Source organism: Macaca nemestrina, chromosome 18, assembly GCF_043159975.1.
Source record: "Macaca nemestrina isolate mMacNem1 chromosome 18, mMacNem.hap1, whole genome shotgun sequence".
NCBI classification, from domain to species: Eukaryota; Metazoa; Chordata; class Mammalia; order Primates; family Cercopithecidae; genus Macaca; species Macaca nemestrina.
Window position 1 is genome coordinate 10740521 of NC_092142.1, and position 144179 is coordinate 10884699.

Here is a 144179-nt window from a genome sequence, read left to right on the forward strand (position 1 = left end):
TCAAGACCAGACTGGCCCACATGGTGAAACCCCATCTCTACTAAAAATTACCAACAAAATATTAGCCAGGCATGGTGGTGCATGCCTGTAGTCCCAGCTACTTGGGAGGCTGAGGCAGGAGAATTGCTTGAACCTGGGAGGTGGAGGTTTCAGTGAGCTGAGATCACACCACTGCACTCCAGCCTGGATGACAGAATGAGACTCTGTCTCAAAAAAAACAAAAGTGTACTGTTTCATGGGTTTGACAAATGTGTACACCTGTGTGATAGCCACCACAATCAAGATACAGACTATTTCTATTACCCTAGAAAGTTATCTCAGGCCCTATAGGAAATGTCTTATGTCTTTTTAAAAAAAATTTTTTTTTTTTAAATTCTTTTTTTTCACTCTTGTTGCTCAGACTGGAGCGCAATGGCGCAAACTTGGCTCACCGAAACCTCCACCTCCCAGGTTCAAGTGATTCTCCTGCCTCAGCCTCCCAAGTAGCTGGGATTATAGACAAGTGCCACCACACCCAGCAAATTATTTTTAGCTCTGTTGCCCAGGCTAGAGTGCAATAATGCAATCTTGGCTCACTGCAACTTCTGCCTCCTGGGTTCAAGCGATTCTCCTGTCTCAGCCTCCCGAGTAGCTGGGATTACAAGCACCCGCCAACACGCCCAGCTAATATTTGTATTTTTAGTAGAGATGGGGTTTCTCCATATTGACCAGGCTGGTCTCAAACTCCTGACCTCAGGTGATCCGCCTGCTTCGGCCTCCCAAAGTGCTGGGATTATAGGCATGAGCCATCACCCCCGGAGATAACATCACTATTATAATGCCTAAGATTGTGAATGTTTTTCATACTTTTGCATTCTGGCAACCAATTGACCCTACCTGGACCTGTGACTCATGACTCAACCAGTCCTGTGGCCCTCAGCCAGAGGCAGACTGAGTGCATGAGGACCGTTTTTCATACCGCTATGATTTCATCCCCCACTAGTCAACAACATCCATTCCCTAGCCCTGCTGCCCACCAAATTATCCATTAAAACCCAACCTCTGAGTTCTCAGGAAGGCTGATTTGACTCATAATCACTGGGCTGCATTCCCAGATGGTTAAGACATTCTAAGTCACAGGATGAGATAGGAGCTCAACACAAAATACAGGTCATAAAGACTTTGCTAATAAAACAGTTTGCAGTAAAGGAGCTGGCCAAAACCCAGCAAACCAAAATGGTGACAAGTGACTGCTGGTTGTCCTCACTGCTACACTCCCACTAGCACCATGACAGTTTACAAATGTCATGGTAACATCAGGAAGTTACCCTATATGGTCTAAAAAGGGGAGGCATTAATAATCCACCCCTTGTATAGCATATTATCAAGAAATTACCATAAATGGACAATCAGCAGCCCTCACAGCTGCTCTATGGAGTAGCCATTCTTTTATTCCTTTACTTTCTTAATACATTTGTTTTTACTTTGCACTGCAGACTCACCCTGAATTCCTTCTTGCGTGAGATCCAAGAACCCTCTCTTGGGGTCTGAATCGGGACCCTGTCCTGTAACACCTCCACTGCCGCACGGTCTCTTCCATAGAAGCTGAAGTTCCTCCATCTGCTTAAGATCTAGACCTACCACAGAGAACAATTGTTTTTTCTTTCACTGCCTATAAGGCTAATAATTTAGCCACACCTGAACAGTATAATGACTGTCTCCAAGGATCATTTAAATCATAAAGATAATTGTTTACAAGTTAATCTCTGCTCCACTCATTCTTCCTAGCAACAACTCCACCAAATTCCTCCTTTCTTCCTTCCCATCACCTGTTTTACCAGGATCCAAGCTCCCATTCTCTCTGTAACCTCAAGATGAAATAGAAGCCTTTTTACTTCACTGAGGTGTCAGATCTTCATTTTGAAAGCTCTCATGTAAGGCTGAAGCAGGAGATATATAAAGAAAACATGAATTTTTCCTTTAGGCAGCTCCCCACCCACTCCATGCTATTGCACCCTGTTCTGCAAGTTCTGTAGGCTTGTAAATTCCTGTGCTCTGCAGCTGGTTTCTTTAAGTACCTGTTCTCCATCAAGGCAGCACAGCGAAGGTCACAAGATAAGCTTGAGCAAGCCTAGAGTGCAGCCATCTGGGCACCACAGTGAAGGTCCCAAGATATGCTTGAGCAAACCTAAATTATAGCCATAGGGGCCATACAGCAAGGGTCACATGACATGCCTAAGTGAGCCTGAGTTGCAAGCCTGTTACTGTTTGATAAACTGTCTTTGTTCTGTTTCTGTAAACTTGCTTTCACACCACTGCGTTTTGCACCACTGTAAGCTTGTTTCAAACTAACCAACCACTCTTCAGATGCATGTATAAAAGTCAAGCCATCTTTGTTCACAGCTCAGCCTTTTGGATGTGAATCCACTGAGTTGGTGCACACCTTAATAAAATCCTCCTGTCCCACCTGTTGGTCTCTCTGGTCTCCTGATTCCTACAACAAGGCTAGGCACGGTGGCTCACACCTGTAATTCCAGCACTTTGTGAGGCCAAGGCGGGTGGATCACCTGAGGCCAGGAATTTGAGACCAGCCTGGACAACATGGTGAAACCCTGTCTCTACTAAAAATACAAAAATTAGACTGGCATGGTGGTGTGCACCTGTAATTCCAACTACTCAGAAGGCTGAGGCGGGACAATCACTTGAACTCAGGATACAGAGGTTGCAGTGAGCCGAGATTGTACCATTGCACTCCAACCTGAGCAACAAGAGTGAAATTTCATTAAAAAAAAAAGAAAAAGAAAAAGAAGGCTGCCTTGTATATGTGTTAAATAAATTTGTATGCCTTTTCTCCCACTTAAACAACCTCATGTCAGATTTTTCAGCAAACCTTTAAGGGGCCAAGTGCCTTGGCCTTGGAGTGATACAGCTGCAGGTCAAGGAGTGCCAAGGAACACCTGGAGCCATCTTTCTAGAAGGGGTGAGGAAGGATTCTCCCCGGAGGCCTTCAGAGCAAGCATGGCCTGACCCACACCTTGAATTCAGACTCCAAGCCTTCTAAACTGTAAGATAATACATTTTTGTTTTATCAAGTCACCCTGTTTGTAGTAATTTGTTATGGTTACCCTAGGAAATGAATATGTTACCAGAAGAAGGTCCTGATCCAGACCCCAAGAGAGGCTTCACGGATCTTGAGCAAGAAGGAATTTGGGGTGAGTCCACAGAGTAAAGTGAAACATGTTTATTAACTAAATAAGAGAATAGTCCCAGCACGGTGGTTCATGCTGTAATCCCAGCATTTTGGGAGGCCAAGGTGGTTGGATTGCTTGAGCTCAGGAGTTTGAGACCAGCCTGGCCAACATGGTGAAACCCTCTCTCTACTGAAACACAAAAATTAGCCAGGCATGGTAGCAGGAGCCTGTAATCCCAGCTACTCTGGGTGCTGAGGCAGGAGAATCACTTGAACTTGAGATGCAGAGGTTGCAGTGAACCGAGATTGTGCCACTGCACTCCAGTGTGGGTGATCAAGTGAGACCTTGTCTCAAAAAAACAAACAAACAAACAAAAAAAAACACTAAAGGAATATGAGAATGGCTACTCCCTAGACAGAACAGGGTATTCCCAAAAGCAAGAGAAGGAAGGTGACCACCTTAGGTACAATGCCTGTTTATATATAAGATAACAAGCCAAAAAATTAAGGGGGAGATTTTCTCTAACGCAAGCTCTTGTGACAAAGAATTGTTAACCTTTGTGTAACTATGGACTTTTGCAAGAATCTATTATTTTTATTTATTTATTTATTTAAGACACATTCTTGCTTTGTCAACCAGGCTGGAGTGCAGTGGTGCAATCGGAGTTCACTGCAACTTCCACCTCCCAAGTTCAAGTGAGTCTTATGTCTCAGCCTCCCCAGTAGCTGGGACTACAGGTGTGTACCACCACACCTGGCTAATTTTTGTGTTTTTAGTAGAATCAGGGTTTCACTATGTTGGCCAGGCTGGTCTCGAACTCCCAAGCTCAAGTGATCTGCCTGCCGTGGCTTCCCAAAGTGCTAGGATAACAGGCATGAGTCACTGCGGCCAGACTGAAATCTTATCTTTAAAATGAAACTTATTCTCGAAAAGAATGCTTTTATCTTTAAGATATCGGGGCGTTGGGACATTTCTTGGGTTTGTAAAGTCCTGGATCTATTTACTAAACTTTATTTTATTTTATTTTTTTGAGATGGAGTCTCACTCTGTCACCGAGGCTGTAATGCAGAGGTGCAATCTGGGCTTACTGCAACATCTGCCTCCCATGTTCAAAGGATTCACCTGCCTCAGGCTCCCAAGTACCTGGGACTACAGGTATGTGCCACCACACCTGACTAACTTTTTATGTTTTTAGTAGAGACAGGGTTTCATCATGTTAGCCAGGATGGTCTTGATCTCCTGACCTGGTGATCGCCAGCCTCGGCCTCCCAAAGTGCTGGGATTACAGGCACGAACCACCACACCTGGCCTATGTAATGTCTTCGAGATTCATCCATGTTTTTGTATTGTTCCTTTTCATTGCTCAGTAGAATTCCATTCAAGAATGTGTGTAAATTTATCCAATTTTGTGTTGTGGATATTAAAATTGTTTCCAGAATAAATCTGCTAATAATATCCATCTCAAACATTTTTTGTGAATGTAGCTCTCTGGGATAGATACCTAGATATAAAAATACTGAGTATTCAGCCATAAAGAAGAACAAAATCATGTTCTTTGCAGCAACATGGATGCAGTTGGAGGCCATTATCCTAAGGGAATTAATGCAGGAACAGAAAACCAAATACCATATGTTCTCACTTTTGAGTGGGAGCTAAACACTGGTTACTTATGGACATAAAGATGCCAACAGTAGACACTGGAGACTCCTAGAGAGGCGAGGGAGAAGAGGAGGCAAGGGCTAAAAAACTCTCTATTGTGTATTATGCTCAGTACCTGGGTGGTGGGATCAATCGGACCCCAAACCTCAACATCACACAATATGCCCAGGTAACAAACCTGCACGTGTACCCCTGAATCTAAAACGAAAGTTGAAAGTATTTTTAAAAAGAAAGAAAAAAAGAAATGACTGAGTGGTATGGTAAATGTATGTTTAATTTTATTTAAAAACAAAACAGAAAAGCTGCCAAACTGTTTTCCAAAGTGGTTGCACCATTTTATGTTTCCATCAGCAGTGCATGAGAATCCGGGTGTGGTACATCCTCCCCAACACTTGTTACTGCCAGTCGTTTTAATTGTTGCCTTTCTAGAGGATGTGTAAAGGCACCATATCATGGTTTTATATGGAATTTCTCTGATGACTATGAGGACTATGTTGGGCACCTTTTCATGTCATTATAAGTCATTCCTAGGTAAAGCGGAATAACTTAAATACAAAGGCAAAAAACAACTTTATTAGTCTGTTCTTGCATTGCTATAAAGAACTACCTGAGACTGGATAATTTGTAAAGAAAAGAGATTTAATTGGCTCATGGTTCTGCAGGCCGTACAAGAAACATGGCTGGGGAGGCCTCAGGAAACTTAAGGTCATGGCAGAAGTCAAAGGGGAAGCAGGTACATCTTACATGGCTGAAGAAGGAGGAAGAGAGAGAAGGAAGAGGTGCCACCCACTTTTAAACAACCAGATTTTGTGAGAACTCACTCACTATCATGAGAACAGCAAAGGGGAAGTTTGCCCCCATGATCCAATCACCTCCCATCATGCCCCTCCTCCAACACTGGGAATTACAATTTGACATGATATTTGGGCAGGGACACAAATCCAAACCATATCAGTAACCAAATTTTGAAAAGGTCACAAGCTTCCAACTTGTGCCCCAGGATCTCCAGGCAATGGATTAACGGATGCATGCCTCTACTGGATAGTTGTGTCTAATTCCTGATGTCCAGAGGTGTGGTGAAACCTCTCCTAGCATCTCTAGTTTATAGAAAAGACTATGCAGGCTGGGCGCGGTGACTCACGCCTGTAATCCCAGCACTTTGGGAGGCTGAGGCAGGCGGATCAAAAGATCAGGAGTTCAAGACCAACCTGGCCAACATAGTGAAACCCCATCTCTACTAAAAATACAAAAATTAACTGGGCGTGGTGGCAGGCCCCTGTTGTCCCAGCTACTCGGGAGGCTGAGGCAGGAGAATTGCTTGAACCTGGGAGGCGAAGGTTGCAGTGAGCCAAGATGGCGCCACTGCACTCCAGCCTGGGAGACACGACGAGACTCCACTTCAAAAAAGAAAAAGAAAAAATCCATCCATGTACTTTTAGACATTTAGGTTTTCTCTGCGTATCAGCTATTGTGAATAATGCTCCCAAGAAATATGCGAGTGCAGACATCTCTTTGGTATACTGTTTTCATTTATTTTGGGTATATATCCAGCAGTAAGGTTGCTGGATCATATGGTAATTATAGCTTAGTTTTTGAAGGCACCTCCATCCTGTTTTCCAAAATGGCTTTACTAATTTACAAATACGGCCAATAGTGTATATTGGTTTCCTTTTCTCCACATTCTTGACAAAACTTGTCTTTGATCTTTTTAACAATAGCCAATCTAACACGTGTGAGGTGATATCTCATTGTGTTTTTAATTTGCATTTCTCTGGTGATTAGAGACGTTGAGTGTTTTTTCATATATCTTTTGGCCATTGTGTGTACGTGTGTGTATATATATGTGTACATATATATGTGTGTGTGAATGTGTATCTATTTATATTATATAGGGGGGTGTGTGTGTGTGTGTGTGTGTTTTGAAATGAGGTCTTCCTATGTTGTCCAGGCTGGAGTGCTATGGTGAGATCTTGGCTCACTGCAACCTCTGCCTCCTGGCTCAAGTGATCCTCCACCTCAGCCTCCTGAGTAGTTGGGGCCATAAGTGCATGGCACCATGCCTGGCTAATTTTTTGTATTTTTGGTTGAGATGAGGTTTTGCCATGTTGACCAGGCTATTGTTTAATTCCTGTCCTCAAGTAATCTGCCCGCCTCAACCTCCCAAAGTACTGTGATTACAGGCACGAGCCACTGCACCCAGCCTCTGTATTTCTTCTTTTGAGAAATGTCTATTCAAGTCCTTTACCTATTTTTAAATTGGATTTCTTGTTTTCTTGTTATTGAGTAGTTTAAGTTCCTTGTATATTTTATATATGAGTCCCTTATCCAATATATGACATGCACATGTTTTCTCTTAGAAACAGATTGATTCATTTTTTTATTTACCTTTTTTTTTTTTTTTCAAGACAGAGTCTTACTCTGTCGCCCAATTTGGATTGCAGTGACCCAATTGCAACTCACTGCAGCCTCCACTTGCTGGGTATAAATGGTTCTCTGGTCTCAGGTTCCTGAGTAGCTTGGATTACAGGCATGTGCCACCATGCCTGGCAAATTTTTGTATTTTTAGTAGAGACAGGGTTTCACCATTCTGGCCAGGCTGGTCTCAAACTCCCAACCTCAGGTGATCCACCCATCTAAGCCTCCCAAAGTGCTGGCATTATAGGCATGAGCCACCATGCCCAGCCAGATTGATTTTTTTTTTTTTTTTGAGTAGAGTCTCACTCTGTTGCCCAGGCTGGAGTGCAGTGGCTCAGTCTCAGTTCCCTGCAACCTCCACCATAGAGACAGGGTTTTGTTTCTACTAAAAAGGCTGGTCTGGTCTCAAACTCCTGACCTCAAGTGATCCGCCTGCCTCGGCCTCCCAAAGTGCTGGGATTACACATGTGAGCTGCTGTGCCCAGCCCAGATTAATTTTTTTTTTTTTTTTTTTTTTTTGAGATGGAGTTTTGCTCTTGTTGCCCAGGCTGGAGTGCAATGGTGTGATCTCAGCTTATTGCAATATCTGTCTCCTGGGTTCAAGCGATTCTCCTGCCTCAGCCTCCTGAGTAGCAGGGATTACAGGCATGCGCCATCAAGACTGGCTAATTTTGTATTTTTAGTAGAGATGGGGTTTCTCCATGTTGGTCAGGCTGGTCTCGAACTCCTGACCTCAGGTGATCAGCCTGCCTCGGCCTCCCAAAGTGCTGGGGTTACAAGCGTGAGCCATTACGCCCAGCCCCAGATTGATTCTTAACAGGAATTCTATCATCGTGAGACAATGCAGGTTCTGTACAAACATGACCCTGAGGCAGAAATCCCTAGCACAGAGTGAGTTATGACATGTGATGAAAACTGTTATGCAGTAGAACTTGATACATGACTCATCTGAATGGATGTTTTAAGAGCTATAGTTGGTTCTATCACAGGAATAGCACATGATAAGTAGGGGCCACTTTGTCAGTCTACGTCCAACTACATCCAGCAATGGAAAGAAGCATCTGGCAGAATAAGAGCCATGACTGACCTGCAACTGTTGTGGGTTGCACTGTGTCCCCTAAAAAAGGTACATTCAATTCCTATCCCAGGTACCTGTGAATGTGACCTTGTTTGAAGATAAGGTATTTGCAGTTATAATTAAGTTAGAATATGAAGTCATACTGGACTAAGGTAGGTTTTAGATCTCATATAACTGATGACCTTACAAGAAGGGAGAACACATGGAGACACGTAGTCAAGAAGGCCATGTGACAATGGAGGCAGAGACTAGAGTGATGCAGCTAAGAACTCCAGAGACTGCGCAAACCAGCAGAAGCTAGCAGAGAGGCAAGGAACAGATCCTCCCTTAGGGCACCCCGAAAGAACCTGCCCTGCCGAAAATTCAATTCCAACTCCTGACCTCCAAAACTGTGAGACAATACATTTTTGTTGTTTGAAGCCTCCCAGTTGGTGGGACTTAAAACAGGCAGGGCTGGGTGTCGTGCCTGTCATCCCAGCACTTTGGGAGGCTGAGGCAGGCAGATTGCTTGATTTTAGGAGTTTGAGACCAGCCTGGCCAAAGTTGTGAAACCCTGCCTCTACTAAAAATACCAAAATTAGCTGGCATAGTTGCCTGCACTTCTAGTCCTGACATTTGAAGACTGTGCCTGTCCCCTTCTACTGCCACCATAATTTTTAAGTTTCCTGAGCTCCCAAACATGTGGAACTGTGAGTCAATTAGATTTCTTTTGGTTATAAGTTACCCAGTTTCAGGTAGTTCTTTACAGCAGTGTGAAAATGCACTAATACAGTATTATTTTACTACCTCTACTTTTAACACACTTCATGTACTTCTAAAGATCTACAGGCTGGGTGCGGTGGCCCACACCTGTAATCCCAGCATTTTGGGAGGTCAAGGCAGGAGGATTGCTTGAGTCCAGGAATTGGAAACCAGCCTGGGCAACACAGTGAGACCCCATCTCTGGAGAAATTTTTAAATTAGCCAGGTGTAGTGATATATGCCTGTGGTCCCAGCTACTTGGGAGGCTAAGACAGGAGGATCCTTTGAGACCAGTAGTTTGAGGCTGCAGTGATCTCTGATCAAGCCACTGGGTGACAGAATGACATCCTGTCTCAAAAAAAAAAAAAAAAAATTCTAGAAAGGCTTAATGTTTCAAACAATGACTTAATTTTGCCTACTATATACACAGTAGTATGGAATCAACTTCACATATAACCATGGTTATATCTGAAAGTGGCTTCTAATCAGGAACAGTCTGGTCTATAATTCATTTCTCCCAATTCCTTCTTTCTGAAACTAATCCAATGAATGAGATGTGTTTTTACAATTTCATTTCCAAAAGTCCCTGTCAAGAGACAACCTAAGTACTTTAACGCAAAATGAACAAAATGTGTTAGTCTACTACCACTATTTTTGTCATTATTGGAGAAATAGAATTAAAAACAAAATCTTCTCCCACAAAAGTAATCTCCCAGAAATCCTCTCCACAAAAGTAGTAAAGAAAGAAAAATAATTTTATCACTATTATTATTGAATATGCATTAAGAAATAACATGATATGCATCACTGGCAATCCATAAAGAGATTGCAAAGATAGAAAGAAATATTTTTTTTGTTTTGTTTTCAAAATGGAGTCTGGCCCAGGCTGGAGTGTGGTGGTGTGATCTCAGCTCACTGCAACCTCTGCCTCCCGGGTCAAGTGATTTTCGTGCCTCAGCCTCCGAGTAGCTGGGAATACTGGCGCGCGCCACCACACGCAGCTAATTTATGTATTTTTAGTAGAGATGGGGTTTCACCGTGTTGGCGAGACTTGTCTCGACCTCCTGACCTCAGGTAATCCACCCGCCTTGGCTTCCCAACGTGCTGGGATTACAGGCATGAGCCACTGCACCCGACCTGTTTTTGTTTTTGTTTTTTTGTTTTGAGAAAGGGTCTCACTCTGTCACCCAGGCTGGAATGCAGTGGTACAATCACAGCTCACTGCAGTCTTGACCTCTCGGGCTCAATCCATCTTCCTACCTCAGCCTCCCAAGTAGCTGGGAGTGCAGGGGGCATGCCATCACACCCAGCTAATTTTTGTATTTTTTGTAGAGACGGGGGTCTTGCCATGTTGCCCAGGCTGGTCTGGAACTCCTGGGCTCAGGTAATCCACCCACCTTTGCCTCCCAAAGTGCTGGGATTACAGGCATGAGTTACTGCACCCAACCAAGGAAGGGATAAATTTCACCCTTTTTTCCTGGCATCTTTTGTGATGTCAAGCAGATACAACCTATAACATACATATTCTCATGATAAATGATAACTTGTCCCCAAGTAAGAGGAGTCGACAGCATCATTCATCACATATAGTCCATCTTAAATTTGTCTGTTGATTGGGGGTGGTCTTTGTTTGCTAGTCGACTTTATCCAAAGAAGAAACAGATGTTTCATATCTCTAAGACAGTAGGCAGTTTTGCAACTTGGAGTAAGTCACCCACTGAAGTTAGACTCCTACCCTCCCACAAAAGTAAGAGTTAGGAAAACTATCCCCATGGAAGATTATATTTCAAAGAGGCAGCTGCCATGTCCTTGAGAAAAGCATTCCTGGCTTTATACACAGTATAGCAAAGTTTAAAGAAGTGCAGCTACTATACCAGGCAACGAGTAATCTGAAATCTTGTAGTACGCGCTAGCAAAACACCTTTTGCGATTTCTTCCCTCCAATCTCCCTCAAGCAGATGATCAAGTACAAAGGCGGTTTGAACAATTAACAAACTACTTGCAACTATTCCATTGCAAAGACAGTATTTCCCATCAATTTTTAAAAATGTTGTTATGGTAAAATATATTTGACATAAAATTTACTATTTAAGCATTTTAGGCATGCAGTTCGGTGGCATTAAGTATATTCACACTGTTGTGCAATCATCACTCCCAACCAGCTCCAGAATTTTTTATCATCCCAAAGTGAAACTCTGTACTCTCTTAGCAATAACTCCCCGTGAGCAGCTCCTCCATCCCCTTGGCCTCTGATAACCACTGTTCTACTTTCTGTCTCTGTGAATCTAACTATCGTAAATACCTCATATAAGTGGAATCATAAAATAGTCACATCAATTTTTTTTTTTTTTAATTGAGACAGAATCTTGCTCTGTCACCCAGGTTGGAGTGTGGTGGTACAATCTTGGCTCACCGCAACCTCCCTCTCCTGGATTCAAGTGATTCTCCTGCTTCAGCTTCCCCACTACCTGGGATTACAGGTGTCCACTAGGACAACGGCTAATTTTTTTATGTTTAGTAGAGATGAGATTTCACCATGTTGGTCAGGTTGGTCTCGAACTCCTGACCTGGGGTGATCTACCCACCTTGACCTCCCAAAGTGCTGGGATTACAGGTGTGACCCACCATGCCCAGTCAGTCCCAGCAATTTCTAAAAACTGTCTACAAAGTGTTTTACTACTCCTCTAATTTCTTTTTTTTTTTTAATTTAGGGACCTATCAACCTAACGGATATCTCTAATTTTAGATACATCAAATACTTGAAAATATCTGGAAAGACTAGATATTTCAAATAAGAGCTTACTTACCTGTCCACTAGATATATAATACTGCTAAATAAAACTGCACACACCTAGCAATAGTTATAATAAGGTATCTTCTAAATATGAACATTTTGGCATAGATATTTCAAAAAATACTCATCAATTGTATATACAGGGAGAAATAAAATTCACATAGAGAGCATAGTTATAATACGAAGATGACTTCTAAATATGACCAGATTGCTGTCATAGAAGCTTCTTCTCTTCCTCCTCAGGCCTTTTTTTTTTTTTTTTGAGACTGAGTCTTGTGCTGTCATCCAGGCTAGAGTACAGTGGCGTGATCTCAGCTTTTTGCAACCTCCGCCTCCTGGGTTCAAGCGATTCTCCTGCCTCAGCCTCCCCAGTAGCTGGGACTATAAGTGCATGCCACCACTCCCAGCTAATTTTTGTTTTCTTCAGTAGAGACGGGCTTTCACCATGTTGACCAGGCTGGTTTCAAACTTGCAACATCAGGTGATCCACCTGCCTTGGCCTCCCAAAGAGGTGGGATTACAGGCATGAGCCACCCTGTCCCATGTCTTCTAAATCATTGAACAAAAGTGGACATGTGTTGCTTCTACTGGTGGTCTAACAATTCCATTTCAAAAGGTTATTTCCAAAAGACGTTTCTTTTCTACAATTAAAAATAAAATAAATGGCCATTTACAAGTTATGTGGTTTTCTAGGTCTACTTTATCATGTCAGCAACCTTTCTATCTAGAAGGCCTAGATGTAGCAAATGTTTTATTTGTTTGTATTTTTATAGAGACGGGGATGTCATTTATTTTCCAGGCTGGTCTCAAACGTCTGGCCTCAAGCGATCCTTCCACTTCAGCAAATTTTTTTTTCTAATGTACAAAAATTTTACAAAAAAACCTTTTAGGCCGGGCACAGTGCCTCACACCTGTAATCTGGCACTTTGGGAGGCCCAGGCAGAGGGATCAACTGAGCTCAGGACTCCAAGACCAGCCTGGGCAACATTGTGAAATCCTATCTCTACAAAAAAATACAAAAACTAGCTGGGCATGGTGGCAGGCCCCGCCTGCAGTCCCAGCTACTCAGGAGACTGAGATGGGAGGATCACCTGAGCCTGGGAGATCAAGGCTGCAGTGAGCCATGTTCACACCACAGCACTCCAGCCTGAGTAACAAAGTGAGCCCCTGTCAGGGGAAAAATAGGAAAAAAAAAGTTTTCTTTTAAAAGGTGTGAGAGGCAGCCGTGGTGGATTACTCCTGTAATCCAAGCTATTCTAGGTCTGAAGCAGGAGGATTGCTTTTGGATAGGAGTTTGAGACCACTCTGGGCAACATAGCAAGACCCCAATCTCTACAAAAAACAAAATATTAATCACACCACTGCACACTAGCCTGGGTGACAGAGTGAGACCACGTCTCTAGAAAAAGATAAACGTAGGCGAGGGTGTGGTGGGTCGAGCCTGTAATCCCAGCACTTTGGGAGGCCATAGTGGGAGGACTGCTTGAGCCCAGGAGTTGGAGACCAGCCTGGGAAACATAGGATTTAAAAAAAAAAAAAGCCTGGGGTGGTGGGGCACACCTATTGCCCCACCTAATCGAGAGGCTGAGATGGGAGGTTCACTTGAATCTAGGAATTTGAGGCTGCTGTGAACCTCAGCAGTGATTGCACCACTGCACTGCAGCCTGGGTGACAGAGGGAGACCCTGTCTCAAAAAAAGAAAAAAAAAAAGTGGGATGTGGAGAATGGAGATCAACTTGTTCTTCTCATATGCACAGGACTTCTACACTGCCTCCTAAATCTCCCCGAAGGATGCTGGGCACTTCTTTTTCTTGACCCAGCGCTGTTAAGTTTTTCTACCGTTTCTGGCTTCCACTGCCAGGACCATGCGCAGGAAGGTTGCTAACGGTTTTAACGGTTCTAACCGTCGCTGGGCCGCTCATTTCCTGGCCTGGAAGGCCTTTTTCGTTATTGTTCCATCTCAGGGGCACTAAGCAGCCGCCCCAAGTCTCGCATCCGCGCGGCTCCTTGGCCAGTCGCTGCTCCACACAGCTTCGCCTTCTGGGCCGGAGGTCTCAGTCGGGCCTTCCGGTGCCGCCATGTTTGTCACCCTGCGTTGTCCATTGCCCAAAGATTCCACGTCCTAGGTGGCCTGGCGGGTGTTTGCTGCCGTCCAACCAATATGAGTCGAAGAGTCCAGACTCGAGGAGGTCACTGGGGCCATCAGGTCGCAGGGCCTGCAGGGTCTGTTGCTTCTAGGCCTGGACCTGGCCGGTAGGTGCAGCCGTCCCTGGGCCTCAGCTGACACAGGTTCCTGAGGCACAGGCCTTGCCCCCTCTGGAGCTCTCTGCAGCAATTATGTCATTTTTTCTTGTTTTTAATAAATGCCAGCAAAACTAACACTATCAGGCGGAAGTTGCTAGCACTGTATAACCCTGTGTTTCTTTTCTATACTTTTTTTTTTTTTTTTTGAGAGGGGAGTCTCCCTCTGCCAGGCTGGAGTGCAGTGGTGCGATCTCGGCCCACTGCAAGCTCTGCTTTCCGGGTTCACGCCATTCTCCTGCCCCAGCCTCCTGAGTAGCTGGGACTACAGGGGCTGCCACCACGCCCGGCTTATTGTTATATATTTAGTAGAGACGGGGTTTCACCATGTTGGCCAGGATGGTCTCGATCTCTTGACCTCGTGATCCACCTGCCTTCGTCTCCCAAAGTGCTGAAATTACAGGCATGAGCCAACGTGCCCGGCATAACGCTGTGTTTCTACCCCACATTTTTGAGTCCAGGCTTGAGCACAGTGGCACAGTCTCAGCTCACTGCTGCCTCTGACTCTGGGCTCAAGTGATCCTCCCACCTCAGCCCCCCAAGTACCTGGGACTGCAGGTGTGAGTGCATACCACCATGCCCAGCTAATTTTTGTATTTTTTGCACAGAGATGGGTTTCACTATGTTACCCAGGCTAGTCTCAACCTCCTGGGCGCAAGTGATCCTCTCACCTGGGCTTCCCAAAGTGCTAGGATTAAAGACATGAGCCACCCTGCGGGCCCCACATTTTCAATTACTCTGAATACACAGGATCTTAGTCCCTGCACTGAGGAGGTGACAGGAAATGATAGTTTGAAATCACTAACTACAGAAGTAGTATAATTTTTTTTTTTAATCATTAAGTCAGGTGCTTAGTGTTAGAGTCCTCGCCAATACAGCACAGTCTCTCATTGCGAGGTATAACCTGGAGTCCTTTGTCTCATGACCAAGATAATTAAGGACCATGGATACAAAGGGTGAGGTTGGAGCAAAAGTTTAATATGCGAAAGAAGAAAGCTCTCCACAGCAGAGACAGGTGAATGAGTTGCCAAGTATGAAGCTGGGTCCGGGGGGTTTTATGGACTGGGAAGGGAAGAAATGTGCTGACTGGTCTTGGAGAAAGCCCTACTCAGGTTGGCCTGGGACCAATCAGGGGCTGAAGTGATGATTCACAGAGGCTTGGCTCACAGTCCAAAGCATGTTCAAAAAAGAAAAGGAAATTACCCACCAGAACCCACTGGAGCCCACCGTGTACATGCCCCCAAAAGGAGAACAGGCTGTTTCCTGGAACCTGCTGATTATACAAAGGAAAAAGGCATTTCTATGTTGGGTCTTGTTCCCATATCGGTGTAGCTGTGGGCATGTCTTACGACACAAACGACAAAGGCATTTCTATGTTGGGCCTTGTTCCTTTATCTGAGTGGGCCATAGATTTGTGCAAGTTTCCTTATCTGTGCCTTCAGCCTGATTTTTCAGGCTGTTTCTCTGTTTAAAGGAGTTTTACCAAGGACCCACCCTAACTGCTTAACTTTTTCTCTCATTAGTTCTTAGAGCAGTAAATGTTTTTTGTTTTTAAGTATTTTTATAAATGGTACTGGCTAGGCAAGGTGGCTTACGCCTATACTCCCAGCACTTTGAGAGGCTGAGGCAGGAAGATTGCTTTAGCCCAAGAGTTCAAGAACTCATAGGCAGTGCACCCAGAGTCAGCCTAGAGCAGTATATTTAACATATGTATGCTGTCTCTTTTCCCATGATGTTGTCTCTACTCTGGAAGCAGTTTACTCTCAAACCTGGTGTTTTATTAAGAGTGGAAGGATGTGTCCTGGTAGTGGGATGTCCCATGTTTGTAGTGCAGGATGCTTGATCATCTTCAACTTAACAGGCCCAGTCTGAACCAAGGAGGCCCTCTCCTTCTGGAATCTGGGGTTCCAGTTAGTCTAGATGGGTCTCTTGGACAGAGATGTAAATATGGAAGCTTTGAGATTGTAATATTCTATTTTATGAATGGAGAAGCCAGGAAAATTGGACTAGGGAAAGAAGCACAGATGAGAGACAGAGAGTCCGGATGGCTTATCAATTCTACATTCCCTTATGCTACCAAAGCCTGGCTGCATTCCTCTGTCTTTTAATAAATATCTTTTCCTTTCCTGTGAGTCACTTTGGGTTGTTTTTTGTTACTTGCCAACAGGCTAACTGGTAAAGATTCTGTCCTTTTTCCTGGAACAACTTCTCTTTCAGAGAATTTCCCCCAACTTGCCATTTGACAATTACTGTTAAACTTTAATATACACGTGCCCTTTAATGCAGCACTTTTTTCATTCCAAGGTCTCACAATTTCTAGAACTAGAAGGGCAAGACTGAAAAGATTTCACTGCAACAATGTGTACAATAGAAAAAAAGGCAAAAAGGTACATTATCTATGCCTGCCTACTGGGAATTGATTAAGTAAATTACTGTGCATCAACACAATGAAATGTGGTGCAGTTTTCAAGAAGAATGACTTAGCTGTATGCGCACATGGAAAGATCTTCAAGACATGATTTTTTTTTGGCGGGGGGTGATTGTTTGTTTTTGAGACAGAATCTTGCTTTGTCGCCCAGGCTGGAGTACAGTGCTATGAAATCAGCTCACTGCAACCTCTGCCTCCCGGGTTCAAGTGATTCTTCTGCCTCAGCTTCTCGAGTAGCTAGGATTACAGGTGCCCACTACCACCAGGGGACTAATTTTTTTGTAGTTTTAGTAGAAATGGATTTTCACCATGTTGGCCAGGCTGGTCTTGAACTCCCGACCTCAGGTGATCCGCCCGACTCAGCCTCCCAAAGTGCTGGGATTACAGGTGTGAGCCACCACACCCGGTCAAGACATGATGTTTTGATTGATAAATGGCATAGTAGGACAAGCCCATTCATATAATAATCAAAACCCCAAATCTCTCTCTCTCTGTCTCGTGTGTGTGTGTGTGTGTGTGTGTGTGTGTGTGTGTGTGTGTGTGTGTATGTATTTAGGGAAGTCTGTGAACTTATGCAAGGAAGGTTGGAGTGGAGGTGTGAGTAGGTTTTGTTGTGAAGACGTCATTTCAATTTCTGCTGTATGGAACATGCTTTTATATTGTTTGAGTTTTATAAGGATGTCTACAGATGGAATATCTTTTAAAAAATCAAAATCATTTAATGAATTTGTGGTGGTTTCAAAATATGTTCACAAATTCTAAGATACTCCTCCATTTAAGTGATGAAACTCAATTCCCCAACCCTTTGAATGTGGGATGTTCCAGGTTAAATTGTACTTTCCTGTCTGAGACCTGCAGTCAACTATTTCTTCAGGAAGCTCTGGTTTGGTGGAGTGGGAAATAACATTTTAACTGAACACTGGGGGAGTTCATAGCCATTAGGTCGGTCATTGTTCCTGGGTTTTTCAGTGTGGAAAGCTACGAAATGCATATTGTTTTTGCTTTCAAAAGAGTAAATAGATCATGAGTTCAGTGTATGAAAGAGTTATTTGGATAAAGGTGCTTTCCTGATATAGATGAATGTTAGGTTCCCTGTTCTCCTTTTCTCAATTTCCTTTGGGAAACTTAGTTGTCAAGTACACATCATCCAATGTTTTCTTTTGGTGATGAATTTTCTATGTTAGTTGAAAAGGGAAAAATAATTATCCTCTCTTTTTCTAATGTAGTTACTTGTCTCTGAATTATTCAAACTAAATTGAGCTGTTGCATGACCAAAATTAGTATCTTTTTTGGGTTTAGCTAAATATTTTTAAAATGATATTTTTGATACTGAAAAGTAAAAAAGAAGCCAGGCACAGTGGGGAGTGCCTGTAATCCCAACTACATGGGAGGCTGAGGGAGAATCGCTTGAGCCCCAGAGTTGGAGACTGCGGTGAGTTATGATTGCACCACTGCGCTCTGGATGACAGAGTGAGATCCCAACTCTTAAAAAGAAAAAAAAAAAGTTATGCTGAAGAAAAGAATAATAAATTTTAAAATACAGTACTGCGTAATCCAACTTAGAATAAAATCTAAAACAAGTGCAACTAATACATTTTAATTGAAAGAAGGTGAGGAGTTTTATGGCGTTGGGGATCAGTGGTTGGAGGATGACTGCAAAGGGCATAAGGGAATTTGGGGTGGTGATGGAAGTGTTCATCTTTGGTACGACAATGTCTATACTTCTCCAAACTCGTTGTGCACTTAAAACGTGTGCCTTTTGTTTTATGTAATTTTTACATCCATAAAGTTGACTTCAGTAAAAAAAGAAAGAAAAAAATTTTGGAATGACTCAAACTTAAACTCATACAGTGGAAACAAATATCCAAGCAAAGTCTCACTTTAGTAAAATATTTGAAATAATCTATGCAGAAATGGACCTCATATGCAGAACCTACTTCTGATGTAAACATCTTGGAGACTAGCCTTTGATCCCTTTAAGTAAATGGCCAGGAATATGCTGGGTTTGTTTGTGCTGGCTACTAGACTGATGAGCATGAAGTCATGTCAGCATTTCCCATCAACACACTGCAGACGGGAGACTGATAACAAGCATATGGTAATCAGGCAGACAGGTAACCTAAGTCTATTCCCTCCAGGGAGGGACCATAAATGTACAAAAACTCTCCCAAATCTGGAGGGGTGATATGGTTTGGCTCTGTGTCCCCACTCAAATCTCTTCTCAAATTGTAATCCCCAAGTGTCGAGAGAGGGATTTGGTGGGAGGTGATTGGATTGTGGGGATGGTTTCCCCCATGCTGTTCTTACGATAGAGAGTTCTCATGAGATCTGATGCTTTAAAAGTGGCAGTTTTGGCCAGGTGCAGTGGCTCACGCCTGTAATCCCAGCACTTTGGGAGGCTGAGGTGGGCAGATCACAAGGTCACCAGATCGAGACCATCCTGGCTAACAAGGTGAAACACCATCTTTACTAAAAATACAAAAAATTAGTTGGGCGTGGTGGCAAATGCCTGTAGTCCCAGCTACTTGGGAGACTGAGGCAGGAGAATCCTTTGAACCCAGGAGGTGGAGGTTACAGTGAACCAAGATCGCACCACTGTACTCCAGCCTGGGTGACAGAGCAAGACTCCGTCTAAAAAAAGAAAGTGGCAGTTTCCCCGGCACTCTCTCTCTTTCCTGACACCATGTAAGACGTGTCTTGCTTCCCCTTCACATTCTGCCATGATTGTGTGTTTCCTTCCAGACATGCAGAACTGTAAGTCAATTAAACCTCCTTTCTTTATAAATTACCCAGTCTCGGGTAGTATTAGTATCTTCATAGCAGTGTGAGAATGGAGTAATACAAGGGGGAAAAGCAGTGGTCTCCTGCTGGACTGATCACTCTGCTTGGGCCTTATCTTTGGTACTGATACCATTGTCGCAGTTTCCTTATCGGACACAGGAGGGTAAGGCAGAGTAGAGTTTTTTTTGATTTTTTGTTTTTGGGTGTTTTTTTTTTTTTTTTTTTTTTTGAAACAGTTTCACTCTTGTCACCCAGGCTGGAGAGCAATGACATGATCTCAGCTCACTGCAACCTCTGCTTCCCGAGTTCAAATAATTCTCCTGCCTCAGCCTTCTAAGTAGCTGGAATTACAGGCAACTGCCACCATGCCCAGCTAATGTTTGTGTTTTTAGTAGAGACAGGATTTCACCATGTTGGCCAGGCTGGTCTCGAACTCCTGACTTTAGGTGATCCACCCGCCTTGGCCTCCCAAATTACTGGGATTCCAGGCATGAGCCACCGTGTCTGGCCCAGAGTAGAGTTTTATTAAGCAACAGAAAGTTATCAGTAAAGACAGGGCTCCTGAAAGTGGGTTGGTCATCCCCAGGGTGTTTTGTTTTGTTTTGTTTTTTGAGATGGAGTCTTGCTCTGTTGCCCAGGCTGGAGTGCAATGTCACAATCTCAGCTCATTGCAACCTCCATATCCCAGGTTCAAGCGATTCTCCTGCCTCAGCCTCCCAAGTAGCTGGGATTACAGACATGCACCACCATGCCCAGCTAATTTTTGTATTTTTGGTAGAGACAGGATTTCACTGTGTTGGCCAGGCTGGTCTTGAACTCCCTACCGCAAGTGATCTGCCTGCCTCGGCCACCCAAAGTGCTGGAATTACAGGTGTGAGCCACCATGCCCGGCCTCCCCAGGGGTTTTTATCCTTCCTTTCTAGGGGTGTTTTTCTCATTTGCATCCTACACAAACCTCTGCTTCCTGGCTGCTTCCTGGTCCTAGTTGTTAGTGCGCAGGTGCGTTCTTGTCTATAGTTACTCCATCTTAGTTATTAGCCATAAGCACCATAAAAAAGCCCACTTGGGGGTAAAACTGCACTGCAGATCTCATGTTAATGATATTATAATGAGCTTGGGTCAGGTTAAGGACATTTAGTTGATTTATTGTGCTTGTGTCTAAGTTGGGACAAACATCCTTTTGATCAAAAATTCTGGTAAAAGAGGAAGTTCTTAACCACATTTCCATCTGCTAGCTGCATAACAGGGGTGGTGCGGGTGCATTCCTGTAGGCATTATCTTTCTTCTGAGGTCCTCCCTCTCTATCTGCCTAACCAGTCCCTGTCTCCTCTCTCACAGTCATGTGGGGAGTCCAGGGAGCTAGGAACCTGGTACCTTTACCCGTTTGCATAATTTTCACTTTGTAAGTATTTCCTTAAACTATGTTATCAAAGACATAGCTGCAACACTATCTGTGATGAGGCACCTTTCTTTATTGTTCTTTTCTTTTATTTTCTTTTTGAGACGGACTCTTCCTCTGTCACCCAGACTGGAGTGCAATGGCTCAATCTCAGCTCACTGCCACCTCTGCCCCCAACCCCAGGTTTAAGCAATTCTCCTGCTTCAGTCTCTCGAGTAGCTGGTATTATAGGCTTCCGCCACCAAACTCGGCTAATTTTTGTATTTTTAGGAGAGACAGGGTTTCATCACATTGGCCAGGCTGGTCTCAAACTTCTGACCTCAAGTGATCTGCCCACCTTGGCTTCACAAAGTGTTGGGATTACAGGTGTGAGTCACTGTGCCCAGCCGAGGCACCTTTCTTTTAACCACATCACTGTGCCTAGCTCTGATACTCATTGATGTGAATTCCCCAAAACTAAAGCTTTAACAAGAATGGAACAATTTTACAGTTCACAGGCTGAGTGCATTCTAAGAGTATATAAGCTCATTCTATTTTAGTTATGTCAACCTGAAATAATTGAAAGGCTCAAAATCCAGTTTTGAAGAGTTTATTCAAGTGAAAATCTGGGAAAGGCTTTTCACCTGAATAAACCTTTCTCACACAAAGACTTCACAGCTATCACAATGTCTAAGATGGAATGTTAAATATACTCTTTTAAATTGGAAAGGAAGCCAGGCAAGGTGGCTCACGCCTGTAATCCCAGCACTTTGGGAGGCTGAGGCAGGCAAATCACCTGAGGTCAGGAGTTCAAGACCAGTTTGGCCAATATGGTGAAACCCCGTCTTTACTAAAAATATAAAAATTAGCCAAACATGGTAAGACACGCCTGTAATCCCAACTACTCGGGAGGCTGAGGCAGGAGAATTGCTTGAACCCGGGAGGCAGAGGTTGCAGTGAGCCGAGATCACACCACTGCACTCTACCCTGGGCGACATCTTGAGGGAAAAAAAAAAAAAAAACAACATGGAAAGGAAACAGTCCCTCAAAGTCTTACCTCATTCTAGCATTAACTCAAAAGTGTGACTCCAAAAGTCTCACTGGAGACAAGGCAAGTCCCTTCTGTCTAGGAGCCTGTAAAATCAAAAGCAAGTTAGTTATTTCCAAGATGCCATGGGAGTACAGACATTCGTTAATTGTTCCCGTTCCAAATGGGAGAAATTGGCCAAAATAAAAGGGCTACAGACCCTATTAAAGTCTGAAACCCAACAGGGCAGTCATTTTCTTGTCTGGAGACATGAGCACCAGAAAAAAATGGAATCAGTGTACTCAAGTTAAAAGTTAAGTTCTAGCTCACATATGCAGAAAACAAAGGAAATTAATAGGATTATGTTTTATTTTCTTTCTTTTTTTTTTTTTTGAGATGGAGTTTTTTGCTCTTGTTGCCCAGGCTGGAGTGCAATGGCCAGATCTCAGTTCACTGCAACCTCCACCTCCCAGATTTAAGGAGTAGCTGGGATTACAGGTGCCCACAACCACACCTGGCTAATTTTTATATTTTTAGTAGAGAAGGGGTTTCACCATGTTGACCAGGCTGGTCTCGAACTACTGACCTCATGATTCACCCACCTTGGCCTCCCAAAGTGCTGGGATTACAGGCGTAAGCCACCAAGCCTGGCCTGAGGATTATAACGTTTTCTATATAAGACTAATTTAACAATTTAATCTGTTACAGATTGTATTCCCTTTTTTTTTTTTTTTTTTTTTTTTTTTGGATATGGAGTTTCACTCTTGTTGCCCAGGCAGGACTGCAATGGTGCAATCTCGGCTCACTCCAGCCTCCACCTCCCGGGTTCAAGCAATTCTCCTGCCTCAGCCTACCAAGTAGCTGGGATTACAGGCATGCGCCACCATACCCAGATAATTTTTGTATTTTTAGTAGAGATGGGGCTTCACCATCTTGGCCAGGCTGATCTCAAACTCCTGACCTCAGTTGATCTGCCTGCCTTGGCCTCCCAAAGTGCTGGGATTACAGGCGTGAGTCACCGTGCCTGGCCTCATATGGCTTTTGAAAGAGAATCAATCTGGGCCGGGCACGGTCAGATGTGGCCTCCCAGGTTCAAGCGATTCTCCTGCCTCAGCCTCCCGACTATGTGGGATTACAGGTGCCTGCCCCCTCACCATCCAGTAAAAATACAAAAATACAGATAATTTTTGTATTTTTACTGGAGACAGGGTTTCACCATGTTGGCCACACTGATCTCAAACTCCTGACCTCATGATATGCCTGCCTTGGCCTCCCAAAGCTCTGGGATTACAGGCATGAACTGCCATGCCCGGCCCCCCTTTTTTTTTCTTTCTTTTTTTTTTTTTTTTTTGGTCTTGCTCTGTCACCCAGGCTGGAGTGCAGCGGAACAATCAAAGCTCACTGCAGCCTGGAACTCCTGGGCTGAAGTAGTCCTCCCACTTCAGCCTCCTGAGTAGCTAGGAATATTGGCACACACCACTACACCTGGCTAACCCCCCCCCCAAAAAAAAACTGTAGAGACAGGGTCTCTCTATGTTGCTTAGGCTGGTGTATGTTTGTTTTCAAGTTAGGAATGTTCAAGATAGGTTAGAGAAAAGGTAGAATAAACTGGCATTTTTTTAGTGCCAATTTGGTAATCACAGTAATAACCCTTTAGAAAATAAAATAGTAACAAACGTTTATCGAATACTTACTGTTGGTTAAGTACTCTATTGAACACTTTACATGAATTGAGTCAATGTAATTTAATTCATGCAATAATTCTAAGTGGTTACATTTTTACTATGTGTTATGTATTGTTAGTAATTTCATTTCATATGTCAGGAAACTCAGGCATGGAGAAGTCTATTAATTAGGGTTCAGTCATGGAAAAACGAAACCACTTCACATATTTCAAACATAATGGTATTTAGTACAAAGAATTAGATGCTCATAAGTTTGTAAGGGCTGGAGGAGCTACTGTCACATTGATTTTCTTTCTTTTTTTTTTAGACGGAGTTTGACTCTTGTCACCTAGGCTAGAGTGCAATGGTGTGATTTCAGCTCACTGCAACCTCTGCCTCTGGGTTCAAGCAATTATCCTGCCTCAGTCTCCTGAGTAGCTGGGATTACAGGTGCCCTCCACCATGCTCAGCTAATTTTTGTATTTTTAGTAGAGACAGGGTTTCATCATGTTGGTCAGGCTGGCCTTGAACTCCTGACCTCAGGTGATCCACCTGCCTCGGCCTCCCATAGTGCTGGAATTACAAGCGTGAGCCACTATGCCCAGCCTCATTGGTTTTCATTTGTACCGCTGCCTCTGTGGTCCAGAGAATAAGAAGGGTGCTGCTTCTGCTGCCCAAAGGGCAGAAAAGTTCGGAAAACCACTGTTGTCACAGCTGCTTTTAAGTAACTGAGACAGGGACTGGTGCGAAAGAGAGCCAAAGCCTAAGTAAAAACCCACAACAACATGTATCTCTGCCACTTTCCAAATTTCAGGAAGTGTATTCCATTGGGTAAAACACAATGGAATCCAGAACACAGGAGGCAAGGGCTCCTGGGAAATGTAGTTCATAGGGTTTCCGCCTTGCCTTAGGGAGTGCTGAGAAGAGTGTGGAATGAATGCTTGCATTTGTTTTCTATTGCCATGAAAAGTTACCACAAACATAATGGCTTAAAACACCACACACTTATCTCACAGTTCTGTAAGTCAGAAGTACAGTGGACTCAGGTGGGAACTCTGCTTAGGGTCTCAATAGGCTGTCAGTCAGGTAAGGCTGTGCAGAAGAATCTGCTTCTGGGTTCATTCAGGTTGTTGGCAGAACTACTTTCATTCTCAAGATTTGCATGTGGTCCCTCTCATCTTCAAGCCAGGAACCATGGGTTGAGTTCTGCCTGTGCTTTGAAAATCTATGAATTTCCTTTCTGCTGCATCTATGTGACTTGTCTTTTGCCTTTAGGGATTCACATGATTACACTGTACTCACCAGGAAAATCTAGGTTAAGTCCTCCATCTTAAGGTCAGCTGATTATAACCTTAATCATATTTGCAAAGTCCCTTTTGCCATGTAAGGTAACTTATAACTGTAAGAGGCATACTAGGAGACAAAGATCATGGGAGTACAAATTCTGCCCATCACAATCCTCAATGGAAGAAAACAAACAAACAAGAAAGCATTCCAACACAAAAATCTAAAGAATTTACTCAAGATCGTTGATAGTCTCAGCTTCATTAATTTTCGTAATAGTTACTATACATCAAGTGTCTACTATAAGTCAGGAAATGTACAAAAAACTGTATCTGTTATTATGTTAAGCATTATTTATTTTAAAAAGTCAAATAGCAAATTGAGAGACTTCATAGTACTTCATGTAGCACATTATGTGAATGAATGTATTTATTTATTTATTTATTGAGACTGAGTCTCGCTTTGTCACCAGGCTGGAGTGCAGTGGCGTGATCTTGGCTCATTGCAACCTCCTTCTCTGGGGTTCAAGCGATTCTCCCGCCTCAGCCTTCCAAGTAGCTGGGACGACAGGTGCGCACCATCATGCCCAGCTGATTTTTGTTTTTTTAGTACAGATGGGGTTTCACCATATTGGCCAGGATGGTCTTGATCTCTTGACCTCAAGTGATCTGCCCACCTTGGCCTCCCAAAGTGCTGGGATTACCGACGTGAGCCACCACACCTGGCCAACAATAATAAACTTTATTAACATAATGTCCAGTAAATATCAATTATTTTTTTTTATAGAGATGAGATCTCGCTATATTGCCCAATCTGGTCTCAAACTCCTGGGCTCAAGCTATCTGTGGGTCTTGGCCTCCCAAAATGCTAGGATTACAGGTGTGCACATGGCCTATTATATTACTATTATTAAAATGAAATACAAGATATCCTAGTACCTTAAATAGATATAACAAAATGCTAGGATTACAGGAGTATGCCTGGTCTGTTTTATTACTATTGTTAAAATGACATACAAGATATCCTAGTACCTTAAATAGACATAACATTTCTAAAGGCTAGTTACTCACTGTTAACTAAATTAAGTCCAAATTCCTTATCTGACTGCAACTTACTACCTTCCACTCCCTCCCACACTATCTCTCTTAGCAACCCTATAATTATTTTCAAAATCATGTTCCAGAACAACAAAAAATGTGCAAAGATTAGGATTGTTTTACATTTTACTAATTTCCTTAATGTCTGACTTAATACAGTAAGACTCTCTCTCTCTGTTTTTTTTTTGAGATGGAGTCTCATTTTGTTGCCCATGGTGGGGTGCAGTAGCGCGATCTCGGCTTACCACAACCTCCACCTCCCAGGTTCAGTCTATTCTCCTGCTTCAGCCTCCCAAGTAGCTGGGATTACAGGCATGTGCCACCATGCCCAGCTAATTTTTGTATTTTTAGTAGAAATAGGGTTTCACTATGTTGGCCAGTCCGGTCTTAAACTACTGACCTCATGATCCTCCTACCTCAGCCTCCCAAAGTGCTGGGATTACAGATGTGAGCCACCGTGCTTGGTCTCTCTCTCTCTTTTCTAAGACAGTCTCTTGCCGTATCACCCAGGGTGGAGTGCAGTGGCACTATCACAGCTCACTGCAGCCCCTAACTCCTGAGCTTAAGTGATCCTCCCGTCCTCTCAGCCTCCCATGTAGCTAGAAGGATGCAGCTTTCTATTTTTACTTTTGTAGAAAAGTGGAGATCTCACTTTGTTGCCCAGGTTGGTAGTTAAATTCTCATGTCTGCTTCTATATTCAATCTGTAGCAATATCACACATCAATATTCCAGAGGCTTCTAGAAAATTCCATTGACTCTTCTGACTCAGAGAATGAAAAAAGCAAAAACATCTTTATATTATAAAAATAGTATAATTACAAAAATAGGATTGACATTAAAGATTACCCCTAGATCCCTGGAGCATATTCGGGGAACTGGCTGGTTGGAATATGTTATTCTGTTGATGACCTAACCTAGATTGTCTGGACTCGCCTCATTTTTCTCCTAACCAGAAGTGACAAGGCAGGCAGCTCTAACCTCATGACAAGCGTGGCTGGCTCACGCCTGTAATCCCAGCACTTTGGGAGGCCGAGGCGGGTGGATCACCTGAGATCGGGAGTTCATGACCAGCCTAACATGGAGAAACCCCGTCTCTACTAAAAATACAAAAAACTAGCCGGGCGAGGTGGCGGGCGCCTATAGTCCCAGCTACTTGGGAGGCTGAGGCAGGAGAATGGCGTAAACCTGGGAGGCGGAGCTTGCAGTGAGCTGAGATCCGGCCACTGCACTCCAGCCCGGGCTACAGAGCGAGACTCTGTCTCAAAAAACAAAAAACAAAAAAACAAAAAAAAACCAAAAAAAACTTAGGCAGGCATGGTGGTGCATGCCTATAATCCCAGCTACTCGGGAGGCTGAGGTAGGAGAAGCACTTGAATCTGGGAGGCGGAGGTAGCGGTGAGCTGAGATCGCGCCATTGCACTCCAGCCTAGAAAACAAGAGCAAAACTCTAATAAATAAATAAATAAAAGAGGGCATTATGGACCTAATCTACTGTTGTATTTCCTGTATTTTCTACACAGTGGGCATTCAGTAACCACCTGTTGAGTGAGTTCATGGCATCCAAGTGGGCAGCCACCTAAGGCATCCGGCCTCATGAAATCACAGGCAGCCAAGGCTGGCAGGTTCCTGGGACAATTTAGCGAATTCAAGGATCTGGTGCAGGCTGGTGCGGTGGCTCATGCTTGTAATCCCAACACTTTGGGAGGCAGAGGAGGGCGGATCACCTGAGGTCAGGAGTTCGAGACCAGCCTGGCCAACACAGTGAACCCCCATGTATATTAAAAGTAGAAAAATTAGCCGGGCATGGTAGCACACAGCTGCGGTCCCAGTTACTCGGAAGGCTAAGGCGGGAGACTCGCTTGAACCTGGGATATGGGAAATGGGGATTGCAGTGAGCTGAGATCACGCCACTGAACTCCACCCCGGGTGACAAGAGCAAAACTCCGTCTCATAAAAAGAAAAAAAAAATAGTACGGTGCTGGGACCAATCTCCTGAGTCGCAAAATTTAAGGAGTCGTCAAAAAAAGTAAATAAGATAAAGTATTTTCAAACAATATATAAAAAATTCAAATCGGAAACTACCGATCAGGATGAGGAGTTGTTTTTGTAAATACGGTTTTATTCCCAATAAGTTTCGAAAGTCTAAATCTTCACACTAGTCACTGAAAAGAAAGGCCCAGCTCAGGCGCCTCCATCTGCGCTATGGCGGGAAAGCCCCGGTGACTGACCGGAAGAAGCGCTCACGGAGGCGAACCCCAGGCAACCCTCAGCTTACTTCCATTTCCCCTCGCGGCCCTTCGCCCCGCCCACTCTAGCTGGCTGTGCCTGATTGGGCTGGGCTGCCGCACATTCGCGCCGCCATTGGTCCATAATCAGCTGGGGGTGGGCGTTGGGAGACCTACTTCAGCAGGTCTTGGCCGGACCACCATTGTTAGCGGCTGCGGTTCGAAGTGGCTTTGGGTATTGCTGCGGCTGGCGCGGTGCCGCTCTAGGTACGTTGGGCCCGGGCGAGTGTCCTGCGGGAGCGGCGATTGGCGGGGTGGCGGCTCTGGGGGCGTCGGTCGCCTCTCTGAGGGCAGGTCCCGGAGGCCTCGGAGCTCCGGGCCGACCGGACGTTTGCGGCGAGGCTGCCCTGACTGAAAAGCGCCCGCGGGGCCGTCTGACCCGGCCGGCAAGGGGCCCCTGAGGGGCGGACAGGCGCGTCTGCACAGTTTTCGGAGAGGGGTGCTGGTGAAGCGGGAGTGGTGTGCGGCCCCAGGTCCGGGCGGCACTGGGGTTGGGGACTGCGGAGGAAAGTGGTCCGTGTTTTTTGTTCTGAGGGGTAACTAAAAGCTCGCTCTTGTCCGGAATGCTTTTAGAAATTAATGGATCAATCTCCACTTCCACCAACTTCAGTGTCCCATTGCCAAGTTTTCTTGAGTCGTTTTAATCATCTAATGAAGCCAGGTGCCAGAAGGCAACTGGATCTTGCCAGGCGGCCTTGAAGTTTGTTAAAACAAAGTAGGGACCAGAGCATCAGGAAAAAATACAAAATTCTGAGTAAAATGCCGAAATCCCGTACCTCTGAGCTTGCCGGTGTAGGGATGGTAGGATTTAAGGAAGACGACTTCTTTACGGTAGAAGTTCGTTTTTATGATTTTTTTTTAAGAAAATTCCATCTTATCGCCCTTCTGTAACCACCTTTCTCCAAGTTTGGCAAGCAGGTTTAAGAAAGAGAGGAAGCAGTAATTATTTTTGCTTTATTTCTGTTAAAACCTTACCGCATTTAGGGAAACGGACTTCTACCTTTCCATGTTCCTATATTGAAAATGAAGTTTCTAACCACGTGTTGCTTCCTTTACGACACAATGGCTTTTTCTGCTCTGAAGACTTGTATATGGTTAATATGTATAGAAGAGGACAGTTGTACTGAATAGTCCACATTAGAAAAACTGTCATATTCACTTAAATTGTTATTCTAGATTGCGACTTAATACTGTTTTTATTATGATTTTGTCGTATTTATTGTAGCCAGTAAATGACCTGCGACATAACTATTTGCAAAACAAATGGGGAAGACCAAGATAAAGATAAGTTATATCACAGGAAAGCAATTGAAAAATGCAAAAATGAAGCATCAGAATGAAGGACTAATAACACTGAATTCAGCTTTTGTGAAGTATGCCTTTCTTCTTAGCTTGTTTATTCTGCAATATGTTTGTAGAAGTGTTGACTCCGATCTTAATCAAATTTACTTCACTCTCAGTCTTATCTGCAGATATGTACAGACCACATCCTAAGATTGACTTCTGCCTCAACAGAAATACATGAGCCAGTGCCTTATTGGAAATGATTTGCGTGTTTTAAGAACTGGTGTATATAGGTACATCTTGAATGCTGTGCTTTCCTTGCCTTATGCCTGTACTTCACCTCAGCCTTCAATTCCATTGTGTTTCCTTGCTACTTGATATCTTGAAATCTGGTACGAAACTACTGCATGATCCCTGCATCTTTGCTTGTGCATATATCATAGTTCTCTTACAGTGAGTGTGCACAATCTATTTCATTTTGTGTAATCAAAGTTTAAACAATATATTGGATAGTTAAAAATAAAATATAACTTTAAATGCACAAGAGTACTAGTTCTCATTGTTCAGTGAGATAATACAAAATACAAAAAACCGTATTCTCTCATTCTATGTCATAGTCTATTTATTTTACTCCCCCCCCCCGCCCCCCACACACACTGCAGTGACTTATCTATCTCTTTTATTTTATTTTATTTTGAGGCAGAGGTTCGCTCTTTGGCTCAGGCTGGAGTGAAGTGGCACGATCTCGGCTCACTGCAACCTCCGGCCTCTGGGTTCAAGCAGTTCTCCTGCCTCACCCTTGCAAGTAGCTGGGATTATAGGCACCCGACTAATTTTTGTATTTTTAGTAGAGACAGGGTTTCACTATGTTGGCCAGGCTGGTCTCAAATTCCTGACCTCAGGTGATCCGCCCGCCTCCGGTATCTCATGTTCATATATCATTTAGATACTTATTCTACATTACAGTAGACTAGGAGAGTTCTTTATCTTCATTTTTACCAATTGTGGGACAGATTGAAGTCAGCCAGTATCTAGAGAGAAATAATCTCATGACTTTTTGGAGGACAGGGGGATAATATATTGGATTTTTTTGAACTCCTGATTAAGTTATGACATGTTTAGAGAGGTGTTACTAAAGTTAGCCATTAATTATTTAGAGGCATTGTATGTGTCTACTAAATGTGGTAATTTCCATTGGTATACCTCTGAGGCTCTAGTGTATACAGTATGCTGATTTGAAATAGCTTACCAGATAGCCATGGCAAAAGTTGCCGACGCCTTTTTAGTACTCTTTATTAAGGAGACAGTGACTTTGGGAAGCTTTTCAGTACTTGTTACTAAGGAGAGAATAATTTTGGGTGGCTTTCCAGAGGTTTGTTTTTAAGTGAATATTCATTAAACAGCATTTATTAAAGCTACTGTAAGAAAGGCTATATCACTGAAGTTATAAAAAATATTTGTAGTAGGAAATTTAGATAAAGAAGAGGTGATCTTTAAGCTTGATCTTGGAAGAGCGTAGACTAGGGGGAAAGGTTGATAATATGACAGTTCTGGTAAATTTGGCAAGTGAAGGTTAGGTTTATAAGAAGGTTCAGTTGATATCTCCAGGAAAAGACAAACTACTGTTAAAGATTATGTAGTCATGGTAGTCTATCTGGCTATATAGAGAATATTTATAACAACTTAAATATTGATTTAACTGAAAATATGATGAGCTGTAAGAGACGTGTGAACTACAGAACTGGATCTATGAGTGCACAGAAGGGCAGACCACAATGGTTTTCGCATCCTCCCCTGCTTCCCATGGGCAGAAGACCTGGCTGTAGGAAATCTAGCTAATTACAAGAACGTCTTTATAATTTGGAGGGAAACTCTTGGAACTGTGAGTGCTCCCTGTCCAGTGTTACCATTCCCTACCATCCGATTAAAATGTTTCCTCCCACCTTCAAAAAAATTGTATGAGTTAAATCTTCATCTTCAATTACAGGAAATTGACATGGCTAAAATTTATGAAATACTGAGATTTTAAAAACGGGTTGTTAAAATTAAAGTGATTGCCATTAGATATTTGGGAGTGCTGGCAAACAACTGCTTTGTTTCATAATGAACATTTTGTACTATTACATTGATAAAACTTGGAAAAAGTAATGTCAGAATTCTATTAGCATTCAGGTGATGCGGATGCTACTGGTCTATGAACCACACTTGGGATTATTTCATGCTCATTATGAGATTAACTGCCACCTGGCCTGAGTTTTGTCATTTTGTTAACCACTATATAACTGTTAAAGCAGCCCTGTTGCTTCATAATAACGTACCTGTTTTGTGTTTATGATAGATTTCTTTGAGCCTTAAGACCCTCCGTTCAAATATTGGCTGAAGTATCTGACTTTGAACAAGTTTAGTTAAATGGGTTTTTTCCCTAAATTTTTACTTTTTAAAAACAGTAACAGTAAAAATTCAGTTCAGTAGTTTTTGATTTTTTAACGAGAATTGCTCTTTTAAAATGTATACTATCTTGTAGAACATCATTGGAGAACAGAGATGTTTTATAATGGAGAAACCCAATGAAGCAGCGAAAAAACCAACTAAATAAACATGCACCCATAGCTTTGAACTGTAAAATGAAAAAAGACTAAGCTAACTTTTAACCACAAAGATACAGGAAATATGCTATTGCTTGGAAAGTAACATACTTTTGAATAATTTGCAGGTTAAGAAATTACAGTGCGTCTTAGAAAATATTGGATAAGTATCAAATTATAAGGTAGAATTTTTCAAAACTTGGGGGCCCAACTAAAGTAGGGCTTAGAGGAAAATTTACAGCTTTAAGTGAGAAATTAGAAAAAAAGGCTGGGCATGCTGACTCATGCCTGTAATCCCACCACTTTGTGAGGCCGAAGTAGAGGATAACTTGAGGTCAGGAGTTTGAGACCCGCCTGGGTAACATTACAGGACCCTGTCTCTACAAAAAAATGTTTTGTAAAGTTAGCCAGCCATGGAGGCACACACTTGTAGTCCTAGCTACTTGGGAGGCAGTAGGATTACTTGAGCCCAGGATTTTGAGGTTGCAGTGAGCTATGTTCATGCCACTGCACTCCAGCTGGGTGACCAAGTGAGACTCTAACAATAGAAAAGGAAAAAGACTGAAAAATATCTGAGTTTTTACTTGAAGCTGGAGCAAGAACAGCAAAGCAAATGCAAAGAAAGCGGAAGGAGGATAGGGCATGGTAGCTCACGTGTAATCCCAATGGTTTGGGACGCCAAGACCGGAGGATTACTTGAGCCCAGGAATTACAGTCCAGCCTGGGCAGCATAATGAGACCCCATCGCTATGAAAAAAAAATTAGCTGGGTGCAGTAGCACGCACGGGTAGTCCTAGCTACTCTGGAGAACGAGATGGGAGAATTGTTGAGCCCAAGAGTTCAAGGTTACAGTGAGCTATAATTGCACCATTGCGTTCCAGCCTGGGCCACAGAGAGACCCTGTCTCAAAAAAAAAAGAAAATGTGCCAGGCATGATGGCTCACACCTGTAATCCCAGTACTTTGGGAGGCTGAGGTGGGTGGATTGCTGGAGCCCAGAAGTTGAAGAGCAACCTCAGCAATAAAAATTAAAATAAAGGCCAGGCACTATGACTGCCAGCTACTCAGGAGGCTGAGGTGGGAGAATCACTTGAACCCAGGAGGCAGACATTGCAGTGAGTCGAGATCGTGCCACTGCACTCCAGCCTGGACAACAAGAGTGAAACTCTGTGTCAAATAAAAAAGGAAAAGGAATATGGCAGGAAATAATGAAATGTAACACTGTATAATAGCAAGCTAGCAAACTTAAAATATTTTGGCAATCTTTTTGTCTTTTTTTTGTAGTTTACTTTGACAATGTTGATACATGTTTAATAAAAATGATCAAGTAAAAAGAAAAACATCACTAATAATCAAGAATGAGGCCAGGTGCAGTGGCTCGTGCCTGTAATCCCAGCACTTTGGGGGGCTGAGGCAGGAGGATCACCTGAGGTCAGGAGTTCAAGTCCAGCCTGGCCAACATGGAGAAACCCCATCTCTACTAAAATAAAAAAATTAGCTGGGTGTGGTGGCACATGCCTGTAGTTCCAGCTGCTGGAGAGGCTGAAGCAGGAGAATTGCTTGAACCCAGGAGGTGGAGGTTGCAGTGAGCTGAGATCGTGCCACTGCCTTCCAGCCCGGGTGACAGAGCAAGACTCTGTTTAAAAAAAAAATGAAAAAAAAAAAAATGAAAAGAGGGACAGCACTACAGGTATTACAAATACAATTAGAGAATACTGTAAGAACTTTGTGTTGACAAATTTGAAATTGTGTTGAAATGGAAAAATAGATAAAATCGACACCAAAAGATATAAAAAGTATGAATGGTTGTAAGTATCTTCTTCTTTTTTTTTTTTTTTTTTGGACAGGTTTTCACCCTTTTCCCCAGGCTGGAGTGAAGTGGCAAGATCTCAGCTCAGTGCAACCCCTATCCCCCAGGTTCAAGTGATTCTCCTGCCTCAGCCTTCCAAGTAGCGCCTGCCGCCATGCCCGGCTAATTTTTGTACTTAGTAGAGATGGGGTTTCGCCATGTTGGTCAGGCTAGTCTTGAACTCCTGACCTCAGGTGATCCACCTGCCTTGGCCTCCCAAAGTGCTGGGATTACAGGCATGAGCCACTGCACCTGGCTTTTTTTTTTTTTAACTGGAGATGACGTCTCACTATTGCCCAGGATGGTTTTGAACTCCTGGGCTGTTTGAGTCTTGGCCTCCCAGAGTGCTAGGCTTACAGGTGTGAGCCACTGCTCCCAGCTGGTTCTACCTCAATTTTAATTGAAAACCTTTACCACTAAGTTAACCCCAGGCCCAGATGACCTTAGTGGTGAATTATTCTAATATTTAAGGAAAAATAACACCATTCACACACAAATTGTTCAGAGACTAGAAAGACTGTAAAGGCCAACAAACCTTTGATATCAACACCCTATAAAAACAGACCCATTTCTCATTAACATTGATATAAAAATTATAAACATAATGTTAGCCATTTATAGGCCAGGCACAGGCCTGTAAATTTCTAATCTCAGCACTTTGGGAGGCCAAGGCAGGAGGATTTCTTGAGCCCAAGAGTTTAAGACCAGCCTGGGCAACTTAGTGAGACTGTCTTTAAAAAGAAAATTAACTGCGTGTGATGGGCGCCCCTGATGTCCCTGCTACTTGAAGGGTCAGGTGAGAGTCTCGTTTGAGTCCAGGAGATTGAGGCTTCAGTAAGTTGTGTTCGTGCCCACTGTACTTTAGCCTGAGCAACAACGTGAATCCCTGTCTCCAAAAGAAAAGAAAAATGAAGTTTTAAAAATGAAACTATTAGGCCAGACATGATGGTTCACACCTGTAATTTCAGCACTTTGGGAGGCTGAGGTGGATGGATCACTTGAGGTCAGGAGTTTGAGAGCAGCCTGGCCAACATGATGAAACCCCCTCTCTACTAAAAATACCAACATTAGCTGGGCATGGTGGTGGGCACCTGTAATCCCATCTACTCAGGAGGCTGAGGCAGGAGAATCGCTTGAACCCGGGAGATGGAGGTTGCAGTGAGCCGAGGTTGCCTCGATGCCAGTATACTCCAGGCTGGGTGACAGAGTGAGACTCTGTCTCAAAAAAAAGACACCATTAGAAAAGTTCTATGGCAGTAAAGGAATAGAACAAAAGGCATGAGATGTAAACTAAAAAGTGAAAGGCTGACATAAATCAAGCTACAAGTGGATCCTGAATTATGATTTGACATGATTTTTAGTTTATGATGCTATGGAAAGTGATAGGCACTCAGTAGAATATAAATAAATTACATGAGAAATTCAAGACATTAGTATAACATCAACTTTGGGTTAAATTATTTTGCTCAACTCTAGGCTAATATCAGTGTTCTGAACATGTTTAAGATAGGCTTAAGCTTAGCTATGATGCTTGGTAGGTTAGTTGTACCTGTATTTACTGCCTCTTTGACCTAGGATATTTTCAATTTCAATTTCTGATAGGTTTATTGGGATGTAATACTATTGCAAGTCACACAGCATCTGTATATCAATAGTAATATAAAGGCCAGGTACGGTGGCTCATGTCTGGAATCCTAGCACCTTGGTAGGCCGAGGATCATTTGAGGCAGGAGTTTGAGATGAGCTTAGGTACCATAGTAAGACCTTGTCTCTACAAAAACATTTTAAAATTAGCTGAGTGTGATGGCGCATACCTGTAGTCCCAGCTGCTTGGCAGGCTATTTGAGCCCAGGAGTTCAAGGCTGCAGTGAGCTTTGATCTAAGCACTGTGCATGATAGAGAGACCTGTCTCTAAACAAACAAAAACAACCAAGTAATGTCAGGTGTGAAAGGATTAAACAATCCAGTGTAACGGCAGAGATTTCCAGACTAAAGGGAAAAATAGCCTTGGCCTATAGGCTGTTGACAGGAGACAGACTTTGGATTCAAAGATGCAAATAGGCTGAAAGTAAAAGGGTAGATGAAGATAAAACATGCAAATAGCAACCATAGTAAATCTAGCGTGCCTGTACTGATTTCAGACAAAATATACTGAAACAGTATTGCTGGCGATAAAGAGGGACATTCTATAATGACAAAAGAGTCGGTGCCTCAGAAAGGCATACATATCATAAACATATATGCACCTAATAAGAGAACAGCAAAATATATAAAGCAACTATTGACAGAATTGAAGGAAGAAGTACACAATTCAGTAATAATTGGAGAATTTAATACAACATTGTCATAATGGATAGAAAACTGAGGAAATCAGCAAGACAAGAGAAGACTTGAGCGACACTAAACCAACTAGACTGAAGAGACATCTTTGAACAGTCCACCCAACAACAGCAGAATAGACGTTCTTTTTGAGTGTATGTAGAACATTCATCAGTATAGTCACATTAGGCCATGAAGCAAACGAACACATTTAAAAGGATTGAAATTATGAAAAAGCATTATCTGACCGGTGAATAAAATCAGAAATCAGTACTAAAAAGAAACTTGAGAAATTTACAAATACGTTGAAATTAACACTTCTAAATAATGAGTCAAAGAAGAAATCATGAGGTTAATTAGAAAATACTTTGAGGTGAATGAAAATGAAGACAAACATATCAAATGTTTTGGAGGGTGCAATTACAGCAATTCTTAGAAAATTTATAGTGATAAATGCTGTATTTAAAAAGACCTCAAATCAGTAACCTAGACCTTTTAAGAAACTGGAACTAGAAGAGCAAACTGAACCTAAAGTCAGCAGAATGTAAGAAAAAATTAGTGTGGAAATTAATAGAGAATAGGCAAAAATAGAAAAGGAAAACCTTTTTTTGAACGATCAACAAAATTAAACATTCAGTAAACTGAGCACGAAAAAGGGAGAGAAGACTCAAATTACTAAAATCAGGAATGAATGAGGGGACATTACTACAGACCTTCCAGTAGTTAAAATATATAAGGGAATACTGTAGAATAATTCCAATTGTATGATACTCCATTTAATAGATGAAACAGACAAATTCCTAAAAAGACGCAAAACTACCAGAACTCACTGAAGAAGAGGAAAGTCTGAACAAACATAAACAAGTAAAGCAGTGGAATTAGGACAAAATGAAAAGCCCCAAATCAGATGGTTTTATTAGTAAACTCTACGAAACATTTAAAGGTACAGTTCTTCAATTCTTCCAAGAAATAGAAGAGGATGGAACATTTCTCAAATAATTCTTTAAGGCTACTATTATTTGAATACCAAAAGCAGACCCCAACACTATAGGAAAAGAAAACTGAAGAATGATATTTTTTTTGAAGTATGTAGATGTGAAAACCCTTAACCAAATGCTAGTAATTTGAAACTAACATAAAAGGATTATACACCATGACCAAGTGAGATTTGTCTCAGGAAAGCAAAGTAAATTTCTCGTTATGTGCCATATCAAAGAGAACAAAGCTACATGATCTTTTTAAGAGAGAGTGAAAAGCATTGATAAAATCCAATGTCCCTTCATGATAAAAACATTAAACAGCAGGGAAAGTTTGGAACTTTCTTAACTTGTTAAAAAGCATCTGTAAAAAACCCACACAGCAGGCCGAGCACGGTGGCTCAGGCCTGTAATCCCAGCACTTTGGGAGGCCGAGGTGGGCAGATCATGAGGTCAGGAGATCGAGACCATCCTGGCTAACACGATGAAACCCCGTCTCTACTAAAAATACAAAAAAGAAATTAGCCGGGCTTGGTGGCAGGTGCCTGCAGTCCCAGCTACTCGGGAGGCTGAGGCAGGAGAATGACGTGAACCCAGGAGGCAGAGCTTGCAGTGAGCCAAGATCACGCCGCTGCACTCCAGTCTGGGCGACAGAGCGAGATTCTGTCTCAAAACAAAAAACAAAAAAACAAAAAAAACAAAAGAAGCAAAACCCACAGCTAACATCGTGGTGGAGGATTGGAGGTTTTCCTGCTAATTCAGGAACAAGATGACCCCTCTCTGCATTTCTATTCATCATTGTACTGGAGGATCTAGTCAGGAAAATGAAGCCAATTTTTTTTTTTCAAATAATAAAAGCATCAAATTGGAAAGGGAGAAGTAAAACATACACACATAATGTGATTTATTATGTAGAAAATTCTAAGAGATTTTAAAGTTGAAGGATGGAAGATCAGCGTACATAAATCTATTTTATTTCCATATACTTGCAAAGAGGAATCCAAAACTGAAATTGAGGAAAGCATATATAATAGCATCGAAAAGAAGTACAAAACATAATACTCTGAGAACTGCAAAATCCCATGTTCATCTAACCAGAGGACTCATATTTTGAATATTAACCTCTGATCAGATGTATGGTTTGCAAATATTTTCTCCCATTTCATACATTGTCTCTTCATTCTGTAGATCTCTTCCTGTACAGAAGGTTTTTAGTTTCATATGTAATTCCAGCGCTCTATTTTTGCCTTTGTTCCCTGTGCTGTTGGGATCATATCTAAAAAAGGTCATTGTGCCGACCAGTGTCATCAAGTTTTTCCCTATGTTTCCAGTAGTTTTGTAGTTTTGGGTCTTACATTTAAGTTTGTTTTCTTTTTTTGAGATGGAGTCTCGCCCTGTGGCCGAGGCTGGAGTGCAGTGGCATGATCTCGGCTCACTGCAGCCTCTACCTCCTGGATTGAAACGATTGTTGTGCCTCAGCCTGTTTTGTTGTTGTTGTTGTTGTTGTTTTAATTGAGACAGTGTCTCACTGTCTCACAGGAAGACAAGAGGCACATGACACCATACCTAATTAAAAAAAAATTTTTTTTTAAAGGGTTTTGTAGTGACAGGGTTTCCATGTATTGCCCAGGTTGGTCTCAAACTCCTGGGCTCAAGCAGTCCTCCTGCTTTTTTGAACTCCCAAAGTGCTGGGGTTACAGGCATGAGCCACCACGCCCAGCCTACATTTAACTTTGTAGTAATGCATTTAAAGTTGACTTTTGTTATGTGGTGTGAGATACTGCCTAGTTTCTTCTGCATGTAGATATTCTGTTTACCCAGCACCATTTATCATAGCAGCTGTTCTTTCCAAATTGTACGTTTTGCCTTTTGTTTCAAAATCAATTTAATATAAATATGTGGATTTTATTTCTGGGTTCTCTATTCTGTTCCATTGGCTATATCTGTTTTTATCCCAATACTGTAGTGTTTTGTTTACTGTAGCTTTGTGGTATATTCTGAAATTGTCTAGCATGATCCCTCCAGCTTTATTCTTTTTGCTTAAGATTGCTTTGGCTATTTGGGCCCTCCTGTGATTTCACATTAATTATCCATTTTAGGATTATATTTTTGATTTCTATGAAAAGTGACATTGGAATTTTTATAGGGATTACATTATCTCTTTAAGGGGTTCTGGGTAGTATAGTCATTTTAGCAATATTAATTCTTCTAAAATATATGAGGAACTCAAATAACAAGAAAACAAATAAGCCAATTAAAAAATGAATTCCAGAGTTTGAGATTACGGTGAGCTATGATCGCGCAGTTGCATTCCAGCCTGGACCACAGAGAGACCGAACCTCAAAAGAAAATGGGCTGGGCGTGGTGGCTTATGCCTGTAATCCCAGCACTTTGGAAGGCCAAAGCGGATGAATCGTTTGAGCTTAGGAGTTTGAGACCAGCCTGGGCAACATTGCAAAACCCCGTCGCTACAGGAAATTAGGTGTGGTGGTGCACGCCAGTGGTTTCAGCTACTCAGGAGGCTGAGGTGAGAGGATCTCCTGAGCCTGAGAGGTGGAAGTTGTAGTGAGCTGAGATCGTGCCACTGCACTGCAACCTGGGTGACAGAGTGAGACCTCATCTCAAAAAAAAAAAGGCAAAGGACCTGAAGAGACATTTTTCAAAAGAAGACATGCAAATGGCTAAAGTGCACATTACTAATATTCATGGAAATGTAAATTAAAACTATGAAATATTTCACACCTGTTGGAATGACTTATCAAAAATAAAAGATAAGACCAGGCGTGGTGGCTCACGCCTGTAATCCCAGCACTTGGGGAGGCTGAGGCAGGTGGATCATGAGGTCAGGAGTTTGAGACCAGCCTGGCCAAGATGGCGAAACCCCATCTCTACTAAAAATACAAAAATTAGCTGGGTTTAGTGGTGGGCACCTGTAATCCCAGTGACTCGGAAAGCTGAGGGAGGAGAATTGCTTGAACCCAGGAGGCAGAGGTTACAGTGAGCCAAGATCACGCCACTGCGCTCTAGTCTGGGCAACTGAGCAAGACTCCATCTCAAAAAAACAAAAACAATAACAAATGTTGGCAAAGATGTAGAGAAAAAGGAACTGTTGCACACAGTTCATGGAAACATGAATTAGTACAGCCATTATCATTTTTTAGAAGTTCAAAAAATTAAAAATATAACTATGATCCAGGAATCTTATTATTGGATATATATCTAAGGGATATTAAATCACTATATTGAAGAGATACTTGGACTCACATATTTATTGCAGCATTATTCACAGTAGATACAGAATCAACCTGTCTATCAAGGAATGAACGAAGAAAATGTGGTGTATGTACATAACAGAATATTTTGCCTGTCATTTGCAAGAACATGAATAAACCTGTACATTGTGTTAAGTGAAATAGTCTAGACACAGACAAATACTGTATGATATCTCTCATTTTTGGAATCTAAGACTCATTTAAGGAAGAAGTAGAAAGGTGATTATACAGCTAGGGGGTGGGGTTGAATAGATAATTGGTCAAAGGATATAGAATTTCACTTAGGGCAGTATATTCAAGAGATCTGGTGGGGCGAGGTGGCTCATGCCTGTAATCCCAGCACTTTGGGAGGCCAAGGCGGGCAGATCACCTGAGGTCTGGAGTTCAAGACCAGCTTAACCAACATGGAGAAACCCCATCTCTACTAAAAATACAAAATTAGCTGGGTGTGGTGGTGCATGCCTGTAATCGCAGCTACTCGGGAGGCTGAGGCAGGAGAATCGTTTGAACCCAGGAGGCGGAGTTTGCAACAAGCTGAGATTGTGCCTGGGAAACAATGAAATTCCGACTTAAAGAAAAAAGAGAGATCTATTGTGCAAAACCTGACTAGTCAGGAACAATATGCTGTATACTTAGAAAATTATACAGCAGTAATGTCAAAATTCATAAATAATAACTGCAATCTTAAGTGAAAATAGTAATACTAAACTGATTACAAATTCAACACAATGCTTATGAAAATTGCAACTGGCTTGGGAGAAATTTATGATTTTTCTTTTCTGTGTATATTTAAGATGAGTTTATTTTTAAGTATTGTGAGAGATAGGGATTCAGTTTCATTCTTATACATAGGTCAATCCAGTTTTCACAGCACCATTTATTGAAAAGAGTCTGTCCTTTCCGCAGCATATATTCTTGTTAACTTTGTCAAAGATCACTTGGCTATAGATATGTGGCTTTATTTCTGGGTTCTCTGTTCAGTTGATCTGTATGTCTATTTCTATACATTGCTGTTTTGATTACCATCAGCTTTGTATTATAATATTGTTAGAAGTCAGGTAATGAAATTATCTTCAGCTTTATTGTTTTAGCTTAGGATTGCTTTGGCTATTTGGGCTCTCTTTTGGTTCCATGTGAATGTCAAGACTGTTTTTTGTAATTCAGTGAAGAATGACATTGGTACTTTGATAGTGAATGCATTGAATTTGTAGATTGCTTTGGGCAGTATGGCCTTTTTAATAATATTAATTTTCCTGATCAGTGAGCATGGGATATTTTTCCATTTGTGTCAGCTGCAGTTCCTTTTGTCAGTGTTTTGTAGTTTTTCTTATATAGGAGGTCTTTGACCTCCTTGGTTGAAAATATTCCTGAGCATTTTATTTTATGTTTTGTAGCTATGGTAAATGGGATTGCCTTCTTGATTTGGCTCTCAGTTTGATTGTTATTGGTGTATAGAAATGCTACGCATTTTTATTTGTTGATTATTTTATTTATTTATTTTTTGAGACAAGAGTCTTACTTTGTTGGCCAGGCTGGAGTGCAGTGGCATGATGTCGGCTCACTGCAACTTCCATCTCCCAGGCTCAAGCAATTCTCCTGCCTCAGCCTCCCAAGTAGCTGGGATTACAGGCATGTGACAGCATGGCCGGCTAATTTTTGTGTTTTTAGTAGACACGGGGTTTCACCATGTTGGCCAGGCTGGTCTTGAACTCCGGATCTCAGGTAATCCACCTGCCTCGGCCTCCCACAGTTTTGGGATTACAGACGTTAGCCACTGCTTCCAGCTATTTGTTGATTTTTGCATCTTGAAACTTTGTTTGTTTATCAAATTAAGAGTTTTTTGGTAGAGTCTTTAGGGTTTTCTAGACATAAGATCATGTATCATTAGCAAACAGATACATTGATATCCTATTTCCTTTTTCTTTCTTTACCTTACCTGATTGCTATGGCCAGGATATATATAGTAGTATGTTGAATAGAAGTGGTGAAAGTGGGCATCTTTGTTTTGTTCAAGTCCTTAGAGGGGGTTCTTTCAACCTTTCTTGATTTAGTATGATTTTGGCTGTGGGTTTGTTATATATGGCCTTATGGCCTTTATTATTTTTAGCTATGTTCATTCCTTTTTGTTTTGTTTTGTTTTGTTTTTGAGATACAGTCTCACTGTGTTGCCAGGTTGGAGTGCAGTGGCACGATCTTGGCTCACTGCAACCTCCATCTCCCAGGTTCAGGTGATTCTCGTACCTCAGCCTCCCGAGTAGCTGAGATTACAGGTGCCTGCCACCATGCCCAACTAAATTTTGTATTTTCAGTAGAGATGGGGTTTTGCCATTTTGTGGCCAAGCTGGTCTCGAACTCTTGACCTCAGGTGATCCACCCGCCTCGGCCTCCCAAAGTGCTGAGATTGTAGGCATGAGCCACTGCACCTGGCCTTAGCTATGTTCATTCTATGCCTAGTTTATTGGGGGTTTTATCATGAAGTGATGCTAAATTTTATGAAATGCTTTTTGTGCACGTATTGAGATGATCATATGGTGTTTGTTCTTAGTTGTGATATATCACATTTATTGATTTGCATGTGTTGAACCATCTTTGCATCCTTAGTGTAAAACCCACTTGATTATGGTTTATTTTTATTTATTTATTTATTTTTGAGTTGGAGTTTGGCTCTTGTTCTTGTTGCCCAGCCTGGAGTGCAATGGTGTGATCTTGGCTCAGTGCAACCTCCACCTCCCAGGTTCAAGCAATTCTCCTGCCTCAGCATCCCAATTACCTGGGATTACAGGCACACTACCATGCCCAGCTAATTTTGTTGTATTTTTAGTAGAGACGCTGTTTCACCATGTTGGCCAGGCTGGTCTCGAACTCCTGACCTCGTGATCCGCCCACCTCAACCTCCCAAAGTCTGGGATTACAGGCATGAACCACTGCCCCTGACCTATTGTCTTTTTGACGTGCTGTTGGATTCAGTGTGCTAGTATGTTGTTTAGGATTATTTCATTTATGTTTATCAGGGATATTGGTCTGTAGTTTTCTTTTTTTGCTGTGTTCTTGTTTGGTTTTGATATCAAAGTGATACCACCTTCATGGAATGTGTTAAGAACAGTTCCCTCCTCTTTTTTTTCCTCTCTTTTTTGAATAGTTTCAAGAGGATTGGTATTAGTTTAGCTTTGTATGGTAGAATTCAGCTGTGAATCCATCTGGTTCTGGGCTTCTTTGTTGTTGGGAAAATCTTTTTTTTTTTTTTAATTGATTCAATCTCACTAATTATTCATCTATTATTTACGATTTCTGTTTCTTCCTGGTTAAGGCTTGGGAGATTGTATGTTTCCAGTAATTTATCCATTTCCCATAGGGTTTCTTGTTTGTCAGTATATACCTGTTCATAATAGTCTCTGTTGTTGTTTTGTATTTCTGTGGTATCGGCTGTAATGTGTCCTTCTTAATTTCTGATTTTGTTTATTTGGACCTTACCTATTCTTGGTTGGTGTAGGTAGTAGTTTCCCAATTTTGTTTACATTTTCAAAAAACTAACTTTTTGTTTTATTGATTCTTCTTTTTGGTCTGTATTTCATTTAGTTCTGCTGTGACCTTTATTTCTTCTGCAAATTTTTGATTTGATTATTTTTCTAGTCTCTTGAGGTACAATGTAAGATTCTTAATTTTTGAACTTTTTTTTTTTTTTTGATGGAGATGTTGAATGCCATGAAGTTCTCTCTAAGGACTGCCTTTGCTATATCCCAGAGGTTTTAGTATGTCGTCTTTCTATTTTTGTTTCTCTCAAATATTCTTAATACCCATATTCATTTTTTCAATGACTCAGTGATAGTTCAGAAGCATGTTGAATTTCCATATATTTTTATAGTTCCAGAGATTCTCTTGGCATTGGTTTCTAGTTTTATTCTGCTGCAGTCTGAGAAGATACTTTATATGATTTTGATTTTTGTTTTGTTTCGTTTTGAGACAAGGTCTTACTCTGTCACCCAGGCTGGAGTGCAATGGCATGATTTTTGATTTACTGCAGCCTTAACCTCCCGAGCTCAAGCAGTTCTTCCACCTCAGCCTCCCAAGTAGCCGGGACTATAGGCATGTGCCGCTATGCTTGGCTAATTTTTGTACTTTTTTGTAGAGACAGAGTGTCACCATGTTGCCAGACTGGTCTCAAACTCCTGAGCTCAAATGATCCTCCCACCTCAGCCTCCCAGAGTGCTGGGATTACAGGCATGTGTGACTGTGACTGGCCTGGTTTTGTTCTTTTAAAAAATATGTTCATAGCCAGGTACAGTGGCTCCCCCTGTAGTCCTAGCATTTTGGGAGGCTGAGGCAGCAGGATTGCTTGAGGTGAGTTCGAGACCAGCCTCTCAACACAGTGAACCCTTTCTTAAAAAAAAGAAAAAAAAAAGTTGTCTTGTTTCGTGGTCTAATGGTCTGGCTTGGAGAATGTTCCATGTGCTAATGAGAAGAATGTATGTTCTGCAGGTAGAATGTTCTATGAATGAATGTTAGGTTCATTTGATTTAAAGTTCAATTTCAGTCCAATATTTGATTTTTCTGTTTCCATCTGTCTAGTGATGTTTGTGTGGAGATGAGAGATTTTCCAGGTTAATGGATGTCAGGTATAAACCCTACTGCTACCACTGCAGCTGGCTCTTAACTGTAAGTGCCACCCTACTGGCCTGGAGGTCAGCCCACATAGCTTATTACAATATGTGACACAGTGCACAGAGCTCAGGAGTGTGAGGTGAGTTCCATGCTGGCTACTCAGGAGATTGTGAACCTGCTCACCTACCTGTTACACAGCTACTACTACTGGCATTTGAGAAAACTACCACACTAAGGCTTTTTAGAACCAAGGTAATAACAGAGTTTTCATCACTGAACTCGTCCAGAAGCAAAGTCACAACCTCAAGAAAAAAAACTTCTGTCCTAGCAAAAGTAAGTTTAATAATAGCGAGAAGCAAATACGTCTCTGGATGTGCAGAAATAAGCATAAAGTTACAGGAAGCATGAAAAAGTAAGGTATTATAACACACTCTCAAAGGAACATAGGAGTTTCTTAGCAACGGATTCTAACCAAAAATAATAATTGAAATGCTGAGAAGCTCAAAATGTTTTAAAGGAAACTTAATGAAATGCAAGGGAAATCTGAAAACCCATACAAAGAAGTTGGAAAATCAATTTAGGTTATGAATGAGAAATTTACCAAGGAAATTAGATATATTTTCATAAAACCAAACAACTTTATGGCAATGAAAAATTCTTTGAAGGAATTTTGAAATGCATTTGAAAGCCTCAAGTATAGACTAGACAAAGCAGAAGAAATAATGTTTTTGAATTAACCTAGTCAGAGAAAAATAAAGAATATGTAAGAATGAAGAAGGCCTTTGAAACATACAAGACTACATAAAGCCGCAGAACTAATGAATTAACAGTATTTCCAAAGGGAAAGAAAAAGCAAATATTTAGGGAACCTTTTTCAGGAAATAATTAATGAAGACCTCCCTAGTCTAGCAAGAGATTTAGACATCTTAGATACAGGAGGCCTAATGATTCCTAGGAAAATATGTGGCAACATGGGTTTAATGCCATATAGTCATCAGACTGTCTCAAGTCAAGGTGAAGGAAAGAATTATAAAATCAGCAAGAGAAAAGTGTCTAATCACATAAAAGAAACCTCATTAGACAAATAGTGTACTTGTCAACAGTAATCTTTTGTTTTTTCCTTTTTGGCACAGAGTCTTGCTCTGTCACCCAGGCCGGAGTGAAGTGGTGTGATCTCGGCTCACTGCAACTTCCGCCTCCCGGGTTCCAGCGATTCTTCTGCCTCAGCCTCCCGAGTAGCTGGGATTACAGCTGTGTGCCCCCACACTCAGGTGATTTTTAGTGGAGATGGCGTTTCACCATGTTGGCCAGGCCGGTCTCGAACTCCTGACCTTAAGTGATCCACCCACCTCAGCCTCCCAAGGTGCTGGGATTACAGGCGTGAGCCCTGTGCCCAGCCTTTTTTTTATTTTTTGAGACAGTGTCTCACTCTGTTGCCCAGGATAGTGTGCAATGGCAAAATCTTAGCTTACTGTAACCTCTGCCCCCAGGTTCAAGCAATTCTCATGCCACTGCCTCCAGCTGGGACTACAAGCATGTGCCACCATGCCCAGATAATTTTTTTGTATGTTTAGTAGTGACAGGATTTCCCCACATTGGCCAGGCTGGTCTCAAACTCCTGGACTCAAGTAAACCACCCACTTTGGCCTCCCAAGGTGCTGGTTTTACAGGTGTGAACCACTGGGCCCAACCAAAAGTAACCTTATAAGTCAGAATGGGATGAGATGGGATGGGATGGGATTGTCAAAGTGCTGAAAGAAAAAAACCGGTGAACCAGGAATTTTGTATCCAACTAGATTAAGTTTCATAAATGAAGGAGAAATAGTTTTTCTTACAGAAGCAAATGGTGAGGGAACTGATCACCAGTAAGTAGACCCTCCCTACAATAAATCCTCAAAGAAATCCTAAGCATCTTAATGAAAGGTCAATATTTGGCTGGATGCCATGGCTCATGCCTATAATCCCAGCACTTTGGGAGGCTGAGGTGGGTGGATTGCCTGAGGTCAGGAGTTCAAGACCAGGCTGGCCAAGATGGTGAAACCTGGTCTCTACTAAAAACAAAAAATTAGCTGAGTGTGGTGGTGGGTGCCAGTAATCCAGCTATTCGGGAGACCTGAGGCAAGAGAATTGCTTGAACCTAGGAGGCCGAGGTTCCAGTGAGCCGAGATCACGCCATTATAGTCCAGCCTGGGGGACAACAGCAAAACTCCATCTCAAAAAAAAAAAAAAAAAAAAAAAAGTCAATATTCATTATCATGAAGACACCTGGAAGGGGTAGAGCAAGGTGGCTGAATGGAAGCTGTTAGTCCAAGCTGCATCATTTTGTAAGCCTGCCACCATTTTACAGACCTTGCTCAGAGTGAAACATTCCACAGGGGCTTGGGCTGTGAGAAACATCCTGCCTAACCACCTGACTACAGAAACATTCTTATCACATCCTGCTGGACAAAGGCCCAAGGAACATTCTTATCACATCCTGCCGGACAAAAAGGCGAAATCACCTGACCACAGAAATATCTATCAACATCCTCCCAGGCAGCAAGCCATACCACCTAGATCCCTCCTGCCCAGACCTATAATTACCCCAGCCTGTAAGTGGCAGTGGGCCTTGACACTAAGTTGGTCCCCCTATGTAGGTTTCTACTGACAATAAACCTGTGTTGCTGTTGAGCTGCCAACTCTCTGTTCTTAACCCTTGACTTTCCTTCAAATCTAACAGAAACTTTCACTTGAAGTCAGGAGTTCGTGACCAGCCTGGCCAATATGGTAAAACCCCATCTCTACTAAAAATAAGCTAGCTGGGTGTGGTGGCACGTGCCTGTAATCCCAGCTACTCAGGAGGCTGAAGCAGGAGAATCGCTTGAACCCAGGAGGCGGAGGTTGCAGTGAGCCAAGATCACGCCACTGCACTCCAGCCGGGGCGACAGAGCAAGAATGCCTCAGAAAAGAAAAGAAAAGCTTCAGGTAATTTTTTTTCATAGAATATTTTGCTCTGTCATTCAGGCTGGAGTGCAGTGGCGCAATCACGGCTCACCATAGCCTTAACCTCTACAAGATCAAGCAATCCTCCTGTCTCAGCCTCTTGAGTAGCTGGGACTACAGGCTTGCACCACCACCCTTGACTAATTTTTTATATTTTGTAGAGATGGGGTTTTGCCATGTTGCTTGGGCTGGTCTTGATCTCCTGGGCTCAAGCTATTCACTTCCCTCGGCCTCCCAAAGTGCTGAGATTACAGGCCTGAACCACCATGCCCAGCCAACTTAAACTAATTAACCTAATGATGCATCTTAAAGAACTAGAAAAGCAAGAGCAAACCAAACATAAAAGTAGTAGAAGAAAAGAAGTAATAAAGATCATTGCAGAAGGAACAAAAGATCAATGAAATTAAAAGTTAGTTTTTTTTAAAGATAAAGCAGATGTTTATGCAGACTATGAAAAAGAATACCTCAGACATTCAAAGCATCATTTGTGGCTACTGTGAGCAACTTTAGGCCAATAAATTGGAAAATCTAGAGGAAATGGATACATTCCTGAGCGCATACATCCTACGAAGATTGAACCATTAAGAAATCCAAAACCTGAACAGACCAGTAACAAGTAATGACATAAAAGCTGTAATAAAATGTTGCCCAGCAAAGAAAAGCCTGCGCCCCAATTGCTTCACTGCTGAATTCTACTGAACATTTAAAGAAGTAATACCAATCCTACTGAAACCATTTTGAAAAGTAGGTGAGGAGGGAATACTTCCAAACTCATTCCATAAGGTTACCCAATACCAAAACCAAACAAAGACACATTAAATAAATAAAACTACAGACCAATATCTCTGATTAGTATTGATATAAAAATCAGCAAAATGGTAGGTAGAAAACTGAATTTAACAATGCATTAAAAAGATTATTGATCATAACTGAGTAGGATTTTACTCAGCTTCAACATATGCTAGCTATCAATATGATACATTATATCAACAAAATGAAGGACCAAAATATGGTCGTTTCATTTGATGCTGAAAATGCATTTGATAACATTCAACTTCCCTACATGATAAAAACCCTCAAGAAACTGGGTATAGAAGGAATGTATCTCAATGTAATAAAAACCATATATGACAGACCACAGTATCATACTGAATGGGGAAAAAATACAAAAAAACTAGAAACCTTTGGTTTGAGATCTGTAACACAACAAGGATGCCCATTTTTACCACAGTTATTGAACATAGTACTAGAAGTCCTAGCTCAATGAATCAGAGGAGAAATGAGGGGCATACAAATTGAGAAGGAAGAAGTCAAATTGTGCTTATTTACAGATAATAAGATCTCATATTTGGAAAATCCTGAACAATCCACCGAAACTAGTAATACTGATAAATTGAGTAAAGTTGCAGTATACAAAATCACCGTACAAAATTCAGTAACATTTCTATACACTAACAGTGAATGATATGTAAAGGAAATCAAAATAGTCTCATTTATAATACCCACAAATAAGATTATTTAAAAAATTTTTTATTTCTGTGGGCTGTTCAGGAACAGGTGTTACTTGGTTACATGAGTAAGTTCTTTAGTGGTGACTTGTGAGATTTTGGTGCACCCATCACCCAAGCACTATATACGGAACCCAATTTGTGGTCTTTTATCCCTCATCACTCTTTCCCGAGTCCCCACAGTTCATTGTATCATTCTTAATGCCTTTACATTGTCATAGCTTAGCTCCCACTTGTGAGTGAGAACATGCAATGCTTGGTTTTCTACTCTTGAGTTCCTTCTTTTCTTTTCTTTTCTTTCTTTCTTTTTCTTTTTGAGATGGAGTCTTGCTCTGTCACCAGGCTGGAGTGCAGTGGTGTGATCTTGGCTCACTGCAACCTCTGCCTCCTGGGTTCAAGCGATTCTCCAGCCTCAGCCTCCCTAGTAGCTGGGACTACAGGCATGCGCCACCATGCCCAGCTAATTTTTGTAGTTTTTAGTAGAGATGGGGTTTCACCATGTCGGCCAGGATGGTCTCAAACTCCTGACCTCTGGCGATCCACCTGCCTTGGCCTCCCAAAGTGCTGGGATTACAGGTGTGAGCCGCCACGCCCAGCTTATACCACAATTTCTTTATCCACTCGTTCATTAATAGGCATTTGGGCTGGTTCCATATTTCTGCAATTACGAATTGTGCTGCTATAAACATGTCTGTGAAAGTGTCTTTTTTTGTATAATGACTACTTTTCCTCTAGGTAGATACCCAGTAGTAGGATTGCCGGATCAAATGGTAGTTCTACTTTTAGTTCTTTAAGGAGTTGCCACACTGTTTTCCATGATGGTTGTACTAGTTTACATTCCCACCAGCAGCATAGAAATGTTCTATTTATAGCACATCCACACCAACATCTATTATTTTTTGACTTTTTGATTATGGCCATTCTTGCAGGAGTAAGGTGGTATCTCATTGTGGTTTTGATTTGCATTTCCCTGATCATTAGTGGTGATGAGCATTTTTTCATACGTTTTTTGGCCATTTGTATATCTTCTTTTGAGAATTGCCTATTTCCTTAGCCCACTTTTTGATGGGATTATTTGTTTTTCTTGCTAATTTGTTTGAGTGCCTTGTAGATTCTAGATATTAGTGCTTTGTTGGATGTATAGGTGATAAAGATTTTCTCTCACTCTGTGGGTTATCTGTTTACTCTGCTGACTCTTCCTTTTTCTCTGCAGAAGCTCTTTAATTAAGTCCCACCTATTCATCTTTGTTTTTGTTGCATTTGCCTTTGGGTTTTTGGTCATGAAATTCTTGCATGTCAGTGTCTATGCTGGAGATAAATGCCTGGTGTCACAAAGTGAAACCAGCACTCAGGCAAAAGTTTTCTCAGCAAGGCAATTTAGTTCTGCAGAAGGGTGCTTGTGTCAATCACGATCTCAAGAGCACACTGAACAAAGGAGGGAAAGGGTTTTTATTCCTAACATGGCCCCTGTATCTGTGTCAATCCCCCATGGGTGGGGGGTAGGTGGGTCGGACTGCACATTCTAAGTTGACCTGATTGGCTATTTGTGAATATTTTCCCAAATAAGGAAGGGAAGTGGGATGTGAGTTACAGTGGTGGGACATGCGGTTTTAAAGGGTGGAATGGGCGCAGAGTGAGCAACCAAGGGAGCAGATGTGAGTTATTGATTAGAGCTGATAGGAAGGTTGTTTACAGTAATTAGGGGCAAGGAGGCATGGAGAACAAGAAAGCTGAGTTTGAGAACAAAGAACAAGGAAGTTAACAGGCTAAGCCTTTGAAGAGGAATATATTATATCCTACATCTAGAAGGGTTTTTCTGATGTTATCTTCTAGAATTTTTATACTTTCAGGTCTTAGTTTTAAGTCCTTGATCCATCTTGAGTTGATTTTTGTCTAAGGTGAGAGATGAGGATCCAGTTTCATTCTCCTACATGTGGCTTGCCAGTTATCCCAACTCCATTTGTTGAGTAGAGTGCCCTTTCCCAACTTTACGTTTTTGTTTGCTTTGTCAAAGCTCAGTTGACTTTAAGTATTTGATTTTCTCCGTTCTCTATCGTGTTCCATTGGTCTTTGTGTCTATTTTTATACCAGTAGCAGGCTGTTTTGGTCACTATGGCCTTATAAAGTAGTTTGAAATCAGGTAATGTGATGCCTCCGGATTTGTTCTTTTTGCTTAGTCTTGCTTTGGCTATACAGGGTCTTTTTTGGTTCCACGTGAATTTAGGATTGTTTTTTCTAGTTTTGTGAAGAAGATGGTAGTATTTTGATGGGAATTGCATTGAATTTTTAGATTGCTCTTAGCAGTGTGGTCATTTTCACAGTATTGTCTCTACCCATCCATGAGCATGGGATGTGTTTCCATTTGTTTGTGTCATCTCTGATTTATTTCAGCAGTGTTTTGTAGTTTTCCTTGTAGACATCTTTTGACTCCTTGGTTAGGTATATTCCTAAGTTGTTGTCTTCCCCCTCTGCCCGCCACCCCGCCCCGCCAGCTGTTGTAAAAGGCATTGAGTTCTGGATTTGTTTCTCAGCTTGGTTGCTGCTGGTATATAGGAGAGCTACTGATTTGTGTACAGTAATTTTGTATCCAGAAACTTTGCTGAATTCCTTGTTTGGGAGCTTTTTGGAGGAGTCTTTAGGGTTTTCTAGGTATACAGTCACATCATCAGCACACAGCGACAGTTTGACTTCCTCTTTATTAATTTGGATGCCCTTTATTTCTTTCTCTTGTCTGATTGCTGTGGCTAGGAAGAGAAGTGGTGAGAGTGAGTATCCTGGTCTTGTTTCAGTTCTCAGAGGAAATGCTTTCAATTTTTCCCCGTTTAGTATTATGTTGGCTGTGGATTTGTCATAGATGGCTTTTATTACATTGAGGTATGTCCTTTGTATGCCAATTTTGCTGAACGTTTTAATCATAAAGGGATGCTGGATTTTGTTGAATCCTTTTTCTGTGTTTATTTAGAGATGAGTGTATAATTTTTGTTTATAATTCTTGTTATGTGGTGTATCACATTTATTGAATTGCATATGTGAAACCCTCCCTGCATTTCTGGTATGAAACCCACTTGATCATGGTGGGTTATCTTTTTGATATGTTGTTGGATTCAGTTAGCTAGTATTTTGTTGAGGATTTTTGCATCTATGTTCATCAGGGATGTTGGTCTGTAGTTTTCTTTTTTGATTATGTCCTTTGCTGGTTTTGGTATTAGGGTGATACTGGCTTCATAGAATGATTTAGGGAGGATTCCCTCTTTCTCTATCTTTTGGAATAGAGTCAGGATTGGTACCGATGTTTCTTTGAATGCCTGTTATAATTCAGCTGTGAATCTGTCTGGTACTGGGCTTTTTTTTTTTTTCTTTGAGACAGAGTCTCACCATCTTGCCCAGGCTGGAGTGCAGTGGCACAATCTTGGCTCAAGCGATTCTCCTGCCTCAGCCTTCAGAGTAGCTGGGATTACAGGCGTGTGCCACCATTCCCGGCTAATTTGTATTTTTAGTAGAGATGTAGTTTCACCATGTTGGCCAGGCTGGTTTGAACTCCTGACCTCTGGTGATCCACCCAGCTTGGTCTCTCAAAGTGCTGGGATTACAGGTGTGAGCCACTGTGCCTGGCCTATGTTGGTAATTTTTTAATTGCCATGTCAATCTCGCTGCAAGTTATTGGTCTTTCAGGGTATCTACTTCCTGATTTAAGCTAGGAGGGTTGTATCTTTTAAGAATTTATCTATCTACTCTAGGTTTTCTAGTTCACCCGCGTAAAGGTGTGGAATTAGCCTTGAATGGTCTTTTATATTTCTGTGGTGTCAGTTGTCATATCTCCTGTTTTGTTTCTAATTGAGCTTTTTTGTTTTTTGTTTTTTTCTCAGCTTTTCTTGGTGAATCTTGCTAATGGTCTATCAATTTTACCAGCCTTTTCAAAGAACCAGCTTTTTGTTTCATTTTTCTTTGTTGTTGTTGTTGTTTGTTTTTATTATTATACTTCTAAGTTCTAGGGTACATGTGCACAACGTGCAGGTTTGTTACATAGGTATACATGTGACATGTTGGCTGCACCCATTAACTCATCTCATTTTTCTTTTGTATTTTTTTTTTGTTTCAATTTCATTTAGCTCTGCTGTGATCTTAGTTATATTCTTTCTTCTGCTGTGTTTGGGTTTGGTTTTTTCTGGTTTCTCTGGTTCCTTGAGGTGTGACCTTAGATTGTCTGTGCTCTTTCAGACTTTCTGATGTAGCCGTTTAGGGCTATGAACTTTCCTCCTAGCACCGCCTTTGCTATATCCCAGAGGTTTTAATAGGTCGTATCTCTATTGTCATTCAGTTTGATGAACTTTTTAATTTCCATCTTGATTTCATTGTTGATCCAATGATCATTCAGGAGCAGGTTATTTAATTTCTATGTGTTTGCATGGTTTTGAAGGTTCCTTTTGGAGTTGATTTCCTGTTTTTTTCCACTATGGTCTGAGAGAGTGCTTGATATAATTTCAATTTTATTTATTGAGGCTTGTTTTGTGGCCTATCATATGGTCTATCTTGGAGAAAGTTCCATGTGTAATGAATAGAATGTATATTCTGCAGTTGTTGGGTAGAATGTAAGTATCTGTTGAGTCCATTTGTTTCAGGGTATAGTTTAAATCCATTGTTTCTTTGTTGACTTTCTGTCTTAATGACCTGTCTAGTGCTGTCAGTGGAGTATTGAAGTCCCCCATTATTATTGTGTTGCTGTCTATCTCGTTTCTTAAGTTTAGTAGTAATTGTTTTATCAATTTGGGAGCTCCAGTGTTAGGTACTTCCTTATTTATGATTGTGATATTTTTCTGTTGGATAATGCTTTTTATCATTATATAATGTCCCTCTTTTGTCTTTTTTAAGTGCTGTTGCTTTAAAGTTTGTTTTATCTAATTTAAGAATAGCTACTACTGCTTGTTTTTGATATTCATTTGCATAGAATGTATTTTTCCACCCCTTTACCTTAAGCTTATGTGAGCCTTATGTGTTAGGTGAGTCTCTTCAAGGCAGGAGATAGTTGGTTTGTGAATTCTTATCCATTCTGCAATTCTGTATCCTTTAAGTGCAGCATTTAGGCCATTTACATTTAATGTTAATGATATGGTTTGGCTGTGTCCCCACTCAAATCTCAACATGAATTGTATCTCCCAGAATTCCCATGTCTTGTGGGAGGGACCCAGGGGGAGGTAACTGAAACATGGGGGCTGGTCTTTCCCATGCTATTCTCGTGATAGTGAATAACTCTCATGAGATCTGATGGGTTTATCAGGGGTTTCCATTTTACTTCTTCCTCATTTTTCTCTTGCCACCGCCATGTGAGGAGTGCCTTTCGCCTCCTGCCATGGTTCTGAGACATCCCCAGCCATGTGGAAATGTAAGTCCAATTAAAACTTTTTCTTCCCAGTCTCAGGTATGTCTTTATCAGCAGATGAAAATGGACTAATACAGTTAGTATTTAGTTGTGAGGTACTATTCCATTCATCATGCTATTTGTTGCCTTTATACCTTGGTTTTTTGTTTGTTTGTTTGTTTGCTTATTGTATTTTTGCTTTATAGGTCTTATGAGATTTATGCTTTAAAGAGGTTCTGTTTTGATGTGTTTCCAAGTTCTGTTTCAAGATTTAGAGCTCCTTAAATCCTTTCAAGATTTAGAGTTCTTACAGTGCTAGCTTGGTAGTGATGAATTCGGTCAGCATTCATTTGTCTGAAAAAGACTATGTTTCCTTAATTTTTGAAGCTTAGTTTCACCGGATACAAAACTCTTAGCTGATAATTGTTTTGTTAAGGAGGCTGAATATAAGGCCCCAAATCCTTCTAGGTTGAAGGGTTTCTGCCAAGAAATCTGCTGTTAGATTACCTGTTGCTTTTGCCTTACAGCTCATAAGATTCTTTCCTTTATCTTAACTTTAGATAATCTGATGACAGTGTGCCTAGATGATGATCTTTTTGCGATGAATTTCCCAGGTGTTGTTTGAGCTTATTGTATTTGGATGTCTAGGTTTTTAACAAGGCCTAGGAAGTTTTCCTTGATTATTCTCCCAAATACGTTTTCTAAACTTTTAGCTTTCTCTTCTTCCTCAGGAATGCTGATTATTCTTAGGTTTGGTTGTTTAACATAATCTCAGACTTCTTGAAGGCTTTGTTCATATTTTCTTATTCTTTTTTTTTCTTTGTTGGATTGGGTTAATTCGAAAACCTTGTCTTCGAGCTTTAAAGTTTTCTTCTGCTTGTTCCATTCTATTGCTGAGACTTTCCAGAGCATTTTGCATTTCTATAAATGTGTCCATTATTTCCTGAAGTTTTGATTGTTTTTTATTTATGCTATCTATTTCACTGAAGATTTCTCCCCTTATTTCTTGTATTTTTTTGATTTCCTCAAATTTGGGCTTCACCTTTCTCTGGTGCCTCCTTGATTAGGTTAATAACTGACCGTCTGAATTCTTTTTCAGGTAAATCAGGGATTTCTTCTTGGTTTGGATCCACTGCTGGTGAACTAGTGTGATTGTGTGTGTGTGTGTGTGCGTGTGCAGGTGGAGCGGGGGAGGGGAAGTTAAGGAACCTTGTTTTGTCATATTACCAGAATTGGTTTTCTGGTTCCTTCCCATTTGGGTAGGCTCTGTCAGAGGAAAGGTTTAGGGGTCAAGACTGTTGTTCAGATTCTTTTGTCCCATGGGGTGTTCCCTCAGTGTAGTACTCTTCCCCTTTTCCTAGGAGTGTGGCTTTCTGAGAGCCAAGCTGTAGTGATTGTTACCTCTCTTTAAAATTAAATACCTACTAACTAACCGAAGATGTGAAAGATATCTACAATAAAGACTGTAAAACCCTGATGAAAGAAATTGAAGAGGACACAAAAAAATTGAAATATATTTCATGTTTATGGATTAGAAGAATTGATATTGTTAAAATGTTCATACTAGTTAAAGCAGTCTGCAGATTCAGTGCAGTCCCTATCAAAGTATGGATGACATTCTTCACAGAAATAGAGAAAACAATCCTAAAATTAGTATGGAACCACAGAAGACTGAGAATAGCCAACAGTATTCTGAACAAAAAGAACAAAACTAAAGGAATCACGTTACAACTTCAAGTAAGAGCTATAGTAACCAAAACAGCATGGTACTAGCATAAAAACAGACCGAACAGTAGAACAGAATACATATCCCAGAAACAAATCCATATACCTACAGTGGGTGAACTCATGTTTGACAAAGGTGAAACATTTGCGAGAAGATGGTCTCTTCAATAAATGGTGCTGGGAAAACTGGATATTCACATACAGAAGAATGAAATTAGATCTGTTATCTCTCACTGTATATAAAAAGGCAAAATGGATTACTTAAATCTAAGTTCCCAAACTATGAAAGTGCTAGAAAAAATCATTGGGGAAACTCTCTAGGTTGTTGTTCTGGGCAAAAAATTTTTATAAGCATTGGTAACCAAATGAAAAATGGACAAATTGGATCACTTAAAGTTGAAAAGCTTCTGCACAGCAAAGGAAACAATCTACAAAGTAAAGAGACAAGGCACAGAATGAGAGAAAATATTTGTAAACTACATGTTTGACATGGCATTAATAACCAGAATATAAGAAGCTCATACAGCTCTGTAGGAAAGAGTCTAATAATCTAATTATACAATGGTAATACCTGAATAGACATTTCTCAAAAGGAGAGATACAAATGGAAAACAGACATGTGAATAGCTGCCTAACGTCATTGATCATCAACAAAATGCAAATCAAAGCAACAGTGAGATATCATCTTACCTCATTTAAAATAGCTTTTATTCAAAAGACAGGTAATATGAAATGCTGGTGAGGATGTGTAGACAAGGGAATCCTTGTACATTGTTGGTGGGGATGTAAATTTGTACAACCAGTATGGAGACCAGTTAGGAGGTTCCTTAAAAACTAAAAATAGAGCTACCATGCAATCCAGCAATCCTGCTGCTGAATATATACCCAAATGAAAGGAAATCAGTTTATCAAAGGGATATCTGCAGTTTCATGTTTATTGCAGCACTGTTCACAATAGCCAAGATTTGGAAGGAACCTAAGTGCTCATCAGCAGATAAATGGATAAAGAAAATATGGCACATATATGCAACAGAGTACTATTCAACCATGAAAAAGAATGAGATCTGTCTTTTACAACAATGTGGATGGATCTAGAGGTCATTATCTTCAGTGAAATTAGCCAGGCACAGAAAGACACACTTATGTTCTCACTTATTTGTGGGAGCTAAAAATTAAAACATTTGAATCTATGAGAGTAGAAGGATGGTTACCATACGCTGGGAAAGGTATTTGGTGTTCGGGAGGAAGGTGGGGATGGTTAATGGGTATAAAAAGTAGTTAGAATGAGCCAGGCACAGTGGCTTACACTTGTAATCCCAGCACTTTGGGAGGCCAAGGCGGGTGGATCACCTGAGGCCAGGAGTTCGAGACCAGCCTGGCCAACATGGCAAAACCACCTCTCTACTAAAAAACACAAAAGTTAGCCTGGTGTGGTAGTGGTGGGCACCTGTAATCCCAGCTACTCAGGAGCCTGAGACAGCAGAATCACATGAACCCAGTAGGCAGAGGTTGCAGTGAGCCAAGATCACACTGCTGCACTCCAACCTGGGCGACAGAGCAAGACTCTGTCTCAAAAAAAAAAAAAAAAAAAAAAAAGTATTTAGAATGAATTAAGACCTAATAACCTAGTATTTAATTGCACAACTGGGTGACTATAGTCATCAATAACCTAATTGTACAGTTAAAAATAACTAAGACTATAATTGGATTGTTTGTAACACAAAGGATAAATGCTTGAGGGGGTAGATACCCCATTTACCAGTGTGATTATTACACATTGCATTTCTATATCAAAGTGTCTTACGTACCCACAAAAGTTACAAATTAAAACCGGAAATAAAAAGAAAACCTCATGAAAGTCTAAGAATCAGAGGTCATATAAAACAATCACATAAAGGAAGAAGAGAAAGGAGTCAAATGGCAACACAATATAATTCCATTATACCACAAATACAGTGGAAGACAAGGAAAGAATTTATAAAACAACTAGGTAATAATAATGTGACAGGATCAAAACCTCTCATATTGATATTAACATTGAACATGAACGGATGAAATACTCCACTGAAAAGAGAGACTGATGGAATGGATTTTCAAAACCCATCAACCAAGTATATGCTGCTTACCAGAAACTCATCTTACATGGTAAGACACATTTAGACTCAAGTTGAAGGGGCAGAAAAAGATATTCTGTGCAATGGAAACCAAAATTGAGCAGGAGCAGCTATACATATCTCACATACAATTAGCTTTGAATCAAAAGCAGTAAAGAAAGACAAACATCATTATTTGGGGTCATTTCAAAAAGAGGATATAGCAATCCTAAATATGCATGCACTCAACACTGGGCCACCCAAATTCATTAAATATTACTGTAGTTAAAGAAAGAGATAGACAGCTGAACAATAATGGTAGGGAACAACACCACACTCATACTAGAGAGAAACTGATAATCTGATCCTAAAATTTATATGGAAATTCAAGGGACCCACAATAGCCAAAACAGTCTTCTCCAAGAATAACAAAGTTGGAGGACTTATACATCCTGAATTCCAAACTCCTCACAAATGACAGTAATCAAGATAGTGTGGTACAGACCTATACACAAATGTAATAGAATTGTGAACCCAGAAATATACCTTCTCATTTAAAGTCAATTTGTTTTGTATAAAGGTGTCATAAGAAAGGAAAGTAACGGTGTTTTAAAATTGTGCTGGAACAATTGGATGTCCACATCAGTCATAGAGACCCTAACCCTGTGGCACTAGAGGAATTAAAGACACATACATAGAAATAGAGAGTGTGGAGTGGGCATCAGGGGGCTGACAGCCTTCAGAGCTGAGAGCCACGAACAGAGTTATTTATTGACAGCAAGCCAGTGATAAGCATTGTTTCTATAGATTATAGATTTAACTAAAACAGGAAACAAAGGGATGGGCTCTGGCTAGTTATCTGCAGCAGGAACATGTCCTTAAGGTACAGATTGCTCATACTATTGTTTATGGTTCAGGAATCACTTAAGTGGTTTTCTGCCCTGGGTGGGCCAGGTGTTCCTTGCCCTCATTCTGGTAAACCAACAGCCTTCAGCGTGGGCATCATAGCTATCACGAACATGTCACACTGCTGCAGAGATTTTGTTTATGTCCAGTTTTGGGGCCTGTTTATGGCCAGATTTGGGGGCCTGTTCCCAACATGTCCCCCTTTTTTGTTTTTGCAAGACGATGAAAGCAAAGGTGGCTTTATCACGGTGAGCTGCTTCTCTCAGGAGTCAGGATCTGCATCTGCAGACTATACAAAGACAACACAGATTAAAGGCACAATCATTATTGAAATCACAGAGCCTCCAAGTGTTTTTATCCATTTTAATGGGTTAATAGCTGCTAATCTGTCTGCAGCTCCTTCAAGCACTCTAGCTCCTGGTATTAAGGTTAGGTGTGCCTGGGGTGCTTTAAATATTTGTTCTTTTAATTTTGCAATATCCAAAAACAAGTTTGTAGAGGGTCCTTCTAGATGCCTTTTTATTCTTTCCCAAATTTTGAACCTATTAAGAGCCATTTATAGTTTCCACAAATCCTTGTGTTTAGCTCCTGGAGCAGGCCATATCATTTGAGGTTGAGGTGCCACTATACTGCCATGTTTCCAGATAATAGGAACTCTTGTCATTCTTCTTACCATTTCTGCCATCTGACCACTTTGTTCAGACCAGCTGAACATAGTGTGACCATGGCATGCTGACTGAGAGGTACAATTCATGCTAAACATCCCCTTCAGGGACCAATCAATAATGATTCCATGGGAATCATTGCGCAGCACGTCTGCCTGTTCTGCAATGCAATTGTCCCAAACAAGTACGTTCATTTTTTTGGGCCAGGTCCAATTCTGTTTACAAATAGGACCAGAAGGCACGTGTAACTATGTCATCTAGTAATTATGTCTAGGCACTATTGCCAGCCAAGATTGATAGCGAGGGGGTAGGCAACTAGTGGCCTTTCCCAAACAGATAGGTGAATGTTCAAATCCTAAAGAAATATTCGTAACAGCTCCTTCCTCATGTGGGTGAGACGGACCTCTATCATCTGTAGGACCAAGCATCCAAGAGCTGTCATTAGTGTATACCTCCACTGGGGGGTCCAGCCAAGTTACAGGCTGTAAAAATGGTGGAAAAGGTAAATATGCCCAATGACTATAATTGTTGTCTGTGTCAGCCCTTGCTAAAGGAATACTCAGGGCAGTGGTGGTCACCGCTGTCATAGCTATCATTAAATTACTCATTGTGACTGGTTGTCCCACTTTCTTCAGGTTTTCTTCTGCCATCTGTGACAGCTTCTTGATCTGTCCCCAGGTAGGTGGCTGCATTCAACAGGTGTTGCTTGTGACAGTTGGGGTCCTCCTCAGTGTCAGTCTCAACATGACTGCAACTGGTGGGTCTTTGAGATCCTCCCAAAACGTCTTCCTGAGTATCTGGCTCATAGTAAGGCTTTAGGTGTCTCAGTGGCACCCAGATTGGCTGTTGATTCGGTCCTGGCAAAACACAAGCATAACCTCTACCCCAAGTTATTAATTTACTTGGGGTAAAATAATTAGTTTCCCAATTTTTTGTTATCGGATCTCTCCACCAAACCAGTTGTTCTGCTTCTGTCTTTGCAGCTGGTTTCTGTAAGTGCTGTTCAGCTGCTGATAGCATCTGGCCTTTAGGAAGGCTCAAAAAATTTAGTTGATAATGCTAGATTCAATTGCATATGTGGTGTCCTGTAGTCCCTGTTTCCCCACTTTTGCTTTTGCAACTGCTGTTTCAGGGAGAGATTCATTCATTCCACAGTGGGTTGTCCTTGAGAGTTACATGGGATGCCAGTAATGGGTTTAATATTCCATATAGAGAAAAATATAGGTAGAGCTTGGTTAGTGTAGCCTGGGGCGTTTTCCATTGTAATAGAGACTGGAATGCCCGTCACCGCAAAACACTGCAAAGGTGACATTTAACACAGGCAAAAGACTGTCCTGATTGGCATGTAGCCCAGACAAAGTGAGAAAAGGTATCTACACATACATGCACATAAGCTAGTCTCCCAAATGAGAACATGGGTGACATCCATTTGCCAAAGACAATTAGGTTCCAGTCTGCAAGGATTAACTCCTCCTGTAAAAGATGAGGAATGTACCATTTGGCAAGTTGGGCATCGCTGGATAATAGCTTTAGCTTCTTTCCAGGTAATGCTATATCTGCGTTTGAGACCAGAGGCATCAACATGGGTTAAATTGTGAAAGTGTCTGGCATTAGATATTGCAGTAGCAACTAGGCAATCAGCCATTTGATTCCCTGCAGTCAAAGGTCCTGGAAGAGGTATATGAGTCCTAATGTGAGTGATGTAAAAGGGTGCATTCTACTCCTAACTGCTGTTTGCAGTTGGGAAAATAGTCAGTTGTTCATCTATATGAAATCATAACTGAGCGTTTTCAATTAATTGTGTGGAATGAACCACCTATGAAGAATCAGAAATCACATTAATAAGTATATCAAAAGCGGTCAATACCTCAATTATAGCTACAAGCTCTGCTTTTTGAGCTGAAGTATAGGGTGTCTGAAAAACTTTACCTTTCAAGCCAGAATAAGAAATTTACCATTACTAGATCCATCTGTGAAGACATTTTGAGCACCCTCAGTTGGCTTAAATTTAGTTATTTTAGGGAGAATCCAATTAAATTTCAAAATTTTCAAAAATTGGAACAGTTTTGTTTTAGGAAAATGGTTATTGAGAATACCCACAAAGTTAGCTAAATGGGTTTGCCAAGTAGGACTATTTATAAAAGCTTGCTGTATTTGTGCCTTCATAAGAGGGGCAGTAATTTTTCCAGGATTATATCCATGTAATTTAACAATCCGAGTTCTCTCATTTCCTTTCATAATAGCGATTTGATCTAAATGAGGAGTTAGAGTCCGTGAATTAGTATGTGGAAGAAAAAACCACTCTGCAAGATCGTGCTCTTAAGCAGTAACACCAGTAGGTGAATCTGAGTTGAAAAAATTAGCAAATCTAGAGTCTTCTCTGGATCTTTTCTACTTATTTGAGCCTTATGCATGTGCTTCTCAATTAGCTGTAACTGTCTCAGCCTCCTTTGTTAATTGCTGAGGGCTACTGAGACTAGGATCTCCTCTAAGGATAGAAAACAGATTACTCATGGCATAGGTAGAAATGCCTAGAGCAGGTTATATCCAGTTAATGTTCCCTAGTAATTTTTGAAAGTAATTTTTGAAACATTTAATGTTTTCAATTGATCTCTACGTATGGTTACTTTCTGTGGCACTATTGTGTCATTTACTAAGGTCCCCAAGTAGGAGTAAGGAGCAGTAGTCTGAATTTTGTCAGGAGTTATAGTTAAACCAGCGTAAGCAATCGCAGTTTGCACGTGATCATAAGATTGGAGTAATAATTCTCGAGTGGGGTCAGCACAAAGTATATCATCCATATAATGAATAATGTAACACTGTGAACATTGTTTATGAGTAGATTCAATTGTTTGCCCTACATACGTCTGGCAAATTGTTGGACTGTTTAACATGCCTTGTGGCAACACTTTCCAATGAAAACGCTTAGCAGGCTGCAGGTTGTTTAGTGCAGGAATTGTAAATGCAAACCATTCAAAGTCTTGCTCAGCTAAGGGGATAGTAAAGAAACAGTCTTAAATCTATGACTGTTAAAGGCCAGTTTTCCAGAATCATAGCAGGAGAAGGCAATTCTGGCTTTAATGCCCCCATAGGTTGTATAACTGATTTAATGGCCTTGAAGTCAGTTAACATTCTCCATTTACCTGATTTTTTCTTAATTATGAAAAATGGAGAATTCCAAGGGGAAATTGTTGGAGCTATGTGTCCTTTTTCTAATTGTTCAGTAACTAAGTCCTCTAAAGCCTCCAGTTTCTCTTTGATCAGCGGTCATTGTTCTATCCAAATTGGCTTATCTGTTAACCATTTTAAAGTATAGGTTCTGGAGGCTTAACAATGGCCGCCATCAAAAATGATATCCTAAACCTTGGCGGAAACTTTGTCTTTCCGCTTGAAGCGGTTCCTTCAAACCTTGCAAAATTTTTCCAGCCCCATACCAGGGACATACTCCGTTTCGTATATCATATGTTGACTTTAAGGGCTATATAATTGCTCTGGAATTAGAATTTGTGCTCCCTATTGTTGTAATAAATCTCTCCCCCATAAATTTATAGGTATAGAAGTTACAATTGGTTGAATAGTCCCAGGTTGTCCATTGGGCCCTTCACAATGCAAGATACAACTACTTTGATATACTTTCGGTGCTTTACCAGCTTCAACTGTGTTAAATTGAGCAGTTTGAATTGGCCACGCAGACAGCCAGTGCTGTAGAGAAATGAATGAAATGAAATATCCGTTCCTGTGTCTACCAAACCTTTGAACATCTTTCTCTGAATAGTTATTTCACAGATAGGACATTTGTCAGTAATTTGATTCACCCAGTAAGCTGCTTTGCCGTGTTTATTTGTGTTTCCAAATCCTCCTGTTCGTTTAGTTTCGCTTTTCCCCATTTCCACATACGGCACAATCAGGAGCTGTGCTATATGCTCTCCTGGCTCTGCTTTCCAGGGAACAGAAGTAGATATAACAATCTGAATTTCCCCATTGTAATCTGAATTAATGACTCCTGTATGTACTTGCACTCCTTTTAAATTTAAACCAGAGGCCGGGCACAGTGGCTCACGCCTGTAATCTCAACACTTTGGGAGGCTGAGGTGGGCGGATCATGAGGTCAGGAGATCAAGACCATCCTGGCTAACATGGTCTTGATCTCTACTAGAGATCTACTAGTAGAACTCCATCTCTACTAGAAATACAAAAAGTTAGCCGGGCGTGGTGGTGGGCATCTGTAGTCCCAGCTACTCAGGAGGCTGAGGCAGGAGAATGGCGTGAACCCGGGAGGCGGAGCTCTCAGTAAGCCGAGACCTTGCCACTGCACTCCAGCCTGGGTGACAGAGCGCAACTTCGTCAAATAAATAAATAAATTTAAACTAGACCTACCTAGAAGTAATCCTACCGTCCTGACTGCTGGCATCATCTAACTGGAGACAGTAACATTCTTTAACAGTCTATTACAAAAAGAGAACCTGGTCTATATTGATTAATAACTTGTTTAAATTCTTTAAGTATTTTAAAAGGAAAAGGCTCAAAAGCAGCTGTAGTATTTCCCTGTTGATCTGCGTGGTGTATTCTAACAGGGAACTGCGAAGCCTCTGTATCATCCTCTTGTCTAGCTTACTGAATTCCTGAATAGAACTGAGAGTGGTCGCTTGAGGCGCTGCCTGAACAGTTACTGTGGCAACTACTTTTCACCCACTGTCCTCTGGAAAAGAAAGATCTGGAGGGTCAGGCCACTCTTTTTCTTCAAAATAATGAGGAGGTACAGAAGGGTAGGGACAAACCTCTCCCTCCTTTGCTGCTTTAGCTTTAGCTGCTCAACAGACCTGCTCTGTCACGTCTTATGTTACTTTGTTATACCCTCCTTCCTCCTCATCAGTGCGAAAAGGTTCCAAGGTGGAACGAACCAGAGCCCACACTTGTCCCATTGTGTTATCCTGATGCTTCTAAGCTCCACTTCTTACTCACCACAGGGATTGCTTAAGAGTACTCGGGTGTCCTCCAGCGTAGTTCCACGTTCTCCAACCATTGCTCTGGCGACCCTTCAACCTGGGTTCAAGCCCCACATATGGGCACCACTTGCTGAGACCAGCTCAGTCAGGGAGACCCTAACCCAGCGACACTAAAGGAATTAAAGACACATAGAAATATAGAGTGCAGAGTGGGAATTGGGGCTGACAGCCTTCCTAGCTGAGTGCCACAAACACAGTTTTATCCACATATTTATTTACAGCAAGCCAGTGATAAGCATTGTTTCTATAGATTATAATTTAACTAAAACGGGAAACAAAGGGGTGGGCTCTGGCTAGTTATCTGCAGCAGGAACATGTCTTTAAGGCACAGATGGCTCATGCTGTTGTTCACGGTTCTGGAACACCTTAAGGGATTTTCCGCCCTGGGTGGGCCAGGTGTTCCTTGCCCTTATTCTGGTAAACCAACAACGTTCAGTGTGGGCGTCATAGCCATCACAATCATGTCACAGTGCTGCAGAGATTTTGTTTATGTCCAGTTTTGGGGCCTGTTTATGGCCAGATTTGGGGGTCTGTTTCCAACAGACCCCTATCTCTCACCATATGCAAAACTTAACGAAAATGGATCAAAAACCTAAATATAAGCACTTACAAAACTTCAAAATTCTTAGGACCTTGGATTAGGCTGTGATATCTTTGCTAAAAACACATGTAAATGTGTTTTCAAATCTTTAGAAATTATGCTTTATGAAAATTTTACACTGTTTTCAAAGCATGCCATCAAGGAATGGGAAAGATAATCCATAGAATATGAGGGAAAGTTTATAAATTATATCTTATAACGGACTTAATCTAAAATATATAAGGAACTCTTACAAGCCAGTAATAAAAAGGCAAATAACACAGTTTTTAAATTCTCAAAGAATCTGCATAGACATTTATCTAAAGAAGATGCACAAGCCTCCAAGAAGTACATGAAAAGATGCTCAACATCATTAGCCATCAGGTAAATGCAAATCAAAATAGCAATAAGGCACCACATCAGTTGCAACAGGATAACTATACTAAGACAAACAGATAAAAAGTGTTGGTGAAAAGGGTGTTAAAATTGGAACTCTCATTCACTGCTGGTGTGAGTGTAAGTTGTTCCAGACATTTTGGAAAACAGTCTTGGTAGTTTCTCAGAAGGTTAAATCTAGAGTTACCACATGACCAAATAATTCTGCTGCTAGGTGTATAGAACAAAGAAACATGAAAACATTATGTACACATAAAAACTTGTACATGAATGTTTTTATCAATTTTTTTTTTTCTTTTTTTTTTGCGACTGTTTCGCTCCTGTGTTCCAGGCTAGCGTGCAATGGCTCAGTCTTGGCTCACTGCAACCTCTGCCTCCCGGGTTCAAGTGATTATCCCACCTCAGCCTCCTGAGTAGCTGGGATTACAGGCACCTATCACCATGCCCGGCTAATTTTTTTTTTTTTTTTTGTGGTATTTTTAGTAGAGACGAGATTTCACCATGTTGGCCAGGCTGGTCTTGAACTCCTGACCTCAAGTGATCCACCCGCCTCGGCCTCCCAAACTGCTGGGATTACAGGCGTGAGCCACTGTGCCTAGCCAGAAATCTTTAAAGGTAGTCAGTTCCATGCAATTGTGAAGCAGAGTCAGATCTTTAAAAAAAAAAAAAAAAACACCTTAATATTAAATAATGTAGAAACAATAATGTAAATTAAGGTTTTAATATGTCATGTATAACTAATGTAAATGGATTAAATTCTGTTGAAAGACATTAGGTGAAAATTTTTGGGTATTACAAGAAACAAATTGATAAAAAAAAGTTAAAGGTAGGCCGGGTGTGGTGGCTCACATCTGTAATCCCAGCACTTTGGGAGGCTAAAGTGGGCAAATCACCTGAGATCGGGAGTTTGAGACCAGCCTGACCAGCATTGAGGAACCCCATCTGTATTAAAAATACAAAACTAGCCAGGCGTGGTGCCACACGCCTGTAATCCCAGCTACTCGAGAGGCAGGAGAATCACTTGAACCCTGGAGGCAGAGGTTGTGATGAGCCGAGATCGCACCATTGCACTCCAGCCTAGGCAACAAGAGTGAAACTCCGTCTCAAAAAAAAAAAAAAAAGTTAAAGGTAAAGGATGGTCAACATCATATTCAGTAGAATTTACATCATCATAAAACAGATGAAAAGTACAGATTAGATTATTTTATGATTTTAAAATGAAGTTAACAGTGAGGATACAGCCAAGCAATTGTACATCTGAGGGAAAAATGAAAATAAGTCCTTTCCTCTATGTGCTAAAATAAATTCTAGATGGATTAAGGACTTAAATTGTAAAAGACTTGAGAAAATATAATTAAAACTTGAGAAAATATAATTCATCTTTTGCAGTGTGTTTATAGGACAGTGTTTCCATCTCAAAGATCTGTGAGTTTTGCTTTATGTGACAGCAAAGAATTCAAGTTGGCTAAAGAGAGGAGTTCTGGTGATGGTAGGGATCCCCAATTAGTTTGGGTGTTTATTTTTTATTCTCAGCAATGAATTCAACTTCACTAAACAGTTTCAATGATAGGCAAACTATATAGTTAGAAATATTTAACTTACTTGCACCTTTTATTGGCAGTTTTGCTTGTCTCCCCTAAGCATTCTCATGCAGGCGTTTTCCAGGTGAAATACCTCTCCTCAGAGCCGTAAGTTTAACCAGTTACGAAGTATGTAATGTTAATGACCATTTAGTTCATGTTTTTTATGAAGTTTAACAATAATGTACTCTGAGCTGGCACTCTGCAGTCCTACTGTATATTGTAATAATTGCACAGCTGTGGTATAGCACCATGTCCTTAAATGACTTACATCAGTGAAAGGCTTCTTTACCACCAGTAGGCTTCACTATTTCACACAACATCATGGGGTAGAGAAGGATGTCACAAGGAAGAGAGATGAAACTTTAACCATAAAAGAAAAAAAATATTTAATTTGACTATATGAAAATTAGGAAGAGCCTGATAAGACACCTGTAATTCATATAACAAAGGATTGACGAAGGAATTTGTTTTTGTTTTTGGTTTTTGTTTTTTTAAGACAACGTCCAACTCTGTTTCCCTGGCTAAAGTACAATGATGTGATCTCAGCTCACTACAACCTCCACCTCCTGGGTTCAAGTGGTTCTCTTGCCTCATCCTCCCAAGTAGCTGGGAATACAGGCGTGTGCCACCACGCCCAGCAAATTTTTGTAGTTTTTAGTAGGGACAGGGTTTCACCCTGTTGGCCAGGGTGGTCTCGAACTCGCCTCAGGTGATCCATTCACGTCAGCCTCCCAAAGTGCTGGGATTACAGGCGTGAGCCACCACACCTGGCTGGAATATGGTTTATAATATGTTAAGTATGCTTTAAAAATGAGAGAGGAAAAACACCCCAAGAAGTCATGAGCAGGAAATAACCAGGAATTTTTACAGACAAGTAAACATAGCTAATAAACATAGGAAAAGATGACAGTAATTAGGGAAAGGCAAATTAAGACAATGAGAGCTAATTCTTTATCCAAGTAGATTGACTAAAATCAAGTCTGGCAGTACCAAGGGTTCAAGAGGATGTGGCTCAGTGGTAACTCTTATATATTGACTGTATAGATGCAAACTGGTAGAACTGCTCCAGGAAATAATTTGGCTTTCTTGAAAAGTTGAACATAGATACCTTATTAGTATCCAGAAATTCACCCAGGAAATGCTTACACATAAGCACCTTGAGACAGAAGTGTTCAGAATAGTGTTGTTGTGTCAGAACATCAACAAGAACTGGAGATGTAATCCCAGCACTTTGGGAGGCTGAGGCATGAGGATCACTTGAGTCCAGGAGTTTCAGACTAGCCTGGGCAACATAGTAAGACCCAGTATCCACAAAATTTTTTTTACAAATTAGCCAAGTGTGGTGGTGCATGCCTGTAATCCCAGCCTCTTAGGAGGCTGAGGTGGGAGGATAGCTTGAGCCTGGGAGGTTGAAGCTGCCGTGAGCCATGCTGCACTCCAGCCTGGGTAACACAGCAGCAACACCCTGTCTCAAAAAAAAAAAAAAAAAGCAACTAGAGGTGACCCAAAGATCTTTCACAAATGATCAGATAAACAAATTTTGGAATATCTGTCTAATGAATTATTACAGTGCAAAGAAGAACATGAATTATTGCTATACAGAAGCACATGGATGAATTTTATACATATAACTGAAAAAACAAGTATTAGCTATAATTTGCTCAACAAAATTAAACAGTATATTTGTTTACATATGACATTTATGATGAAACTGTAGAAAAAGTAATAGAATTATAAACTAAGTTTAGGAAACTTCATCAGGATGGAGAAGAGGTGCAAGGGGCATTGTTTGGAGAAACATGAGTAAATGCAGGTTACTGATAGTATTCTACTTATTTGTTGTGGGTGTTTCAAAGATGTTCACTTTATTATACTTTGTAATTAACACATATTACAAGTCTTTTGTATGCATCAAATGTAGAGGTACTTTTTTACTCTAGAGCTTAAATTCCAGCACTTTTTACTAGTTTGGGCCTTTTCCAAAGGCCCTTAGAAGGGCCATAGTAACAATATGTTCGCGTGGTTGGACGTTTTCATCAGATTTACAATAGTAAGATATTTTAAGTATAGTCATTTAAGACCCCTGTCTCTCTTCACCTTGATTTCTTCTTTGTGTCAGCTGGCAGTAGAGTGGTTTCAGGCATTTTGTGATTGGTGGCTTTGTTTGTGTTTAGTGGGATGTGTTTGTGATTCAGAGTCATTTCTGGATGTAGGTAATTATAGCCTGTCAGCCTGATTGTGTTGGGAATGTGGTCTTTGGTGCCTGGCACATGTAATATGTGAGTATTAGAGAAGCCAAAGTTTGAAATTTATGAAACCAGAGGTAATCAGGAAAAAATTCCCAATTATCTGATGTTTAAAATTTTAAGTATAGGATTTCGTTCTTATCAATTTCCAGTCAAAACAGCACTTTTCTCCTGTCAGAAATAACAACATAGCACATTCAATTATAAATTCACCATATTTTTATTTTCTTTTTTTTATAGGAATCCTGCTTTTTTTTTTTTTCTTTTTCTTTCTTTGAGACAAGGTCTCGCTCTGTCACCCATGCTGGAGTGCAGTGGTGCAATCACAGATCACGGCAGTGTCTAATTCCTGGGCTCAAGTGAACCTCCTGCATCAGCCTCCTCAGTAGCTGGGACCACAGGCATGTGCCACACTTGGTTGAATTCTCCCTTTAAAATAATATAAGAATGGGCCAGGCGCAGTGGCTCAAGCCTGTAATCCCAGCACTTTGGGAGGCCGAGACGGGCGGATCACGAGGTCAGGAGATCGAGACCATCCTGGCTAACACGGTGAAACCCCATCTCTACTAAAAAATACAAAAAACTAGCCGGGTGAGGTGGCGGGCGCCTGTAGTCCCAGCTACTCGGGAGACTGAGGCAGGAGAATGGCGTGAACCCGGGAGGCGGAGCTTGCAGTGAGCTGAGATCCGGCCACTGCACTCCAGCCTGGGCGACAGAGCGAGACTCCGTCTCAAAAAAAAAAAAAAAAAAAAAAAAAAAAAATATATATATATATATATATATATATATATATATATATATATATAAATAAAAGAATGTTTTTATTTGTAGGACACAAAACTGTAGCAGTGTCTTCAGGCAAAGCTGCTAGTTTTATGCATCATGATTATCAGTTTTAGCAAATACATCATTAAACCATGCTAGAGAAAAGATTTGATTTGTTCATTTTCTTTGGAAAATAGTACAAGAATTGTATTCACGAAGAGACAATCAAATAATACACAGTCCTATAGGAAAAATATAATTATATAGGCACATTAGGGTCTTAATTAATGAAGAGTGTTCTTCTGTTTTTCTGGATTTATTTAGTATACATATCAGGTTTGTTTGTTTGTTTAAGACAGAGTCTCGCTCTGTAGCCCAGGCTGGGGTACAGTGGCACTATCTTGGCTCACTGCAACCTCTGCCTCCTGAGTTCAAGTGATTCACTTGCCTCAGCCTCCCAGAAGGTGGGATTACAGGCATGTGCCACCACGCCTGGCTAAGTTTTGTATTTTTAATAGAGATGGTGTTTTGCCCTGTTGGCCAGGCTGGCCTGAACTCCAGACCTCAGGTGATCCACCTACCTTAGCATTCCAAAGTGCTAGGATTACAGGCGTGAGCCACTGAGCCCGGTTAGTTGGCTTGTTTATTTAAGCTGGTATGTTATGTATCTTAGTGCTTGTTTTATTTTATTTTATTTTTTTTGAGACCATCTCACCCTGTTGCCCAGGCTGGAGTATAGTGGGGCGATGTTGGCTCACTGCAACGTCCACCTCCCAGGTTCAAGTGATTCTTGTGCCTCAGCCTCCCGAGTAGCTTGGGATTACAGGTGCATGCCACCATGCCTGGCTAATTTTTGTATTTTTAGTAGAGACAGGGTTTCATCACGTTGGCCAGACTGGTCTCGAACTCCTGACTGCAAATAATTCTTCCGCCTCGGCCTCCCAAAGTGCTGGGATTACAGGCATGAGCCACGACACCCGGCCACATTTATTTTAGAAACTTGAACATTAGGAAATCTTAAACAGATGCCATTATGTATAGAAAATGGAATGTTTTATACAAAACTTTTTTTTTTGTTTTTATGAATTAGTACAATTTAATCTTTAGATTATTTAAACTCTGGCTTACCTTGATGAGTAAATAGTGAATGGTTATGGCACTGAGGTGATATAACAAGAAGTGGCTAGATAAAACTATCAAGTAGAGGCTTACTAGCAATACAGATTTTGAATTTATATAGTTTTGATTTATAGAAACAATAGAAATGATTTCTGTTTTCAGTGACATGAAAATGGATATAATTTTCATTAAGGTGATTATCTGGAGAGACAGTATCAATGTTATTTTAATATTCTAAATAAATAACTTTATTTCAGTAGTAAATAACTTTTATTCGCTAGAGGAATGCACTTAAATATGATGTCTTAAATTCCAGGATATGAAAGATGGCAAGTCCAGATAGAATTAAACGGAAGATATTAAAAGCAAAAAAAACAATGCCCCTAAGTTGCCGGAAGCAAGTAGAGATGCTGAATAAGTCCAGGAATGTTGAAGCACTGAAAACAGCAGCAATTGGGAGTAATGTTCCAAGTGGTAATCAGCGTTTCAGTCCTAGTGTCGTAACTACCAAATGTAGCCCTTCTGAAAATGGTGCATCCTCATTGGACTCTAATAAAAATTCAATATCAGAGAAAAGTAACGTATTCTCTCAGAATTGCATAAAACCAGTAGAAGAAATCATTCATTCAGAAACAAAATTGGAACAAGTTGTTTGTTCGGACCAAAAGCCAAGTAAAACAACAGATTCCCCCAGCAAAGTCTTCATAGAAGAGGCAAAAGATTCACTGAACATTTCTGAAAATGATTCTGAGTGTCAGACAAATGTAACAAGATCCCTTTTTGAGCATGAAGGGGCTTGTAGTCTGAAGTCCAGTTGCTGTCCACCCAGTGTATTGAGTGGTGGTGTTCAGATGCCAGAGTCTACAGTAACCAGTACCGTGGATGATAAAACTGACCAGATGGTTTTCCATTTAGAAACAAACTCCAATTCAGAATCACATGGTAAAAGGCAAGGTGACAGCATTTTATGTTCAGAAGACTCAGGTTTTGTGCCTGTTGAGAAAACACCTAATTTAGTGAATTCAGTCACTTCTAACCACTGTGCTGATGATATTTTGAAAACCAATGAGTGTAGTAGAAACTGTCCTTCCAGTATTTCAAATTGTGAAAGTGCAGACTCAACATGGCAGTCATCACTTGACACTAATAACAACAGTAAGTATATACTTATGCACCTTTTAGAAAAATTAAAATAGTCACTTTTCCTTGGGGGATTTTAAAGTCTCAAATATACGAACAAGTAGAATATAGACAGGAAAAAGGTAAATGATGACAACAATATCACAGTATCTTGTTTCTGAAGCATTCTTGGTGAGGTGGGGGACAGGTATCCACTATATTAAAAGGGTAATTATTGCAAAGAAGGAATCAATCACTTTTCCTTAAGTACAAAATATCAAAAGTGGTTTATAGCCATTATTTGGTTCATTTCATATACATCTCTTCTTATTTTGAAGTTTTATTAGATTAAGAAGGAGGCTAGTTTAAAGAGAGTGGGTTTTAAAAATTGTTGGTAACCCTATTTCTTTCTTTTTTTTCTTTTTTTTTTTCTTTTTTGAGATGGAGTCTTGCTCTGTCGCCCAGGCTGGAGTGCAGTGGCGCAGTCTCGGCTCACTCCAACCCCCACCTCCCAGGTTCAAGTGATTCTCCTGCCTCAGCCTCCTGAGTAGCTGGGATTACAGGTGGGCACCACTACGCCTGGCTAAGTTTTTTTTTTTTTTTTTGTATTTTTAGTAGAGATGGGGTTTCACCGTGTTGGTCATGCTGGTCTCGAACTCCTGACCTCGTGATCCACCCACCTTTGCCTGTCAAAGTGCTGGGATTACAGGCGTGAGCCACTACACCCAGCCAACCCTATTTCTTTCTGTAGAATTGACCTGTAAATCACATGCTAAGTATAAGATGATAGATAATATATTCACATGTGTATATATGTGTGTGTAGAGAAAGAGAAGCACCCCAAATAGTAAAATGAAGTCCTTGGGTTATAACATCATTAAAATAGCAAAAGTGAATTTCATTTGAAGTAGGGTGTTTTGTTAATGAAATAGAAAAAAACTGATTTAATGCTATAAATGTTGTGTTCTTGTCTAGACTACAGAATGGTCTTTTAACAAGATGAATTTAAAATTACTTAAAAATAATAACAGTATCATCTATTTAAAATATGTATAATACAACTGGCTGGGTGCGGTGGCTCATGCCTGTAATTGCAGCACTTTGGAAGGCCAAGGCAGGAGGATCGCTTAAGCTCTCCAGACCAGCCTGGGCAACAGATCCAAGACCTTGTCTCTTTAAAAAAAAAAAAAAAAAAAAAAAAAACACGCACTGTGCCTAGCAACTATAATCCCAGCACTTTGGGAGGACAAGGCAGGTGGATTATCTGAGGTCAGGAGTTCAAGACCAACCTGGCCAACATGGCGAAACCCCGTCTCTACTAAAAATACGAAAAAAATTAGCCAGGCATGGTGGGGGGCACCTATTATCCCAGCTACTCAGGAGACTGAGACAGGAGAACTGCTTGAACCTGGAGGGGCGGAAGTTGCATTGAGCGGAGATCGCGCCACTTTACTGTAGTGTGGGCGACAAGAGCGAGACTCCTTCTCAAAATGAAAAAAGAGTACCTTTATATAAAATAACGTAGAACCACTTAAGTCACTATAAATAGAGAATTAAATGCCATAATTTGTTAAGTTTTTGTTCGTATATTTGTATTGAATTATTAAGTAAGATTGAAGGGACAGTGTGTCTGAGACCAGAACCCTACCTAAGATAACTCATTTTTTTTTAAGATTAGTTTGTGGGTATGTTTTTATTCAATTGAACATTCTAAAAAATGCTGCAGTGTCACATTTTAGTTTTTCCATTTGCTCAGAGGGTCTCTAAGTTAGAGAATTCCTATTTCCTTCTCTTTTTTTCTTCCTTGAAACGGGGTCTCACTGTGTTGCCCAGGCTGGAGTGCAGTGGTCGAGGTGCTCACTGCCACCTCAACTTCCCAGGCTCAAGCAATCCTCTCACCTGAGCCTCCTGAGTAGCTGAGACTACAGGCATGTCCCACCATACCCAGCTAATTTTAAATTTTCTGTAGAGATGAATTTTCACTATGTTGCCCAGGCTGGTTTTGAACTCCTGGCCTTAAGCCATCATCCCTCCTTAGCCTCCCAGAGTGCTGGGATTACAGACATGAGCCACCACGATGAACTTGTTTTTTTCTTTAAAATATCTTTCTAATTTTTCCATCTCCTCAAGGCCATTATCAAAAGAAGAGGATGTTTTCAGAAAACAAAGAAAATGTTAAACGCATGAAAACTTCAGAGCAAATTAATGAAAATATTTGTGTAAGTTTGGAAAGGCAAACAGCATTCCTGGAACAGGTAAAATATTGGGGCTTAAATAAAACTTTTACTTTTGATTAGTAAAACATGGTAAAAGTTAATTATCTGGTCTCCACAATGACATAACACAGACAACTTTGACTTGATGCAAAGCTGGTGTGTGAAAGCCAAGTTATCAGACAGACTGGGGAGAGAGAATTATTTACATCACCAAACAGCTCTGGTTTCTTGAAAATGTTCTCATGCAGAATAACCTAGGGATCATGTGTAGGTAGAGTCCTGTTGCAAAAAGAGAATGGGCTTTCAGTCAATATTACACTCAGATTTGTCTGTAAGTCAGACACTGCATGACCTTCAGCTTTGTTAAACAATCCAGTGTCTTTTGTACTAGTCATGGGGTTCTTAGATCTGCAGCTATATCCGTTAGTAGATCTCACCACAACCCAGAAGACTCAACCTGAAAGTCCATTGCAAAGTCCCTCTGCATTCAGGTTTCCTTGCCCTATTTTCCAAACTTAAACGGATATGGTGCATTATCTGACATTTTGCTTTATAGCATCATTAAATACACTTCTTGCTTTCATTGTGGCCTCATTTTACCTCATTGTACTACAGTCTCAATATGTGTCTGATCAATTTTTAGCTGAAGTGTAGCGTGTTTCAGTTCTAGTAGAATGGCTATACTCAGGATGGGTTCTGATGACCATGTTTTCCTATTTCGCTACCACTAGAATGCCACCACTATAAATCATTATGTGGTAGACTAATGTCTCCCAGCTGTAATGGACCAAAATGTCCCCATCCAAACTGCCCTGCAACTGTTTCAGAAACAGAAACACTACTTTTGAAAACAGACCATTACAATTACATAGTTACATATGCTATGAATGTGTATTCTTCACCTAATAATAAGGGAAAATAAAGAGAAAGACTTATGCAGAACCAGCTTAAAGGGTGAGTCGGCAGTTTTTCCCGGTCTACCTTTTGGTTTTCTTCAAAGAAGACCAAAGGAGACACAATAAAAAATATGTAAGTGTTCTGTTGTTGGCAGGGAAAGGGTAGAAGTATGGTAAGCATAGATCCTAGCCCTAAGGACCATGTTATTCAAGAAGAAGGTTGGGGATTCCAGCTGTGTCTTGTTTCCAGTAATTAGTAGCTGAAGTGAGAAGTAAGTTTGTGTTTGTTCATTTGTTTGAGGCAGAGTCTCACTTTGTCACCCAGACTGGAGTGCAGTGGCACAGTCTTGGCTCAGTGCTACCTCCCCCTCCTGAGTAGTTGGGACTAAGGTGTGCACTAGCACGCCCAGCTAATTTTTTGTGTGTATTTTTAGTAGAGACAGGTTTTGCCACGTTGGCCAGGCTGGTCTTGAACTGCTGATCTCAAGTGATCTGCCCGCCTCAGCCTCCCAAAGTGCTGGGATTACAGGTGTGAGCCACCGCACCCAGCCAGAAGTAAGTTCTGATGTGTACATAACCATCTCTAAATAGCTAGCTTTTCCTCACTTCTTATTCCTGTCCAAACAGTTATCTCTCTAAACCATATCTATATGTTTACTTTGTTTGAATCTCAATGAGATAGCCCTCCCCATCATTCTGACATTGTTCTCCCCTACTGAAAGAGTCCTACAGTGATCGTTTCTTAGCCTTTTGAGGTTTCATAAGGAGCATGGCCTGGTTAATTCCAGTTAAATTACTGAAGAGGAAGGGTTTTTCCTTTACAGTCTTAAGTTATTCACTCTACCCACTATCTCAGAAAGTTGGCACAGATTGGAGATAAGTTTATACTTTCTCCAAACTTCAGGCCAGTTTGGCTGCCATCTCCGCTTTGAAGCCAAGACTTCAATCTGATTCCCTGTTGATGGGCATATTACCATTGGTAAAAACATTTATGAGGTATTTGATGGAGGTTATTGTGTCTTCCTTTTGTATAAGGAACATTACCATTAAATTAGAACAAATGTGTAGTCTAACCGACAGGAGTTACCCCATGGTGGGTACTTAGTCTAAAATGATCAAATTTAAGGACCTGTCCCAATCTGAACCACCAGGGAGTACTTGTTTAAATTGTGGTTTCTTGAGCTCATAGTTGAAGACTGTTGTTTTAGGCTACTGCTTTCTCAAACGTACCTGATAAAAACAATTTGTAGTAACTATTTAGTATACACCTTTCCAGGCTCCTTTCCAAAAGATTGTGTTTGGTGGATCCAGGATGGGGCCTAGGAATTTGATTTTAACAACCATCCCCTGGGATTGTTCCTCACCAAGGATGAGGAATACTGTTAGAGAAACACTGTACAAAATAGTGTCTCCACGTTCAAAACATTTAGATCTGTTTCTCCAAGATTCATGTGGGTATGAGCTTCACATATTGAACCCAGCCAGTGAACTAACAAACATGTGATCATAAAACACCACACGAATAATAGGTAATGGTCATCGGTAAAAATAATAGTATTGGCCAGACATGGTGGCTCATGCCTGTAATCCTAGCACTTTGGGAGGCCAAGGCGGGTGGATCACTTGAGGTCAGGAGTTCAAGACCAACCTGGCCAACAATGGCGAAACTCTGTCTCAGCTAAATATAAAAATTAGCTGGGTATGGTGGAGCATGCCTGTAGTCTCAGCTACTAGGGAGGCTGAGGCAGGAGAATCACTTGAACCTGGTGGGTGGAGGTTGCAGTGAGCTGGGATCACGCCACTGCATTGCAGCCTGAGCAACAAGAGTAAGACTCTGTCTCAAAAATAATAATAATAATAATAATAGTATGTATTTCTAAGCCTTTTTTTAAACATAATACATTTTGAGCACATTCATTTGCTCACCTGTTTAAAAGTTATGAAAGTAAAGTGACAATCATGTCTAATAATGTAGAGAAACCATGGAAGAAATGTTAGTGAAGCAAGCATTAGAGAAGAGATCAAGTAGACAATGTTGAAGAGTGAGAACGCTTGGAAACAGGAAGGAAGAGCCTTGGGAATGATCAAAATTAAAGAATATAATCATCCAGGTGATATCAATATAAGAGTTTAACATGGGAACTATGTGTTCTGTTTTGAGCATCATGAAGCAAGATACTGGAGGAAAAAATATGTAAATATTTTAAATACGTTAAATGTAGCATAGCAGGTCATATTAACAGAGACTACATACACTGTGATGAAAATTGCTTACCAGAAGGATACACACTGAGTAAAAAACTACAGTGAATGTTTCTGAATGTATGGTTCAGCAGAGCTGCTCATATCAGTGGCATTGAAGTTATTTTCAATGTATGGCTCAGCAGAGCTGCTCCTATCAGTGGCATTGAAATTATTCTCCCTGAAAATGGGCCAGTCTGTTTTCAAAAAAAAAAGATAATGAAGTTTGTTAATTTTTCATATTATAACTACTATGATTTGTTAGAACGGCATGCATGATGCCAGATAACATTGGTAACTACATAATTGTACTTGGCTTCCCCGCTACTTTTTTTTTTTTTTTTTTCTGAGATGGAGTCTCGCTCAGTCACCCAGGCTGGAGTACAGTGGTGTGATCTCAGCTCACTGAAACCTCCACCTCCCGGGTTCAAGCAGTTCTCCTGTCTCAGCCTCCTGAGTAGCTAGGACTATAGTCACCTGCCACCATGCCTGGCTAATTTTTGTATTTTTAGTAGAGTCGGGGTTTCACCCTGTTGGTCAGGCTGGTCTTCAACTCCTGACCTCGTGATCTGCCCACCTCGGCCTCCCAGAGTGTTGGGATTACAGGCATGAGCTATTGTACCCTTCTTTCAGTTTTAGCACCATGCTCTAACTAGCTGAGCTAACCAGCCGATTGATATTTAAATTTTAACAATAAGAAAGCCACGCCCTAAAAAGTTATGGAAGTAGTGGTGATTATCTTGCATATTTATTTCTTTCATATCAATTCAGTGTTTTTTATTTTATGGTACTCTTTTGCGTATTACTTTATGTTCCTATAAAAATCCTTTGAGTATCGCTTGTTCAACATTTGTTATATTATCTACTCATTTGTCAAGAAGGAAAATGAAGCTCAAAAATAATGCGACTGACTAAAGGTAGCTCATTAGTGGTAATGTCCAGTCTCACACTTGTGTAATTTGTTCTATATCTACTACAGACCAACCATTTTCATCAGGCTCTGGTTTTCAGATAAGTAGAGTTCCTTTATATGGAATACTAACTAGGAGTTATAGACATTAAAAAATATAAATGGTATATAGTCTTTTGTTTCTATAATGTATAATATGGAATTCAAGTGGAACTCTAGGAAACTAAAGTTAGCATTATGAGAATAAATTTAATTTCTAACATGTCCAGTATACGTAAATATTGGGTGTGTTCTGAGTTTAATATTCAAGTTTTATAAAACTTAATGGTATAGTTATATAAACATACAAATATAAATAAATAAACTATAATTGGTTATAGTAAATCTGGAAAAGAGCATGGCTTTTTTTTTTAAGTAGAAAGTAAAATTGCTTCTAAATTTGAAACGTGGGGTGTTTTGGTTTTTATTTTAAAATTCTAGGTCAGACATTTGATTCAACAGGAGATCTATAGTATAAATTATGAACTATTTGATAAGAAACTGAAAGAATTGAACCAACGCATTGGGAAGACAGAGTGCAGAAATAAACATGAAGGAATAGCTGATAAACTCTTGGTAAGTTTTGATTTCATTTTAGTCCTTTTTAGGGGAGTGGGGGGTGTTCTTGCTCTGTTGCTCAGGCTGCAGTACGGTGGCTCACTGCAGCCTCTGCCTCCTGAGCTCAAGCAGTCCTCCCACCTCAGTCTCCAGAGTAGCTGGGACTACAGGCGCACAGCACCATGCCCTGCTAATTTTGGGGATTTTTTTATAGAGATGAGGTTTTACCAGTTGGCCAGGCTGCCCTCAAACTCCTGAGCTCAAGTGATTCTCTACCCTCAGCCCCGCAGAGTGCTGGGACTACAGGTGTGAGTCACCACACCTGGCCCATTTGAGTCCTTTTAAAAGGAAGAATTTGGTGGTATTTTTCATATTCGTAAAGGAAAACAGTAAGGGAAGACATACCTGATTCCTGGCCATTAGCTTAATGTAAGAACATATCATAGACAATGTAATTTATTATAGCTTAGCAATATTGGCTTTTGAGAAATATTCATAGAACTGTTAGGCATTCTGTGTCAATTGACAGGCTTAATACTTAGGCAATTTTGGCCGGGCGCAGTGGCTCATGCCTGTAATGCCAGCACTTTGGGAGGCCAAGGCGGGTGGATCACAAGGTCAAGAGATCGAGACCATCCTGGACAACATGGTGAAACCCAGTCTCTACTAAAAATACAAAAATTAGTTGGGCATGGTGGCATGTGCCTGTAGTCCCAGCTACTTGGGAGGCTGAGGCAGGAGAATTGCTTGAACCAGGGAGGCAGACGTTGCAGTGACCTGAGATTGCACCACTGCACTCCAGTCTGTTGACAGCAAGACTCCATCTCAAAAAACAAAACAAAAAAATTACATAGGCACTTTCTTTTAAATCTAAATATATCCTCTATTAGAACTCATATAACCTGTTTCAAGCTTTTTTTTACTTTTTGTTTTCCTCTTCTAGGATTACTTGCTGACTGATGTTTTTACCCACATTAATTTTATTGTAGACCAGTTAGAAGTTTTGTTTTGTTTGTTTGTTTGAGATGGAGTCTTGCTCAGTCTCCCAGGCTGGAGTGCAGTGGTGCGATCTCAGCTCACTGCAAGCTCTGGACTGCAAGTCCCAGTAGCTGGGACTACAGGCGCCCGCCACCACACCTGGCTAATTTTTTTGTATTTTTAGTAGAGACGGGTTTCACTGTGTTAGCCATGATGGTCTCAATCTCCTGACCTCGTGATCTACCTGCCTTGGCCTCCCAAAGTGCTGGGATTCCAGACGTGAGCTACTGCCCTTGGCCTTTTTTTTTAAAAAAAACAAAAAACAAAAAAAAAAAAACAGAGTCTCACTCTGTCGCCCGGGCTGGAGTGCAGTGGCGTGATCTTGGCTCACTGCAACCTCCACCTCCCAGGTTCAAGCGGGTGTCCTGCCTCAGCCTCCCGAGTAGCTGGGATTACAGGCCCCTGCCACTACATCCAGCTAATTTTTTGTATTTTTAGTAGAGATGGGGTTTCTCCATGTTGGTCGGGCTGGTTTCAAACTCCTGACCTCAAGTGATCCGCCCACCTTGGCCTCCGAAAGTGCTGGGATTACAGGCGTGAGCCATTGCGCCCGGCCGAAGTTTGAGATTTTTGTCTTCCTTAACTTTAATATTATAGAAGCATAGGCTGGGCATGGCAGCTCATGCCTGTAATCCCAGCACCGTTGGAGGCAGAGGCAGGTGGATCACCTGAGGTCGGGAGTTCAAAACCAGCCTGACCAACATGGAGAAACCCTGTCTCTACTAAAAATACAAAATTAGCCAGGTGTGATGGCACATGCCTATAATCCCAGCTACTTGGGAGGCTGAGGCAGGAGAATGGCTTGAACCTGGGAGGCAGAAGTTGCAGTGAGTCGAGATCACACCATTGCATTCCAGCCTGAGCAACAAGAGCGAAACTCTTGTCTCAAAAAAAAAAAAAAAAATATATATATATATATATATATAGCATAAAATGTTATTTCAAGTTTTTGCATATATTAGAATTTCTCATTTGGATAGATGCATAAGTCTTACACAACTACTTTGGCAAATAATTGACCCTCCATCTCTATATGATATATAGCACTCTGGCTTAGTATTTATTTTTCTTTTTTTCTTCTAGGCAAAAATAGCAAAACTTCAAAGACGTATTAAAACAGTATTATTATTTCAAAGGAATTGTTTGAAACCAAACATGTTAACCAGTAATGGAGCCTGTAAGGTTTGTATAAACACACAGGAATTTTAGTAATTTAGTTGACTCATATAAGCGGTTTGATTATAAGAAATGAATATATTTCCAAGCTAGGACAGAAGGTGTAAAGGTAAGTAAGTTTTTACTTAGAGTGTTCCCATGAATCTGTCTCTGGAGAAGACACCCTTAGGTAGTAAATGCCACTTGTATTTCTGTAGTAAAGGGAGCAGAAAGAGGATTGGTGATTGCCAAGATTGTCTTCCCCCACTCCCATTTTATCATGAAAAGTGTCAAATATGTACAGCGAAGTTGAAATTACTTATTTTTAATTATAGTTTAAGTTCTGGGGTACATGTGCAAAATGTGCAGTTGCATTACATAGGTATACACATGCCATGGTGGTTTGTTGCACCTGTCATCTACATTAGGTATTTCTCCTAATGCTATCCCTCCCCTAACCCCCCACCGCCCAACAACCCCTGGTGTGTGATGTTCCCCTCCCTGTTTCCACATGTTCTCATTGTTCATCTCCTACTTATGAGTGAGAACATGTGTTTAGTTTTCTGTTCTTGTGTTAGTGTGCTGAGAATGATGGTTTTCAGCTTCATGTCACTGCAAAGTACATGAATTCCTTTTTTTTTTTGACTGCATAGTAGTCCAAATTATATACATGCCACTTTGTCTTTATCTAGTCTATCATTGATGGGCATTTGGGTTGATTCCTAGTCTTTGCTATTGTAAATAGTGCTGCAATAAATGTACATGTGCATGTGTCTTTATATTAGAATGATTTATAATCCTTTGGGTATATACCCAGTAATGGGATTGCTGGATCATATGGTAGTTCTGGTTCTGTAAATCCTTAAGGAATCACCACACTGTCTTCCACAATGGTTGAACTAATTTACACTTTCACCAACAGTATAAAAAGCATTCCTATTTCTCCACATCCTGTCCAGCATATGTTTCCCGACTTTTTAATGATCGCCATTCTAACTGACATGAGATAGTATCTTACTGTGGTTTTGATTTGCATTTCTGTAATGACCAGTGATGAGCTATTTTTCATATGTTTGTTGGCTACATGAATGTCTTCTTTTGAGAAGTGTCTGTTCATATCCTTCACCCACTTTTTGATGGGGTTGTTTTTTTCTTGTAAATTTAAGTTCTTTATAGATTGTGGATATTAGCCCTTTGTCAGATGGATAGATTGCAGAAATTTTCTCCCGTTCTGTAGGTTGCCTGTTCACTCTGATGATAGTTTCCTTTGCTGTGCAGAATCTCTTTAGTTTAATTAGATCCCATTTGTCAAGTTTGGCTTTTGTTGCTGTTGCGTTTGGTGTTTTAGTCATGAAATCTCTGCCCATGCCTATGTCCTGAATGTTATTGCCTATGTTAAAAACAAGAGCTCGGAGTCGCAAAGAAAATGAGCACTCAAACAAAAGATTTCTCAGCAAGGTAAATTTACTTCCACAGAAAGGTGCTGTCTGCATCAGTGATGATCGCAAGAGCACACTGAACAAAGGAAAGCAGGGGTTTTTATTCCTAATGCCATTCCTGTTTCTGTGTCCTCCCGCCATTAATTGGGGTCAGATTGTACAATCCAAACTGATCCCAATTGACTAGATTTAGCATTTAGAATAGGACAAAGAACCAGGAAGTTTATTGTTTGTCCCTAACAACTTCAAGTAAGGTGGTGTGGGTCAGCTACAACCATGGTAAATGGAGGCATGCCTGGGCGTGTTAAAGGCAGGAAAGATTACTTACAAAATAGAATGAAGGACAAGGAGGGTGAAACCCTTTGAAGAGAAACTGTTCCTAATAATTTTCCCCCTCTGAGAATTTATACATTTTCTTCTTCAAACTTATTTAACATGTCTTGACTTTGCTGTTCTTTTTGATTGTCTAGAAGTAAAAGCTTGTCAGAATAGGGTGGAAAAGAAATGAAGTTTTAGTAGGGTCTGTTTTGTTTTTTGAGATGGAGCCTTGCTCTATCTCCCAGGCTGTAGTGCAGTGGCATGATCTCAGTTTACTGCAACCTCCACCTCTTGGGTTCAAGCCATTCTCCTGCCTCAGCCTCCCCAGTAGCTGGGATTACAGGCACGCACCACCATGCCCTGCTAATTTTTGTATTTTCAGTAGAGACAGGGTTTCAACATCTTGGCCAGGCAGTTCTCAAACTCCTGACCTTGTGATCCACCCGCCTCGGCCTCCCAAAGTGCTGGGATTACAGGCTTGAGCCACCGTGCCCAGCCAGTAGGGGCTGTTTTTATAAGTTATTGTTTTATTGAACTAATCCATGAATAGAAGGTATGATAGAGCAGCCAGTGGGAATGAGTACCCTAACTATAATTGCGAGGGAAGTAAAAATAGAAGCCGTGAGTCCTTTCCATTTACCAAACCACCTTTCTAATCATCCTGTAAAGGGTCATTTACCCCAGAATTCCTGGTTTAACTCATTAGATAAGGAGGTGAGACCTTGTAGAGGTTTAGTGATTGTTCTATCAGGGGCTGTATTGTTAGGGTTGAAGGTACAACATTGGGTTCCTATCATGATACAGACTCCATCTTTTTCTGCTAGTATCATATCTAGTGCCATCCTATTTTCACAGGCCATTTGTCTAGTAGGCCCTAATTGCTTAGCTATTCCTTTAATGGCATCCTTAGTATAACTGACAAATTGTTGTTGGTTATAGTAGATATAATTTATCAAATCCACGTTTTTATTAACAGTTACCCACCAGAACAAGGATTCAAACCTTGCAGCTGTTTAGTTTCATGTTTTAATTTATCTGGTACCCCTTGTGGGACTCCAATGGTATCTGTATAAACGTGAGAATCAAAAGATCCATGAGGGGCCTTTCTTGTTTTATGGTGTTGTTTTTCCTTTTTCTGGTTGATGGAATGCCAGGGTGAAAGGGATGGCCAATTGAATTAGAGTGCAAGTACTGCTCCAGTTGTTTGGCAGTGTCCAGTAAGGGTCCACCACAGTACCACCATACATCCACTCAAGGATGAGTAAGGGCAGACTGATTGGTAAGCTCTTGGAAAGGCTTAAGCTCACTGCATCCCTTTAGGTCTCCAAGGAAGGCTCAATTTTCTCCCTGTCATGAGAGACACAAAGTAAAATTGGCATCAGAAGATGGAAGCTGGGTGGCCCTCAGGGACTGACCTACAGGGTGCTGGACTTCGGGGAATAACAGAGAAAGAGCTTGGCATGACTTATTACCCCAGGCTGTGGGGTGCTAGAAGAGAGCTACCATACAGTCCATGCCCGGTTGATTTGAAGTCCATGCGAGTAGAAAGGGGACAACCTGGGCCTCTGGCCTACCATGTGCACAAGTGTAACAACTGCTTTTGTTTAGAGTGTTAACAGAATATTCAGTTCATTCCATGCAGGCATTTGCTTCTTGGTATCGAGTCTCAATTGCTAAAGTCTGTTCTAAATCTTTTACTTTTACAATAGCTACTTTAGTTTTGTCATTGGGAAGGGGGTGAGGAGTGGCACCCACTATTTGATTTGGTGGATTTAGGGAAGGTGAAGTGGGAGGAGGTGGAGAATGGTGGACAAAATGTATTTCAAGGAGGCTATAGGGTCCCTTCCAGCAACATTTGCTCCTAAACCGTAGAGACAGCCTAAGGTGGGCTTAGGGTCAATGGAAGTAGAAGCAGTAGTGGAGATTAGGACTGGGTTACATTGGTAGGATTGACGATTAGAGGGGGTGGTTCATTTAGCAATGTGGAGATAAGGCTTTAGGGCGGCACAGGGACCTTCCGTGAAAGTCCAGCCTTGGTACTGAGTGGTCCAATAAAAATGTTCCCAAGAGCTACAGAATTTCAAGTACCATGCTAGATGGTCACAACGGTGAGAGTTAGGGGTGGGTTCTGTGTGTTCTAGAGGACCAGGGCAAAGGGACTTCCCTAAAGAGGCTAGTTACCTTTGGGTTTGTAGGTTCCCACAGGGCATAACAAGACAAGCATCAAATGTAATTGTTTGAGGAAATGATGATCGGGTTACTTTGATAATAAAATGTTCCTGGGTAGCTAACGGAAGAAAGAGGAAGCAAGTTAGACAGGTTAAGCTTTTCTGAATATTAGTTTGGAAGGTGTTGGCCCGGGAGTGATGACCCATGACTCCAAAGGGGGTGATGCCTTTTTCACCTGAGTGTGGTGGGTCTACCCTAACGGTCCAGACTGCTGTCTCAGTGGCTAGGAGCACTAGATAAGGTCCCTCCCAGGTTGGTTCGAGTTTTTCTTCTTTCCGGCTTTTGATGAGGACATAATCTCCAGATCGACATGGATGCACTGGGAGCTCAAGAGGTGGTGTTTGTGCTAAGAGACCCTGGGTCCTAAGAGAAGACAAAGTAGAACATAAACCAAATATATAATGTCTTTTTGAGGGGCAGTTCGAATTCCGAGCAAGGCAATGGGGAGACAGGTGGTCCAAGGCAATCAAGTTTTCAAAATCAATTTAAATGATTCTTTAAAGTTTGGTTCATTTTTTTCTACCTTCCTTGATGAAGGTGGATGCCATGGAATATGTTATTCACAATTTATTCCTAGAGTTTGAGTAAGCCCTTTAACAATATTTGCAGTAAAGTGAATTCCATTATCTGAATCAATGTTTTTTATTATTTCAAACCTGGGTACAATATTTTCAATTAATGCCTTAACTAGATTATTAGCAGTTGTGTTTGAAAAGGGAATAGCTTCTACCCAGCGAGTGAGGTGATCTACTATTACTAATAGGTATTTTAGGCAACCAATTGAGGCATTTCTGTATAATCAGTGTGGATACTATGGAATGGTCTTAGTCCTGGACGTCTTCCCCCAAGGGGTGATTTTTTTTAGCGTTTGCTTATTAGTATTCTTACATATTAAGCAACTATCTGTAACTTGTTTGGCTAGGGTATAAACTCCTATACACCCATAAACTCTGAGAACTGCATCACACATAGCTTGGGGTCCCCAGTGGGCTCCTTGATGCCGCTGAGACAAGACCTCCCTCATGAGGGGTTTGGATAACATTTCTCTTTGGTCTGTTAATACCCATTTCCCTTCTCAATTTTCTTTAGCCCCTGTTTTTATTAATTTTTCTCTTTTTTTTTTTTTTTTTTTTTTGAGACGGAGTCTCGCTCTGTCGCCGGGGCTGGAGCGCAGTGGCCGGATCTCAGCTCACTGCAAGCTCCGCCTCCCGGGTTTACGCCATTCTCCTGCCTCAGCCTCCTGTGTAGCTGGGACTACAGGCGCCCGCCACCTCGCCCGGCTAGTTTTTTGTATTTTTTTATTAGAGACGGGGTTTCACCGTGTTCGCCAGGATGGTCTCGATCTCCTGACCTCGTGATCCGCCCGTCTCGGCCTCCCAAAGTGCTGGGATTACAGGCTTGAGCCACCGCGCCCGGCCAATGGGAGGGCGTGCTGCATGGGCCGGGAAACGAACCCAGGCCTCCCACGTGGCAGGCGAGAATTCTACCACTGAACCACCCATGCACCTTCTTTTTCAGTAGAAGAGAAAATGGGGACTGCGGTAGGGGGAGGAAGGCAAGGAGTTAAGTGAAAAACAGGCCTCTCAGAGGAAACAGCCACTTGTTTGGCTATTTGATCTGCAAGGTTATTTCCCCGACTTTCAAAAGAAAGGCTTTTCTGGTGTCCTGGGACATGGACAATAGCTATTTATTCTGTCAACTGGAGATTATTTATTTATTTATCTATTTATTTATCTTGAGACAGGGTTTCACTCTTGTTGCCCAGGCTGGAGTGCAATGGGGTGATCTTGGCTCACAGCAATATCTGCCTCCCAGGTTCAAGCAATTCTCCTGCCTCAGTCTCCCGAGTAGCTGGGATTACAGGCATGTGCCACCGTGCCCGTCTGATTTTTTTGTATTTTTAGTAGAGACAGGGTTTGTTTATGTTGGTCAGGCTGGTCTCGAACTCCCGATCTCAGGTGATCCACCCACTTCAGCCTCCCAAAGTACTGGGATTACAGGCATGAGCCACCGCGCCTGGCCCTGGAGATTATTCAATACATGGGTGATTAACTCTTTGTGAACTAGGTCTTGACCTTTGCTATTAATAAGGCCTTGTTTGGTCCAAATTTTTCCAAAAGTGTGAGCTACCCCGAAAGTGTAGTTGGAATCAGTATAAGTAGTCCCTTCTTGGTTCTGCAAGTGCTTTAGGCTTGATATAATGCAGACAATTCACATGTTTGGGCAGACCATTATTGGGCAGTCTTCCTGACTCTACTTCTTCAAGGGCTTCCCCAACGATTGACTACTGAGTACCCATTATATCTTTTTCCTTCAATTACTTGGGAAGAGCCATCTATAAATAAGTGCTGCCCTGTTTTGAAAGGGGTCTCTCTTAAATTAGGCCTAACTTTTGTATGGCAATTAATTAAATCTAAACACTCATGTTCATGTCTCTTTAGATTTGAATCTCCAGTCAAGAAATCTGCTGGGTTAAGTGAATTATCACTGGATAGTGTTAAATAATCTCTTTCTAACAGGATAGCTTCATATTTTAAGTAAGTTGGTAAGCCACCTTCCTGCCTTTTAAGATGGTTCTAACTTGATGAGGTGTGATTACAACCAACTTTCCACCGAAGGTTAGTTTTTGACTTGTTCCCTCCAGTCTTTCAGGGATAAAGGAGTGTACAGGTCCTTGCCACCAACATATGGCATAACCTATTTCCTCTTGGGAGGTAGGGCTCTTACAATTAATATGTCCTATTGAAAACTGACAGAGCCAATCCTCATATGACCCAAACTTTGGCCAGAAAACGGAGGGTTCGAGGATTGGTTCCTGAGTCTAGATGTAACAAAAATATTTTGTCATCTGTTGCTTTTTCTTGTGTTTAGTCCTTTCATTATCTTTCCAATATTTTAACATAAGCCCTAGGGAGCAATCGGGGAATGTTATTCCTGCTAGCATTATCCTTTTTATGCCCTACCTTATTTGGGGTATTTCCCATCTTGGGGGTTTTGTGGTAAGGCTTAATTTTCCCTGTTGGAAATTTCTTGCCTTCCCGACTATTGGAGGTTTGTGTGAGGCTCAGTGCCCCCTACTGGAGATTTCTTGCCTTTCCTTTCCTAGAGCCTCCACGGACTCCCACCACTGGAGGTTTCTTGCACTCTTCTACTTTTGCTTCATCTTCTCTGGCCACTTCCCCAGAGGAAATTTAGGTCCCTCTTAACATTGGTGGATCAGTATAAACCCCTTATGGGACCTTTGAAGGGCCACCATAAGCCATATGAGTTGACCACGGAACCGTAGATTGGACTCACTCACTCCGCACAGCAGTAGTGCTTGTTACCATTCACGCACTTTCAACCTCCAAGATATCCAGACCATCAAGGAAGCACTTCACTGCCCCAGTGGCTTTTCTTACCTTGGTCTGTGCAGAGAGTTACCTGGTCGCCATGGTATTTGTAGGCCTTCTCTTCTCGCATTGCTGAGATTCCAGGTTTATTCGTCACAGCGGGTGGGTCTCGATCTCCAGCCTTTGAGGCCACTGCACTGAGTCAGTGGGATGCGTCCCCTCCCAGAAGATGACCAGAGACCCTTCCCTGGAGGAGAATGGGATCCTGGGCAGGGCCCCCAAATTGTTAGAAATGAGCTGGGAGTCGCAAAGAAAACGAACACTCAAAAGACTTCTCAGCAAGGCAGATTTACTTCTGAGAAGGGTGCTGCCTGTGTCAGTCACAATCAGAAGAGCACACCAAACAAAGGAAAGCAAGGGTTTTTATTCCTAATGTTGTTACTGTTTCTGTGTCCTCCCTGCCTCCCCCCCACCTCCCCCGTTAATTGGGGTCAGAGCTCACAATCTAAACTGATCCTGATTGACTAGATTTAGCATTTAGAATAGGACAGAGAACCAGGAAGTTTATTGTTTGTACCTATTAACTTTAAGGCAGTGTGGGTCGGCTACAATCTTGGTGGATGGAGGCATGCCTGGGTATGTTAAAGGCAGGAAAGATTACTTATAAAATAGAACAAAGAACAAGGGGGGTCAAACCCTTTGAAGAGAAACTGTTCCTAACACCTAGGTTTTTTTCTAGGGCTTTTATGGTTTTAGGTCTTACGATTAAGTCTTTAATCCATCTTGAGTTAATTTTTGTATAAGGTGTAAGGAAGGGGTCCAGTTTCAGTTTTCTGCAATATGGCTAGCCAGGTTTCCCAACACCATTTATTAAATAGGGAATCCTTTCCCCATTGCTTGTTTTTGTCAGGTTTGTCAAAGGTCAGATGGTTGTAGATAGGTGGTGTTATTTCTGAGGCCTCTGTTCTGTTCCATTGGTCTATATATCTGTTTTGGTACCAGTACCATGCTGTTTTGGTTACTGTAGCCTTGTAGTATAGTTTGAAGTCAGGTAGCGTGATGCCTCCAGCTTTGTTCTATTTGCTTAGGATTGTCTTGGCTATGTGGGCTCTTTTTTGGTTCCATATGAAATTTTAAGTATTTTTTCCCAATTCTGTGAAGAAAGTCAATAGTAGCTTGATGGGGATAGCATTGAATCTATAAATTACTTTGGGCGGTATGGCCATTTTCATAGTATTGATTCTTCCTATCCATTAGCATGGAATGTTTTTCCATTTATTTGTGTCCTCTCTTACTTCCTTGAGCAGTGGTTTGTAGTTCTCCTTGAAGAGGCCCTTCACATCCCTTGTAAGTTGGATTCCTAGGTATTCTCTTTGTAGTAATTGTGAATGGGAGTTCACTCATGATTTGGTTCTGTCTGTTATTGGTGTATAGGAATGCTTGTGATTTTCGCACATTGATTTTGTATCCTGAGACTTTGCTTAAGTTGCTTATCAGCTTAAGGAGATTTGGGGCTGAGATGATGGGGTTTTCTAAATATACAGTCATGTTATCTACAAAGAAAAATAATTTGATTTCCTCTCTTCTTATTTGAATACCCCATATTTCTTTCTCTTGCCTGATTGCCCTGGCCAGAACTTCCAATACTATGTTGAATAGTAGTGAGAGAGAGGGCATCCTTCTCTTGTGCCAGTTTTCAAAGGGAATGCTTCCAGTTTTTGCCCATTCAGTATGATATTGGCTGTGGGTTTGTCATAAATAGCTCTTATTATTTTGAGATACGTTCCATCAATACCTAGTTTATTGAGAGTTTTTAGCATGAAGTGTTGAATTCTGTCAAAGGCCTTTTCTGCATCTTTTGAGATAATCATGTGGTTTTTGTCATGGGTTCTGTCATATCTTTGTTTTTCATCAGTTCAACATGATTTATAATGTTCCTTGTATTCTTTGACCTGTGAATTATTTGGAAGTGTGTGTTTAATTTCAAAATATTTGTGACTTCTAGGTATTTTATTTTTCTAATACCTGATTTCATTTAGTCAGAGAACGTACTATGTAAACCTTAAATTTTGAAAGTTGAACTTATTTTATAGGCCAGCATATTCACTTGATGAATGTTCCATGTACAGAATGTTGGCTGTAATGTTCTGTAAATGTCATGTTTGAGTTAATTGTGCCAAGATAGTTGATAGTGATTTTTCGACCTTCTACAGCTGTGGTAGATGGAAAAAATGGTCCCTGCAAGATGTCCATGACCTAATTCTGAGAACTTGTGAATATGTTACCTTACATGGTGAAAAGAGTTTTTGTAGGTATTATTAAGTACCTTGAGATGATGGGTAGTTAATCCTGGATTATCTGTGTGGGCTCATTTTAATCAAAAGGGTTCTTACAAAACATGTGGCAAGGTCAAAAGCAGAAAAAAGAAATGAGACAATGGAAGCAAAGGATGGAGAATCAAGTACACTGAAGATGGAGGAGGACCTCAAGTCCAGAAACAGGCAGCCTCCAGAAGGAAGGCCAGTACCTTGATTTTAGCTTAGTAAAACTGATTTCAAACTTTTGGCTTCTAAAACTGTGATAAAATAAGCCATGCAGTTTGTGGTAATTTGTTAAGGTAACTTCAGGAAACTTACAGAGAATTTGGTATCGGGAAGTATGGGGTGCTGCTGTAACCAATACCTAAAAATGTGAAAGTGGCTTTGGAGTAGGGTAGTGCTTAGAGACTAGAAGAGTTTTGAGGAGCATGCTTTATAAAAAGGCTAGATTGCCTTGAACAGACTCTTAGTAGAAATTTGGAAGTTAAAGACTGCCCGTGGGGGTTAAAAGGAAATGAGGAGCACAGTGGAGAAAACCTACCATGGACTTAATACCTAGATTATAAACAAACTTTTGGTAGAAATATAGACATTAAAAGCATTGTTGGTGAGGACTTGAAAGGAAGTGAGGAACATGTTATTGGAAACAGGAGGAAAGGGGATTTGTGTTATATAGTGGCAGGAAGTTTAGTTGCATTGTATCTTACAGTTACATGGAAAGCAGAACTTGTAAACAATGAATTTGGATTTTGTTTGACTTATGAGATTTTATTTCTTCTTTTATTTTTATTTTTTGGAGTCAAAGTCTGGCTCTGTTGCCCAGGCTGGAGTGCAGTGGCACAATCTCGGCTCACTGCAACATCTGCCTCCTGGATTCAATCAATTCTCGTGCCTTAGCCTCCTGATTAGCTGGGATTACGGGGCGTGTGAGTTTTCTGAGCAAAGTGTTGAAGGTTTGGCCTGATTTCCTCTTGCTTCTTTTTACAATGTGAGTAAAAGAAAAACTGAAGAAGAAACTGTTTAGCAGAAAGGAATCAGGACTTAATGATTTAGGCAATTCTCAACCTGTCCAGATTGCAGAAGACTCTAGGAGGCTCACTGTCAGAAGAGTATGCAGAGAAAGGCAAGATTTTGCCTGGACACCCTTTTGCTAGTGCCTTGGAAGGATCCAGTGTCTCAGTATCCAGTCACATGGAGGGCTCTTTGAAAACACTAAGCATAGGACTCTCTTTCAGCAGGAAGTTCCCCTGTTTAGCTTTAGTGTGTAGATCCTGGCCTCTTCTTTTAAGCTGCGGTTTCAATGACAGTTCACTTTTCAGAGCTCTTACAGTGCCATACTGCTTAGCTTCACTCTTCTGGCTCCACAGGGTCTCCCATTTAGCCCCTGCAGGTGCCACCTCAATCCCCAGTGCTATTGGGTGGGAAATTCAGGAAAAGTTGGCCTATGGTCACTACCACTGCAACGGATTGGGCCTGCCATTGCCCCAGATGTCAGATGAGCACCCAACTGATAGTGCTGCTGTGGTGAACTGGGCCCCCGATCCTGCAAGTATAAAATTGGGGGGTTAGCCACCACTGCTACGGGTTTGGGGCAACAGACAGGTGCCCCGGCTTCCATGGCACCCAGTACATTTTTGTTCATGCTGTCCCTTGATCCTTTTGAATTAATGTACATATATATTTACATATATATAAAATGCTGCAAATTCTTAACCAAAGCTGAGAACACTGAATGTTTCAGCTTCAAGTTTTAAATAAACTCAGCAATTGGAAGAGCAAGTTAGCAATCTGAGTTATTTTTAGTCTTATTAGAAGTATAACAAAAGTAAAATTTTCTTAAGTTATTAGTTCCTAAAACTTAGTCTAACAGGAATACAGTGTTGTCTAAGTACCTGAACATTTGTTTTTCCTTCTTTCCATCCAAGCTAGGAAGTTGATGTATACCATCATTTTTATTTCTTCAGAGTTTTTAAAAATTCATTTTGGCAGGCAAATCACAATCATGGTCATCAGCCATCGAAATACATGTGATTTAACTTATGTTTTGCCATATGTATGCAAGAATACTTTGAAAATCCTTGTTTTGTTTGGAAGGATATGATTGGTAAAATTCCCCTCAACTGCTTTTTTCTCACGTATTTAATAGGTTGCAAATTCAGAGGCTATGATTTTGGATAAGAATCTGGAGTCAGTTAATAGTCCAGTTGAAAGGTCTTCTGTGAATTATGAGCCTTCTAACCCTTCAGAAAAAGGAAGTAAAAAAATTAATTTATCAACAGATCAAAATAAGTCTGTTTCTGAAAGGTAGGTGTTTCTGCAAACATGCATAAATTTATCTAAATCTATAATAATGAATTTTTTCTTCATCACAGTTTTGGATCTTTATAATATTGATTATTCTTAACATTGACTCTTAAAATGTCCTATAGTTTTACTTTTACATATTATACTTCAGTTGTGGGGTTTTTTTGGTTTTAGGGTTTTGTGGGTGTTTTTGAGATAGGGTCTCACTTTGTTGCCCAGGCTGGAGTATACTAGTACAATCACGGCTCACTGCAGCCTCGACCTCCTGGGCTCAAGTGATCTTCCACCTCAGCCTCCCAGGTAACTGGGACTACAGGTGTGCAATCACCATACTGGGCTAATTTTTTGTATTTTTTTGTAGGGGCAGGGCTTCACCATGTTGCCCAGCCTGGTCTGGAACTCCTGGGCTCAGGCAATCTGCCTGCCTCTGCCTCTGCCTCCCAGAGTGCTGGGATTACAGGCATGAGCCACTGTACCTGGCCCTATACTTGAGTTTTTAAAAAGAGGAAAACATAAAATCAAAGATAAGTAGATTGAATGATGGCCATTGTTTGAAGAACACCCTCTCCCACAAATAACTATGCGTACACAAGGAGGCTCTAAAACAAAGGAGAAGCATTACAGATCTAAACCATTTATGTTTATGTTGGGGGATTTAACATGCAGTTGTGACCACATTTTGTTTTAAGCCAGGAAGCCTCTGTGAAGGAGGCATTTAGTTGATGAAGGCAAGAGCCGCATTTCAGTGACACTTTGTAGTGTGACCCCTTATTGATGCATGTGCTGAAACTCATGAAGTAACAAAAAATAAAAAGTGGTAGTGATGGAAGTGAAAAAGACACCATTAAAATAGCACTTTATAGAAAAATATATCCAATTTAGCAGTGGTTTGTGTCTGTTATATGAACAAATCTATCTCATGTTCTATTCTGAAGGAAGAACCCTGGGATTTATAAAACTGAGGCAGCACTCTCAGCCCATGGTGAATGTGCGGATAGGTGTAACAAATGTGTAACTTGAATCTGATGGCTTTAATGGTGAGTTTTATAAAATATTTAAGCAAGAAATAACACCAGCTTTAAGCAAACTCTTCCAAAGAACAGAAAAAAAGGGAACGTTCTTCACCTCATTTTATGAGACTAGCATAACCCTAATACTATTATAAAATCAATTTTAAAATTTTACAGAAATGGAAAATTACAGCCCGCTTTAAACCACAAAATAGATGCAGGTGTCCTAAACAAGATAACTAGTAAACCAAGTTCAATAGTCTACAAAAGTTGAGTTTGACTCAAGAGTATGGGAACCTTGGTTTAACAATTCAACATCAATTCATGTGGCTGGGCGTGGTGGCTCATGCCTGTAATCCCAGCACTTTGGGAGGCTGAGGCAGGTGGATCACTTGAGGTCAGGAGTTTGAGACCAGCCTGACCAACATGGTGAAACGCCATCTCTACTAAAAAAAAAAAATTAAAAATTAAAAAATTGGCCAGGCACGGTGGCTCATGCCTGTAATCCCAGCTCTTTGGGAGGCCCAGGCGGGCAGACCACCTGAGGTCAGGAGTTCAAGACTAGCCTGACCAACATGGAGAAACCCTGTCTCTACTAAAAATACAAAATTAGGCTGGGTGCAGTGGCTCACGCCTGTAATCCCAGCACTTCAGGAGGCCAAGGTGGATCACGAGGTCAGGAGATCGAGACCATCCTGGCCAACATGGTGAAACCCCGTCTCTACTAAAAATACAAAAAATTAGCCAGGCATGGTGGTGGGCACCTATAGTCCCAGCTACTCAGGAGGCTGAGGCAGGAGAATGGCGTGAACCTGGGAGGCAGAGCTTGCAGTGAGCCGGGATCTTGCCACTGCGCTCCAGTCTGGGGGACAGAGCTAGACTCCATCTCAAAAAGAAAAAAAAAATACAAAATTAGCTGGGCATGATGGTGCATGCCTGTAATCCCAGCTACTCGGGAGGCTGACGCAGGAGAATTGCTTGAACCCAGGAGGCAGAGGTTGCAGTAAGCCAGGATCACACCATTGCACTCTAGCCTGAGCAACAAGAGCAAAACTCCATCTCAAAAAAAAAAAAAAAAATTAGGCATGGTGGCACGAACCTGCAGTCCTAGCTACTCGGGAGGCTGATGCAGGAGAATCGCTTGAACCCAGGAGGCAGAGGTTGCAGTGAGCTGACATCACGCCACTGTACTCCAGCCTGGGCAACAGAGTAAGACTGTCTCAAAAAATAAAATAAATAATGTGATTTGCCTGGAGAAAAACCATTATCAACTCACTATAGATACAGGACTTGATAAAATACCCATTTATGATTAAAATAAATTCTTGGCAAACTCAGAATAAGAGGTAACTTCTTTAATCTGACAAAAATTATCTACAAAAACCCTAAGACAAATCTGATGGTGAAACATTGGAAGTGTTCCTTGGAGATACAAAAGAAAGACGCCTGCTGTCACCATTTTATATAACATACTGAATGTCTTAGCTAATGCAAGAATGCCAAAAAATTGGGGGAAAAAGAAAAATACAAAGTATAGTAAAGAAGGAACAATATTATTACTATTTTTGGGTGACTGGGGTGTGTATGTATGAAATCCAGTGAAGCCTACAGATTATTAAAATTAATAAGAGTAAAAGAAGATTGCTGAATTCAAATATCTTAAGAAATCTTTTGTATTCCTGTTGAGAATACAAGATAGAAACAATTAGGAAATAAAATTTTGGAAAAGCTGTAATACCATTATAGAAGCCCCAAAACTTATCAGGTACCTGGGAATACATTTAATAAGACAAACAATAGCTGAAGAAAATATAAAATGTTAGATATTAAAGAAAAAGCAATTTAAAAGATATACTATATAAATACAATACTCCTTTGTCCACATCATAGAGTACAATTTCAGTCAGTATCTCAGTGTGTAATTTTATAGAACTTAACGTGATTCTAAAATGCAATGGGTTCAGAGCTCAGGATACTGTTTAGAGAAACAAAATGGAAGGAATTTGCCATCAGATGTTAGGATATTACAAAGCTACAGTAATAGCAGAGTATGAGATGGGCACGTGCTGGACAAGTAGATCAGTGTAACAGTAGAGAGTCCAGAAACCCATGTATGTATGTACGTGTGATATGTGGTGGAGACTGTGTGGCAATCATTTGGGAAATGATTGACTTTTAGTAAATGGTACCATCTTGTTTGCTGTTTATGTTGGGGGAAATATGAAATTGGACCCCTATGTAAAGCTATAAAAACAAACTCATGTGGATTAAGGAACTAAAAATATCTAAAGGAAATTATAACGCTTTTAGAATATGTATTATAAAGCTTTAGATATTAGAATTATATTAGAATAGAATATTAGAATATTATAATTATAGAGCTTTTAGAATATATAATGTCTTCATGAACTTGGGTAGGGAAAGATTTCTTAAGACATAAATGCCCTTGCCATAAAAGAAAAATGGATTAATTTTACCACATTAAAATTAGAAACTTCTTTTCTCAAAAGGCACTATAAAGATAGTGAGAAGACAGGCCATCCGAGTTGGAGAAGATACTCGCAGCACATATAACCTGTAGAGGACTAGTACGCAGAATATATATAAAGAACTTCAACAAGTCAATGAGTAAAAGCCAAATAATACAAAAGAAAAATGGGCAAAAGACTTGTGCATCCACTTCACAAAAGAGGAGTTCGAAATGGCCAATAAACATATGAAAAGGTGTTCATCTTCATTAGTAATCAGGGAAATGCAAATTAAAACCACAATGAGATATCATTTCATATCAGGTAAGGAAAAAATACATTTAAAAATCTGACTACTGGGTATTGGTGAGGTTTTGAAATAAAGGAAGTTGTATTTAATATTTTGTTCTTGGGTGAGTAAATTGGTATAGTAGTCTAAAAGAAAATTGGCATTATCTGGAAATATCAAAGATATGAATATCCTTTGACCTGGCAGTCCCATCTCTTGATATTCCCTAGTTAGAGGTATGCCTATTGCATGTTCATATGCCATAGAATATATGTATAGGAATGTTTATTAGCAGCATTTTTTATAACGGCCAAAAACTGAAAGGAAAGTGTCCATCTACAGTTGAAAAGGAAATTACAGTAAATCTGTACAGTGGAATGTTGTGCATGAAAGAAAATGAAGGAACTGCAGTCACATGCAACAGTATGGATTATTCCCACAAAGTATGATTGGAAAGCAGACACAAAAGACGTGTATGATTCCATTTAAATGAAGTTCAAAAATAGCCATAAAGCAAAGTGTATGATTCAGGGATTCTAAGCTGCATAGTAAATCTAGAGAGTAAAACAAGGAGATTAGTACCACATATGCCATTTATGGTGAGGAAGTTTATGATACAGGATAGAGGCATATGGATTTCTGAAGTGCTGATAATTTAAAATTTACTTACCTGAATATGGCTGCATGGACACTAGCATTGTATTTAATCAGCAAAGTGATGTATGCTTAGTGTAATCTGACTGATAGTGTGTGGATTTATAATTACAATCTTACTATCTGTTTTCTATTTGCCCAGTTTTATGGTCCTTTTCCTCATATGTATCTGTCTCTCTGTTTTAGCCGTCTTTTGAATTAATCTTTTTTTCCATTCCCCATTACCTTGTTAATTTTACCGTTTTCATTATTCCCTTAGAAGTTATCCTGATGACATGTATTCTTTACTTATTGGAGTACTACTTCTGCTCTTTTATAGACAATGCTTGATCTTAGAATACTTCAGCTTTGGCCGGGCGCGGTGGCTCAAGCCTGTAATCCCAGCACTTTGGGAGGCCGAGACGGGTGGATCACGAGGTCAGGAGATCGAGACCATCCTGGTGAACACAGTGAAACCCCGTCTCTACTAAAACTACAAAAAACTAGCCGGGCGAGGTGGCGGGCGCCTGTAGTCCCAGCTACTCGGGAGGCTGAGGCAGGAGAATGGCGTGAACCCGGGAGGCGGAGCTTGCAGTGAGCTGAGATCCGGCCACTGCACTCCAGCCTGGGCGACAGAGCGAGACTCCGTCTCAAAAAAAAAAAAAAAAAAAAAAAAAAAGAAAAAGAATACTTCAGCTTTGTTTACTGTTTTCCCCATCTTATGTGTTTTTGTGCACTTCAATTTTACATTAAGTCCCAGAGGATGACTACTATGTACCATCATTGTTTATTTAGAGTTACCCACATATTTATGTTTTCTCTTGCCCATTTCTTCCTGTAGTTTCATCTTTCCATCTGGGTTCATTTTTTTTTTCCACATGAAGATCTCTATTTATTATTTCTTTTGCTTTTAATTCTGCTTAGAAAAAAATGCGGTCAGTTTTTATCCGGAAATGACTTCATGTTGTCTTTATTTTTGAAGGGTATGTTAACTTGGGTATAGAATTATAGGTTGGCAACTATTTTCTTTGAGCACTGTTATTTTCATCACATTGCTTTCTGACTTCTATTTCTGTTGAAATGTTTTAACATTTGTTTTAGTTTTGCTTTTTCGAAGCTATGTCTCCAGCTGCTTTTAAGATAATCTACTTTGGTTTTCATCAATATACTATTAATATAAGATGTTAGGTGGTGGGGAGTATACTTGGCCCTTCTTGAATCTGTAGCTTGATACCTTTCATTGTCTTGGGAAAATTATTGATATTGCTTCAGATACTGCTTCTGGAGCATTCCATGTCTTCTATCTTACTGGTTTCTAATTATGTGCTTTTCTATATACTGCATCTGTTTTGCTCTAGATACTTTTGTCTGGGTATCTTCAACTAACCTGTATCGTGTTCCAGCTTATTAATCCTAATCCTTTCTTTTACTTGATCCAAGTAGCTATTAAACTCATGTATTGAATTCTTAATTTCAATTTGTATATTTTTCAGTTCTTGGTTATTTTTTACAGATTCACATTCTCTGGTGAAATTATTTACCTTGCCATCCATGTGTTGAACATTTTAGTCACTGAGATTTTCAGATCTATTTCTGACAACTCTCCTATCTGGGTCACTTTGAATTCTATTTGTGTTTGCTGTTTTACATCTTTGTCCTGTCTGTTAGGACAGTTGCTAATTTTGTGTTTGATTACTGGATATTGTATATTGGAAATTGTAAAGGCTCTGAATGATGTCTTCCCCTAGACTAGACTCACCCTGTACTCTGGAAAGCAGCAGAGAGACACAGCACCTGTGCTGGATTTTAGATATGTCCACAAATTTTCAGTACCCCTCCTTTAAAATGTGGAGCCTAATTCCATCTTGGACTATACTTAGTGACTCACTTCTAATGCATAGAATATGGCACAAGTGACATTATTTTAGTAGATCATAAAATACATTAGCTTCCTTGTTCTGTCTTAGATCACTTGCTCTGGAGCAAGTGACTACAGCACCTGCCAGCATCCTGACTGCAACCTCATGAGAAAACGTGAGCCAGAACCCTTGACTCCACCACTTCCTACTTATTTACCCACAGGAATTGAGATAATGAATGTTTGGATTTTTAGGCCATTATGTTTTGGAGTAAATTATTATGTGGCAATAGAGATACAGTACAACATTTCAATCTGTTCAGAAATTGAGCAGAACTGAGGCTGATCTGCAGATTTTATAAGACTTGGTGATTTCTTATTTTCCCCCATTCTTGTGTTACAGCCCTCTTGCCTGGGATATGGTCTGTGGCTCCCCTCCTATTGCTGGTCTTATATTCCAGTTCTTGGCTCCTCAATACCAGGCCTCTGTGATTTCAGTCACTTTTTGCTTGGTTTCATAGCATCCTGTGTGCCTGAGTTGACAAATGCCTTGAGAGAAGAACACTGGCCAAGTGTCTAGCTCACGTCTCTTGGATCTTGGTCTCTCTAGTTATTGGTCTCTCAGGTTATGGCTGCCTCCACAGCCTTCTAATGTCTTCAGATAGATATTTTTTCCCCCAATTTTTCAGATTCCTTAAGTGTGGGACTCCATCATAGCTGTTCTACATGTCATTCATGTACTTTTGTATACATTATCTATTTTTAAATTTTTAAAAACATTTAAGAAATAAAGGAACCCTTACAAAGGAAAAAAGACATATATTGTTCCCCCTGTTATTATCCTGGCTCTAGAGAAAACCGGATTTTATCATTGTTTTTTCTCATGCCCCAGGTATTGAAGGAATTAGTGCCACTGTTGTCTGTGTCTGTAGTATGGCTGGATTTAGAAGTTTAAGCATTTTTGTTTTTAGAGTCAAGAGGAAATAGGAAAGGCAATAACAACTGAGCTGCAGAAGCTCATAGAAGAGAAAGTTTATGGCCCAGAACACATGACAAAAATGAAACTTGCTTAAGTTGGAAGAAAATGCCTTTATATGCAATTACTTCCAAAGAGTAAGCAGCAGGGTCTAAGGCACCCAAGAGCAGACCATTTCACCAATACTGATTGAATAAAATATTAATACGGCCTAAAAAAATCTCACATTGAATTTCATGTGATAAAGAAATGTTTACAGAGATAGAAAGGGGGACAGGAAGGAGTTACGAGCCACAGTATCTTAAGAAAGTTACTACTATTTTGCATGTGTTCCTCCATACTCATTCTTTTGTTGCTGCTGTTGTTGATGTTGTTGATGTTTGGGAGACGGAGTTTCGCTCTTTTGGCCCAGGCTGGAGTGCAATGTGGCACGATCTTAGCTCACTGCAACCTTCACCTCCCGGGTTTAGGCGATTCTTCGGCCTCAGCCTCCTGAGTAGCTGGGATTACAGGCATGTGTTGCCACGCCCGGCTAATTTTGTGTTTTTAATAGAGATAGGGTTTCACCATGTTGGCCAGGCTGCTCTTGAACTCGTCACCTCAGGTGATCCGCCTGCCTCAGCCTCCCAAAGTGCTGGAATTATAGGCATGAGCCACCACGCCTGTCCATCCTACTCATTGTTTATTAAAATTTATTTAATCCTAATAATTACAGATGAGGAAATCAAAGCAGAGTTTCTTGCCCCAAAACACTCAAGTAGTAAATGGCAGAGCCTGGATTTGGATCTAAACATTCTGTCTTCAGAACCTATGCTCTTACCTACTACATAATAACAATGCCTGGAGAAATGAATTACTAATTTTAGACATAGAAGTGTTTCTCCAAGGTAAACTACAAGTAGATAACATATGTTAGTCACACTCAGGCTTCCATAAAAATTACCAGTTTCCTCAGTTTTCCTCCCAGATGTGGTTCATTAAAAAAGAGCTGGGCTGGGCACGGTGGCTCACGCCTGTAATCCCAGCATTTTGGGAGGCCGAGGCTCCTGAGCTCAGGAGTTTGACACCAGCCTGGGCAACACGGTGAAACCCCATCTCTACTAAAAACACAAAGAATTAGCTGGGCACGGTGGTGTGCACCTGTAGTCCCAGCTACTCGGGAGGCTGAGGCAGGAGAATTGCTTGAACCCGGGAGGTGGAGGTTAGAGTCACCTGAGATCGCGCCACTGCACTCTAGCCTGGGCGACAGAACGAGACTCTGGCCCAAAAACAAAAGAGCTTTCACTGGTAGCAGTTAATTGAATAGTTTCATATCATTACATCAAAATCTAGTGGAATTCCAGTTAGACTATAAGTTTGCCGTTTTACAAATGGATTTTTCAGGATAAGCATTAACAGCTTTATATACAGACATAATTTTAAAAATAAAGTTAGTTGACATGTAATATCTACTGAAAGCTGCATGAACAGTGTGTTAGCCTGATGAATTTTCACAAAGTGACAAATGACCCAGATTAAGAAACACCAATGGCATCCAGCCTGCCTTATGCCTGTTCTCCTAGTCATCAGTCTTCTAACACCATAAATTGCTTTTGCTTTGTTTTTGCCTTTATAGAAATGGAATCATACTCTGTGAGCTCTTTTATGTCTTCTTTCATCCCACATTATGCGTTGTGAGATCCATCCGTGCTGTTGCTATTCAGCAGTTTATTCATTGCTATATAATATCTATCATATGAATATGCCACAATTGTGTAATATCTATCATATGAATGTGCCACAGTTAATCTGTTTAGTTCATGGCCATTTGGATTGTTTGCAGGTTGGGGAAAGTATAAATGGTGCTGCTGTGAACATTCTTTTACATGTCTTTTGGTGAATGTACATACATACACTTCTGTTGGACATATGCCTAGAAATGGAATTGCTAGGTCATAAGGTATGTGTATCTTGGTCTGATACCACCAACCAGTTTACCAAAGAAGTTGTACCAAGTTATACTCCCACTATAAGTACAGATTTTTGTTGCTGCATATCCTTGCCAACTCTTGGTGGTATCTCTTTCTTTTTAGCCATACTGGTGTATAGCATCACATTGTGGTTTTAATTTGTATTTCCTTCTAATAATGAAAATTAAGCGAATTTACATGTTAGCCATTTGGATATCTTCTTTTATGAAGATTTTTGCTTTGTGTTTTCAAGTTTTTTTGACAGATACATTTATTATAAATACTTTCCTGACCCAAAGTCATGTTGTTTCCCTGATGGTGTCTTTATATGAACTGACTGTACTTAATTTCAGTGTAGTCTTTTTTTCATAGACTGTATGCCTTTCTCATGAATGCTCCATCTTCCATATTTTTAAAATTATTAATCATAGTTGTTTTAATGCTCTTGTTTTAACTCCAGTATTTGGATCACCTGTGCATCTGTTCCTATTGTTTTTCTGTCAGTTTCTGGTTTTTTTGTTTGTTTTGGCATGCTTGATAGTTTCTGAAAAATTGTTGAGGCTCTAAGTGATGTCTTGCCAAAAGACAAGGCTAATCCTCTGCTTGCCAAATAGAGTAGGGGTTTGATCACCTAATCTACTCGGGGAATGGTATCACAAGCCTTGTAGTAATCTTGGTAAGGCTCCTTCTACCTCTAGTTCATTCTGGTCTCTAAGACATAGCCTACCATGGATCCCATCTGAAAGTTTGGACTGTTTGCCAGGGCTCCTTCACCTTGGTGGGTCCCAAATATTATTATTTACCTCATAAATATAGTGAGACTGCCAAAAATTCTTCCTTTTTAAAGACTTTTTGCTCAGTTTCTTACACTCTCAAATAGCATTAATTGGAAGTACTGTAGCTTCAACCAAAGAAAAATTAAGTGAAGGATTTTGAGATTGATAAAGTATTTTGACTGTCATATAATGAACATCTGAGAATTACTTAAAATTTTCTTACAGATTAGCAACGAAAAATACAGCTATCAGTCTTTCATCCAATTTATGACTATTACTAGAAGACAAAAATATATATAAAAGAAATTTGACAATTTAGAGGGTAAAAGTGGATAGAAAATCAAATATTCTTTTTTTTTTTTCTTTTTTGAGATGGATTCTCTCTCTGTCACCCAGGCTGGAGTGCAGTGGTGTAATCTTGGCTCAGTGCAACCTGTGCCTCACGGGTTCAAGCAATTCTCCTGCCTCAGCCTCCTGAGTGGAGCTCCCACCACGCCTGGTAATTTTTTGTATTTTTAGCAGAGACGGGGTTTTGCCATGTTGTCCAGGCAGGTCTCGAACTCCTGACCTCAGGTGATCCAACCACCTCAACCCCACAAAGTGCTGGGATTACAGGCATGAGCCATGGCGCCCAGCCAAAAATCAAATATTCTTTTTTTTTTTTTGAGATGGAGTTTTTCTCTAGTTGCCCAGGCTAGAGTGCAATGTCACAATCTCGGCTCACCACAACCTCTGCCTCCCAGGTTTAAGCGATTCTCCTGCCTCAGCCTCCCAAGTAGCTGGGATTAAAGGCCTGTGCCACCACGCCCAACTAATTCTGTATTTTTTAGTAGAGACGAGGTTTCTCCATGTTGGTCAGGCTGGTCTGGACCTCCTGACCTCAGGTGATCCTCCCACCTCCACCTCCCAAAGTGCTGGGATTACAGGCTGAGCCACCGCGCCTGGCCCAAATCAAATATTCTTAATAAAATTTAGATTTAAATATTTGTGTTTCTTAGTTAGAAATAATGGCAAATGTTAGAGTCCCACTGAGAAATGTGTTATTTAAAAACTTGTTGAATTTGTGTTTTTTTAAATCTGCATGGAAAACTGTTGAGCATGAACTGAAAAATGAACATGATTCTTGCCTCTCCCCGTGCAGTCAACAGCTACAGGAACTGACATTTTGCTGTAAACAAGGCGAATCGGGCTAAAAAAAAAATTGTTTTCAGATACTGTTCAACCAGGAGTTCAGGATCATGACTGGCAAAACGAATGAAATGAACTCTACCATTGTCCCAGCTTACTGCCTGGACGCATTTTCCAGGTCAAGAGCAGCAGGGATGGAGGAGGGATTCCAAACAGAGCCTTGTGGTCTTGCTGAGTTTAGGTCAGAGATTGGAGAGTCTGAGTTGGCTAGAAGTTATGAGGTGGAACAGTGAAGAGAAAAAAATTTAGATAGAGCTCTGAAGATCTGCAAAGGGTCCTTGAAATATTGGCTGAATACAGATCTGCATGCAAAAGATGAAACTACGAGAGACTGGGGAAAGAACTATTGGAAAGAAGGCCAAGTGATTGATTCCTAGAAGTCATACATCTTCTTTTCCCTCTGGCTAGGAGGATTGGGAACATTTTGCTTTCCCCTTGGCTAAAATGAAGAAAATTTGTAATCAGAAGTAACAGGTAGGGTCCACAGATGGGGATTGCTTTAGTGGGGCTCAATTAGTCCCAGAGATTGCAAAGAATCTATACACAGAAAAGCCAAAATCAAGCTTCAAAGGAATCAGGGTAATCCTAAGTAATTTAATTGCATGCCAGAACAAAGTGTAACACTCTTTTGAAGGAATGGAACAACATCCATTACCCAACAGCACAAATTTTACAGTGTCTGACATCTAATGAGAAATTCCCAGGCATGCAACATAGTAAAAAAAAAAAAAAAAAAATGACCCATTAACAAGGAGAAGAATGAAGTGATCTACCTAGAAATAATTTGGACTTAGCAGATGACATAGAAGAGCTATTGCCAATATATCAGTGAAATAGGTATAGAAAATGTTCAGCCTAAAGCATGGAGAGGAAAAAGACCGAAAAAACAATGAACAGAGCATCAGAGACCTATGGAACAGTATCAAGGAGTCTAATACACATATTATTGGAGTATCACTAAGGCAGGGGCTGAGCAAATGTTTGAAGATACAATGTCTGAAAATTTTCCATACTTGATGCAAACTCTCAATCCATAAATGAAAAAAAACTTAAATTCAAGCAGAAGAAACATAAAAGCATACAAAACCACATCATCAGATTGCTGAAAGTCAATGAGGAAGGGAAAATTTTTAAAAGTGGCCTCACAAAAGACACATCACATAGAAAGGAACAGAAAGTCTGACCAACATGGAGAAACTACATCTCTGCTAAAAATACAAAATTAGCCTGGCATTGTGGCACATGCCTGTAATCCCAGCTATTCAGGAGGCTGAGGCAGGAGAATCAGTTTGAATCCAGGAGTCAGAGGTTGTGGTGAGCCGAGATCGTGCCACTGCACTCCAGCCTGGGCAACAAGAGCGAAACACCATCTCAAAAAAAAAAAAAAAGGAACAAAAAGTAGAATGGTACCAGACTTCATGCTGTAAGCTGTGCAAACTAGAAGACATCTCTAAAATTGAGATCATAGATACTTCTAAAGTATTGACAGGTTAAAAAAAAAAAAAAAAAAAAAAAAAGGTCCATTCAGAATTCTATATGCAGTGAAAATATGTTTCCAAAGTGTAGGGGGAAAACAGATTTTTTTAAGCCAAAAAAAGGTGAGAAGAATACATCAACAGACCTACACTACAAGAAAATTTGGAGATTTTTCAGGCAAAAGGAAAATAGTATTAAATAGAAATTTGGATCTGTACAAAGTAATATAGACTGACAGACATTGTAAATATGTAGGCAAATAGAAAATATTTTTGTTTCTAAAATAGTGTATACACACACACACTCTATATGGAAACACTACATCCTATATATGTACAACATATAGTTTAGAAATTATATATATACACACATACAAGCAAGAAACAATTGGAATTTGAAATTTAAAATGGATACCATTTACAATAACTTCAGAGATCATAATATATTTAGGAATAAACCAAAACTACCTAACCTAAAACTACAAAGTATTACTGAAGAAATTAAAGGAGACCTGAATAAGTGGTGAGATATATATGCAACTTTCATGAATTCATTAAGATGTTACTTCACCCCAAATTGTATATCTATCAATGCCTCAGCCATTTTTGTAGAAAGTAACAAACTAGTTAAAAACTTAAGGCCAGGTGTGATGGCTTACACCTATAATCACAGAACCTTGGGAGGCCAGGGCAGGAGGATCACTTGAGGTCAGGAGTTCAAAACCAGCCTGGCCAACATAAAAAACATTAAAAAAAATTTTTTTTGTTTAAAGTTAGCCAGGCCTGGTGACACATGCTATCTTGCCAGCTACTTAGGAGGCCGAGGTGAGAGGATTCTTTGAGCCCAGGAGGTCTAGGCTTCAGCAAGATACATTTGCACCACTGCACTCCAGCCTGGGATACAGAGCAAGAGTTTGTCTCTTAAAATAAAAAATTTTATATACATTGAAAATGCAGAGACCTAGAAGATGAAAACAATGTTGGGAAAGAATAAAGTTAGAAGACTACACTATCTTTGTTCAAGACTTAACTATAAAGCTGTAGTATTAAGACAGTGTTGTTGGCATAGAGATAGGCATGTTGACCAATGGGCACACTAGAGAGTACACATGCAGTTCATTGGTTTACGACAAAGGTACCAACGTAGTTTAACAGGAAAATATGTTCTTTTCAACAAATGTTGCTGAAATAGAGGGAAAAGTGAACCTCATCTCTTACTTCATACCATAAACAAAAATTAACTCAAAATGGATCATACACCTAAGTACAAACAGTAAAAATATAAGATGTCTGCAAGAAAATGGTATAATTGGACTGGGCACGGTGGCTCACGCCTGTAATCCCACCACTCTGAGAGGCCAAGGTGGGCGGATCACCTGAGGTCAGGAGTTCAAGAGCAGCCTGACCAACATGGTGAAACCCTGTCTCTACTAAAAATATAAAAGCCAGGCGTGGTGGCATATGCCTATAATCCCAGCTACTCAAGAGGCTGAGGCAGGAGAGTCACTTGAACCCAGGAGGCAGAGGTTTCAGTGAGCCCAAGATTGTGCCATTGCGCTTCAGTCTGGGGGACAACAGCAAAACTCCATCTCAAAAAAACAAAAAAGTCACTCATAAAAGAACAGGGTCAAAATGGCTTGAAATATTCTATAACCATAATCAGCATCATTTATCATCATTGCCTCAATTAAATTTGGGGTCAATATTGCTACTGGAGAGATACAGGAGCAGTTCTTTTTAAAATAATTTTCTTTGTTATAGTTTTCTACCTTTAGGAGTCCAGGTGTCTTTATGGGTCTTAATAGATTTCCATTATTAAATGATGTTTCATTTTTATAGAAGCAAGTATATATGCTCAAATGAATTTGCATGTTTTATACATTTATGTCCATTGTATATTTATATGTATTTTGAGTCATTGTGAAGGACCCATAAAACGTGGTAGGGATCTAATTACTGGATTTTGATGAACCTTTGGTCATATAACTGAATTGGTAATAAATGGAGTTTCTTTGGGTATTTGGTTTTATCATTTCTATTTGCCCCCACGATTGTTCAATTAAAACATTATGAAATGTTAAGTTAGAGGACTCCTAACCACTAATTGCATGTTTAAGCCTGATAATGCATGTTTAGTTTTTGTTTTTAATTTCTTTTTATCATTTTAGTAACAATGATGATGTTATGTTGATTTCTGTGGAAAGGCCTAATTTGACAACTCCAATTACATCAAATCCAACAGGTATCTTATAGCTGATTAGAATATGATCTATCAAGTTAGAAGGCCTTAAATCAATGTTTGCTTAAAAGTGAAAAATTGAATAATATCTTTTAAGAAAATGAAAAATTTAAATGTACTCTCAAATGTTCTAACTTATATCATGGTTAATAGTACCTAAATGAATGATTCCTTAATGTAATTGAGATTTCATTTTAACCTTCTGTTTTATCAGTTTATGGCCTTTTTGTTTCTTTTATATGTTTAATGACTTTATAAGTTGTAAAACTACTTATTTTTAATCGTTTGCCCTGGCCTTTTGTTGATGGTAGTGATGGTTTGTTTTTTGTGTTTTTATTTTTTATTTATTAAGTTATCTTATAGTCAACTTAAGATTTAAAGTTTTTCTTGTCAGTCTGGGTGTGGTGGCTCATGCCTGTAATCCCAGCATTTTGGGAGGCCGAGGCAGACAGATCACCTTAGGTGAGGAGTTCAAGACCAGCCTGGCCAACAAAGTGAAACCCCATCTGTATTAAAAATACAAAAATTAGCCAGGCGTGGTGGCATGTACCTGTAATCCCAGTTACTCGGGAGGCTGAGGCAGGAGAATTGCTTGAACCTGGGAGGCAGAAACTGCAGTGAGCTGAGATCATGCTACTGCTCTCCAGCCTGGGCAACAGAGCAAGACTCTGTCTCAAAAAAAAAAATTAACCTTACATTTCCAATGATAACATTTCTCAAAAAAAAAAATTTTCTTTCTGTCAAAAATAGCCATCTTGTTTGGCTCATAATTTCCTATCCAAAATTCCCCATTTTCATTTCATTTTCTACTATGTTAGAGTATTTGCATCGTAATTTTAAAGCTTTGCCTCCACTTATAGCTACTTACTTGTCCCCACAGTTTGGGCTGTTAAGATTGTGAATCAGAGAATTACAAAGGATGTTAATCATTTATCTTAGGCTTCCTACTGGTTCCAGGAAGGGCGCTTCTCAGCCATGTCAGGCAGTTGTAGTCTAAAGATACTGTGAATTAAAAGTGCGTGCATTTCCAACTGTATTTTCTCATGCAAATTTCTAGGTAGAAGGATTTTCAAAAAAAGAGTTACTAATATAGTTGCAAAGTTACAGAAAGAAAAAATGGCTTGACCCAAAGTTACATTTTTTTAAAAAAATTCATTCAGTCTTTGGAATAGGTAAAGTCAATTGAGTTACTTTTTATCACTATATAATTAACAGCTAATTAGCATCCCCATTATTTTGTTTTAGCATTCATATTTCACAAAGCCCATAAATATTGTGTAATCAATTTGTCAAATGTCTCATTTCTTTCAGATACCAGAAAAACTACATCAGGAAATTCTAGCAGTTCTCCTAATGCTGAAGTTACGGTAAGTAAGAAATACTAACTCTGAATATTGTTCATTTAAACATGTTAGTTCTAGGAACTTTAGTGTTTGCTACCTGTTAGATGATTTAGTTTTAGTCCAGCTTACACATTGAAAAGCAGACAGCTAATGATAAGCATAATTCATAACGATACTCATTTACCAAATTCATTTACGTTCTCCTTAGTCTTATTCTCAGAAACCATATAGTATTTTACAAGAACTTTTTAATAGTAGAGTTAAACCACAGGATGGTTTGAAATTACCACTTAAAATTACCAAATTTTTCTGAATGGTAATTTAAAATTACCATTTAAAATTACCAAATGTTGAAGTTTTTAAAAACATTTTCAGGTATTGAGGCAAAGCTTTATTATTTACAATTTTTTTAGGCTGTACAGAAGAAACTTGATTTTATAATTGATTTGACAAAAGAAGGCCTATCCAACTGCAATACAGGTAAAATGATTTTTTAGATCTTTCTTTTGTAAAAAGGAGGGAAGGGTAACAACTCACAATGCACTGGGTTTACTTATGAAGTTTGTTTTAATATGTTAGTGTGCAGATGTTTGTATCTCTATGCAGTTTTAGCACATGTGCAGATTCATGTAACTGCCATCACAGTCAAAGTACAGAGCCTGTAGCCACAAGGCTCCTTCATGCTACCCCTTTATACTCACACCTTGTTTCTGCCCCAATCCCTGGCAAACACCAATCTGTTCTGTACTATAACCGTTATTTCACAAATTTATATAAATTAGGTAATGCAATATGTGTTCTTCTGAGATTGACTTCTTCCACTCAGCATAATTCTGAGGGTCATCCACATTGTTGTGTATCAGTAGTGGGGTCCTCTTTATTGGCAAGAGTAGCCCGTGGTGTGGATGCATCATAATTTGTTTATTCATAAACCCACTGAAAGACATCTGGCATGTTGGGGACTTTTACAAATTTCTTTTCTTCCTGTGGTACATACTTTTTTCCCTAACCACAACAATAGCTACTGAGAGGACGCACGGAGAGACAGAAACTGGGGTATAACGTGAAAATGTAGAGGGAGAGTGACAACAGTGTCTTTCACAGATTTAAGGAAAAAGAAGTGAAATACAATCATGGGGCTGGGGATCACTTACAAGGTCTCATTCAAATTTAATGAGAAGTATAAACCCACATATCCAAGATGTTTAATAAACTCCAGGATAAACGCAAAAGAAGTCATACCAAGACATATCATAGTCAAGTTCCTGAAATCCAGTGATAAGGAGAAAAGTGAAGATACAATGTGGGTGAAAGAACAGAGAATTCACAGGTTTCTAGGCTAGAACAACGCAAGCCAAAAGACAATTGAATGACTTCATTAAAAGGCTGGAGGAAAATAACTATCAACCTGTAATTCTTTATCTAGAAAATATCTTTCAAAAATGAAAGCAACTTTGGGAGGTCAGGTCAGGAGGATGGCTTGAGGTCAGGAGGATGGCTTGAGGCCAGGAGTTTGAGACCAGCCTAGGCAACATAACGAAACCCCATCTCTACAAAAATAAGAATCAAAATTAAAATTTTTCAGATCAACAAAATGCATTGCCAGCAGACCTTTGCTATCAGAAATAAAGGAAGTTCTTCAAGTGATAGTAAAAGATACCAGATAGAAAGCAGATCTACACAAAGGAATAAAACTATTATAGAATGTATATAGAAGTCAGTAGATGAAAACAGTAGTGCAAAAGATAGTCACAGGATTGAAAGTATGCTGTTATAAGGCTCTTAAGTGGAGTGGTGTCATGTTGTTTGAAGCTAGAGATATATATGGTAATGTCTAGAGCAACAGTTTTTTCTTTTACATAGAAGTAAAGCTAAAAAACCAGTAGTGGAGATAAACAAAATTTTTAAAATACCCAATCTAAGAAGCCAGAAGAAAATAAAAAATAAGAGAAAAAAACAGCAGAGAAAGAACAAACAAGACTAATAGAGAACAAAAGGCAAAAGAATCAATTTAAACCTGACCACACTGATAATAAATATAAGTGGTCCAAACACTCCATTGAAAAGCATTGTTAGACTGGAGAACAATACAAGTCTCAACTGTGATTACAAGAGATGTACTTTAAAAAGGAAATAAACATTAATTGGGTTGGAATGAAAGTCCTGTCTTGTCTCTTATTATCATAAAGTTGAGCTTCTGTTGCAGTCTGTTTTAATTTGCTAAGGGCCTCTTGACTTACTGCCTTGAAAGAAGGAATATTATTTACAAGAAATTATATTTGCTAGGATATTTTAAATATTCAGCTGTTGGCTAAAAATTTAAAGGTTATTTGTATTAGTTCTTAACCTACAGATTATAATTTTACAAATCTGTCTCTTAAAGCTAGTACAAAAGAGCTGAACAGACTCTCTAAAATAATAAACTCATCAATTCTTCTAGGAAGGTTTTTGTAAAAATACCAGTAAATAAGGGACTAACTCTGAAACAACAGTACAGAATCTTGTTCATCTTTGTCAAAAGAAAAATACAAGTAAATATCATTTGGAGGATTCATAAAATGTAGTAGTTATATCATAGGATATAAAGGATCTAAAATGGTTTTTACTGCTTAATTCTGGGATTTTTAGCTACCCAGCTTTCATACTTTCCAGTATAAACCCCCTTTTCTTAACCATCCCTGTATTTACTCTCCCCAGTTTTGTGTGTGTGTGTGTGTGTGTGTGTTTTAACTTTATGTTCTGGTGTACATGTACAGGACGTGCAGATTTGTTACATAGGTAAATGTGTGCCATGGTAGTTTGCTGCACCTATCAACCCATCACCTATGTGTTAAGCCTGGCATGCATTAACTATTTTTCCTGATGTTCTCTCCACCCCCCACCCTCCCCCAACAGGCCCAGTGCGTGTTATTCCCCTCCCTATGTCCATGTGTTCTCATTGTTTAGCTTCCACTTACAAGTGAGAACATGTGGTGTTTAGTTTTCTGTTCCTGGAATACTTTGCTGAGGATAATGGCTTCTAGCTCCATCCATGTCCCTGCAAAGAATAGGATCTCTTTTTTTTTTTTTTTTTTTTTTTCTTTGAGACGGAGTCTCGCTCTGTAGCCCGGGCTGGAGTGCAGTGGCCGGATCTCAGCTCACTGCAAGCTCCGCCTCCCAGGTTTACGCCATTCTCCTGCCTCAGCCTCCCGAGTAGCTGGGACTACAGGCGCCCGCCACCTCGCCCGGCTAGTTTTTTTGTATTTTTTAGCAGAGACGGGGTTTCACGGTGTTCGCCAGGATGGTCTCGATCTCCTGACCTCGTGATCCACCCGTTTCGGCCTCCCGAAGTGCTGGGATTACAGGCTTGAGCCACCGCGCCCGGCCAGGATCTCATTTCTTTTTATGGCTGCATAGTATTCCATGTGTATATGTACCACATTTTCTTTATCTAGGCTATCATGGATGGGCTTTTGGGTCGATTCCATGTCTTTGCTATTGTGAATAGTGCTGCAATTAACATATACATGCATGTATCTTTATAGTAGAATGATTAATATTCCTTTGGGTATATACCCAGTAATGAGACTGCTAGGCCAAATGACAATTTTATGATGAAATCGTCAAAAGCAATTGCAACAAAAGCAAATATTGACAAATGGGATCTAATTAAAGAGCCTCTGTACCGCAGAAGAAACTGTCATCAGCAGACAGACAACCTATAGAATGGGAGAAAATTTTTGCAATCTGTCTATCTGACAAAGGTCTAATACCCAGAATCTACAAGGAACTTAAGCAAATTTACAAGAAAAGTAACCCCATTAAAAAGTGGGCAAAGGGCCGGGCGCGGTGGCTCAAGCCTGTAATCCCAGCACTTTGGGAGGCCGAGACGGGCGGATCACGAGGTCAGGAGATCGAGACCATCCTGGCTAACATGGTGAAACCCTGTCTTTACTAAAAAAAATACAAAAAACTAGCCTGGTGAGGTTGCGGGTGCCTGTAGTCCCAGCTACTCGGGAGGCTGAGGCAGGAGAATGGCATAAACCCGGGAGGCGGAGCTTGCAGTGAGCTGAGATCCGGCCACTGCACTCCAGCCTGGGCGACAGAGTGAGACTCCATCTCAAAAAAAAAAGAGTGGGCAAAGGACACGAACAGACATTTCTCAAAAGAAGACATACATTTGGCCAACAAACATGAAAAAAAGCTCAACATCACTGATCGTCAGAGAAATGCAGATCAAAACCACAGTGAAATACCATCTCATGCCTGTCAGAATGGCGATTATTAAAGTCAAAAAACAACAGACGCTGGTGAGGATATGGAGAAATAGGAATGCGTTTACACTGTTGGTGGGAATGTAAATTAGTTCCACCATTGTGGAAGACAGTCTCAGTGATTTAGAACTGGAAATACTTTTTTTTTTTTTTTTTTTTTTTTTGAGACAGTCTCGCTCTGTCCTCTGTCACCCAGGCTAGAATGCAGTGGCTTGATCTCAGCTCACTTCAACCTCTGCCTCCCAGGTTTAAGCAATTCTTCTGTGTCAGCCTCCCGAGTAGCTGGGACTACAGGCATGCACCACCATGCCAGGCTAATTTTGTATTTTCAATAGAGATGAGATTTCACCATGTTGCCCAGGCTGATTTGGAACTTCTGACCTCAAGACATCTGTGTCCTAAAGTGCTGGGATGATAGGCATGAGCCTCTATGCCCAGCCTCCCCAGTTGTTTTCAATCCATTCTTTTACCTACTTGTACCTTCTTTCCCTCCCACCCACCCACATTTTTCCTATTCGCCTCCTTTCTTCTTCTCACCATCTATTTTCCTTTTCGTTTCTCCTCCTCCCCCTCTTCTTTTCCCCGCTCCACATTTTATATGTAATTCCTTCCAGATGAGCACAGACCTCATTAGTTGAGATTTTTTTAATCCCAACCCACATGATTTTTAGTTTGAATTCCTAAAACTTGGGTATAGATTATAAATGGCTCTGTGTTTGAACATCTTTGTTGGCCTAACGAGAAAATTTGCCTCTAAGATCGTTGATCAGAGGTCTGTGTCTCATGTGTAAACATATCTGGTTCCCAGCTACACAGTGTCTAAAGTGTTTACCTTAAGCGGAATTTTTGTCACCCTAAAAATTTTCTATTTTTGGTACCTCTGTATCTTGAACTTTAACTAAAAGTGTATCTTCATAATTCAGTTTTATAATTTTAATTCACATTTAATTATCACCAAAGATGTAAACTATATCTTAAAGGCTATGGAATTGATTCTTGCAGATAAAATTTACTTCTTAAACCTTGTGTTGTTCACAGAAAGTCCAGTATCCCCCCTGGAGTCACATTCGAAAGCTGTTTCAAACTCAAAAGAAACAACCCCATTGGCACAAAATGCAGCCCAGGTACTGATTCAGAGTGCTCTGTAAGGGATATTTATTCCAAATTGAGTGGGAAGTACCTATCTTACTCTTGAAGAAACATTTGGGTCACATTTCAGCTTAGAAAACAATTTAATATGCTGTTGTTAATCTACTTATTTATACAGTTAAAATAAACAAATGCTTTTTTTTAATTGAACAAATTGGAAAAGAAGCAATAGCCATTGTTGATGAGGATGGGAGGAAAAGGGTGTTCTCATACACTGACACTTTTTTTTTTTTTTGACACCACATCTTGCCCAGACTATACCGAATCCTGCCCTGTCGCCCAGGCTATAGTGCAGTGGTGTGATCATGGCTCACTGCAACATCTACCTCCTGGGTTCAAGTGAGTCCCCTGCCTCAGCCTCCCAAGTAGCTGGGATTACAGGCGTGCACCACCACACCCAGCTAATTTTTGTATTTTTAGTAGAGACCGGGTTTCGCGATGTTGGCCAGGCTGGTCTCAAACTCCTGACCTCAGGTGAGGCAACGCACCCAGCCACGCTGACATTTTTCATGTAAATTAGTACAGTGTTTGAGAACTCAATTTGGAAATGAGATGAAATATTTATCCCACATGTCTAGAACCTAACCCATTCTGGATTATTGACATTCCAGGGTGTAGAAATCTTAAATCCAAAAGAGGATTATGCTTAAAGGACTGGATCCAGCCTCACATATTATTGAAATACCCTTTTATTATTTTGATAAATGGATTGAAGAATGGGAAGTATATATTTCTACAACTGCAATTGACCACTTTAAAAGCTATACTTTCTTACAATTGTGTTTTTAGGTTCCTGAGTCCTTTGAGCACCTGCCACCTCTCCCAGAACCACCAGCACCACTACCTGAATTAGTAGACAAAACCCGAGACACACTTCCTCCCCAGAAGCCTGAGCTCAAAGTGAAACGGGTTTTCAGACCAAATGGCATTGCCCTGACTTGGAATATAACCAAAATCAATCCCAAGTGCGCTCCTGTAGAAAGCTACCACCTCTTCCTGTGTCATGAGAACTCTAATAATAAATTGATTTGGAAGAAGATTGGAGAAATTAAAGCTTTACCACTCCCCATGGCCTGTACTTTATCTCAGTTTTTAGCTTCCAACAGATACTATTTTACTGTCCAGTCAAAAGATATTTTTGGACGATATGGACCATTCTGTGACATAAAATCTGTCCCTGGGTTTTCTGAAAATCTTACCTAAAAGAGAGGTCTTTAATAATTACATATTATACTACTTTTTTTTTTCATATTTGTTTGTTTGTTTACAATGTTACTGTAATACTATTTGCCGTTGTAAAAGGCCAGCTCAGATTGTGAGCCCTTTCTATTGGGACAGTCCTCTTCTATATGTTTTAAGTGGCCAGTAATTTGATGAATTTCTGGTTTGTATTAAATATGTCCTTCCAATGGATAAGTTCTAAAACATATGCTGTCTTGGTCGCGTGTTGCTGAGGTGTGTTGTGAACAATACCTTTGGTGACTGTGAAACTGCTGCTTCTATCAGAAGACCTAGGATACAAGCAGCCACTGTTTCCTCCATTAACAATCAGCTTTTAGTGACCTGCTATGGTCAGCATAGCTACAGGAAAAGTCAGCCCTTGACTGAGGGCCAGATCATCCCTGGAGTGCACCTCTACCAAGATTTTATGAAAAGATGACATGTTGGACTGCATAATACAAATTAATATAAAAATTAATTTTTTTTTTTTTGAGATGGAATCTTGTTCCATTGCCCAGGGTGGAGTACAGTGGCACAATATCAGCTCACTGCAACCTCCATCTCCCAGGTTCAAGCAGTTCTCCGGTATCAGCCTCCTGAGTAGCTGGGACTACAGTAGCTTGCCACCACGCCCAGCTAATTTATTTTTAGTGGAGATGAGGTTTCACCTTGTTGGTCAGGCTGGTCTCAAACTCCTGACCTCAGGGGATCCACCCACCTCGGCCTCCCGAAGTGCTGGGATTACAGGCATGAGCCACCACACCTGGCCAAAAACTAAAAGATTTTATGAAAAGAAATGGCTTCCCATTCTATTCAGCTTCTAAGTGAGCTATTCATTTGTGCCCCTCCTCTTTTTTGTTTTGTTTTGCACTATGTCAATCATTTGGGGAAAAAGCCTGGAGGTCTTTCCTGAATCTGTTCGTAGACATAATAAAATGTGTGCTGTGTACACAAAAACATAATAGTATCTCTCATGAAAGCATTACCCAACCTGCTGTTTGAGTTGAGAATGGATTTGTCATCTTAGATGTGAGGCTTTAGTTTGCTGATTTCCTAAATGCTACCCTTTGATCATTTCCTGGCTGCCATCCCAATACTAAGGGGCTCAGATGTGTCTTGTGCCCACCTCTTCCTGAGAAGAAGTGGAGCTGTGACTAGTACAAGCAGCCCAAGAAACTCTGAACAGGACCCAATGGAGGCAAACTTGAGAAAATAACTGGGATGATAAAAAAAAAAAAAATCCCAACTGTTTGAAAGTTCGAAAGAGGGGCATTCTTTCCTGGTACATGGTGAAAGTTCAGGCTCCAGAGGCTCAAAACAGGGAACGGTTTTCCTTGGCATTTTGTAAATGCTCTCACATCTGCAGTAATAAAGCTGTTATTTTCTGCAGTCTTCTATGTCTTTATTTTTAAGAAAATTACTGATTCATGAGAGGAACTGCCCTGTGGGTTCCCATTTCCTGCTCAGAGCCACCCTGGGTGAAGATTTCACCCTGGAATTGTCATGGACTACACATTCACTCACTGTGAAGCCCAAAGACGCAGCCCATAAACAAGATTTTGGTACCCATCACCAAGTGAACCTACATCTGCAACTACTGGGCCATCTGGAAAGATGATCGATGCTCAAGTCTCTAGCAAATGAGCCTTTATGATCAAAGGAGGAGAAAGGCTGACAGCAAACATCTTAGAGGTGGTACCTCAGAAAGCATTACTGTTTTGCCTTTTGGAGAGGCAGGGGCAAGATCAACTGTTTGTTCATTTGTTTTTGAGATAGGATCTCTCTTACCCAGGCCGGAGTGCAGTGGCACCACCATCAGCGTCCCTGCAGCCTCGACTTCTTGAGCTCAAGTGATCCTCCCACCTTAGCCTTTCAAGTAGCTGAGACTACAGTTGTGCACCACCATGCACGGCTAATTTGTTTGAATTTTAGTATTGCTGAGGTCTCACTATATTGCCCAGCCTGGTCTTGAGCTCAAGGGATCCTTCCGCCTCGGCCTCCTAAAGTGCTTGGATTATAGGCAAATCCTCAACTGTTAACACATCAGTGACACCAGGAAGGAGCTAGCCAGCCTAAGGACGAAAAAGTCCTGCCAATAACACAGTCACACAGTACAGAGAACCCACACCCTGACCCCACCCTATGAAATGCTTCCTATACTTCCAGTGGGAAACCTTTATACCTTCATTAGGTAACAGAATCAAACTAAGTAATGACTGAAAATTGAATACATTGAGAAAAGGCTATGGAGTGGCCCAAGGAATTACCAGGAATCCTAGAGACTCAAGGAAAAAAATACTTTGCAACAACCCAACCAAGTTTCAAACCTCATACAGTTTATGTAATTCACATTCTACATAATGATATGTTGGACATTTTATGCCCATTTTAAAGATGGAGAGACAGGCCTAGAGAGCTTAGGAGACTGGTGCAAGGTCACAGAGGCCCAGGGAATAACTACAGTCGGGATTCAAAACCAGCTACATGGTTCTGATTCATGCTGTGTACACCATGCTCTGCTGTCTGGGAACTACACTGAAGGAACAGTTAGAATTCACACTCTGCTGCCTTGTGGCTCCAGATTGAAATCCCAGCATCTGATTGGCTTATCCTAGGGCATACGTTCAAGTTGCAAGGTGAATTGGAGAAGCAAATCTCTGGTATTTCTAATCTTCAGTGAGAGGTATACACAAGGTAAGTGTGGTGGTTCTGCACTGTGTCCTGTAGCTAAGCTAGAACTACCTACCCAGAATTTCTTTCCCTGGCTGGTTCAAGGTTAGCATTGATCACAAGACATTATGCTGAGATTTGAAGAGCAGAAGTGAAATGGCATCACATGTCTTAGGTTCCAAAGGGCAGTGCAGGACATCAGAATGAGGCAGCTGATGTGCGCTGTTGCTGATCTGCGAGTTGATGGACCTGCAGCTCCTGCAGCTGCCATCAAAGCCATCTCTAGCCTATCCAAGTACAGGACACGTATGGGTGCTGCTGTGTGTTTTTCCTACAGCCCATTATTCCCATGGCGTCAAGGTGGGATTGGTGACACAGGTTCCAGTTTGTACTTGGTCCCAACCACATCCATCCTTCCTCCCCAACAGCCTGCCTGGCTGACTGGTGGTGACTCCAGGCTTCACAATAGACACAAAAGGAACAGTTTGTGTGGACTTCTCTACCAGCTCTCATGCATAGGAACAAATCTAACTCCATGAGAGAGATGTCTTGTTGAATACCATGAGTTCTAAATTTCTCTTCAAACAATCAGTATGTCAGTATATTCAGTTCTTTGTTCTCCATTTTAAAGCTTAACTTCCCCATTCTCCTCACCCCTAGTTTCAGTAAACAACCTTTTCCACCAGTTCTAATCAGTAGTTCAGCTCTGTTCTCCTGTCCTGAGTCACCCTGGTCACCTGCTCTGACCTGAGTCATCCTGAGTCACCTGTTCTGTAACCGCCCTTCCTGCCAAACTACTTACCCCACCACTCCAGCTCGTATCCCTGCTGTCTTTAAAACAGCCACTCGGAATTAGCTTACACTGTGTCGTCCAACCCTAGCCAATAAGGGAATGACACAGCAGTAGGGGCTACCTGTGTCAGAATAAAAACCCCTTTCTCCTCCCTTGTTCAGGTGGGCTCTCACCATTGCTCCACCCACGAATTGCACCCTTCACCACAACCTCGTCGAATGTTGGATGGAAGGAAAACTCAAACTGGCTTGGGAAGGACTCTACCTAGTGCTTCTAACCACCGAGATCACAGTTCGAATAAGTGACTCATCACACCTGGGTCAAAAGAGCAACACCCCCTCCAAAATCATGGATAGCTATTCCAGGGCCAATTCCAACCAAGCTACAGCTAAAACGGGTTTGATCTTCTTATATTGCATCTCTTTCTTTTCCCCTTCTATTGCTAGTCCTCTCGTTATTAATGTAACTAGGTCAAGTTCACCCCAAACTATTACTTTTGATGCTTGCCTTGTGATACCCTGTGGAGATTTGCCAAACCAGAGGCAACTCACCACCTCAGAAAAGTATTTTTATCCTTCCTAGCTCTCCTCAGACTAGAAGTCTGTTAACTGGGATAAGTTAGTTTGGGAAGAGTTTGATGAAGATTCCAGTATAAACTGGGAATCTTGTCCTCCTAGAGCAGAACTTCTCTGACGAAGTTGGTCCAATGCTCTACAAAATACTAAAGAGCAAGGATGGACTGCCCCAGCTAGTACTTGCAGCTTCTTGAAACTATATACTTGTTTTACTAAAGGAGTTACCCCTCCCCATTGTCAGCTGAACCAGTGTAATCCAGTACAGGTTACCATCTCTTCTCCCCAGAGGTCTTCCCCTTCATTAAGCTGTTTCTATGCTATAGGAACAGAAATCTCAGAGAAGGATCCCATAAGATCCTTAGAAATGTGCTTCATTGCCTCCTCACCTCCTGCACCGCCTTCTCCCTCCCCTAAGTTCTCCACTAACCAAACCTTCTCTCGTTATATATGCAGTGATAGGACCAAAGTAGACGTTGGAGAAGTAAATGATTTAAAATAAACTTTAGCAATAGAGACAGGATATTGAGATGCAAATGCCTGGTTGGAATGGATCCAATATTCTGTTCGCACGCTAAACAAAGCAATTGTTACGCCTGTGCTCACGGCAGGCCAGGGGCCCAGATTGTCCCCTTTCCACTAGGATGGTCCTCCAGTTGACCAGGCATGGGCTGGACAGTAGCTCTTTTCCAGGATCCCACCGCCTGGGGTAACAAGTCATGCCAAGCTGTCTCTCTGCTATATCCCAAAGTTTGACACCCTGTGGGTCAGCCCACGAGGGCCATCCAACCTCCATCTCCTGACACTAAGTTCATTTCGTGTCTCTCATGACAAGGAGGGGACTTAGCATTCCTTGGAGACCTGAAAGGATGCACTGAGCTTAAGACTTTTCAGGAGCTTACCAGTCAGCCCTTGTTCATCCCCAAGCAGATGTGTGGCAGTATTGTGGTGGGCCTTTACTGGACACTCTGCCAAGTAACTGGAGCAGCACTTGTGCTCTAGTCCAACTGGCTATCCCTTTCACCTTGGCATTTCATCAACCAGAGAGAGGGAAAATACAACATCGTAAAACAAGGGAAGCCCTTTAAGGGTCTTTCAACCCTCATGTTTATTTAGATGCAACTAGAGTCCCATGAGGAACACTAGATAAATTTAAAGCCCAAGATCAAATATCTGCAGGATTTGAGTCAATATTTTGGTGGGTGACAATAAGAATGTAGATTGGATAAATTACACTTATTACAACCAACAGCGGTTTATTAACTACACTAGAGATGCTGTTAAAGGAATAGCTGAGCAATTAGGGGCTACTAGCCAGATGGCTTGGGAAAATAGAATAACCTTAGCCATGATATTAGCAGAAAGAGTAGGAATTTGCATCATGATTAAAACTCAGTATTGTACCTTCATCCCAAACAATACCACCCCTGATGGAAGTATAACCAAGGCATTGCAAAGTCTAACCTTTCTGTCCAATGAGTTAGCCAAAAACTCAGAAGTAAATAACACTTTCTCAGGGTGGCTAGAAAGGTGGTTCACTAAATGGAAAGAAATCATAGCCTCAATTCTTACTCCTCTTGCAGCTGTAATAGGTGTACTCATTCTTGTTGGGTGTTGTGTCGTACCATGCATCCGTGGGCTGGTGCAGAGACTCATAGAGATAGCACTTACTAAAACCTCCCTTAACTCTCCTCGACCTTATTCAGAGAAGCTTCTTCTTTTAGAGAATCAAGCAGAACAACTAAGACAAGACATGTTAGGGAAGTTTGAAGAGAAAGAACTGTAAAACTCAAGAGGATGGAGTTGTTGAATATAATGAATTCTAAATTTCTCTTCAAAGAATCATTATGTCAGTATGTTCAGTTCTTTGTTCTCCATTTTAAAGTTTAACTTCCTCGTTCTCCTTGCCCCTAGTTTCAATAAACAACCTTTTCCACCAGTTCTAATCAGTAGTTCATATCTGTTCCCCTGGTCACCTGCTCTGTCCTGAGTCACCCCTGGTCACCTGCTCTGTCCTGAGTCATCCTGAGTCACCTGTTCTGTAACCGCCCTTCCTGCCAAACTATTCACCCCACCACTCCAGTTCATACCCCTACTCTCTTTAAAACAGCCATTCAGAATTAGCTTAGACTGTGTGGTCCAACCCTAGCCAATAGGGAACACGGCAGTAGGGGCTACCTACATCATGAATAAAAAACCCTTCCCCTCCCTTGTTCAGGTGTGCTCTTGCCATTCATTGCTCCATCGTGAGTCACACCCTTCTATAGAAGTAAAATTGCCTTGCTGAGAAAATTAAATGTATGTTCGAGTGCTATTTCTTTTGTGGCACCAAAAAATTATTTATAACTTTCTATAGCCTCGATGGCTCCCTCCCTGAGATGATGGGGACTCCCAGAACACAGGAAGAGCAACCTTGCTCTGAGGAGTTGAGGAGGGCAGTAGCTTCCCAACCTATCCTGGAAAGCAGCATATCTCATTCACTGGTGTGTGCTAGAATATGGACTTCATAAATACACCCTTGGGTCTGAAAGTCAGTTCCAACACTTAACTGATTTAGGCAACATGTTTTATGTCTCTCAGCCTTCTTTTTCTCTATGTGCAAAATGTACACAGTACTGGCTGCCTACATTTTGTAACAGTTTCCTTTCCTTCTCTGCCCTTCTCTTTTCTCTTTCCCCCTTCTTTCCTCCTTCCTTCTCCCTCTTTTTCTCCATTTCTTTTTCCACAATTAATAGGTTCTTCTTCTATTAAGAGGTGAGACTAGGCCAGGTGTGGTGGCTCATGCCTGTAATCCCAGCACTTTGGGAAGCTGGGGCAGGCAGATCACCTAAGGTCAGAAGTTTGAGACCCACCTGGCCAACATGGCAAAACCCCCTCTGTACTGGAAAAAAAAAAAAAAAAACAAATTAGCCGGGTGTGGTGACGCACAACTGTAATCCCAGATACTCAGGAGGCTGAGGCAGGAGAAGTGCTTGAACCTGGAAGGCAGAGGTTGCATGAGCTGAGATCATGCCACTGCACTTCAGCCTGGGTGACAAGAGCAAAACTCTGTCTCAAAAAATAAAAATTAAAAAAAAGTAAGACTAAGAATCCTGATAGATACATACAGTGCCATTGTAAGGAATAAATCAGTGTGGTAAATTCTTACAGTTTTATGGTTCTGTTTGCTTTTTTTAGTTCAATAGTTTTTGGGGTATGGGTAGTTTTTGGTTACATGGATGAATTCTTTACTGGTGAATTCTGAGATTTTATTATACCTGTCATCCAAGCAGTATACACTAGACCCAGTATGTAGTCTTTTATCTCTCACCCAACTCCCAATCTCAGCCCACCTCAAGTCCCCAAATTTCATTATATCACTCCATATGTTTTTGCATCCTCATAACTTAGCTTCCACTTAAAAGTAAAAACAGTGCTTGCTTTGGTAGCATATATACTAAAATTGGAATGATACAGAGAAGATTAGCATGGCGCCTGTGCAAGAATGATACTCAAATTCGTGAAGCATTCCATATTTTTTTGGCTGGGTATGGTGGCTCATGCCTGAAATCCCAGCAGTTTGGGAGGCCAAGGTGGGTGGATTGCTTGAGGTCAGGGTTTCAAGACCAGCTTAAACAACATGGTGAAACCCTGTCTCTACTAAAAATATAAAAATCAGCCTAGCCTGATGGCGCACACCTGTAATCTCAGCTACTTGGCAGACTGAGGCAGGAGAATTGCTTGAAGCTGGGAGGCAGAGGTTGCAGTCAGATTGCCCCACTGCACTCCAGCCCAGGTGACAGAGTGAGACTCTATCTCAAAACAAAACAAAACAAAAAAACAGTGAGAATGTACAGTATTTAGTTTTCCATTCCTGCTACTTCACTTAGAGTAATGGCCTCCAGATCCATCCAAGTTGCTGCAAAAGACATTGTTTTGTTCCTTTTTATGACTGAGTATTCCATGGTGTATATATACCACATTTTCTTTATTTACTCCTTGGTCAATGGGCATGTAGGTCCGTTTCATATCTTTGCAATTGCAAATTGTGCTGCTATAAACATGAATGCATGTGTCTTTTTCAAATGACTTTTTTTCCTTTGTGTAGATACCTAGTAGTGGGATTGCTGGATCAAATGGTAGGTCTTTTAGTTCTTTGAGGCATACTATTTTACAAAGTATTTGTTCTAATTTACATTGCCATCAGCAGTGTAAACATGTTCCCTTTTCACCACATCCATGCCAATATATATTGTTTTTTGACTCTAATTATGGCCATTCTTGCAGAAATAAGGTGGAATCTCATTGTGGTTTTAATTTGCATTTGTATGGTTCCATTTTGAATACAAGTTACACTTTCCTGTACCAGAAGCAGGGCTTAATTCCAATTTGCAGTTCTCCACCTCCTCCCAGTTCCTCAGTGTCATCCATGCAGATGTCTGCCCTATCCCGGTGACCACCTCCCCACGGGATAGCTAGATACAATCTTCCTGACTCACTCCAGTAAACCTCACAGCCTGCAAGTGCTGTGCAGGTATGCCGCAGTGACCACCTTTCAGTCACAGCCCAACCCGGGCCTACTTGCTTTAAACCAGGGCTGTTCAACCTTTTGGCTTCTCTGGGCCACATGAGAAGAGGAGTCATCTTGGGCCACACATAAAATACACTAATGCTAATGAAAGCTGATAAGCTAAAAAAAAAAAACACAAAAAAATGCAAAAAAAATCTCATAGTGTCTTAAGAAAGTTTATGAATTTGTGTTGGGCCACATTCAAAGCCATCCTAGGCCACATGCAGTCCGTGGACCGTGAGTTGGACAAGCTTGTTTTAAAGCCACCAGTGGGAACTCCCCACAGGAAACCTGCTGCAGTGATGCTCTGGACCTGAGTAAAGGCTTTAGTCCTGCAGATCCTTCTCTCTCTTGCTCCCCATCCACTGGATGAGCTCCCTGCTGCCTCTGAACATCCCATCAACCCTGTGGTCACCACTCTTCTCCTTGGATCTGTGAGTAAGAAAGCACTGCTGTGATTTCCTGTGTTTTGTTGCACTGCTGCCTCTGTGTCACCTGACCCACACACTTGAGCCTGACTCTCCTCCTGGTCAGGGCTCTCCTCCCAGAGAGTGGCTGTGTTGGTAAGAACAAACTGGACACAGGTCAGACACGAGCAAAAGGGTGCCTGCCAGTACAAATAAGTCTCTTGGGAGAGGGACACCTGGTAACCAGTTGGACACAGGCTTCAGGTTGTCTACCAGAGAAAGAAGAATCCCATGAAAGGCACTGTCCAAACGCCCACTTCCCCTGAAGCCCCATCAGGACAGGGCTAGAGTTTATACATCCTCGCCCGAGAGAGACTTCAAGACCAAGTCACAGCAAAATCCCAACAATGAGATAACGTGAAATACCCAGGACAAGGCAAAAAGGCTAGGGGAGGGGGAGAATGAAAAAGACCTTGTTTCCTAACTGCTAATTTACTGAGACAAGAAGGTCAACAGGAGACAGCAAGTCACTCAGAAGTAGTCATGGAAATAAATATATATATCACTTATTTTTATATTTATTTTTATGTATAATAAAAATAAATAAAAGATATATATTATATAATTATCATTTATTTTATATAGCACTTTATTATATATCTTATTTATTTTATATATAATAAAAATAAAAGATATATATTACATAATATATATCTTTTATTTTATTTATAAAAAAGATATATAACAATATATAATTACATAAAAGCTATATATCATTAAATTATATATTATATATTTATATATTAATATTATATATTATAAATATATATATTGGGTTTTTATATAATATGTATTATAGATAATATATATATATTATATAAGTTGAGTCTGTTTTTTTTTTTTTGAGACAGAGTCTTGCTGTCTCCCAGGCTGGAGTGCAGTGGCACGATCTCGGTTCACTGCAAGCTCCGCTTCCCAGGTTCACACCATCCTCCTGCCTCAGCCTCCCGAGTAGCTGGGACTGCAGGGGCCCACCACCATGCCTGGCTAATTTTTTATATTTTTAGTGGAGACAGGGTTTCACCGTATTAGCCAGGATGGTCTCAATCTCCTGACCTTGTGATCCGTCCGCCTTGGCCTCCCAAAGTGCTGGGATTACAGGCATGAGTAACCGCGCCTGGTGTATTTTTATATATTATATATAATGTATATATTTTTTATTTTTATTATATATATAAAAATAAATAAGTGATATATATATTTACCTCCATGACTACTTCTAAGTGATTTGCCATCTCCTATTGATATATGTTAAATATTGTATATATAAAATATAAAGATACATATATTAAAATATAAATATATTTTATTTGGTTTTTGAGACAGGGTGTTTCACTCTGTTGCCCCAGCTGGAGTGCAGTGGTACAATCTTAGCTCACTGTAGCTTTGACCTCCCAGGTTCAACCAAGACTTCCACCCCCCAAGTAGCTGAAATTACAGATGTGTGCCACCATGCCCGGCTAATTTTTGTATTTTTTGTAGAGATGGGGTTTCATCATGTTGGCCAGGCTGATCTTGAACTCCTGAGCTCAAGCAATCCACCTGCCTTGGACTCCTAATTTTCTGGGATGACAGGTGTGCTTGGCCTCTTTTCTTTCTTTTTTTTTTTTTTTTTTTGAGATGGAGTCTCAGTCTGTCACCCAGACTAGAGTGCAGTGGACCTCGGCTCACTGCGAGCTCCGCCTCCCGGGTTCACACCATTCTCCTGCCTCAGCCTCCTGAGTAGCTGGGACTACGGGTGCCTGCCACCACGCCCAGCTAATTTTTTTGCATTTTTATTAGAGACGGGGTTTCACCGAATTAGCCAGGATAGTCTCCATCTCCTGGCTTGTGATCCGCCCACCTCAGCCTCCCAAAGTGCTAGGATTACAGGCGTGAGCCACTGCGCCCGGCAGCCTCTTTTTAAAAAATCACAATATGTGATCATATTCCCAATAGAAAATTATAAATACAGCACTTAAAAAAAATCAAAAGTCTCATTTTAGCACCACTCACTCCCAACTCAGTCTTTCCATGGCAGGCCAGGTCTCACTAACACAGGCCTCCATAACAACTGTTTCAGCACTGAAAGGCTAGAATGTAACAAAAGCCCATCAAGAGTTTTGCCTAGGCCTTTCCTGGGCCTTATAAAGCATGACAAAATAACGAAGGAATTCTTAATGGGACCTGTTTAGGATTAAACAAGTTTTATTGGGAGGTCTGAAAAAACTCCCCAGGCCTTCAAAAAGAAGTTTACTGGGGGTCCTATTAGAGCAGAGGGAGAGATGAGAAGGAAAATGAAACAAGAGAGTGGCTCAAACACTTGAGACAGGTTTATTGAGAGTAAACCTGATAAGGGCTTCTGGCTAGCAGGATCAGGGGCAAACTTCTCTTACAGCCTGAGGAGTTTAAAAAGGGCCCAGTGGGGGAAGTGTGCTCTGGGTGTGGTCCTACTGGGGAAGGGTTAGGGGAGTGCTGGCTGGTTGGAGACTGCTGGGGACTTTGATATGCTTGGTTAGGGTTGTTATGCTCTGTTGAAGATATAGGTGGGGCTGACTTTTGCGGTTTGGTCAGGTGGCAATGGGCAGTTCTGAGAAATGGAAACTTGATACTTTAAGGTGGTGGAGTTTTGTTAAGATGGTGGTACTCTTGTCCTATCAAGACTAAGAAACTCCCCAAACCTCCATGATTTAGCAGGAGACAAGATAAGGGTAATTACCCCAGTACCTGGAGCCATTTAGATTAAGTAAATTTACAGAGGAAGGTCTTCAGGATTGAGATCTTAGTTACAGACTAAAAGAAGTTAACCCGGTGCGGTGGCTCCAGCCTGTAATCCCAGCACTTTGGGAGGCTGAGGTGTGTGCATCACCTGAGGTCAGGAGTTCAAGACCAGCCTGACCAACATGGTGAAACCCTGTCTCTACTAAAAATACAAAAATTAGCTGGGCGTGGTGGCACATACCTGTAATCCCAGCTACTTGGGTGGCTGAGGCAAGGAGAATCACTTGAACCTAGGAGGCAGAGGTTGCAGTGAGCCAAGATAGTGCTACCATACTCCAGCCTGGACAACAGAACAAGACTCCGTCTCAAAAAAAGAAAAAAAAGTTAATCACTTATATCTTTAGATAAATGCACACTTACATGTAGACATACAGCTTAGAAGGTATATAAACTCTGGAAAACTTTCTAATTTTGAGTTAGTCTGGTGATATTTTCCAGGCCTTCTCCCTGTAACCAGTTACCCAAATAAAAATTCCCTCCTTTCCCAGTTCATCTGCATCTTGTTATTGGGCCACAAGAATAAGCAGCCCGACCCTCCGTTTGGTGCGGGAACACTTCTGTTGAGGAGGTAACTACTCTTACCAGTTGGGTATATTTTCTTCCAGGCTTTTCAGGGCACTTATCTGTGTAGAATCCTGACAGATTGCTCTCAAGGTTTCACCACTCCACACTTTCAACAGAGAATGGAGTATGCCCTCCCCATCATTGGTTTTTTATTGTCAATAAAGTGAGGCAAAATTTTAAATCTGAGGATATTCTGTGTCTGTGTCAGAGATGTTTGAAACAGAGCAACTCCATCTTGAACAGGGGCTGGGTAAAATGAGACTGAGACCTACTAGGCTTCATTCCCAGGAGATTAAGGCATTCTTAGTCACAGGATGAGATAGGTCAGCACAAGATACAGGTCACAAAGACCTGGCTGATAAAACAGCATGCGCTACAGAAACTGGCCAAAACCCCACCAGAACCAAGAAGACCATGAAAGTGGCCTCTGGTCACCCTCACCACTTATTATACACTAATTATAATACATTAGCATGCCAAAAGACACTCCACTAACACCATGACAGTTTCCAAATGCCATGGCAACGCCAAGGAATTACCCTATATGGTCTAAAAGGGGAAGAAATGCTCAGTTTCAGGAATTCTCAGAAAACTCATGAATAATCTACCCCTTGTTTAGCATATAACTGAGAAATAACTATAAATATACTCATTTGAGCAACCCGTGCCACTGCTCTGCCTATGGGGTAGTCATTCTTTTTTTTTTTATTTTCTTTTAATTGAGACAGTCTCGCTCTCTCACCCAGGCTGGAGCACAGTGGCGTGATCTCAATTCACTGCAACTTCTGCCTCCCAGGTTCAAGCAATTCTCCTGTCTCAGCCTCCCGAGTAGCTGGGACTACAGGCACCCACCACCATGCCTGGCTAATTTTTGTATTTTTAGTAGAGATGGGGTTTCACCATATTGGCCAGGCTGGTCTCAAACTCCTGACCTTGTGATCCACCTGCCTCAGCCTCCTAAGGTGCTGGGATTACAGATATGAGCCACTGCACCCAGCCAGAGTAGTCATATTTTATTCCTTCTCTAATAAACTTGCTCTCACTTCTTTTTTACACCAGGTCCAAGAATCCTCTCTTGGGGTCTGGATTGGGACCCCTTACCAATGACATCTGCTCTAGACTAATCTTATGTCCTGCATTTGACGAACCAGGAATCTCAGGTGAATAGGAAAAATTGTTGAATTGGAAGGAGATTCTGGTTTCTGGTTTCCCTGGCTCTCGTTTAATATGTAACCCTGAATAAGTAGCTTTCCCTTCTTAAATCGGTTTCCTCAACTACAATGAGAGGATTTAGATCTCCAAAGTCTCTTGTAGTTCAGACCCTCAAAAAAATCCAAAACACACAGCTAGGCGCAGTGGCTCATGCCTGTAATCCTAGCACCTTGGGAGGCCGAGGCAGGTGGATCACAAGGTCAGGAGATCGAGACCATTCTTGCTAACAAGGTGAAACCCCGTTGAAAGGACACAAAGATAGATGTGTACCCGCCCCCCACCCGCTACACCCTTGTTCTGCTCTCTAATCTTTGCACATACCAGAGATTTCGTAAGTTCTGTGAGTACCTGGTTTTCTGCACGTACCAGAGATTTTGTTTTGCACATACCAGAGATTTTGTAAGTTCTGAGGCAAGGTCACAAGACGTGTTTAAGTAAGATAAACTCTTGCTGCCATAAACCTGCTCTCCCGCCTCAAAGTTTGAACCAAAATATCAGAAATGGCAGGAACCAATCATAGTTTGCCAAATCGCTTTGTTCAAACTCCAGCCAATCATACCTCTAATTTGTATAATGATTCTATGCCTACTTTCCTTAGACTATATAACATTGTTCGGAGCTCAGTGTGGGAGCTCTCCTGCCCGTCTCGTTTCACGAGCAAGTGAGAGCTCCAGGTTCGAACCTGTAATAAAGATCCTTGCTGCTTAGCTTTGACTCTGGACTCTGGTGGTCTTCTTCGGGGAATAAACGGTCTGGGCATAACACCGTCACTACTAAAAATACAAAACATTAGCCGGGGTGGTGAATCACCTGAGGTCAGGAGTTTAAGACCAGCTTGGCCAACATGGTGAAACTCCGTCTCTACTAAAAATACAAAAATTAGCCAGGCATGCATGGTCGTGGACACCTGTAGTCCCAGCTACTCAGGAGCCTGAGGTGGGAGAATTGCTTGAACCCGGGAGGCGGAGGTTACAGCAGTAAGCCGAGATTGTGCCACTGCACTCCAGCCTGGGCAACAGAGCGAGACTCCATCTTAAAAAAAAAAAAAAATCAAAAACACACAAGTTATATCAGAGCTCAAGAATCTGGGAGCTCTTACTTTGGGAGAGTTGGGTGAGGTTCTTATGGTCTCCTTTACAGTTTGTTTATTTCAGTCCAATCTGATAGATTCTGTCCTCAGACTCTATTTATAGTGATAACTGTGTGAAAGGAAACTAAATCTCAGGACCCCAAAAATCACTAAGCTAAAGGGAAAAGTCAAGCTGGGAACTATGTCAGGCAAACCTGCCTCCCATTTTATTTCTAAATAACATAACTACAAAGATTTAATAACAACAGCAACAACAAAAAAAAAGCTACATACCTCCCTCACAATTTACGGAGAAGGAAATTACTTGTGGACAAAGGACACAAAGCAGTCAGATAGGCATTTGTCTCAAGTAATTGTCACTTGAGACAAATGCCTACCTGACTGCTTCCTCTGCCCTATTGTTTCACTAAACCGTAAGTGACTATTCCTCTACCCTCCTCTCACATGTAAACTGCATATTCAGTGAAAGGCTAATCAGAGACTCAAAGGAGTGCAACCCTTTGTCTCTTGTCTACCTGTGACCTGGAAATTCCCACCCTACACCCAGTTGTCCCAATGTCAAAGATAATTAATCTTCAAAAAGCTTTAGTTCCCCGTTCTTTGTTTCTTACGACCAACTTCCTTGTACTTCCTACCTGCCTGTAAACAGCCTACCTGTTGTTGTCTCCTACCTGTTCTGTAAACAACCTTCCCACCTTTGCAGCACCCAGACAAGTCCTTCTGGCCTAGTAAAGGACAGTCCCTCTTCCTTCCCACCTAATAGACCCTATTCAATTTTAAACCTTAGCCAATCCAGTTAGCTTAGATTGTGAAGTCCAACCTCAGCCAATGGGGAAAGGACACAGAAGTGCTAGGAACTGCGTCAGGGATAAAAACCCCTGCCCTACCCGGCTTGGTGTGCTCTTGCAGTCGTGACTGGCGCAAGCCACACTCTTCTGCAGGAGTAAATTTGGCTTGCTGAGAGATCTTTTGTTTGAGTGCTCATTTTCTTTATGACTCTGAGCTCTTATTTCTAACACCACCTTTCCAGGCCAAACCAATGTACATCTCACACATATTGATTGATGTCTCATATCTCCCTAAAACGTATGAATCCAAGCTGTGCCCCGACCACAGTAGGCACCTGTCATCAGGACCTCCTAATGTTAGAAGTGTGTGAACCAGAGCAATTCCATCTTGATAGGGGCTGGGTAAAATAAGGCTGAGACCTTCTGGGCTGCATTCCCAGACGATTAAGTCGTTCTAAGTCACAGGACAACATAGGAGGTCAGCACAAGATACAGGTCATAAAGACCTTGCTGATAAAACAGATTGCAGTAAAGAAGCCGGCTAAAACCCAACAAAACCAAGATGGCTACGAGAGTGACTTCTGGTTGTCCTCACTGCTACACTCCCACCAGCGCCGTGAGAGCTTACAAATGCCATGGAAACGTCAGGAAGTTACTGTCAGGCCTCTGAGCCCAGGTCTGCAGGTATTCATCCAGATGGCCGGAAGTAACTGAAGAATCACAAAAGAAGTGAAAATGGCCTGTTTCTGCCTTAACTGACAACATTACCTTGTGAAATTCCTTCTCCTGGCTCATCCTGGCTCAAAAGCTCCCCTACTGAGCACCTTGTGACCCCCACCCCTGCCTGCCAGACAACAACCCCCTTTGACTGTAATTTTCCTTTACCTACCCAAACCCTATAAAAACGGCCCCACCCCATCTCCCTTTGCTGACTCTCTATTCAGACTCAGCCCACCTGCAGCCACGTGATTAAAAAGCTTTATTGCTCACACAAAGCCTGTTTGGTGGTCTCTTCACACAGACACATGTGATAGTTACCCTATATGGTCTAAAAAAGGGGAGGCATGACTAATCCACCCCTTGTTTAGCATATAATCGAGAAATAACCATAAAAATGGGCAACCATTTTTTACAGGCTCATGCCTGTAATCCCAGCACTTTGGGAGGTCGAGGTGCGTGGGTCACTTGAGGTCAGCAGTTCGAGACCAGTTTGGCCAATATGGAAACCCCATTTCTACTAAAAATGCAAAAATTAGCCAGGTGTGATGGCGTATGCGCCTGTAGTCCCAGCTACTTGGGAGGCTGAGGCAGGAGAATCATGCCATTGCAGTCCAACCTGGGTGACAGAGCAAGACTCTGTCTCAAAAAAAAAAAAAAAAGAAAAAGCGGGGGGCAACCAGCAGCCATCAGGGTTATTCTGTCTACAGAGTAGCCATCCATTCTTTTATTCCCTTACTTTCCTAATAAACTTGCTTTTCCTTTAATCTATGGACTCACCCTGAATTCTTTCTTGTGTGGGGTCCAAGAACTCTCTCCTGGAGTCTGGATTGGGACCCCTTTCCTGAAACACTGAGACTGTGTGTCACACGCACATCCTTAACCTTGGCAAAATATACTTTCTAAATTGCGATCTGTCTTTGATACTTTGGGGTTCACAATTGAAATGTGCAGTGAGACTTATTTTATACCATGTTATTTTGTGTATTTTTTTGTTTATTATGCTTTTTGTTTGCTTATTTTTCTCCTCCTCTTCCTTCTGTTGAAACCTTTCTTTACTTCCTTCTGCTTGTTTACAGCAATTTCATTGTTCTTCTGTTCTTTCAGTGACTTCCCTCAAATGTCAACATATATTACTTTTTTTTTGGTTTTGTTTTGTTTTGTTTTTGAGACAGAGTCTTGCTCTGTCACCCAGGCTGGAGTGCAGTGGTACGATCTTGGCTCACTGCAACCTCTGCCTCCCAGGTTCAAGCGATTCTCCTGCTTCAGCCTCCCGAGAAGCTGGGACGATAGGTGCCTGCCACCATGCTTGGCTAAGTTTTGTATTCCTAATAGAGACAGGATTTCACCACTTTGGCCACACTGGTCTCGAACTCCTGACCTTGAATGATCCACCCACCTTGGCCTCCCAAAGTGCTGGGATTACAGGCATGAGCCACTGCACCCAGCCAACATATACTACTTTAAACCTTTTTGTTATGGAAAATTTCAAACATATACAAAAGTAGAAAGACCAATATAATAAATCCCATGTATCTGTCAAGTAAAAAACAAATCTAGCCTTAGGGAAGGAGAGACTTTATTAATAAAAGACTTATCATAATAGAAAAAATGCTCCAAACACAAGATCTACAAGTGTCTCAGAATAAAGGTGGGAATGGTTTTCCTTTATAGGAAGAAGTTAAGTAAATCTAGAAATTACTAGGTGTGGGGGAGTGGGGTGCTCCAGCAGTTGGACAGAAAATGCCTCAATCAGCAGGTTCTTGGGAGGAGTTGTTAATGGGGAGGGTGGAGTTGTTAATGGGGAGGGTGGAGTAGGAGGTGTTACACATTCCATTGCTCACTGAAATTGAAGTGTGGCCAGAGTTCAGGATCCAGGGGAAAGAGAGATGCCTGCCTAAAATATGGTCAACTAGCAGGCGTTTTGTCTAGATTGGTCAATAGGAACAGACAGTTCACCTAATCATTTATGTGACAAACAATGAGAATTTGGAGGGTCTGTGTCTGTCCTTATTATAAGGTCAAACAATGGGTCTTATCCGAGTCTCATGGGGAAGAGTGAGTTTCTTTGCAGTAAGCCATTTCCTGGGTAATAGGTAATTACCAGGAAATTACCAGTAACACTAAGGTCGGGGGTAATTCTTAACCATCGCTATTTTCCAGAAGCACATATGAAGCTCAATATTGTGATGTTTATCCATCGCTCACGTTTAACAATTTTCTTTTTCCTTTTTTTGAGACGGAGTTTCACTCTCGTTGCCCAGGCTGGAGTGCAATGGCACATCTCGGGTCACTGCAACCTCCACCTCCCAGGTTCAAGCGATTCTCCTGCCTCAGCCTCCCAAGTAGCTGGGATTACAGGCATGCGCCTCCACGCCCAGCTAATTTTGTATTTTTTAGTAAAGACGGGGTATTTCCATGTTGGTCAGACTGGTCTCGAACTCCTGACCTCAGGTGATCCACCCACCTCGGTCTCCCAAAGTGCTGGGATTACAGGTGTGAGCTACCACACCCGGCCACAATTTTCAACTCATGTCAACCTTGTTTCATCTAAACCCCGTATATCCTCTCAGCTCCCATCAGCCACTGAATTATTGTGATACAGATCTGTGATATGTCATTTTATTCATAATGTTTTAATATCAACATACATTCAAAACCTTTTTTCCCCAACAAAGTCTAATCATCATATCCATATCTCTAACATCCTTCCAGATAAGAAAAAGATCTTACAAGAAAATGCCTTACCTACAGGTTCCCTACCCCAGACAAACACCTATTTGTTATTTATTTATTTATTGAGACAGAGTTTTTGCTCTTGTTGCCCAGGCTGGAGTGTAGTGGTGCAATCTCGGCTCACTGCAACCTCTGCCTCCTGGGTTGAAGCAATTTTCCTGCCTCAGCCTCCTGTGTAGCTTGGATTACAGGTATGTTCCACAACACCTAGCTAATTTTTTGTATTTAGTAGAGATGGGATTTCACCATGTTGGCCAGGCTGGTCTCAAACTCTTGACCTCAGGTGATCCACCCACCTCGGTCTCCCAAAGTGCTGGCATTACAGGCGTGAGCTGCTGCACCCAGCCTATTTGTTATTTTTATCAATAAGTTTAGACCCATCTTTTAAAAGCAAAAAGTGCTCATTACGGCTGTTTCCAGTCAATAATTGTTTAATTTACTGGCATTTTTATTACATTTCTATATTTACCATTTTCTTGCATCCCACACTTTTTCTTTCAATTAGGGGCTATAGGTATTAAATTATCTGATTGTGGGTGTATCTGATATATTTTTATTCCACCCTCAAATTATGGTTCCAGGAATTGCCAGATTCTTCTCATTAATGGATATCTAACAAATTGTGCAATATTCTCTTTACCATCAGCCTTGGTTCCAAACTGCTTTGGCTTGGAAAGATATCCAGTCTGTTTACCCTCACTTCTTCCAAGACTTCAACAATTCTCTTGCTCTCTTTCCACAGGTTCTGCCTTGAGTTCTTGCACTTCTCTATCAATATATAGACTTTAAGATGAGGTGGCTTAGAAGAACAATAAGGGGGGATAGTTTCACATCGAATTCAGATAAGTAGAGCTTAGATAGGATTTTCGGAAAACAGAGAGAATGGTAGAGTAACAGGTTTAGTTGCCAAATGATTTCTCTCTACCTATCTCAGCCAGAGAGAATCAGGTCTCCTGAGATTAACTGGTTTTATTTAATTATTTTTTAAGAGGGAGTCTCACTCTGTCGCCCAGGCTGCAGTGCAGTGGTGCGATCTCAGCTCACTGCAATCTCCGCCTCCCAGGTTCAAGCAATCCTGCCTCAGCCTCCCGAGCAGCTGGGACTACAGGCACACACACCACCACACCTGGCTAATTTTTGTATTTTTTTTTTTTTTTTAGTAGAGTCAGGGTTTCACCACGTTGTCCAGGCTCCTCTTGAACTCCTGACCTCAGGTAATCTGCTTGCTTCCAACTCCCAAAGTGCTAGGATTACAGGTGTGAGCCACTGTGCTTAATTTGTTTTAACTAAGAGTATTCCAGGCACAAAAAGTAGAAAGAGAAAGAGATAACAGTCAAATTAAACAGCTCTAATTCTGAAATTCGCACGTGATCTAGCTCCCATGGAGAAATACTGGTCCTCAACCCTGGTCACATATCAGAATCATCTGAGAAACATCTAAAACACAAAAATGTTTTGAACAAATTCAATAATAAATCTCTGTAGCTATAGGCTTCATGTAACCGATCACTTCTTCCTTTTGCTATTTTATTTTATTTTTATTTTTTTGAAATGAAAGGCCTCACATATTTATTACTGAACCCAGTCGACCAACACATTCATAATAGATTCAGAGAGGAAAACACATCAAACTCTCCAGATACTGGTGACATTTTCAGTTTGACATGGTAATGTGATCGTGACCTTCAGACAGCACAAGTATGTGTGCCATCTCAAGTGCAATTCCTTATAGACCCAGCTTGGTGCTTCTCCAATGTCTCCTTTTGGAGTTGTACCTGATTTTATTTCCAGTTTTCATCCGAATCCACTGGGGAATGGGACAATTTTGCTTTTGTTTCTTGGCCAGGAATCACTTAACCCGGAAAGTCTTGTGAGAAGACATGGCCAGAAGCGGAGGTAAGAGCACACCACGATGGCGGAGAAAGGAAAAGAGAGACCCTTTTGCTATTTTAATAAAAGCTGTCAGTTCTAGAAACAATTCGGGCATCAATTTTGGCTGTAGTTGGACATTCCAAAAGTTTAAGTAATTGGTCTAAGGACATCTGAATAAGGACATCCTTTTATGTTATAAAAGATCATTCTTTTGTAGTATAAGGACATCCTTGTATAATCTACCTAGGATATTCATTCAGTAATGAAGAGTTTTTGACTTTTGGCCTGGCCTGTGCTACAGTTGACCACCTTAAACTGTTAACAAAATGCAGATCCCATCATTGAGAGCCCTGTGATTGCAAGCAAGTGTGTTGGGGGAATATCTTACAAGAAAGCTATAGGTTGATTCACAGAAAGAAAACAATATCCGATTTTCTTTGTGATGCTCCCACTGGAATGACATGATATGCCAATCTTTGAAATAATAACTGTGCTAGGGAATGGGCTAATGTGATTAACATTCTCAACCTACCCCAAGGTAAGGAAAGAAATGCCAAACAGGCAAAATTAACAGGTGTGTGTGCCGGGTGTGGTGGCTCACGCCTGTAATCCCAGCACTTTGGGAGGCTGAGGTGGGTGGATCACCTGAGGTCGGGAGTTTGAGACCAGCCTGACCAACATGGAGAAATCCCGTCTCTACTAAAAATACAAAATTAGCTGGGTGTGGTGGCACATGCCTGTAATTCCAGCTACTCAGGAGGCTGAGGCAGGAGAATCACTTGAATCCAGGAGGCGGAGGTTGCAGTGAGCCGAGATCGCGTCATTGCACTCCAGCTGGGGTAACAATGAGCGAAACTCCCTCTCAAAAATAAAACAAACAAAAAACCGGTGTGTACTATGTAAATGCTTAAAGAGTTGGGGTAAGTTATTGCCACACTAGGCTGGCTGGTGGACTGATCTGGTAATTCTGCCTATTAAGTGACATGTTACTGAATAGGCCAGAGCAAAGCTGAATTGGCATCCTCTGTCTTTATTTGGAAACTTGGATCTCAGTTCAGGAGCTAAGACCATGTACTTTGGTCAGGCAGCAAGCATGATCCCGCCTAACTCTAGGTTCTTGGCTGCCACCTGGTGGTAATGTTGAAGGAACACACCACTCCCATCAGCAGATTAATGGAAGGGACTCCACTCAAGACTTCATTTGGTTGCTGAGACAGGAACTGAAAATATAAATGACTTTTAAGGGGCACTGCTCTACAAAGGTGTGTGGTTCCCTTGCTAATGAAGAAAGAGAAACTCTACTCCATCATCAAGAAGCGTCTTCTGAGCCTTTCCAGCATTTATCTGCATCCCGTGTGCAGCTGGTTGAACTGGGTCCCCCACCCCAAGAGATGTCTTCATCCTAGAACCTGTGAATATGACCTTATTTGGAAGAAAGGATCAGCCAGGCACGGCGGCTCATGCCTGTAATCACAGCACTTTGGGAGGCCAAGGCAGGAGGATTACTTGTGCCCAGGAGTTTGAGACCAGCAACATAGCGAGACCCCATTTCTAAAAAAAATAAAAAATTACCCGAGCATGGTGGCCCACACCTGCTCCCAGCTACTCAGGAGGCTGAGTTGGGAGGATTGCCTGAGTCCAGGAGGTTGAGACTCCATGAGCTATGATCATACCACACTGTACTCCAGCCTGGGCGATAGAGCGAGACTCTGTCTTAAAAATGAAGAGGGGAGGGGAAGGGAGGGGAGGGGAGGGGAGGGGAGAGGAGGGGAGAGAAGGGGAGAGAAGGGGAGAGGAGGGGAGGGGAGGGGAAGGGAGGGGAGGGGATCTTCGCTGATGTAATTAAGAATCTCCAGATGAGATCATCTTGGATGAGCTGGGCCCAAATTAAATGACAAGTGTCCTGATAAGAGACACACAGAGATGAAAGAGAGAAGTGATGCAATATGAAGACAGATATGGAGATTGGAGCAATGCAACCAAAAGCCAGGGAATGCCTGGGGCCACCAGAAGCTGAAAGAAGCAAGGATAAGTTCTCCATGAGGGCCTCCAGAGGGGGCATAGTCCTGTGGATACCTTGGCCTCCAGAATGGTGAGAAAAATAATTTCTGTTGTGTTATAGTTTGTTTTTGTTTGTTTGTTTGTTTGTTTTTGAGATAGAGTCTCACTCTGTTGCCCAGGCTAGAGTGCAGTGGTGTGATCTTGGCTCACTCCAACCTCTGCCTCCTGGGTTCAAGTGATTCTCCTGCCTCAGCCTCCTGAGTAGCTGGAATTACAGGTGTGAGCCACCATGCTTGGCTAATTTTTGTATTTTTAGTAGAGACGGAGTGCCATGTTGGCCAGGCTGGTCTCGAACTCCTGACCTCAGGTGAACTGCCCACCTCAGCCTCCCAAAGTGCTGGGGTTTCAGGCGCGAGCCACCGCGCTTGGCTGTTTATGGTACTTTGTTACAGCAGCACTAGCCTGACTAATACATTCCATCTCCACTGGGAGCCATGGCTTGTTCAAAGAAATGATACCAGGCCCTCACCCCATATGCCATGGAGGTGGGTCCCCCTGGATACTCTTAGACACCCACATTTGCTGGGAGACCTTTTACCCAACAATAAGGAAGCTGCAAAGCCCTCCATCAATCCCCTCAAGAGCTCTTACCTCAGTCAGATGTGCCCAGCATCATGAAAGCAGGGAGGCCTTATCCTGAATTGTCAGATGGCAGTGAAGGTTGCAAAAGCAGAGACAGACTAACGATTTTACATGGTACCCATTACCACAAATCCAAGATGACAGAGTGGAAGAACTGAACTCAGAGGAAAAATAAGAGGATGGGTGTGGTGGCTCATGCCTGTAATCCCAACACTTTGGGAGGTGGAGGCAGGTGGATCATTTGAGGTCAGGAGTGTGAGACCAGTCTGGCCAACACGGTGAAACCTTGTCTCTACTAAAAATACAAAAAATTAGCTGGGTGTGGTGGAGGGTGCCTGCAAGGAGCCTGAGGCAGGAGAATTGCTTGAACCCGGGAGGCAAAGGTTGCAGTGAGCTGGGATCATGCCACTGCACTCCAGCCTAGGCGACAGAGCAACAGTCCATCTCAACAACGACAACAAAATAAATAAATAAAAATAAAAAAATAAAAAATAAAGAGAGAGAGCGAGCCCTGTAAGGAAGACAAATATCATCCTGTCAGTTCCCGCCTTTCAGCCTCATGAGACTTTGGGAGGAGCCGTGTTCATCTACCTTGATTTTCTATCCATGTTGGAGGGGATCAGAATACATTACCCCAAAACAGGCCACTTTAGCATAAAGATTATTTTGATCTGAGGGCAATTGAGAAACTGCAGACAAAAAGAGCTCTCTACCCACTCCCTTTCTGCCTAAAAGCAGGGAAATTTCCCATGTAAAGATGTTTCTCTATTCTGTAGCAGGGTGACTGGCACAGAGATGAGTTGGCATGACAAACATTACTAAACAACCCTTACCCACCACTTCCTAGTCATCTTTCCGCAATTTACCACCCCTAGGAACCCAAACTCTCCCTCCCTCCCTCCCTCTTTCTGAGTCTGTGTCACCTAGGCTAGAGTGCAGTGACACAATCATGGCTCACTGCAGCCTCCAACTCTTGGGCTCAAGAGACCCCCCCACTTCAGCCTCCTATCTGGGACTAGAGGCACACACCACCACTCCTGACTAATTAAAAAAAATTCTTTTTTTTTTTGACCGGGCACAGTGGCTCATGCCTCTAATCCCAGCACTTTGGGAGGCCAAGGCAGGCGGATCACCTGAGGTTAGGAGTTCGAGACCAGCCTGGCCAACATGGTAAAACCTCGTCTCTACTGAAAATACAAAAAATTAGCCAGACGTGGTGGCTTATGCCTGTAGTCCCAGCTACTCGGGAGGCTGAGGCAGGAGAATTGTTTGAATCCGGAAGGCAGAGGTTGCAGTGAGCCAAGATCATGCCATTGCATTCCAGCCTGAGTGACAGGGCAAGACTCCATCTCAAAAAAAAAAAAAAAAAAAGGAAAATGATACATAAGCCCCCCAGGTCTAACCACTGCTTTGCATTTTTGCTCCTTGTATGTGAAGCCCCCATGCATGTAAAACTATTAAAATTGGTCTTTCCTCCTGTTCATCTACCTGTTGTCAGTTTAATTTACAGACTCCGGTCACAGAGTCTAAGAGGATGAATGAAGTTTTTCCTCTCCTGCACTTGAACTATGAGTGGTGGGACTGTGTCGGGGGAAGAACCCTCTCTACTGGAATCCAAACATCCAAACACACAGGCAAAGTCTAAAAAGACAGTAACCACAGGAGTTATAACAGATTCGCTATTTAGATAGTGGGAAAGGACAAAATAATTAAAATGCAGACTATTACTGGTCAACAAGCAAGGCCCTTTCATGTAGACAATGAAATAACAATCCATTTTATACCAGGATACAGTATTTTTCTGAAGTCTCTTTGAAAGGAATAATTTCCCATAATTTTGATAGTAGGGCGAGCGGGTGGTTTGTGGGATGGACAACTGTTTGTCAATGCCATTAAGTTATTTAGTTATTTATTTATTTTTTGACATGGAGTCTCACTTTGTCACCCAAGCTGCAGTGCAGTGGCACGATCTTGGCTCACTGCAGCCTCTACCTCCCAGGTTCAAGCAATTCTCGTGCCTCAGGCTCCCAAGTAGCTGGGACTACAGGCACGTGCCACCATGCCTGGCTAATTTTTGTACTTTTTCAGTAGACACAGGGTTTTACCATGTTGGCCAGGCTGGTCTCGGACTCCTGACCTCAAGTGATCCATCCACCTCGGCCTCCCAAAGTGCTGGTTTTACAGGCGTGAGCCACCGCACTTGGATGAAGTAAACTTCTTTAAAGATGACAGTAAGTCTGATCTATAAGGCTGATATCAAGGAACATATCAACAGATGCTGTGATCACTGGGGCAAGGACACACCTGGACATTCTTTTTTCTTACTCTGATGGAGGTAAATGCTGTCTGATCTGTGAAAACAATCTTTCTACACCCAAGATTAAATAAAACTGTTTCTAACCCAGTTATGATTCTCCAGATCTGGGGGAGCCGACTATCATAAATGCCATTGAAGAAGCTGGGATTGGCTGGATTTAGCCAAGATAACACAAAAGCCAGATGGTATTTGATTTTTGCAACACAGAGGTTTAACTATTCAGATTCAGGAAAGTGTTGAGCCTCCACGGGGAATTCCTAATAATCCGAATAATCTGCAGGATTGATGTTCCAGATGCCTCTGAAGGGAGGACATGGGTCAGCACGGGAGACTCCCTAATCAGAGCCAACGATCAATTCAAACCCATCTGACCACTATCGCAACAACACATGATGGTAATTATTTAGGATCATGGGGCATTGCCTGGACTACCCACAAATTACCCTCATCACCACTCCACAGCTTGAAATCAGCTCCCACTGGGCTAATTTTACTTATCTACCACTTATCTCCTTATAAAAAAAAAAATGTCCCATGAGCCAGGGACACTCACCCACCCCTTGCTTGCAAGTCAGGAGCCATGAGTAGCAAGCAGAGAGATATTTGGGATTCTTAAGTAGTAGGATTGGAGGTCGTTCAGGCCAGCGGGTCCTGTATCAATCTGATCTGGTACATCTATGGGCAGGGGTTACTTCTTGCAGCAAGATGGAGGCCAAACTTGGCTAGGTTGATTGTAACCCAAGACACAGGAGAAACTATTAGCAGTTGAACGAAGAGGTTTATGACATAGTAAAGGCCTGGAACATGCCACTCCGGCAACCCAAAACTCTATTTTCACCTATTTGTTAAATTTTCATTCATCAGGGAACTATCAACCAATATGCTGGGCACTGGTACCAGGCACTATGATGGATAGCAAGACCAGATAGAATCCCTGCCTTCTTGCAGCTGACCTTCTAGTGGGGGACACAGGAGGTTGACAAGTGAAAAGTACACGAGATCTCCAGAGAGCGCTGTGATACAGTTCACGAGGACAGGGGCAAGGAGACATGAGCTTTTATCTGGCCAAACCAGGTTGCTTTCGTTTATAAAGGCCTTAGTTGGAAACAGAAAGGTACAGATCCCAGGTTAAGGGGAAGGAAATGAGACCCAACCACGGCTGCAGCTGGAATGTTTCTGTGTTCAACTTAGATTCAACGACACGAATTTCACCCCTAAAACACCTGAACAAACAATTTGGCTAAATGCCCACCAGGTGGCAGGAGTGCCTCTTCCCTTCATTTCTGCAATTGAAATTAAACATACATCTTATCCTTTTTAAAAAAAGCCATTTGGTTTTCATAAGCTATTTTTATCCTTTTCAATGCTGAAACCAGTTGATTTCACAATGCTACTAAATAACATTTAAAATATAGTGCCAATGTAGCAAGTCTCTAAGCTAGTATCTAGATAAAATGTGGCCCTTACCTTGCAGGCCTCCATGTTGATCTCAGTTGCTTTTTATTCTTAACGTCATTCACAAATCTTACCTGGAATTGCCTTACGAGTCAGTCAGATTCTCTAAACTCAGACT

General features: G+C 41.1%; 1 protein-coding gene, 1 long non-coding RNA gene, 2 other non-coding genes and 1 pseudogene across 7 annotated transcripts; 2 read left to right on the forward strand and 3 right to left on the reverse strand.

The window, feature by feature from the left end:
* The first annotated feature begins 13822 nt into the window (after nt 1–13822).
* LOC105467783 (activating transcription factor 7 interacting protein 2) lies at nt 13823–118246 on the forward strand. 4 transcript variants are annotated; one of them, XM_071084111.1, is made up of 11 exons: nt 13823–14110; nt 72234–73072; nt 75167–75291; nt 79780–79914; nt 82018–82116; nt 93872–94029; nt 108820–108893; nt 110202–110257; nt 110647–110713; nt 115525–115610; nt 116425–118246. In XM_071084111.1, the coding sequence occupies exons 2-11, from the start codon at nt 72244–72246 to the stop codon at nt 116836–116838; spliced, it is 2043 nt and encodes a 680-aa protein (XP_070940212.1). In that variant the 5' UTR covers nt 13823–14110; nt 72234–72243; the 3' UTR covers nt 116839–118246. The 4 variants fall into 4 exon arrangements, with proteins under 4 accessions (XP_070940212.1, XP_011715803.1, XP_011715798.1 ...); XM_011717496.3 differs by lacking the exon at nt 13823–14110 and adding an exon at nt 28118–28310; XM_011717498.3 differs by lacking the exon at nt 13823–14110 and adding an exon at nt 64487–66192.
* On the reverse strand, nt 87509–87579 carry TRNAG-GCC (transfer RNA glycine (anticodon GCC)). Its single transcript has one exon. It is a non-coding gene; the product is annotated as a tRNA-Gly (tRNA).
* A 6057-nt stretch (nt 118247–124303) lies between the features above and the next one.
* On the forward strand, nt 124304–124410 carry LOC112424296 (U6 spliceosomal RNA). The gene has a single exon (XR_003015026.1). It is a non-coding gene; the product is annotated as a U6 spliceosomal RNA (small nuclear RNA).
* A 1018-nt stretch (nt 124411–125428) lies between these two features.
* LOC139359735 (uncharacterized) lies at nt 125429–129623 on the reverse strand. The gene is made up of 3 exons (XR_011616106.1): nt 129250–129623; nt 128849–128971; nt 125429–125872 (listed from the first exon to the last, which is right to left on the reverse strand). It is a non-coding gene; the product is annotated as an uncharacterized lncRNA (long non-coding RNA).
* A 7554-nt stretch (nt 129624–137177) lies between these two features.
* On the reverse strand, nt 137178–137656 carry LOC112424269 (large ribosomal subunit protein eL39-like; annotated as a pseudogene).
* Nucleotides 137657–144179: the final 6523 nt, after the last annotated feature.

Coding starts and splice junctions, on each gene's coding strand:
- LOC105467783 (XM_071084111.1), top strand. CDS start 72,244: ATGGCAAGTCCAGATAGAATTAAACGGAAGATATTAAAAGCAAAAAAA. Junction 94,030..108,819: donor AATAAGTCTGTTTCTGAAAG/GTAGGTGTTTCT, acceptor TTATCATTTTAG/TAACAATGATGATGTTATGT. Junction 110,714..115,524: donor CCTATCCAACTGCAATACAG/GTAAAATGATTT, acceptor TGTTGTTCACAG/AAAGTCCAGTATCCCCCCTG.